Source organism: Phoenix dactylifera, chromosome 4 (genome assembly GCF_009389715.1).
Source record: "Phoenix dactylifera cultivar Barhee BC4 chromosome 4, palm_55x_up_171113_PBpolish2nd_filt_p, whole genome shotgun sequence".
In the NCBI taxonomy this organism is placed as follows: Eukaryota; Viridiplantae; Streptophyta; class Magnoliopsida; order Arecales; family Arecaceae; genus Phoenix; species Phoenix dactylifera.
This window is the reverse complement of record NC_052395.1, coordinates 20,831,448-20,953,454: the sequence shown is the minus strand read 5'-3', so window position 1 is coordinate 20,953,454 and position 122,007 is coordinate 20,831,448. Positions and strand designations below refer to the sequence as shown.

Sequence of the window (122,007 nt, the reverse complement as noted above, 5' to 3'; positions counted from 1 at the left end):
ATTACTTGTTAGGGGTCGACTAGGATTGACAGTGAAGTGGGTCCTCTCGTTAGTATGTTCACAAACAAACAGCGATCACCACAATAAGTGTGACATAATCAGGATCAATCTCTAGGGGTGGCTCAATGCATTTGGGGGCCTAAGGCGAACTTACTATGGAAGGCATTTTTCATACCCACATTCATAATTTTTATTAGACATTTAAATCTAAAAATAATATTATCAAACAAAGCAATTAAGACAATCACCAAGTTGTCTTACATTGTTGATATAGAATAAGTTCTGTTTTTCAGTAATTACAAAGATATGCCTGTAATCCGTAAAGATAATATCTTAGTTCTCCAAGACACTTTTCTAGATATAACGTCAACTTATCACTTTGCAACTTCCTACTATCCATCTAGGTTAACATATACTTAATCTTTCTTGATCTTATGGGTCTTTTGGATTCCTAGGAGTAACCCTTTACATATATTGCATCAATAATCAAGGAGACAGATTTATTTTTTTTTTAAAATGCCTTTGTCTCATCTTATTGAACAATTGAATATAATCTATATGATATATAAAAGTGCCAACAATTTATGTCCATAGCCAGTTATAACCTTTTTTAGATCAAGTTGATTCTATCCTCGCCATCCATACTCTTTCAAATATGTTCTCGACTCATCAAAGACTGTCAGTCTTGAAGATCGTCCCACTCTATTTTGAGACCTATGTTCTTGTACTCTCTCCATTGCTTTACGACTGTAACTCTCTATCCACATCATGCGGCACTCTGGCTGCCATGCTTTGGACCTCAAATGCTATGCTATGGCGGAAGAACTGCTCTCTCAGTAGCGCTCTCACGTGTTTTAAGTACAAGTGAGAAGGCATGCATCCCTCAGCCGCTGCCTGATCCTGCGCATAAATGGTGTCCTCCAACGCGAGGTCCATCATTGTGCATTCCATCATCTGCCTCGAATACACATCAGATGGATCAAATACATCATCAGTGTTCACTTTCCTGCCTTTCCATCTCCTTCTGATGTTCCTCTTGGTCTCCCATACCCAACTCTCCATCACATCTGTGTTCATCTGAATCACCAGAAGCTCTTGCTCCAAGTTGTCCCTCGCTTCCTCCAATTTCCTCATTCCACGCGCGATCGCCAGTTCTCTTCGCTTCGAACAAAAATCATATAGGGCGCGTACCATACTAGATCGTATGGTACACACTCCTATTTCGGCCACATCAATATTTTACACGAATCTCAAAAAAAATGGAAAAGTCCCAATAAGAGTAGAATTTTATTCCTAACGAGAGTGTTAACCGTATGACCAACTCCAACTCATCACACTCTCAGCAATCTCTGGACTCAATCAAAGGTCCAAAACTACTTGCTAATACGTAGCTCTATTTGTTACAACGAATGCAATCTCCAACTGTATGTTTATCTTATCACAAATGTAATCTCCAGCTGTATAGTTTTATTATAAATACAAAACTTATTCGTTGGTTTTGGCATTGAAGCCAAACCACTCAAACTCTGTTTTCATGGTATGAGAGCATAACAAGCTAACGCTTTCGATCTCGATCAGTCCTCATGGCTTCATCAAGTTCCGCTGTCACCCTTTCTACTGTTCCCCAGCTTCTTTCTGTCAAGCTGGACGATACCAATTACATGATGTGGAGATCGCAGTTTCTGCCTATTCTCCGAAGTAATGACCTTATGAGCATCATTGATGGTTCAGAAGCATGTCCTCCTCTGTTTTTGTCAGATGCCGACAAAGCTTCGAACATAACAAATTCTGCCTATTCAGTGTGGCGGAAAAAGGATCAAACTTTACTTAGCTGGATCCTTTCCTCTCTTTCGGAGAAGATTATGTCTACAGTCTGTGGCTTAGACACTTCTTGCCAAGTATGGACTTCATTGGCGAGTCAATTTGCTTCACATTCAAAGTCCCAGATCTCTCATCTGAAGCGCCAGATTCAAATGCTTCATCAAAATTCCAAAAGTTGTTCGGAATATCTCAGCACTGCAAAATCCTATGCTGACCAGCTTGTAGTTGTTGGCAAGCCTATAGACAGCGAAGATCTAATTTCATTTGTTATTAGTGGTCTTAATCCTGCATATCATGGTTTTATTACTGCATTTAATCTTGCAGCTCGAGACAAGGTTTTCTCCTTTGAAGATTTCAAGTCCGAATTACTTACTGAAGAATTGCTTCTTGAAAATAAGCACTCTGCTGCTGCTTCTGAGAATGGTGCTTTTGCTATGTATGCTTCACATAATGGACGACGAACTCAACAAAAGAAGACACATTCTCCATCCAATAAACGTGGTTCTTCATTCACTCCAAAGAAGCCAAATAATTATGTCTCTACAAGCAACCATCTTCCTCGTGTTGCCAACAAACAAAATCATAAGGGCGAACTATGTCAGATCTGTGATAGCACCGGTCACACTGCACTTGATTGCTACAAGCGTATGGATTATGCTTACCAAGGGCGTCATCCCCCTAAGAAATTGGCTGCCATGGCTGCTGAATCCAATGCTATCTATGATAATGAAGAATGGTATGCGGATAGCGGCGCCAATGTTCATGTGACACCAGATGTTGATAATATCTTAGACCCGCAGCCCTTCAATGGTAATGACTCTGTCCAAGTTGGGAATGGCTCAGGTTTGACCATAAAAAACACCGGCTCTTCCTTTATTTGTTCATCTCCCTCAAATCTTAAATTATCAAATGTTCTCCATTGTCCTTCGGCCTCTGCCAACCTTATTTCTATAAATAAGTTTTGTAGAGATAACAATTACTATTTTATTCTAACGGGGTCTTCTTTTACCATTAAGGATCTACTGACTCGGCAAACTCTGTTCCAAGGGGCAAGTGAAAATGGACTCTATCCTCTTCACCTCCGTAAGCGTCGTCTCAACAACTACAAGGGTTTTACAGTCTTCGTAGGTGTTTGTACTTCACTTGCAACATGGCACCTCCATCTAGGCCATCCAGCCAAACCGGTACTGCAACAAGTGATTAAGTGTCAAAATCTTCCGCATTTAGATGGTTTTAATAAAATCAGTGTTTGCACCTCATGTCAACTCGGCAAGGGAAAGCAACTGCCTTACTCAGATTCAACTAGAAAATCTGAACATCCTTTAGAACTTATCCATGCTGATGTGTGGACTTCTCCCATAAAATCACTTAGCGGTTGTCGATACTATGTAATTTTCATAGATAACTTTTCTAGGTTTTCTTGGTTGTATCCGATCTACCAAAAGTCTGATGTCTTTCCATGTTTTGTCAAGTTTAAAACCCTTGTAGAAAATCAATTCTCATGTTCAATAAAAAAGTTGCAATCTGATAATGGAGGTGAATACCGTTCCAAACAATTCTCCAATTTTCTAGACGAATATGGCATTTTTCATCATCTTACTTATCCTCACACCTCTCAACAAAATGGTGTTGCCGAGAGGAAGCACAGACATGTAGTAGAGACTGGCTTAACATTACTTGCAGAATCGCATCTTTCTCAAGCTTATTGGGTTGATGCTTTCTTAACGGCGATGTATTTAATTAATCGTTTGCCTTCACGAGTCCTAGATAACAATAGTCCTTATTATAAGTTGTTTAACAAACATCCTGATTACTCTCGTTTACGTATATTTGGGTGTTATTGTTACCTTCTTATGAGACCTTATATGGAACATAAATTATCTTTTAGGAGCAAAAAATGTGTATTCCTTGGTTACAGCTCAAATCAATATGGCTATAAGTGTCTAGACCTTTCTACTAAATGTGTCTTTGTATCACGCAATGTCATTTTTGATGAAAATTCTTTTTCTGCCGCTGATGAGTCCATTTTCACTACCCCGAAGACATCTTCTACAAGTTCAGCAACCACCCCAAGTCTTTTGCCATCTCTTCAAGTAAGTCCAACCCACCTTGAGACTCCTACTTTACATGAAACCAATCCCATGCAACCTCCATTGGAAACTGAACCACATACTCCTAGTGTAACCATGCCTTCTCACGTTGATACTTCCACACAAAAACCAACTAATCCACCTCCCTCTTTCACTCAAACAGCAATAAATGCATCTCCATCTTTACTTGATGTCCATACAATCCCGTCTCCGCCACATGTTTCCGACAACACTCCTCCTAGAACTATCGTCACCCGATCACAAACTGGAATGTTGCGACCCCATCAATTCCCATACTATCAGTTATTTTACTCCACAAAACACCCATTTAAAGTGCTATCTTCTGTAGTCATTCCAACTGAGCCTACATCCTACTCTAAAGCAGCTTCACAACCTCAATGGCGGGCTGCAATGGTTCAAGAGTTTAATGCTCTGGTGCACAATGAGACTTGGACGTTGTGTCCGCGACCTCTTGCACATAAAGTGGTTCGCAACAAATGGGTTTTCAAGATTAAACAAAAACTAGACGGAACTATTGATCGTTATAAGGCGAGGCTTGTTGCTAAAGGATTTGATCAAACAAGTGGTGTCAACTATTTTGAAACATTTAGTCCAGTCATTAAGCTGACCACTATCCGACTTATTCTTGCATTGGCCGTTCAATTTCGATGGCGAATTCATCAACTCGACATCTCTAATGCTTTCCTACATGGGTACCTTGATGAGGTTGTATATATGGAACAACCCAGAGAATTTGTCGATTCTTCTCATCCAGATTATGTTTGCAGGTTGCAGAAGTCACTTTACGGACTCAAGCAAGCACCCAGGGCTTGGTTTAATCGCCTTGCTCATTCTCTTTTAACTCTTGGATTTACAGAATCTTTGGTGGATTATTCTTTATTTACATATCATTCTCATAGTATTCATGTCTTTGTACTTATCTATGTCGATGATATTATTGTAACCGGAAACAACACTCAAGTCATGTCACAGCTCATATCTCGCCTGAAGACAGAATTTTCTATGCGTGATCTTGGCCCTTTGAGCTACTTCCTCGGCATTGAAGCTTATCCGGATGATGCTGGACTACACTTGCGCCAATCGAAGTACATTTCTGATTTACTTGATCGCACTAAAATGCTTGGCTCAAAGCCGTATGGTGCACCTTGTGTTTCAAGTCCAAAAATATCTATTCATACTGGTGATCCACTTTCCGACCCATCTGAGTACAGATGCATCGTTGGAGCCCTTCAGTATTGCACTATTACGCGCCTTGACATTGCATACTCCGTCAATCAACTGTGCCAATTTATGCATTCTCCAACTACAGTCCATTGGATGGCCGTAAAGCAAGTGTTGCGCTATCTTAAAGGCACTGCTGAGTATGGTCTTCACTATACACCTACAACTCTTCAGCTCAATGCGTATTGCGATGCTGATTGGGCAGGCAATCCAGATGACAGAAGGTCTACCACCGGCTATGGAGTTTTTCTTGGGTCTTGTCTCATTTCATGGACTGCTAAGAAGCAACATGTGGTATTCCGTTCAAGTACGGAAGCTGAGTACCGGTCCCTTGCTATTACAACGGCTGAATTATACTAGCTTCGAATGCTACTTCGGAATTTGTGTGTTCCTCTGATGTCTCGTCCTCGGATTTATTACGATAATATTGGCTCGCTTGCACTTGCATCGAATCCTGTATTTCATGCATGGACGAAACATGTTGAGGTCGACTACCACATCGTCTATGAAAAAGTTGTCAATAAGGACATCCAGCTCAATTATATTTGCACTTTGGACCAGGTTGCAAATATATTTACTAAAGGTCATACTGTGAAAAGGTTTAAGTATTTGCATGACAAACTCACAGTTCGTCCACTTCCCATGAGTTTGCAAGGGGGGTGTTAACCGTATGACCAACTCCACCTCATCACACTCTCAGCAAGCTCTGGACTCAGTCAAAGGTCCAAAACTACTTGCTAATACGTAGCTCTATTTGTTACAACGAATGCAATCTCCAGTTGTATGTTTATCTTATTACAAATATAATCTCCAACTGTACAGTTTTATTATAAATACAAAACTCATTCGTTGGTTTTGGCATTGAAGCCAAACCACTCAAATACTCTGTTTTCAGAGAGTCTGTTAGGAGTCCGTCAATATCTAATATTCAGAGAAATAAGATAGGAGAACATGAAGGTATCCGTCGCCGTATCAAGTATAGAGACTCTCCATATCCTCTTTCTTCTTTGTCAAGCTTCCCCTTCTATCCAATTCTTCATCAAGCCATCTCTCTGAGGAAAGAATAAAAACCGCATCCGTCGCCGTATCTTCTTTCTTCCTCGTGAAGTTTTCTTCGTTCTTGACTTCTTTTCTTCTTTTACGAATGTGAAAGCATCCATCCCTCTTCGGTAAAACTTTCTTCTTTCTTCCTAAACCCACCATCTAGATTCATTATCTCAATAACGTATGAATCATTATCTTTGTACTCGTTTTATTGATCGAGTTTTTTCTTCTACTCTAAATTTCAAATGATTGGGAAGATTGTATATAAAATTGTTATATCGCATGGAAGTTGAGAAAAAAAGGATTTGAATAGTATAACACTATAAATATCTCTTTTGGATGAGTTTGGTAGTAGGAAGTCTATTATTATTTTTTTTACATTGATGAGTAGCAAATGCTTGGACCCTAAAATCTAAAATATTAATAATAAAAAAAAGTAATAGCCTGGGAATTTTAACGTCGGCAAACCTATTTAGATACCCGGCACGTTTGACATTAGCACCATGTTCATCCCATTGGCCTTTCGATGACCACAGCTTTTCTTTTATTTTTGGTACGAGAAAAAGAAGCAACGGCCAAGTTTGGAAGACGTTCCAAGAATGGGGTGAGGAGACATTCCACGGTTGGGGAAGAGGGATATTATTTATATTTTATCTATATTATATTATTATACAAACATCTAAACATCTCTTATTGTCCAGCAGTTTAACTCATACAACAGTTGCAGACTTGGATATATTGTTTAAATATCTTGCATTGCTGTCTATTTCTTTCATATATTCAATTATATATTTCTTTCCTTTTATTAGAGGCTTCTCAATTTTTTTATAAAGTTGGATAAATTTCAATATACAATAGAATGTTAGTATTTGCATAATAAATTTTACTTTGAGATTTCAATCTCAATTTACTTTTTTTATATTCTCATCAAAATATTTTTCAATTGCATTAGATATGAAAACAAATAAATTTGAGAAATAATTTTCAGAATTAATGGCATTTATTTTTCATTTTAATATCTCTTTTGCAGATTAATTATGGCAAGAGAAAAGAAGGTTTATAGTCAAGAAAAAGTAGGCAAAGAAAAGATGAGAGAGAAGCAAAAAGAGAGATTACAAAAAAAAGAAAAATTGATGAGAATTTTGATAAAGAGAAAAAGATAGAGGAAGGAAAAAAGAGAAAAGGTAAGAAAATAGAGGAAAAGAAAAATATTTTTTACAAAAAATTACAAACGCAAATGAGAAATTGGTTTTTGATGATGAAAATAAATTTGAAAGAGCAGCATAGGTTGTTGGCAAAAACCCCATTCTACCATTTTCTTGATATTCCTGACATAGGATCCAATAGGGGTGGATTAGATGATATTTTAGAGTTGTGGAATGAGAAAGAAAGTGCCTTTTTTAACAAACAAAAAAAGGGTGCCATTTGTTGGGGAGGATGTCGGACTCATATTGGGTTTGCCATGTAAAGGCTATGAAATAGAACTGTCTGAAATAGAACTGGCACCGGAAATCGAAGTGATAAAGAAAAAAACAAAAGAAGAGAGAAACTATGAAGTAGAAAAGGGTGAGAATAAACATCAATCAACATATGGTTTTGGATGATTCAACATACGCATGTCTTACTGGGAATACTATTCCTTATAGTTTGAGAGGTCAAGATATAAAACCCTCTAAAGCTTTATCATCTCCTTTTGTAAATACGCTTGAAGCAATTTCAGGAAGTACAGAAGAAAGGAAAGTGGTCCAAAACATCTCTTCATATGTACACGAAGAGGCAATGGTGAGCACAGAGCAGTCCAAGGAGTTCCTCTCAGTAGTGAATGTATCATCGGTTGAAGAGAAACCACGACAATCGACGGTAACTAATCATTTATATAAATCAACAACTTCATGCTTATATTGAATAAATATTGCTAAACATTATACTACTTTTTTGCAGAAATTTTTAGAGCGTAATCGAAATTATAGTGGGAGAGAATATATTTCGGAGAATGAAAAAGCATTAATTGATACTTGGTTAGAGAAAGAAATTGATAGGTATATTTTTTTCATTTCATATACAATCAATATATTTGCAAGTTATATATTTAGTTGTGACAGCATGAGATTGAGAACTACGAATCAATTTTAATTTTTCATTACAGTTCCGTGCTTGAGTGGTATGATGAGCACTCTTCCATTTCAAGATTTTGTATACATCAACTTTTATTTCAACGAGTATAATCGGATGATGTAAGTTTTAATAGTATAATACTTTGATATTTACTCTCTCATAATATAGTATGTCCCAATATATTAATTGCTTGCTTTTTATGGTTAAAGGTTATTTTAGTCATGCTACGTTTTGGAAACAAACACGTCAATGTGATCCTTTGTGGCTCTTTATACCACCACTCACAGAAGTAAGGGTGTTATCATACTATATTTTTCTATGTATGCTTTTAATCTTTTTTATATGTTCAGTTTTATGTTTCTATAAAATGCAGAAATTAATTGACTGCAAAATTCCTACACCGGATGAATTGAAGAAATTCCTGTGGTTTCTTACAAAGGAGGCAGTTACTGAAGCCAAGTTTTTGTTTGTGCCTCTACATTCTGAAAATCATTGGCACCTTCTTGTTGTGGACTTTGAAGAAAAAAATTTAGAGAGTATAATTCAATACGGCGAAGCCAAAGTCACAGAATGCTTGCCAATCGAACTGTTAGTATTAAAACTATAAAATAAATTTAGGTTTTAAAAAAAAGAGAAATTTGGAGAAGAAAGAAACTCGAGGAGAGAAGGATGGGAGAGATGGGTTGGAGAGATGGCTTGATGAAGAATTAGATAGAAGGGAAAGCTTGACGAAGAAGAAAGAGGATATGAATAGTCTCTCTTCTAGATACGGTGACATGAGGAAGAAAAAGGATACAGTAGTATAATTATTTCTCTCAACATTAGATATTGATGAAATTCTGTTAGGAATAAAATTCTATGGCCGAAATAGGAGCGCGTACCAAATGGTTTTTTAAATTTGTTTTTCTTCGTATTGCTCATCATGTTTGATGACATAAAAAAAAAAAAAAAGAAAGTAGAACAAACAAAAGCACTTATGTTTTTACTACTTTGAAATGAAACCAACAAGTCTCCGAAGCGTGTATCCGCATCTCTTGATCATCACAGATGACAATGCATATGGGCTCGTGAGCGGGGCAAGATGACAACGAACATAGGCTATTCCAAGACCGTCCAATATACATAACAACCGACGCCAGAGGAGACTCGACAAAACCACCCCTAACTCGTGGTCGTGGAGTCAGGGCATCTGTAACTAACCGGGGTCCCATAACGACCGTTGGCTCAAGACCCATCGACCTCATCATCATCTTGGGAGAGAACCACGTTCTCATCTCCCTTTTTTTATGAAAATATAGATCCCAGATGTGTGGTGCACGCTCTTGGAGTGGTTGTGGTGTAGTTGCTTTAATCTTCATGTGGTAGCTGCAAGATTTTGTCGAACAGAAGGTGGGAAGATCACAATGCCAATCCGGCGAGGGGGCCTTTCGAGAACGAGGATCGTCCTCCACCGATGACGTATACGAGTGTGGTGCAAGGATCCTTCCAACAACTACTATTGATGAGCCACAAAATTTCGGAGGACCCGAAGAACCTCCAACGCTATTTTACGGTGGTGTTGGAGTTGCCGGAGAAGAGGGTGAAGGCATCAAGGCAGGCTTGGGAGGCGTCAGCGTTCCGACCGATTGGGTCGCTCAGGACTTTAAAACAGAGGAAAGCTGGACTATAAGGTGGAAGTCTTCCCGATGGCAGAAAACAACTATGCATTCTCATTTAGGAGCGAGGATGATGAGAATGCGATGCTGGACGGTGGCCCCTACTAGTGGTCGAGCAGCTACTGGCGATGGAACCTTGAAAGTTGAACTTCATCCTCGATATGGATATGATCAAGAAGGCGACAGTGTGGCTCCGGTTACCCTACCTTCTACTAAAATATTGAGAGAGAGACTCCATTCTCAACATCACAGTGGTGGTCAAGCAGCCCCAAGCCTTAGATAGCTTCACGAACCAGCTGAGAAAGCCAGGTTACGTCCGAGTCAAGGTGGAAATTGATGCATTGAAGCCAAGGACCCTCATTCGAGGCCGCTCTAGAGTTTTTTGGCACTATTGTCGGGATGCTTGCTTGAGCCCATATATGGATTTGTTCAACTTACACACCATTTTTTTTCCCTCCACGACAAAACCTTCAGGTTGCCTCATGTAAACTTCTTCACAGAGATCTCCATTTAAAAACGCTGTCTTAACATCCATTTGATGAAGTTCCAAATTATAGTGTGCTAGAAGTGCCATGATAATTCTATAAGAATCTTTTGATGAAACCGGTGAAGAAATCTCATTATAGTTCATGCCCTTTCGCTGAGTGAATCCTTTAGCAACCAATCTAGCTTTTAGTCGTTCAACATCCCTTTTTGAGTCTAGCTTGGATTTGTAAACATATTTGCAACCTATGGCCTTAACATGTGGTGGAAGTTCAACAAGTTTTCAAACTCTATTTTTCTTCATAGAAAGCATTTCATCTTCCATGGCATTCAGCCATTTATCTTAGTCAGATCTTGTTAATGCTTCATTAAAAGAGACAAGATCAATATTATGCCCAATATTAAAATCACTCTTCAGTAAGTAGACAATATAGTTATTAAGCAAGACAGAACTTATTTTCCTTTGTGATCTTCTAACCTGTAGTTCAGAAAATGACTCAATTGTGGTTGGAGGAGGAATGTGAGGCTCTTCTTGATGCCCAGATTCTTCATTAATTGTTGTAATCGGCTGAGAAATAACTCTTTCTTGTACAATGAGAATTGGAATCACAACTTAATTCGGTTCAGCAAAAGTTTTCTTTAATATAGAACTCCCACTATTACCAATATCATTCTCTAGAAATTTCTTCATAATGGACTCAATAATTCTGGTGCCACGATTAGGACTATAGAACTTATAGCCCTTTGATCTATAAATTCTGGTATAGATTTGGGGTCTTTTTTTTTAATAGGATTATAAATCTTAACCTCAACTAGGCAGCCCCAAACTCTAAAATGGGCTAAATTGGGTTTACGTCTTATCTACAATTCAAAAAAAAGTTTTCTCAACAGCTTTACTAGGAACCTTTTCCAAAATGTACATGACAAATTTCAATGCTTCATCCCATAAGAATTCTGGCAAATTTGTTCTAGTTATCATACTCCTGACAATATCCTTCAGAGTCCGATTACGCCTTTCAGAAACACCATTTTGCTCAGGTATTCTTGGCATTGTGTATTGAGGAACTATCCCACATTCTTAAAAATCTCGCAAAATTATCCATGTTCTGACCGGATTCGTCATACTTACCATAGTATTTACCAATGGTCAGATTTCACAATTTTAATACTCTTCCCACATTGCTTTTCTATTTTCATTTTAAATATCTTGAATTTCTCAAGAGCGAGAGATTTATCATTAATTAAGTAAACATAATCATAACACGAGAAATCATCAATGAAGGTTATGAAATATTTATTCCCACATATAGTAGAAAGTAACAGTCTACTAATATTGGGGTGAATAAGATCCTAAAGACAATCACTCCTAGTGGATCTCTTCCTTATAGTTTTAGTCAGCTTTTTTCTTATGCAATCTATTCAAGTGTCAAAATCCAAAAAATTTAGAGAGAGCAGAATCTCAACTTTCATCAATCTCTCCATTCGCTCCCTTGAAATGTTCCATAAATGCTTATGCCACAATATAGAGAAACTTCTTACCAGCCAATATAGGGAGCCAGCAAAATGGCATTGTATAATATAAGCAATTATTTTTTTTTAATAATTAGATGCTAGGGTTGTTACCACTATTAGTTCTTGTAATTATTAGGGTTGGGCGGTCTCCCTTTGATTACCAAGACTAATCAAATTCCCTCTAGAAGTTGGTGACTGCATAGGTTTCATTGCAACAACCACACCCTTTTAAGCTAAAATCCCAAAACAAAAGGGTATCCAAAGGATTACAAAAAAAGCCCTTTTACCATACATGAGTAGTAATCATATCAGTCTTAATTCTCTCCTTATGATGTACATATCACTATCTGAAGGGTCTTGTTCATCCATTCATTACCATTTATGCATCGGTTATAATAAGATGACACAGATATAGAAGAGGTATAGGTTATAGGACTCATATAGTACATCCACGCCATTCTTACTCGCAGCAGATGGTGGGTCATTGAGCTGCACCCTTCAGTTCATGTCATGAACTAGAGGAACTCCGGACTGGTGAAGGTTGTTTTGGTAATCTAACATTGGGCACGTTAAAAAGCATTCTTTCTTTGTGAGCACTCTAAAGTTCTACTTGACCCAACGCTAGGGACAACCGAGTAAGGCCCATGCTTGAGGAAATAGGACACCAGTGTGTGGTATCCAGTATTCAATGTTCAACGTATGTCACCTACTCAATTTGTCCACTAGCAAGCCTTAACGAGTAGCAAAGGGAAGGGTGCCGTTCTTCCTCATCCAGCATTCTGCATGGGAACTTTTCTTTTTGCCTTCAGTATTTTTTTAATGTTGCCAGAGCTTCCAGCAGGCACTACAAGGCATTTTAAGTTTGATGCATGTGATGTAGCTAGTTTCAATTGGAGATCGATGAGCTATAGTTAGGATGGTGCTATCTCGTTTCCATCTCATATAATTATTTTCAATCAAGGTTTCAATAGCAGACAATTGGCTTAAAAGGGAAGAAGCATTCAAAACTGTGGAAACAACATATTTTATTTAATATCATTCAAATATAACGCATGCAATCAATGGATGATAACATATCTATCTAATCAACTTGGGCTATTAATTAAATAGTCCGTAATCAACTTGAAAAACATATAAGTCTAATTACGGTAAGAGCCTTGGTGCATCATTGTAAAGTCATCTTTGGGCTAACAATACAACACGCTATAAGGTACTCTTAAGACATATCATGAAGCTAATTAACAAAATCACATCAGCTTTCGAAACACCATCACCTTTGGGCAGAAGAATGATTCTAGGCTAATGCAATCCCATTAATCACTTCATGTCATTTTTCCAAATCATCATACACAATAACACCGCAAGATATTGCATTCAATGATCTGGCAAAATGCAATGTTACCCTTTTTTTTGTTGAGAAAATCAGATAAATATCAGTGAGTGTGCCACTTTGGTGACTACCACCCACTTCAATTTCAAAATATTCTCTTAATGGGAAAATAAGGATAGTCTTTATACCCAACAAATTTCAATCACAAAAATAATGGTTTATGTGACAAAAACATAACCATCAAACACACTACAAACAAAATCAAAAACATATGTGATTGATTAAACAAATATGTTAATTACAAAAGGCATATATGGCTGCAAGAAATGTCCAAAATTTAACAATTTATTAATTTAACACCTCAATAATTAATATGCATGAGAGCCTTAATTCAGATTATTCAATATTTAAATAACAACTAAATGGGTTACTAACTCTTAATCCCAACCCAAAATCCATTATGGTCCATTAAATAAAATTGAGCTGGTTATATAAAAGAGCCCAACCTGCAACCATGGACCCATACAGAACCCAAATACCAATCAAAAGAAAACCTAGACAGTTTCTCCCTAACTTCTTCCTCTAGCCGCCGCCTCCCCTGTTTTTTTTTTTTTGTTTGTTTGGGAAGCAGCCATAGGCTGCTACCCATCGCTGCCCCATGGTGGCAGCCCGCGGCTGCCACCCATGGCGGCCACCCACGCCGGCCACTGCGAGTGGCCGGCGACGCTCCCCGGGCCACCATGACGCCCCATGGCCGACCGTAGGGTGGCTCGGGACACGCCCCGGCCCGCAGCGGCGATGGCGTCCGCCTGCTGTGGCACTGTGGGGCGGCCGTCCGCCCGCAGTGGTGGCGGGCGAGCCGCCTCGGCCTCCTTCCGCCGGTCGTCGCACGGCACAGAGGCGTCGGCCAGCGGAGAGGAAGGCCCTTTTTTTTTAAAGCAACATGTGGCTGCCTTCCATGGCAGCCACCATGCCGGCCACCACCCGTAGCCGGCGACCCCCATCTCCAGGTCGTCGTGACGCCACGAGGCGCGTGGCCAGCCCGTGGAGTCGTCTAGCTCGGCCGTGGGGTGGCCGGGCTCGTGGGGTCGGGCATTCTCCCGTGGCGGAAACGCGGGAGCCACCTTGGCTTCCTTCCGCCGCCTCGCACGGCGCAGAGGCGTCGGCCGGCGGCGAGGAAGATCCTATGCCATTCTCCTCATCTTCTCCTACGTTTTACTCATCCTCCATGAATAGATCTAAAAGGGGGGATTAGAAAACGACGAAGAAGATGAAGGAATAGGCCTGCGGCTGGGAGGAAAAATCTACAGGAAGGAAAGGATAAAAGGATGAACAGTGAAATCCTTTTCCTTTTTCTTTTTTTTTAAATCCGAAAATTATATACAATCATATTTTATTTAAATCTAAAATAAAATCAAATCAGATATTTGATTATCAATGAAAAATTTGTGTATGCAGATTTATGCAGAAGATTCACTCACTAATGCATAAAATTAATTCGAAAATCCAGATGAAATCATAATTGTGTATGAAGGATTCTAATCTTAGCATAGAGGCTCTGATACCAATTGTTAGTTATAAATAATAAAATGCTAAGATTTAGAATCACAACAATAGTGTATTCAAGTTTGAGAGATATACCTGTGGAAGATATATTGAATATGTTCTTCAATCATCTGGAATAATAGCAGCTGGATCTTCCCTTCCTTGCTCCTCACAAAAGATAGCCATCAATGGGGCAAGCTATCAACCATATGGAGAGAAGAGGAAGACCTAGCCTTTATATAGAAAACATAAAAGAGCCTTCTCATTAAAGGCTCCAAAATCCTAATTGGGTTTTCTGGCCTACATACTAAAATTACCACAATAAATAGGACTCAATCCTATACATCCAAGGTGCACCAAAGCCCATAAAACAAAATAATCACACATCATATTAGGCTTAACCATAGTACCATTCTGAGCCATACGTCTAACCCGTTTTATAAAATAAAAATACGCAATCAGTGTAAGTCCATATTTTGAAATTATTCCAACAAAATAATGTCAAATTAACCAAAAAGCACGACATTATCACCTAAATGGTTACTTGCCCATGCTTTAACAGATCAACAACCGCCAGCATGAGGTATTAATGCACAAAATAAGGATATCGAGCAAAGCAGCATAGTGTAAAAAATATGTGATTTGCAATTTCAAAAGACAGGTTATTATAGCTCAACTCAAAAATAAAAACCAAATGAATTGATGGATGCAGAGGACAGGTTAAAAAAGTAATGAAGTAGAACTTCATCAGCAAGAATATCTGCAAGCGCATTGGACTACTTGATCTAAACCATATGCTCCTCTAGTTTTAATCATCTCTCATCCTTCATCGTGATGCTGGTTTGAGATTTAACCAACGATAGAACATCCTAAGTCCCATCCGCCCTTGCATTACCTTGAATCTTCATGCAGTTCAAAGAGTGACCCCTAATTCAAATTGTACCTTAACTCAGGCACTAAATTATTAGTTCCAAAACCAACAAAGAGCTCCATATTTTTTCAAGCACCAACAGAGAATTCTTATCCAGGAAATAAAAAAAGTGCATGTGAGATTAAATGAAACCCAAATTGGATACATCACTGAGACGCAGCTGCTGCTTGACTTGAGTGAAGAGATGAGGCTGGAGAATCTTCAGATGTTTCCAAGGAACAAAACAAATTAAGCACCGCGATTGCAGCAAAGAGAGTAAGCATTAAGGAAGAGAGAGATATAACAAGGCCTTTCCATGGGAGCAGTTGGGGACAGCTCCTGGGGCCCTACCACTGGTAGGCAATGCCTGAAGAGGTTATAAGCAAAGGGCAGACACAAAATTGTGGGTTTCATAAGAGGGTTTAACGCAGAGATTCTGCATCATATAAGTGTAAGAAAATAATAGATGGAAAGAAGGAAGAACTTATCAGTTGAGGCGTGATTTTACTGTCCTTAAGAATAGATCGCGCCCCTCGGAGAATGAATCTCGGTGTAGCAGGTAATGGCGGCCTATCCTCCAGGATACAACAACTGGATCACTCCAAGCGCACACTCGCAGATGCAGTGATCTTGTCGAACAGCCCAGAAGTGCTCAGAAAAAGAAAACAGAGGAGAGTATCCTCTCGGGAGCACAGAAAACAGAGAGAGAGAGTAGAGTATCCTCTCAGGAACACAGAAAACAGAGAGAGAGAGGCTTTCGGGAATCAGAGAGAGGATTAAGATTTTGATAAGATATCTCTATCGGATCTGATAGGTTTAAAAATAAAGGAAGAGACGTATTTAAAAGACACGTCATTTTACCAAAGATGTGTTTTTAAAAGACGCGACGTTTTATCTAGAGATAAAAACAATTCAAAAAATAAAACGGCAAAAAGAAACCTGACTCAAGCCTACACCCGCGGGGGGGGTCCCCCCCTGCGCGTGATAATCGAGCGCGACGCGCCCGGTTAAACGTTTCCGGATCGGATTCGCCAATTTTGGCATAGACCTCCATTGGGCTTATGCGCGCGTGGGCTACTTTCTTTCTTTGCTTCACCAAGTTAAAAGGTTGAATACTATATAAAGATCTTTTGAGTTTTATTCCTTTCCAATGTGGGACTAAAGAAAGTATACTAGATAAAAGGACAAAAGACAAAGAAGGGCAGACTCGGAATTTTGAAATATTCCAACAATCCCCCACATATTTTAAAATTCAATAATAAGTTAACGAGCGCGAGAGTTCAATGCATCAAATTGGTGTCTTTGAGACTATGAACCATTTTTAGGACTAGTAAGTATGACTTACAGAACTTTTGGTGAAACATGAAATTTCTATGAACCAAAAGTCCTTTATGTAAATTAGTGACTCATAGCCCACATTGACCTCTCAAGTTCTGGGCTTGTTCTAAACGGGTTGGTGCAAATAGGCCATGCACCTTACCTGGATATTCATGAGTGCTTTAGAGAACTGCCTAATTCTCATAGGAAGCGGCCCCACTCCCACACCCATATAGGTGGATCCATCAAGTGTGTACTGCAGGTAGACACACCATCCTAAAAGACTATGGTATCCATTAAGAGCTTTACCTCATCCTTATCTACTGCAGTTTGCACTATCTACACCATAGGGATGGATTTTCAAAAATTAAATATGATAGTGTACTCACAGTCAACTAGCGACTTGTTATTACCCATATGAACATGCTTCATGGGATCTCCAATCACACATGTTGGGTTTCTGTTGTTATTGACTTTGATATAGGCATTAGTCCCATCCCCCTCGATGTTTCACTCACTAGTTTTCTACCTAGTGGTTTTGTCAAAGGATCGGCCAAATTCAACTCTGACTTTACAAACTCAAGAGATATAATCCCATCATCAAGCAGCTGCCTTACAATATTATGTCTCAACCTTATGTGTCTATTCTTTCCATTATAAACTTTATTCTTAGCTCGATATATAGTAGCTTGGTTATCACAAAGAATAGACACAGAAGGTGTTGGTTTATTCCATAATGGAATATCTCCCACAAGATTTCTAAGCCATTCAGCTTCAGAACCTGCCTTTTCTAAGGCAATAAACTCGGACTCCATCGTAGACCGAGCGATGCATGTTTGCTTGGATGATTTCCAAGATACTGCACCCCCACCAAGAGTAAAGATATATCCACTCGTGGATTTCATCTCATCTGAATCAGAGATCCAATTTGCATCACTATACCCTTCTAGTACAGCTGGAAATCCACGATATAACAAACCATAATTAATGGTTCCTTTCAAGTACCTTAGTACTCTATGAACATCACTCCAATGATCCTTACTAGGATTATGAGTATACCTACTTAATCTTCCTATTGCATAAGCAATATCAGGACGAGTGCAGTTAACTAAAAACATTAAACTACCAATGATGCCAGCATATTCTATTTGTAAAATACCATTTTCTTTATTTTTCCTTAAATGTATACTAGCATCATATGGAGTAGATACGGGTTTACTATCATAATGCTCAAATTTTCTTAAAATTTTCTCAATATAGTGTTCTTGTTATAGCATAAGTCCATTAGAACTTCTTGTTATTTTAATGCCAAGAATTACATCAGCTTTACCCATATCTTTCATATCAAAATTTGAAGCTAAAAATTTCTTAGTATCTATAACTATATTCAAATCAGTTCCCATTATAAGCATATCATCAACATACAAACATATAATCACAACAACATTATTAACAACCTTACTATAAACACACTTATCAGCCTCATTAATTAGAAAGCCATTAGATACCAATACTTTATCAAATTTTTCATGCCATTGTTTAGGTGCTTGTTTTAATCCATATAAGGATTTTACTAATTTACAAACTTTGTGCTCATTACCAGGAACAACACAACCTTCAGGTTGTTCCATGTAAATTTCTTCATCTAATTCTCCATTCAAGAATGCAGTTTTTACATCCATTTGGTGAATTACTAAATTATAAATGGATGCTAATGCAATGAGTACTCTAATAGATGAAATTCTAGAAACTGGTGCAAAGGTGTCAAAATAATCAATATCTTTTCTTTGTGAGTATCCTTTTGCTACTAATCTTGCTTTAAACTTATCAATTGAATTATCTGGTTTTAACTTTCTTTTAAAAATCCACTTACAACCAATTGATTTAGCACCTGGAGGCAAATCAACTAAGGTCCATGTATGATTAGACATAATAGACTCTATTTCATTATTAATAGCCTCCTTCCAAAAAGGTGCATCAGCTGAAGTTATTGCTTCTTTATAAGTTTGAGGTTCATTATCAACAAGAAAAGTGTAAAAATCATTTCCAAAATTTTTCTCTTTTCTAGTTCTTTTACTTCTTCTTAAATCAATTTCATAATTTTCATGTGCCTCCTTTTCTTGTTTATTATGAGGCAGAGAGTCAATTTTTTCTTTACCTAGTTTCATAGGAAAGATATGTTCAAAGAAATCAGCATTTTTAGATTCTACTATAGTGTTGGGTTCCATAATATTAGATTCACATTTTAATACCAAGAATCTATAAGCAGCACTATTTAATGCATAACCAATAAATAAGCAATCAAAGGTTTTAGGTCCCAACTTTCTTTTCTTTGGTTCAGGTAATAGAACTTTGGCCAAACACCCCCACACTTTAAGATAAGTAAGGTTAGGTACATGACCTTCCCATAACTCATAGGGTGTCTTACCAATTTTCTTATAAGGTATTCTATTTTGAATGTGACAAGCAGAGAGAATAGCTTCCCCCCACAAATAAAGAGGTACTCCTGAGCTTATTAACATAGCATTCATCATTACTTTTAGAGTTCTATTTTTACGTTCAGCAACTCCATTAGATTCAGGAGAATATGGTGGGGTAATCTCATGAATTATACCTTTTTCTTCACAAAATTTATTGAAGAGATTATACTCATATTCTCCTCCTCTATCAATCCTTATTCTTTTAATTTTCTTATTAAATTTATTTTCTACTTCAGTAACATATTGCTGAAATTTTTCAAAAGTTTCATCTTTAGTCCTAAGTAGATATACCTTAGTGTATTTAGAATAATCATCAATAAAAGTTATGTAAAATCTTTTTCCTCCTCTAGTTGGAGTGTTTTTCAAATCTCCTAAATCAGAATGTATTAATCCAAGTAATTCAGTTTCTCTTTCTATTGACTTATGACTCTTTTTAGTAGATTTAGATTCTACACACACTCACATTTATCATTCACATTTCCAAAGGTAATATTATTTAACAAGCCTAGGTCTTTCATTTTCTTGATATAAGAAAAATTAATATGTCCTAATCTACCATGCCATACATCAACAGAATCAATCAAATAAGCAAAAGATGATGCATTTTCATTCATAGTTTCGGTTACATTCAAGACAAATAAACCCTGGTTACAATAACCCTTCCCAATGAAAACATTGTTCTTAGTCATTACAATTTTATCAGACTCAAAATACACTTTAATTCCAGCCTTTCCTAATAAAGATACAGATACTAAGTTCCAACAGATATTAGGAACATGCAGCACATCATTCAGGAAAAGGACTTTTCCTGATGTTAGCTTGAGGAGTACTTTTCCTTTGCCAACCACTGGCGAGGGTCTCGAATCACCCATGAACACTTGTTCTTCGCCTTCATTTAAGGGAATGTAGGAAGTAAATGCACTCCTATTGCCACAAATATGTCTGGTAGCCCCAGAGTCTACCACCCAGTCCTTTGCTGCCATAACCATGTTGGTTTCAGACACAACTGCTGCAATAATATCTGTCTCTACCAAGTTAGCATTTGGTGTAGCAGATATATCATTCCTTTTTCTAAACCTGCATTGATTAGCATAATGTCCAGATTTTCCACAAACAAAACAAGTTCCTTTTCTTTTAAAACCAAGACCTTGGAACTTAGGTTTCTTATCATTTTTGAGATAAGGCTTCTTGGACTTTGAACGAGACCCACCTGGTTTGTTGACTATTACATTGGCTTTGGAAGTCATTTCCTTGGCCAATTGTTCTCGGTCTCTGACTCGATTTTGTTCTTCAAGTCTAATATGAACAATAACATCTTCAAGACTCATATGTTTCCTTTTGTGCTTCATGCTGTTTTTATAATTTTTCCAAGACTCAGGTAATTTTTCAATCAGACAGCCGGCTAGGAAAACTTCTTGAAGTATTATGTCTTCATTTTTAAGATCAGTGACTAGCCTATGAAAATCATGGATTTGTGATGAGACATCCCTATCCTCAGACATTTGAAAGTGCAAAAAATTTCCTATAGCATATTTTTGTACTCCAGCATCTTCTAACACATATTTTTTGTTCAGATTCTCCCAAATTTCTGCAACTTCTTTGTATGAACAGTAGACATCAAAAAGTTCATTGGACAGTGTACTCAGAATTGTGTGCCTACAGATTTTATTTCCATGTTCCCACTCTTTGAATTTAGTGTCAAAATCTTCAGACCCTTCTATCGGTTTTGACTGATTTAAATACCGAGCAAAATTAAGCATGTCCAATGCAGAATAAACACGTTCTTGCCATCTCTTAAAATACATACCATTGAAACTCTCAATTTTAGAAGTATCGGGCATCGATCTAGCAGTAATCATAGCAGAATCCATGTCGATCTATTCTTAAGATTGTAAGAAAATAATAGATGGAGAGAAGGAAGAACTTATCAGTTGAGGCGTGATTTCACTGTCCTTAAGAATAGATCGCGCCCCTCGGAGAATGAATCTCGGTGTAGCAGGTAATGGCGGCCTATCTGTCCTTAAGAATAGATCGCGCCCCTCGGAGAATGAATCTCGGTGTAGCAGGTAATGGCGGCCTATCCTCCAGGATACAACAACTGGATCACTCCAAGCGCACACTCGCAGATGCAGTGATCTTGTCGAACAGCCCAGAAGTGCTCAGAAAAAGAAAACAGAGGAGAGTATCCTCTCGGGAGCACAGAAAACAGAGAGAGAGGAAACGCGGGGGGGGGGGGGGGGGGGGGGGTCCCCCCCTGTGCGTGATAATCGAGCGCGACGCGCCCGGTTAAACGTTTCCGGATCGGATTCGCCAATTTTGGCTTAGACCTCCATTGGGCTCATGCGCGCGTGGGCTACTTTCTTTCTTTGCTTCACCAAGTTAAAAGGTTGAATACTATATAAAGATCTTTTGAGTTTTATTCCTTTCCAATGTGGGACTAAAGAAAGTACACTAGATAAAAGGACAAAAGACAAAGAAGGGCAGACTCGGAATTTTGAAATATTCCAACAATAAGTATAAGTTGCACACCATTCAGTTAAGTTTTGTTCTTTACCTGGACAAATCCAGAGTTTACCCCAATCGAGAACAAGAAGAAAATATTCTTGGTGAATCATAGCGGAGAAAGCGTGAACAAGAGACCGATTAATCGACACTGCTTTTGCTTGACTAAATATCTTCACATGCAGATCTTGTCTACAATATCAAAATGAAGATAGCATTATAAATCTGAAAAAAGTAAAATACAGGTAGATAATTGAAGATTTCAAATTTGTGAGGTAATCCAATAATTTGCAGCCATAATTATGTTCCAAAAGCCAAAATAATTTCAAGAAATCTAAAAATAAAAGGCTCTCTTCATAGAAGAAGAGTGAGAGAGGCAAGCATTACATGAACCAGGAAACTGACGCCATTCTCGATGTGTGGTTTCCAGGGGTAGATCTGAAGCAGTTCCCAATAATCTTGGATCAATTCAAGAAGACGGAGAAGAAGGGCGGTGGGTGATTGGTTTTCTAGGGCTAGACGTGGAACCGATCTCGGATGTCTCGGATCTAAGGAAAAAGAAAAGAAAATAGAAAGATATGAAAAGAAAGATAGAAAAAAACATATAATGATCGTTTAGGGTTTTATCTGAAAAAGGCCGGAGTTGCCTCAGATCAACCAAGAAGAAGAAGGAGATAAAAAGAAGAAAGAGAAGATATACCAGAACCAAAAAAAGACAGCCAAGAAATCGTCTAATCTAGCCAAGAAACACAACAACTTGATCTCAAAAGCCTGCAAGAAAAGACACAAGGAGGGAGGGGCTTAGGATCAAACCTTTTCTTGAATCGTTGCCTAGCAGCCCCTTTTACCCGATCAATCGTTGGATCTTGCCAAGAAACACCAGGAATTCGTATAATAGCTCAAGGCAAAGAAACAAGAAAGAGATGGGTTGAGATCAAGAAAAAGATGGGTTGAGATCAGACATTTTCTTGCTTGGGGGAAGACCGGCGAAGGTATCAGAACCCTATGCCGCCCTCGATCTGGAGGGGGCCGCAAAGAGAAGGCGGACATGAGGGGAAAGGAGAGGGCGGGCTTGAGAGGGGAGGGAATTCAAAAGCGGGAGTTGGGACGGACGCCGGGTTGGGGGTATTTATAGGGCCGGAAATGAGCTCGGCCGGCCCGAGCCGACTTTTGGCTAAGTTGGAAAGAGTTTAAATAGACAGCCCGTTTTTTAGGGCCAGACTTGGAAGTATCACTGGCCCATCCAAGTCCAAACAAGGAGCAAAACATAGTACGAATTTAGACCCAAATTAATTTATTTTTATATGTTGGTATTTAAAAAAAGATGGGAAAGTAAAGAACCAATTAAAATGAGTTTATCTAAGAATAATATATCATATATCACTTACTCATATTATAGAAGATAGTCCAATTTTTAACTAACTCATTTTTTCATAAAGTAATATTATGAAATATTAAACTTTAATCGGATTCGGACCAGATCTATTTTTGGCCCAAATAGGTAATTCGGACCGGCCCAATTAAATTTGGGCAGGGCTCGAGCCTAGATTATTTAAAATTTTTCAGGCCTAAGCTCGGGCCGAAGTTCGGAAAAAAATCGAGCATGGTTCCACAAGGGCCATGGCCCGGCCCGGCCCATTTTATATTTGAGCCCGGTAAACTATATGCTGAATTAGCTTTAGATATTTTACACTGCTTGATTATCTAATTTACTTTATGAGCCTAAAAAAGGACCGGTAAAAAAATCCAATTTGTAAATAAATATGTCGCAGTAAAATTATTTATAGATACCTGTTTGAAGTTTGAACTCCATACAAGATCTTAAAATACATGCCTCGCAATATGCTAAGGTAGAACTATGTTCAAGTCTGTCATTAGAAAGTAACTTATAAGTCCAAACGACAAGCTTCAAATGAAGTCAGTGGGGCTTCACTCCAGATGGAAATACATTGAGAGAGAAATAAAAATCAGGTCCCTGATTAAATTGCAACTTACTTATAGGTACCTATACTTGACAATAATTCATGCATCTTTCAAATTCAACTTATACATAAATAATTTAACACTAAATTTGCCTCTAATTGTATGCTAAGTTACTTGTAAAGCTTCACATAAAGGTTCTCTTGACTTTAGAAAATAATATACGGGCAAATGCACTTATAGGAGGAAAACATAATGAAATATAAATTGAAAATTGATCAAGTATGAGAAAGACCAAGGATAAAGAGTGAGTGAAAGGAGGGAAAGAGAAAGCATTGGCTTAAGCAAACTTCTTCATTTTAGCCTTGAAACTAAAGCCTAAGAAGTGATAAAAATGATCAAAAAAATAACAACTCTGCATTCAAGTTACCATTAACGCGGCAAACAATGCCCATTTTCTGCAGTTATTTGACCTTGTTGTCCTCATCACTGTGGCGATGCCCAATACCGTTTTCTAAATTCGCAAGCATACTTCTTTTTTTTTTGGGTACAAGAATCATCTCAAATTTTATATATAAACAAAGAAGAAGTAACAGCCTGAAAACAACAAGCGACCCATCAAACTAATCCATTGAACATAACTGAATTTAACAATCTATCGATGCCTCTAACATACCTTTGAATTAGTATGGCTCCTAATGAGAGGAGGAAGAGCCACTGAGGTGGTAGCACAGTGGGAGCGTGGCCTCACTTCTACCTTCGTGGTTCCGAGTTCGAAATGCGCGGGCATCGATTAAATTATGGAGACCAAAGGCTTTCTGCTCGGACACGTGGAATGGGAGAGCGTATCGTTCTGCTAGTAACCTCGGTGGTGCTGGATATGACGTACTCATACATGGTATTCGAGCCGGAGCCCAGAGGGGTAACCGAGCCGGATCCACGGGTGGGGAGGGTATAGGCCTGACCACGGTTCAGTTCTAACCGAAAAACCGGACCGGAACCGAACCGGAAAGAACCGGACCGGAACCGGAACCGTGTCTCACGGTTCTTAACCGAATCGGAACCTTGAGGAATACGGTTCGGTTTAGGTTCCAGGTTTGATGGAACCGAAACCGGAACCGAAACCGGAACCGGCGGTTCGGTTCCGGTTCGAACCGAAAAAATGACTATTTTATCCCTCCTAACAACTAAAAAACGGCTAGTTTGAGGGGCATTTTGGGAAACGAAAATTATCTCCAACACTATATATACCTCTCCAAATTAATTTTTTCACCACACCACTCAATCTTCCAATCTCTCTCTCTCAATTTTTCACTCTCTCAATTATTCAATCTATTCCAATTCTCTACACATTCCATAACCTTCCCATATTTTTATTTTTCCCAATCCAATTATCAAAAATGTCTTCCTCCCGCTCAAATAAAGGCAAAAAAATATATGTTCCAAACTCAAATTCTTGGGATCCAAATTACCGACCCCCCTCTATTGATGAGTAAATAATAAAATGAGGTACAAATTATCATTTTGTATTAATTACACAATCTATTTGTATTTAAATTTTTTTCCAAATTAATTACACAATCTATTTTTTTCAAAATTTTATAACCAGAACTAGAACCGTCTAGAACAGAAACCGAAACCGGCGGTTCCGGAACCGTGGTCAGGTCTAGGAGGATATGAGTAAAACCGACCGGAGTGCCCAATACACGGTCATTTCTGCCCGCATCGAACATTCTCCTGGCGGAGTGGGGGCCCAGTGGGGACTGCTATGCGGGGGTGGGCTTGTCCCTTCCTCCCCCCTTCCCCTTTTTTTAGCACAAAAAAAAAAGAGAGGAGGAAGAAGATACCTTGCTTTTCCAAATTGTCATTGCAAGACTTGATGCAATTCCATTGAGAGCATATCACAGAACTCTTCAGCTAGTTCAAAGGTACTATTACCATTAAATTTTAGACTATGGCCCTTGGTAACCATTGGTAGATGTCAAATAGAAGAGGCAAAGCGACACGGACATAGAAAGAGATTTTAGGGAAATTGGTGGCTTTATTTGTTCTCCTCTCAAATCTGAAAGTTGACAAGAGATGTAACAGATATGATGTTCAAGAAGACATGAAACTCGCATAGTTCCATTGAAAGCATGACATCAAAGTGCTGGATGGAGTGGAGGTCTCTCGTCGAATTAAGTTATGTTTCAAAGCTAGTCTTGAATTAAGAAGTTCTATTTCAAATGTAGTGTTTATGAATTCTCACATGCTGCCCAACTCCAGTGTAATAAAGCTCAGAGCTTCAATGGGTAGAATGAGCTTAAGGCGTATTTGGTTCTTGACTCGAATCGGATTGATCATATTCTCTAGCATATTTGGTTTATGATCAGGATCAGAATCAAAATGGAATTAAGACTCTAACCAAACATACTCTTAATAAAATCAGTTTGACATCTTTGACATAATGTTGGTCATATCCTTTGACATAATCTTTGGCTGGAATCGGATTGACCATATCCTCTAATATATTTAGTTTATGACCGAAATCGGAATCGAAATCAAAATAGAATTAAGACTCCAACCAAATATACTCTTAATAAAATCAGTTTGACATATTTGACCTAATGTTGGTCATATCCTTTGACGTAATCTTTGACTGGAAACGGATTGATCATATCCTCTAACATATTTGGTTTGCGACCGGAATCAAAATCAAAATGGAATTAAGCCTCCAACCAAACATACTCTTAATAAAATCAGTTTGACATCTTTGACATAATGTTGCCTATGCGGTGGACCTCAAATCTTCGTCCGCACTAGGCTGACTAAAAGCATTACGACTGCGATCATAATTGTGTGGAATTAGGCTTGTGAGATTAGAAGAGCTAGGATTTGGAACTTTTCTTAGGATTAGGCCTGTGAGACTGAAAAATGGAAAGCCCCTCCCTATCTTGAGTGGGCTAGTGTTTAAAAATACAGTTGGATGGTTATAATGATGCTATCAATCAATTCTAACGATCACAAATAGTTCTGAACAGAATTTATTTGCACTTATATTCGATTAAATGTTTGAACTGCCTGTCCGTTCGTTTGAACTAAATGCGGGATCCCAGATTCCGTGTTTCGTTCAAACTCCCTCTCATTTCGGATATTGTTAAACTAATTGTGGGTTCCAAATCCCATGTTCAGTTCCAACTCCTCTATTTAGTTTAACCTCCTTTTCATTTCACAAATGCTTGAATAATTGCAGGATCCCAGATCCCATGTTCACCTCAAACACCTCTATTTAGAGATCCCAGATAGCCTTGGAGCAGCAAGAGGAATTGAACGCATCCACATACTAGAACAATGGCTAACTTGTCCATAACAACAGAAACAGAAGAAATCATCCGATGATTTCTATTATGATTATTTGCATGGTGAGGAAGCTGGAACATAGTTCCTGTGAGTTGATTGAAGATGCCAAAAAATTGTTATTGGAGACCGGTCTTCTTCCCAAGATAAATTGGAGGACTCAACAACGCCACAAGGAAGGGCTCTGCAACCGTATGCACCCATCACTGGTTCTTTGTTTTTAGAGCCCATTGTTCTGAATTGTCCCTCCATGATCATTGCTTGGCCTAGTAGAACCTGTTCATATGATTAATTTAGCAGCAGGTGTACTATAAAATTCAATGAGGATAAGGTCACCCTTGATTAGGGATTTGTCTGGCTATCCCTCATCTGGCTCCTTTGTCATACCTCCGACCCGAGATCATGAGCTGAGGGTCGCGGTAGCTGCTGCACACTCATAGAAAGCTCTTCCCCCACGAGCATGTAAGGCATCTCAATGTGACATCATCAATATGCAGCAGAATAATTTAAACTAATAATATATGATCTTTATTTCATTAACTAATTCAAGTTACAATATCTCATAATACTATCATTAGTCTAAGATAATACATCAATTTAAATAAACTCTAATATAAGATAGCTTATGCCATAGTTCTTCTAGTCGCTCTCCTATATTGAAAAATCTCGGTCGAGATAATTTTTTGAATATGTAAAAATAGTAAAAAATTATATAATGAGCTAGACAGCCCAGTAAGTAATGAATACCTTAACTAGACAATTCATATAATAACATAAAATATAAATACAAATTACGATTAATTAGTATAAAAATATAATCAACTCCATTTCAAAACACAAATCTATTGAAATCCGTATCTTTCATATATCCGTATTCAAAATCATTAATCTGATTCAAAACAAATCGCATTCAATTCAACAGCCTTTAACTATGACCACACTTATATTCTATGACTAGGCTAGAAACAAAACCACACATATACCTTACGGAGGGGGCCGGAATACTACACTTATATTCTATAGAGTAAGCCAGAATACCATACTTATACCCTATGGAGTGGACCAGAATACCACATTTATACCCTGTGGTGGGCCAGAATTTCTAATGCGTAACTTCCAATTGGTAGGATACAGAACATAGTTAGCTGAGAGTCCAAATTTGATACACATCAAAGTTCTTTTTATAAAATAATAGATATATCATAATCCGATCAAAATATGCATATACGATACAAGGCCAGTAAATATAACAGTGGTCCAAAAAAAATTACTCAAATTTTACATATCTATTTTTTATTCAAATCACCATCTCATAAAATTTATAAATTACATATAAATCCATTAACAATTTATTCAATGTAAAAATAATATTACATAAATGTAGAATTTAGAAAAGGCTGATCATTACTTAGCTTGCAAATGCGATCCAACTAATACATCCAATCAGTCTCGAAAATTCTTCTCGGGGCCTAATATTCTAAAAATATTCTTCATTAAAATTTCATCATAATTAAAATAAAAATCCTAAATTCCAACATCCTCACAAAGCTGACCAAATAATAATGCCTAACATCAAGGTTGGTCCGATCAAAGTGAAATTCATTGAATCATGCTCGGACTAGGGTATAGATGGTTCAACAAAGATCGAAAGTATTCAAATTTAACAGTGTTGCCAAGGACCAGAGTGGGGGCTGACATGCCACCCGACGACTATAGATCAAGGTCATTCACTAGAATCAATCCAAAATTACTGTGAAGAGTTTCTACTGGATCCAACTATCCTAGAGAGAGAGTAGAGAGAAAAACTTTACAGAGAGAGAAAGGATGGAGAAAAGAGAGAATCTCAGTCTAGGTTTAATCAGGGATCACGGGTCAACCTCGATCAATCAATATGTCTGACTATGAATCAAAAAAGAGAAAGTCTAACAAGAGAGAAAAGAGAGAGAGAGAAGGGGGAAAGAGAAAAAAGATAGAGACCCCTCTCTTCTTCTTCTCCAAAATAGGGGATCCCTCCCCCCTTTCTTCTTGAATGGACCAAGGGGCAACCGTGGTGGCCAGCCCCGATGGCGGCAGGAGGTGGCGAGGTAGGCTCGGCCAACCTCTGCGGCCGACGACGACGAACACAGCTGGCGGCGAGAGAACACGGTCAAAATAGAGCACCCTATTTCGGATCACATTCTGGTGATTAGCCGGCTCAAAGCTAAGGTGGGTCACGGCCGAAAGACCAAGAGATAAATAGAAGAGAATGTAGAACACTTACCTCGATCGGCAGGGTTCCGACGCAAAAAAATCTCTCCGAGGACAAATCAAGGAAGACGACCAGAGAAGCTAGGAGTCGGTGGCTCGATCTCGATGAAATCGAAGGAGTGAGGAGGAGGAGCTCTATAAATAGAGTTCCCAAGCCTTATCTGACGGTCTCCAAATTGCGATGGACTTTTGATCCCATCGCAATCGGAGAGGAATCCTCGTCGCGATCAGAGAGGAGGAAGAAGACTCCCGCTGGAGTCTTCCTCTCTATTGTCTTTGGGCTGGGCCTGTCAAGTGGACCAGGCCCAGTCCACTGGTTTCACATTCTCCCTTCTAAAAAAAATTCGTCCATGAAATTTTCATACCTCGTGCTTTCAAAAAGTTAGATACATAGTTCTAATCTCACCCTCAAGTTTTCAATAATTCTACTGGTCGATACAACTTTATTTTTAGTTCTTATCATAAGAATAAGGTCCAATACCTCTACACTTGATTCTTTTTGTAGATGATCTAAATCAAACTTCTCTCTTATAAACAAAAATTAGCATCTTAATTTTGAATAAGAATGTCAAGTTACTTTGTCAACATATCAACTGCTCTTGATTAATCCATCTATCAAACTGTTTATTTAATTAAAACACAAAATATTGACCAGGAATTAAATCATTTTTCTAATAATGCATATTTCTCTTTGAAGAATACTATTGTTTTTATAAGAAATACCAGAAATCCGATATCAGATATTAGAAATTAGAAATTAAAAGTCGGAAGTCAGAAGTCAGGCTATGGCTACATAACCTAGTGGCACGGGTCAGAATGCACAAAGTGCCAAAAACTACTATTCTTAATCACTGGTGGCACGATGTCCCAAATACCACTATTTTAGTCACTGGTGGTGCGGTGTTGAAACTAGTTTCTCATAGATTACAAATCGACGGGGCCAACAAATAGTCCCTACTGGCAGAGCCAGAACAAATCATAGCCATGTTGAGAAATGCATATTTATAAAAGAGATTTTTTATGGTTTGCCCAGTTATATTTTTTCAGATTTCATAATATAGCACATAACATATTTTTTAAAATAATCATAACATTAACATGCCTGACCCTTTTAACTAAGTATAAAATAGATATTATAATTAAATCTAATCAAATAATTATCATTTTACCAAAAATTCGAAAAATGCACTTTGAAGTATTAAGTTACTTACCTCTTATCACTTCAAAATTTCACTCCAGTTAGACGGGTCAAGTGCATCCATTTTTAATATAATTAAAACATCATAAATTTTATCATCATTTCATAAGTCAAGCGAAGTCAAAATTAAAAACTACTGGAGAACGACCTCATGCCCTCAAATCATATCGATCAGGTGATAGTGCTCGACTACCCAGGTTAGTCCGAGCAAGGTGAACTAAACTGATCAAGATCGGACATAATTTAAGTGACTCAATGAAGGTCAATGATGACAAAATTTCAAAGAGATCTGACAACACTGAGGTAAAGTCTGTCTACCGTCCGGATACCAAGGCAGTTCAAGGTATCCTAACTAGATCAACCTTGGACCCGAGTAGCAAGAATATAGGGGCTTATACTAAGATCTCTAAACTTGTCTAGAGAGAAAAGAGGAAGAGAAGAGAGAATCTCAGTCTGGGTTCAATTAGGGAGAGGAGAGAGAATATCAACCTGGGTTCAATCAGGGGTTTGGGTTTGGTCCGTCATAGTGGCGCGGGCCATTCAGGATTGATCAACATATCTGGCCATGAATCAAGAGAGAGAAATAAGGGCAGAATTAGAGAAAGGAGAAAGAAGAAGGAGAGAGAGGGGACGAAGGAGAGAGGAGAGAGAAGAGAGAAAACTCTCTTCTTTCTTCTCAACATAAGGGATACGTCTTTCCCTTTCTTTACTATCGGATCTGGAGGCGACCATGGTGACCAGCCCCAATGGTGACGGGAGGCGGCTCGGCCAACCTCGGCGGCCGACGATGGTGAGCAAGGGCTGGCGGCAAAAAGAAGAGGAAGAAAAGGCCAAAAACAGGGGTTTCGGCCCCTCTCTTCCTTCCTTCAAGGTCTCCGACGATGGGGCTCCAAAAACGGCCTAAGGTATCAAAGGGGACAAGCCCTCTTCTCCGACGACAAGTGCCGGCAGTGAAGGAGGCTGACAAAAGGAAGAATCAACCAAAATTTTTGGATCTAAAAATAGAGGATTAATCAGAGCCTTTTATTCTCGGATTTTTCCAACAAAGACTTGACTGGAAGCGAGGCTTATGAACAAAAAAATAGAGGAGAAGAAGATCAAGGCTCATACTTGTGATTTCGGTGAAGCTTCCGGCGGCGTTTCCGGCAAGGAATCAAGAAGGAGACTCAGAAGGAAGACTTAGAATCGACGGCCATTCTCAGGTCTTCATCGATGGAGCTAGGAGGAGGAGGAGGAGGAGGAAGGAGCCTTAAATAAAGGAAGTTCCAAAGGTTTTGGCCGATATTTGGATCGATTTAGGACTCTCGGAACTCGTCGGAGTCGAGGGAGGAAGAAGACTCCCAATCAGAGTCTTCTCCTCCATCGCATGCAACAAGCACACGATGGGCTAGTCGGGCTAGGCCTGGCCACTCCGAGCCAGCCCACATGCCCCCATTTTTTTTTTTTTTTTTGGCTCAAATTCCATTGGGCCGGTCAAATGGACCTTGCCCAATTCGCTTAAAGGGCCGGGTCTAACATCGTTACAAGAATCCTCGACCTACTTGGTTATAGAATTTCCAATTATTAGATTGCATTTTGATCCTTCTATGTGTTTCTGTTTTCTGATTTCCCTACTTTTCCACTTGCAATGGTATTGCATTCCGCTAGTGTGCAGCTCAAAGCAGGTACACATAACCTAACCATCCATGACAAAGCAGCATGAAAGCATGATTAACCAGATGGTCAGAGTTAGTGCAGTAACAAACGTAAGTTCAGGAAAATATTTTTACATTCATATTCTTAACTACAGTTATTGCTTCTAGCACAAAAGATTTACAAAGCAGGATATTAGCAATGTAACACACCAATGACTGGAAAAGGTTAGCTGAAAAAGTTTTAGAGAAACATTTCTGTACAGAGGCTGCTTTGAGAGTGCCAACCAAATCAAGATTTCAACTTGTCTTCTTTGCAATCCTTGTCTTAATGCCTGCTGCAGAAATTCATCAAACATCAATGATGTTTGAAACTCGAGCAATGAAATTGTGGGCCGAAGTGTAGGTATGAGGACTAAGTGTCTGAACACTGAACTACAAGACAGCATACCTTGCTGACCTTTTAACCCATAAAAGGGCTTCGATAGGAAAGTTGCGGTACTAGTCGCATGCGTCGCCTCTATAACTTAATCCACTTCCAAAAGATATACATATCTTATCGGCAGCTGCCAGGGCTGGACGCCGTTTCAACACACCAGCATCTGAGTCAACAAGAAGCTGGCATGTTGCATGCTTTATTTTTCCAGATCCCACAAACTTCAAAGCTATGTCAGCAAACAGAACTTTTTGATCACCTGCAGGGATGGATGATTATTTTGGGCATAAGCAACAATTCAGTTCTTTGATTCGTCTTTTATGGTCATTAAAATATTGGATCTGCAACATTCAGTTAATGAAATTAATGAATTCCCTAATTAAACTTGATCATTATCATAATAAAGAAACCAGCACTAAACTTTTTCTTTTCAGGCTGCGCATCTGTTCTTTTCTCAAAACGAAGCTGTGTCTGTTCCACCTAAGAAGAAGATCAAAACAACCACAGGTACAACATTTTCGTGCACATTATTTTGATATTCCTCATTTAATGATTTTGTCCAACTAAATTTGGGCCACCATGGTCAATGAGTTGGCGAGTGCATGCATGTCAAATATCACTACTTACCAGCAGTGACGTTCAATTCCAACGGCAGCGAACACGTGGATTGACTAATAAATAATGGCAAGTTGCCCCCGACCAAAAACAAATCCCGCAGGCAAACCAGCAGGATGAGACTGACCATTTTGGAATTATCAGAGTTATGCTCATCACTGAATATAAGGAGATTTTTATAGTTACTAATTGGATGGTAACAATTGTTATGGGACGATAATGATCTCTGGAGAAGAAAAGGGCACTGTTTTGGAAAGCAGCTGAGAAAAGATGACAGATATGTCAAAGGCTATGCTGAGGGGATGTGTTGCGCGCATGGTTTTGATTGTTTAATTATTTATGAAGTGATAAATGTTGAAGGCGAGATCGTTGTTTGGTTCTAAAAGGAAACAGAGTTCTTTGTTTACAATCAATAAAAAGAATAAAAATCAGTTTGGTTTCTTCCAACTATGGATTTTCATTTCACCGTGGCAGTGCAGGATTTAAAAAGGTCTAATTTGGTCGAAATGCTGTCGGATAATTGTGAAGGAAAACTCTGTATGCAATGCTTTTGTGCTCTCGCTCCAATTCATGGATGACTGCTTGAGTACTGTTAAGCTTCTGTTTATACAGCTTCTATGTCTTGGATCGGCACAGTTAGTTTCAAATTCAGTAGAGTCTGTTAAGCATCAGTTACTTCAGTTATAACTGTTAGAGTCAGTTACTTCAGTTGGAACTGTTAGAGTTAGTTAACACTGTTATATCAGTTAGTCGGCAGTTAGTGGAGATGTTATGTAAATAGAGTAGTTGAGCAGAGGTGAAAGGCAAGAAGTTCTTGTATTCTCAGTTCAGAAGGGAATGACAATTCTTTTACTCTCAATCTTCTTGTAATTACTCTCTTCTCTCATTTCCATTCAAACTCTCTTACCCTCAACCTTCTTCTTTTATCCTCTGTCATTGTTCCGTGTTCTTCAGCAATTGTTGACAAGTACTCTATGTTCAGCTCTTTTCATCACGACTTTTCTTTAGCTTAGAAGGTAAGATTTCTCGCCTAATTGGTTCAGCATACGAACTTTGACTGATAAAAACTAGAAAAAAATAGGCTACGATTTTCTTGGAGAGCATATGCCAAAAAGTTACTTGTCAAGGTAATAAGTGACTACGTACATGTAAATATTCAAAGCACAACAAGATTACACATGAAGCACCAGGATTGCATGGAACAAGTGCATCACTGATAGTGGCTAAGTGTGGCTAAGTGTGCAGTTGGGCACTCCGGAGCCCGCCGGCATTGAGGGCGATGGTGCGAAGGGATCGTCATGGGGCAAGAGATCGCCGGTTTTGAGAAATGTGAAGACCAAGAGGAGCACGGTGACAAGCACGGAGAGAACGGAGAGGACGAGCATGAGGGCGTCAGAGACGGAACCCTTCACCTCCTGGGCATATTCAGCGGCCGCCAGGGCCAGCATGGTCAGCGGGAAGGAGTACGCCCACCATGCAACGTTGAACCGCCTCATGGATCTCCTGAACAGTGCTGGCCTCGACACCTGCGGTCGGATTCCATGCATGTTAAAGTCTAAGCTAACAAATGAGATGATGCTGGCGTTAGAAATGGTAGAGAACGAAAAGTCTAATTGTCTTCCTCACTTTTTGACGTGGACCGGTTCTTTAGTATGCATTTTTTTTCTTACATCAAGATAACGTGTATGCAACGTTCCCCATCTTAAAGACTCCTTTTTCCTCTCCTTTTTTTCTGAATTAATATGATGGTACTTTCACTTTAATTACCTTTCGTCTGCCCATCTTGTTTAGAAATGGTGCAGCAACTAAGAAACCCGAGCAGTGAATAATCTCGGTCAACCTCACCGTCAGCCCGCCGAGTATCCCATGATTAGTAATTAGTTCTTTGAGCAAACAATCTATACCGTGGCCCAGCATTTAGTTGGTGAACTCCACATGCAATCGCAGAGCGTGCTTAAACTGGAGGAATAGTGGAAAGAATTAAGACTTTCAAAGGGCTATGATCCAATAGTGTGAAACTGATTCCAGAAGATTCACATCTCTTTCTAATGCGTCAAAATCATATTTTAGACCTTACGTGCGTCTTTAAAGTTGTTGTCGAAAGATGGAAGAGAAGGACCGAATTAATTGCCCCACTTGAGGTAGGATTCTAGCTCTTTTTCTACGAGGGAAAAAGAAAAGAAACTTCCAGCAAAAAAAAAAAAGAAAAGAAACGAAAAAAAGACACCATTTTCAGATATTCCTTCTGAATTGTTGGATATTTTATGTTCTGATTCCCACGAATGTATTGACAATAGACAGGTATAATAAATCCGAATTCATAAAAAAAAAAAGATACCATTTTACTTACCAATGAAGCGAAGAGGAAGAGTGATAGGAAGAAAAGCATCTTGGAGGCACTGTCGAAGGTGCCAGAGATGGAATCCCAGGCCAAGCTGGCCATGCTTGGCGCCGCGAAGAAGAGGAAGAATACCGGGCGGAGCATCGCCGGGAGGCTATCGCTCCCCACGAACCTCTGGTACAAGGTGACGAAGAGCACGAGGTAATGCGCCATCCCAAGTGAAAACATGCACAAGGCGCTCTCCCGCCACCCCATCCTCGCCGCCGCCCTCGCCCCCACCAGGTTCCCGATCACCGAGATCTGGCTCGTGGGGTTCGCCGCCATCGACAGCAACTTCTTCCCCTTGGTGAACCACTGCCCGTAGATCTTGACATCGAGAACGAATATGGGGACCGAGAACACCCACCAGAGGGCGAGGTAGCTGGCGGTCTTGGGGTGGAGGAAGGGGGTGGACTCGAGGAGGAGAAGCCATGAGATCCATGGCGCAAAGAGGTAGTTCATGCCGACATGGTGGGAGAGCTCGGCCTTGATGTTCTCGAACCGAAAGAGGCAGCGGATGGCGTAAAGGAGGCAGAGCGCCACGAGAGAGAAAAGGGCGAGGGACCAGAGGAAGAAGAAGGCGGCCGAGGGAAGCATGTGAATGACATGGCGGAGGGCGTGGTCGTCGGTGGTAGGCTCCCTGAGAGTCTTCCATAGCAGGGCCTGGCCGCAGAGGGAGAGGCTGATGCGAAAGTATCCGGCATGGAATCTGGTCAGGTTGGAGAGCCAAGTGAGAGCTTGGCTAGTGGCAGCTATATTAAGGCCCGTGGTTGGTGCTTGCGCGCGGATGGAAGAGTTGGTAGCGATTGGGAGCTGCTGCTCTCTTTCCTCCATCGAGGATAAGTGGGAGCTTATATCCATGTCCTCTTCTCACTTTCCTTCCTCCCTCTCTCATAACAACTGCAACGCACGTAGGTGAAGGGGCCTCGCTATTTAAAGACGCACACATTTTCCCTGCAAAAGAGGCAGGCTGACCGGCTGACTCAGAGTCGGGGGCGTATCTTTCGCGCTAGAGAAGGATTCACCTTCCTTCGCGCGAATCTACCGTTGGATCATCCACCGGTCGCTCGAAATTGTTTTGACAGCTGTGCGCTTGATGATCCAACGGTAGATTCGAGCGACGTAAGGCGAATCCTTTCTTCGCGCGAAAGATCCAACCCCGATCCACTGACTCAAGCCCCGCCTTGTTGGACTACGGCCTCCCAGAAGCAGTTCTTAGATTTTTTTTTCCCCTTTTTTTTCATAGGAAATGCTGGTTTTTAGCTTAGTTTTTTATTCCTTAGTTTTTGTGTTCAGCGCAGCTTTTGATGCGTAGAATCCAACCTTGGTTGGAATGTTTCCGGTCTTTTTTTAATATAAAAAAGAAGTAAGAGTCGACGTGCGCTTTTTCTCTTGTTGGGTCTGACTGACACCTGACGCACGTAGGAATTAGCATAGCAACTACGTATGCGACCACATGGTGCACCTTGAACCAAGGTGTTAATCGATTAGATGTATTTGGTTATTGCATAAAAAGAGAAGTGGGATTGTATTTCGATTTCTTGGGGGATCTTTAGGCGATTGATGCCGCTTTCCAGCACCCACTGACGTCAGGTATACGGTTCCTGCCACTCCTGCATGATCCGTCATGTGGCAATATCGTGATGGTTAACTCTTTTCCAGTAAAGATGAAAATAGTACCTTTGACACAAATGGCAATGCTCACATGCGACTACACAATGTTTTTGACTTAAATGGCACTACCCACGTGTGACTAGCATAGGCTGCGGATGTAACAAGAAAAAGAAAAATGAAGACAATGATGGTTTAATCTTCAACTCCATGTTCATCTCCCAACCATGTATTAAGGATCCAGAGAACCAACCTCAAATAAGTTTTTCTTTTAAATATCAATTAAAATTAGATTTGATAGCTATGTCTATGTCTATGTCTATGTATGTATATAAAAGCATTAGAGAACATGATGTTTCACTAGATTTTTTTTTTTTTCTCAATGACCTATTTTTTTCAGAGAAAGGGAGAGAGAAACCCATATTCATTTCGGGTGACCTATTTGCGAATAGCTGGTGGCAATTTGCTTACTGTTAAAGTCTCTTGTTAATTGTATCAAAGAGTAAGATTCATATCCTGCCCTTGGTTGAAATAGGAGGGCTACCTTTCTCCTTGTAACCCATTGTATGTAAATCTCTTCCTTAAACTGGTAATGAGCAGCTGAGAGTTGGGCTCAATTTAAGAAAGAACCAAGCTTGAACTTAGCCTGGCTTTACCACACGTCTAATTCTTGTAAAAAAATATAAAATGTATAAATAAATCTATTTTATCCAACCAGTTTAAGCTTTTAGGACAAGTAATAATTTCAACATAGTATCAAAGCAAAGGTTTTGAGTTCGAACCCTATATCCGTACTCTTTAATTCGATTATTAAAAATTTCACATGTTGGGCTCACCAATTAAAGAGAAGTCCGGCCCACATGTGAGGAGGAGTGTAAGAAATATAAAATATATAAATAAATCTATCTTATCCTATCAACTTAAACTTTTAGGACAAGTGGTGATTTCAACAATTCTAGCAGCTATTTGCAACGTTTAAAAGCCTTAGACCCCGTTTGGGAGAGCTTTTAGAGGGCCAAAAAATACTTTCTGGCCCTACAAAATACTTTTAGATGAAATAAAATGTTTAATAAAAATTTTGGAAGCATGTTTTAGTTTTTGCAGAAAGCTAAAAACAGTTTTTTAGGAAAAGCTCCATTTTGAAACTTTACGAAAAAACACCTTTGGCCCAGTCGAAAAATTATTTTTTTTGACTAAAATATCCATGATAAAATATAACAATTACACAAAATGTCTCTTTAATAATTGTTTAACCAATTTTATTACATAGCTAGAAATTTGTTATATTATGAAAATTTAATTTATGGTAATAATTATAATATTTTATATCTTTATTATTATATTATACTATAAATATAATATTATATTACATTATATCATAATATATTGATATGTTATTTTAAATAATTTAATATTATATTAAATTATTATGTTATAGTATACAATATTATATTAATATTATATTACATTACAGTAATATTATACTATATCATATCTTTATGTATTAATACATATTATATTTATTATGCTATGTTGTATAATACTATGCAATGTCCTTTATGGTCATTTTGTCATACCAAAAGTACTTTGTTAGTTTGTTTATCAAACATATATTAAAAGTGACATAATACTTTAGAAATATAGTTACCAAACATTAAAGAACTTCTTATAAAATTTCTATTTTAGAAAGTTCTACTTTCAAAAGCTCTACTGCCAATAGCTCTTCCAAATAGAGTTTTAGTCCTTCTAAGCCTTCACCTTTGATGCTCGATAACTCACAGAAGAAGGGGAAAACGTGTTAAATGGCAGCGAGAATTGCATGTAGCTTGTGAACACAGACGCTCGACTGAAATAGAAAAGTACCAACCAAAATGGTCACGAAAGATGAGCTCAGCATAGATTTCGCAATTACCTTTTCCACAGCCATGCAATGACGGACCGGCTGGGGCCCTACCAGCCTTTGACCACTTGCAACGTATGTGACAAGATGCGTGAATGATGGCAATCTATTAGTTGACGATTTTTTTTTTTAATGAAAACACATCATCAAACTACCAGAGTATAAGGGTTGTATATAGACGATAAACAAACTTATAATGACATGAGGAACAGGGTTTCAATTAGATGTTTATATATCCTATGATTTACCATCTCAATTTTTAAATATTTTATTTTTTGATTTCTACGGATACATTTATATTAAAATGGTATAATTTTTCCAATTTATTTTTAAAAAAAAGAGTGCAATATGCATTAGGTCAGCATTAATTACATTGTTTTTGATCTCCATCATCCCAATAAGTTGAACGCTTGTTATAACGGTGACATTAATATTTTTTGATCCTCTTAACCGGAGTAGTCATCTCCACCCTTGAGCATCATGAGCTCTTCACTCTTCTTTCTCTTCCATCTCTCATGTGTATCACGCATGCTCAGAACTGATATTAGCAAAAGTAAACCCCCAAAACTCATTTAGCGTTTGTTGCTCTAGAACAGCCCATTTTTGCCTAAACTTGAAGCTATATTTAATGTTTTATTATCATATTTTTTGAAAGGAGTAGTATGTTTTACTCATACCAAGTACCATTATTATGTTTTTTTGATAATTAAATATCTTTTTTTATTTGCAAGAAATTCGTTTTGCCACCACAATTAAGTCACCCATGCCAGCCCGCATCCTTACATATCTAGCTATCCTAGTTTGCACAAATAGGTTAATATGCTGTGGAATTAATGAATTTGTTGCATACCATCCCCTTTCAAACTTTTTCTTGACCATCATGAACGGCTCTACTTGTTCTCAGAAAGGTATAGAGTTGTCCATGTCTGAGATGATAGTGTACATCCATCATTAAACATCAGATAAAACACTAGATATCATGGTTGGCACACATCACATTAACTTCCCATAGTACTAGCAACATGATCCTTACATGTAGAGCACCTAAAACATGTTATTTGTGTACATATTGTTAAGTGTTTCTGGTTCTTGTTTCAAATTTCAAGCTTATTTAATATCTAGGCATAGTTGTGCCATAATAGTTTCCAATAATAAATTACTTGAAGTAATCAACAATCAGCACAATCGCCTGGGAGTGATTCATAATGCTAGTTAATTCAATTAGTCAAAAACTAAAAGAGTATTTAGTATTGCTCTTGTTTTTTATTTCTTTTCATGAAAAAACATCTTTTTTATGTTTTTTCATGAAAAAACATCCCAGTGCATGAAGCTCTCGCCACTTTGTATCTAGGGAGGGTTAGATATATGCCATCTTATCCAAAAGGCTCCTATATTTCATACCTGACCTTACCATTGCTCTTTTGTTTTATTTTTAAAAGCCCAAAAAGAAAAATGAACTAGTATAACGAAATCTTTTGTTTTAGAGCTTTTGGAAACAAATATTTATTGCTTCCATAAAAGAATAAAATAAAATCACAGGATAGCAGAAGTCTTGTGCAAATACAACCAACAGTCAATCTCCATGTAATATTTCAGTAATTTGTAGAGAAATGGAAACACAAAATCACCAATGATGCCAAACAGGCCCTAAATTTGCTTTATATATATATATACATATAAAAAGAAAATGTCTATTGTAAACAATATAATGATGTAAGGGATGAAAAGAAATTGAATAAGGTGCATATTTTTGTCTGTCAAGTAATCCTTCTGACATGCTTGCGATTTCTCCTATGCGATTCCTGAATATCAATGCAGAACAGCATGGAACATGTAATATGGTAGTCGCTGCTTGGCATAGGCTACATAAACATACTTTAAGTCATAGATGGAGAGATATATAGAATATGGCTTTTAGGCGGATAAAAGGCTGTTGAACCAGAGAAGCACTTTTTTAGTTTTCTGTTTGATTCATACATGCCTTCCAGGTTTCAGGAATAAGCTTAAAGATAAACAATAACCCTTGAACATTATTTGTTTAGAACATTGGGAAATAAAGAAGATCTAAGCACACAAGTGGTCGAGGCAAAAAAAGAGTTGAGGTGGATGTATGATAAAACTGGGGAGTACAGGAATCAATGTGCAAGTTGCAACAGCTGAGAATAAAGTGGTTAACAAATTAACCAAGGATATCTGACTGCATCAGCAGTCTGACAAGCAGAGAAGGAACTAACAAGGAGAGAGGCTAGACTATGTGACGACATTTTATATGACTGCATCAACAGTCTGACAAGCAGAGGAGGAACCAACAAGGAGAGAGGCCAGATTATGTGTTGAAAGTTCAAGAACGAGAAACGAAAGAGCTATAACAGAGAGTATTTAGAAATGATTTGGAAGAACATGCAAAAGCAGTGGACATAGCCATAAAAGGAAGTAATCAGTGGAGAATGATTCATAAAGCACAGTACCAGAAGAATTCATAAAGTGGAGAAGCAATTAGTGTCTTCAAGCTTATAGCCTCATTCTAAATCCAAGTAAGACTGTTTTCATTACAAATGGGGATTAAAGATCTGATATGGAAATATGACATTATCTGTTAAGACCATTACAGATAATGTTGGTGGAGACAAGGAGAAGGTATTACTTTGGATTCTCCTAATGAGATTTAGGTAAAAAGCAGACAAGCCCACCTTTTTTAAAGTGCAGCAAGTTTATAATCAATCGAATGTCACATCTAGAGCTACAAACCTTTCTCCTCCAAAAGCACTTAGAATTATATTAATGAAAAGATATCGAAGAGTAGCATGTGGGAGCATGGAGAATGGATATGGCACAAACTTCACATCTTGAGGCATTTGGTTCTGGCACTTACAGTTTCTTGTTGGATGCAGCTGGAACAGTTGATGCTCCATGATCCACTATCACAAGACCAGATGACAACCACAAATTATACAGATGTTCTAGAGTTTCAAAATGCCCTACACTATCATGGATCATGATTGAAGAAAACTGCATCTGGTTTAGGACAAAATGGATCCTATTGTTTAGAGACTAATCTTCTTTTGTGCACGTAATTTCCTGAAACAAATTTAACTTTGTTTAAGCAATTAAAAACTGCATTGAACTTCGTTTTTCAGTGATCAATCTTTGTCATATATGGTGCATGAGTTTGGTTTATTGCAGAGCTGCACCAACATGGTGGTTCAACTTGAACAGTCATGAATAAAATAGGTGCCCACACATGTCGGAACATTTCTATTCATCATTAGAACACAATCCGAAATATTAAAGCGCAATTAAAATAGAATTCCATAGCATATCTTGTTTTGGTCTTATATCTGAATGATGTCATGTATCCATTCGTGTTGCTGCATCTCGATGATTAATGACAAATGATTATGAATTACAGAGCCTTCATTGATACTAGCATGATGCAACTCTTCAAACCAAAATTATGAAGAAGGTACATATGATTATTTCCGACAAAGGTTTCTCTGCATGTTTTGTGGGATTGGATTATATCTCTAAAAAGATTATTTTGAGTGTTATTACATAATAAATTTGAAAAGGAAAACCCCTAATTGGTAATGGATTAAATGGTGGACATGGTTAAAGAATGCAGTGCTTAAGAGAAAGGTTGTCACCAATAATGAGGCATGGAGATAAAATCGCAGTTGAAAGAAAATTATTTGACACCTAACAGGAAGTAGCATTTTTCAGGGGTTGGTTACTCTTTGACAAGGCAACACAGTAGTAGAGAAGTGCAGATGGCATCCTAACTCGCCATTTATTGTTCACTTGATGAAGACAAAAGCACAAGTTTTAAAGCAGGCCATGTACCTGGAATGAAGTGATAGACTGCCACCTCAAAGGGGCATACAGAGAAGATGAAGCTTTTAAGATAGCTCTAGTTGAGAACCTATACAGCATGTAGTTGTTCTTAGTTGTCCAAACAACAAAGCCAAATTATTCCATTTCTATGCACTTGGCCAGATGGCAAAGCAAGGATATTTTGGAGAAAACCTCATATTAGAATAAAATAAAACTGGATGCTTTAAGCATGAAGTAGCAGCCAGCTTATGCAACCACTTGTCCTAGCTCGATGCTCTTATGCTCAATTATTACGAGAGAAATTATGAGTTGGGAGCAAAATAAGCAGATACAAGCAGTTTCAACAAGCAAACAACAGATTAGAGGCATGGCTCACTTAGAGGGGAGTCAAAAGATTCCATCAGCTCCTCTGAAGGATAAGGGAATTAGTTGCTGCTAATATCTCCAATGCTGATGCTGAATGTTGATAAAAGGCTTGCAACTTAATAGTGATGGTGAAAACCATGGAATTGGCTTGATAGGTGACAGTTGATAAGTAAAAGCTTTCTAAACAATAATTCTTTATCATCAGGAAGAATAAGGTTCTAGAGGATTTCAAGCTAGATAAAAGGGTCTCTGGTCAACCAGTAACGCAGATTCAGTAAAAGTGCATGCCAAAACAGGTATAATATAAGCAGAGATCTAGAAGAGAGATCAAGAAGAGAGAAGGGGCAGGGGTAGGACAAGGACGATATCTAGCCACAAGAAACATGTCTTTTCATCGTAAACCATGCACCATGCTTCTAGTGGCCAGTCTCAATGCCCGTTTGTAGCCCTTTTTTCATGACTTCTATTACAAGTAAACTAGGACCCTTAGGCTAAATTTGAATGCCGAATAGCTAACCAGAGGATATATAGATTTAACCATTGGTTAGGGCCGGCCCAAAGAAAGGCCCACCGCAGTTCTAGAGTAAAGGCGTAAAGCTATTTCACTGAAACAGTGAAACTCTTGCCAAACCCTCGCCGTGAAACAGTAAAAACACCCACTCTTCTCCATCGCGGCGCCGTCGTCTTCCTTCCTGGACCTTGATATAACTCTCTCTCTCTCTCTTCTTTTCCTTATCTAGTCTTCCGATCCGCGCTAGGGAGGGAGAAGAGTCTCTCTTCTCTTCTAAGTTCTAATCGTCTTGCACGAAAGTTTTTTTATCTTTCAACTTCCTGGTGAAGTCATGCCTCCACTCACCGTCTTGGCTTCCTCCTTGGCCTTAAATTCCTCTGCTTCAGTGGAAATCGAAGCTCCAAACTCCAAAGATCCATCGATGGAGACCTGTGTCTTTATTACATGCAGGGTAGATGCATCAAGGTGCAATTTTGGAGCTCGGAACCTGTTTCAATTCCCTAAACTTGTTTTCTCGTCCCCTCTTTTTTTGTTGTTCTTTTTCGTTCCTTTTGCCTTTTGATGTTTAAATAAAAGAAGGATTTTTTTGATCTCCTGTTAAAGGTGCACAATTGTTCTGTTTTTGATGAAAATTTCTGCAAACAGTGTTATTGGTCCATTGGGCAGATTTTTCGGTCATTAGTGATAAAACGACTCAGGCCCTGTTTGGGGGAGCTTTTGGAGGGCCAAAAAGTAATCTGTACAAGAACTTTAAAAAGGGATGTAGCGCAGTTTCTGGCCTCCAAAAGTACTTTTAGATAAAAAATGATGTTTGGTAAAATTTTCGAAAAGCTGTTTCAGCTTTTGCGGAAAGTTGAAAACAGCTTTTGGGGAGAAGCTCCAATTTGGAGCTTTCCAAAAATGCTGTTTTCAGCTTTATCAGGAAGCTGTTTTTTGGACCAAAATACCCCCATTTAAATCACACTTTTTTTCCCCAAAACCCTTATCCCGCCTCTTCCTTTCTCCCTTTCCCTCTCAATCTTTTTCTTCCTTTCTCTCTATTTGTTAGAGAGATAAATGGTCATTAGAAGGATGAAAAATTAATTTACACTAATAATTATAATATTTTATATATTTATTATTGTATTATACTATAAATATAATATTATATTACATTATATCATAATATATTGATATGTTATTTAAATAATTTATTATTATATTAAATTATTATTCTATAATACATAATATTATAGTACTATATTATAATAATATTATATTGCATTACATTAATATTATACTATATCATATATTTATGTATTAATACATATTATATTTTATTATACTCTGTTATATAATACTGGTAATGTCTTTTATGGTCATTTTGTCACACAAAAGTACTTTCTCAGTTTGTTTACCAAACACATGTTAAAGTGTCACAGCACTTTAGAAATGTAGTTATCAAACAGCAAACAGCTTTTTATAAACGCTCTGCTTCAAACAGCTCTACTTCTAACAGCTCTACTTCCAAAAGCTCTACTACTAACAGCTCCCCCAAACAGGGCCTCAACCATTTTTGATTTTCTTGGAATCTTGATTTTCCATGGTTATGGTTGGTTACATAAAGCAATTTCCATGTCATTTTTTGTAAAAGTTGAAAATTCTACCAACTTTTGTGGAATTAAATCAACAATATAGAGTATGATACTAAAGAGTGTGATGGAACAAGATAAGAAAACTGAAAACGAGCTCATGTTAAATTGGAGAAAGCATATGGTATGGTACCTTGAGAGATGCTGTATTTGTGGGCATCAAGGGACGAAGGTGTACTTCATAACTTGTCCACCTCCTCCTTTCCCATATCTTTTACTTCACTCGAGGCCAGATATTACTTGTCTATGAGAATCTGTACTTATGATTTTTCTTTTCCTAATCCTTTTATTTCCCTTGTAACCTATTCTCATTATTTTATGCATCGAATTCTTAAGTTCTTTTTAACCTGGTTGATTGGGTCTAGTAAAATCTAGGTTTCCTATTTTTTTAAAATCCATGAATATGTTGTGAATTAATTTCTTACGGCTGTTTAGATGTGTGTATTTTCTGTGTTCTGGAGTTTTTTCTTGGATATATTGTTGTCTAAATTTAGTGATTCATATCTGTTATTATTGTTAACATGAGTTGCTTTCCTACTTGAAAAAAAAAACTCCATGAGATTGAAAATAGTATTTTAATGAATATTGAGTACAAAAAATTTGATTAGTAATTTTGCATCTCAAAAAGCTAGACGAATTATTTTTAAATAAATTTTCAAAGTATTTTACACTTATTAAAATTTTTTCATCATTTTTTCCAAAAAAAAACAAGGCTTCCCTCAGTAAGTTCGTCTTAGGCCCTAAATGCATAGGGCCGCCCCTGCCATTGGTAACCACCTCCAAAATCAGCTAACCAGCGGTTAAAGTTATCCATCGTTTAACATTCCCACGGTTAGTGGAATAAGTTGTTGAAAATTGAAAGAGTTAGAAGAGAAAACTCTGATGATTAACTTTATTTCACGCTCCCACATGAAATAAAATTAACCAGATTAAGTACCTCTTTTACCCTTTGAACAAATAACTTTATCCACCACATTTTTGTTGGTGTTTGGTTGTTTAAACTGATAGGCTTCCCTCATCCACCATTTGAGCAGCAACCAACATAACCTCAGTAGCCAAGTAACCAATCTCCATATCGATGCCTAAAATATTTCTTGAATTGCGAAATCCAGAAGTCTACAGATCTCTGTATAGAAAAACACCTAAAATAATAAAAAATCAAATTCTGAAGATTGGATGTCTTATTCAACCAAATACATCCCTAAGTAGGAATTTTCTAGACAAATTTTACTTGAAATAGGAGTCTAAAACAAACCATAAGAATCTGCATGTGTGTGTATGTGTGTGTGCATATAGATGCATATATGTGTGAGCATGCATGCATGTGTGTGCGTGCGTGCGCCTGTGAAACATTTTACAAAAATGAAAGGAAATTATATATAAATCTCTAGATGATGTGATTAGAGAACTCAACAACAATATAAAAAGCATACAAGTGTTCTCTGTCATTCAGTCAAAAGTTATTTGAGCATATTCTTGGTTAATGCAATTCAAAAATGACTTAGCTTTGTTAAGAAACCTGGAACTCATTTCCAGTATATTTGAATCATCTACTAAACCAAGGATATCTGATGCCCCATAGGAAATGTGCATATATATAACAAACAGCTTGCAGGAACTAAGTCAAGAGATAGACCACTAATATATGACTGCTATATATTTTTTAAACAACATCGATACATAATACATGATTCCCGCAACAAAATTATGAAAGAATTACAAGGAAACAATGAATCATACACTTGACCTTTTTAAGATGAGAGTCATCCATCTGACCTTAGCAATGGCAACCTAGACTCTTCTCTTGATTTCCTGCTATAGTATGCATATACCAGCAATTGTATGACCCCCAAGACTGTTCCAATCCCATTTGGAATCTGAAATTCACATTTAAGTTAATGAGGAATTAATTTACAAAGGAAAAAAAAATGTTAGGCTGAGAAGACAATCTTCTATTGTATTAGAAAACTAATTAGTGCAAAATAAATAATACCACCAGTGAAATGAAAATTTAGCAGTATCCTTACATATATGAAAAAGTCATGCAACAGCATCCCATATGCAAAAAATGATACACTCATCAAAAAGGTTGCAAGGGATAGGTAGAAAGGCATGAATTCGACACTCCTTGTCTGTATTACCAAATGCTGATGAATAAAAGCATGAAAAGAAGCCTGTTAGAGCTAAACATTACCAACTCATCTATGAACACTGAATGTAATGGGGTTATCACACTTCACATATAGATTCCAAGTCAGAGAATTAAGAGAAAACATACAATGATAAATAAAGGTGACGCAAACATGGAAATGAGGGAAGCAACACTTAGATATCCAACAAGAGTTTGCCGTGCTTGGTGATCGAACAACTCAAGGCTGACATATATGATGAGAGAAAAAACACAGAAAACTGCTATCAGCAATCCAGACATTTTCATCTGCAAAACAAATCATAGGAAAACTTATTAATGGCATAAACATGATACAAGGGGATTGAAAAATTGAAGGGGATGAAATTACCCTTCTTGTAGTATCTGCATATATAATGAAGAGGGTCACATAGACCAGCTGAAAAGCAGCGCCGATGGAATTGACTGTAGCAACCAAGATTACACCATAGGACACACAGGGAAGACCATACCACATGCAGATCAAGCAGTTCAAGAGGGAGTACACATAGGGTAACCCCGAGAATTGCTCTATTGATTTGTTTCTGACAATTCTTTTGAACGTGGGTCTGAAAGCAATCAAACATGAACGGAAAGAATCGATGAGATGTTTTCAAAATAAGCAACTAAGAAAGGAATGGAAGGGTGCGCTTACATCGGTGAGACAAACAACACAAATGCAAAGAGGTTACCTGCAAACAAAAAGGAGATGGTTTGGTCATACTCTTTCGTAAATGCGACTAACATAACATCAAAAATAATGGAGAAATCGAATGGAGATCGTAAGCCCGATCCTACAGCTAGTTCAAAGTTTATAATAAACCCCTGTTATCCCAGAAGCAACCGCCAGAATCAAATGGAGAAATCAACAGAGATTGCTAATGGATCAGTATATAACCGCGTGGCGTACAGATGTTCCCTGAGGGGCAAAAATCCTGGCTTCCCATTTCATTTTGCTCTCCTCTTTAAGTTTGTGTTTGTTAATATCAACAATATCGAACGCCTCATACCAAAAAAATTGATAATCTTCTTTGATCCCAAAACCAGGACGTGAACTGATGAAAAGCGTCCACAATAGACTACCCAACTACCTTCTGTTTTCGGGCAGCACGCCATTTTACAAGATAAGGAAACATCACAGCTCAGACCAAGCGCAGAAAAATGTATGCGTCTGCGATATATACAAAAGAGAAAGGGACATGTAAAAGAGGGTGGAGTTGTTACCAGCAATTCCAGCCGCATAGGTGCCGATGCCATAGAAGGAGGCCGCTGAAGAAACCATCAATCCCTTCTCTCTCTGTGTTCTCGCCACCCAACAAAACAAACCCTCACACACTCTCTCTTTCTCGCTCTCAAAGCTGGGAGGGAGGTGGGTGTTTAATAGGCTGGAATACAGGTAGTACCCCCCTGTGCGGCTTCCTTGGGCTTGTGACTCATTTGGGTTCCCAAAAACCACGCCGCCCTCCCCCGACGCACGAAAATTGCCATCCCCTCCCCCGCCCCGGTCAACCACCGCTCGTGGCCCGCATGTGCTTTTTATTTTTATTACACCTTTCCCTTTCTATTCCGATCTCCCCGTCGCTGCCGTCGGTCTCTAGCGGTGAAACATGAGATCGCGAGCCGAGACTACCATTTCACCATGCAATATGACAAATGGGCAAGTGACCAGTGTTTGAGGAAAAAATATCTCGTCCTGGCTTCATCCTATTGCTGATCTCCTCGTCTTTTACCGTGGACGGAGGACGAGGCAGCGTAATCAACAAGAAAAAGAACCTTATCCTCAACTTGTTCATGCAAACATCGGTATCATTGAATTAATTTATTTTATTCTTGCAAGGGACGTGAGCTCGGATTCGGATATTCCGGTTTATAAATTCAGCAAAGCGACCATGGAAACAAGCTATTGCAGGCATCATAGTTTAGTCAATTCGATCCTTGATGGGGTTGCCACTTGTCAATTGTCTCAAGTAACGAAAGGTTGAATCAGAAAGCAAAATGATTTCATCATACAAATGGATACCGACATATTCGTAATATTGTATCACCTGGATTGTGACCCAGGCTCTGCCCTGGTGTGTATTTTATAGACATATTGGTGATGTTGACGAGGACAAAAAAAAATTCAATAGAGATAGCTACTCTATATATACAAAGCAACTTGTTTTTTTTGGCAAACACGCATACAGCTCATTCAATGATGTCCTCACAACACGAGCACAAGGAAAAGAAGAAACAAAAAAAAAAAAGGCATAGAGATGATCTGATAATATATACTATGTGTGACTCACGCAAAGTCGAGGAAAAATTTAGAGTAGATGTAGCGTATAATAGATGTTGCCACCATCATTGGACCCACAACCAATTAGCATAATCTCTGCACGTTTTATGCGCATTCCATAAGAAAGAAAAAAGCGACAGAGATGAAAAGAGGAGCTATCATATTTCTCACCCTATGCAAAAGGAACTTCTCTCTCTCCCCACCTTATAATAATATATGCCCCATGAAATTTTTTGAGGAAAAAACCTCCCTTAATTAGTATCTAGAGATTTCACTCCTAGACTTCGAAGTCATACATCCAACTCCAAAAGTTCTGTTCGTTTATAATTATAATTATAGATTAGTAGTCGACGGTCTTACATTAACTATTCTCTTGATCTTCCTAAGCCTACAGCATCTTTTGAAATATAAACATACAAATATAAATATACCTATATTCCATTTTTCACTTCAATTTATATTCTTACTAAAGAACACTTCAATTATATCAGCCAAACTTTAGAAAAAATATAGACCAGCCAATCATATTTTTCCCAAAAATGTCCAATCTCATATAAAAGAAAGGAGTCAGCATGAGTTGAATTTCTAATCCTCACCATCCCCACCAATAGTGATGGCGGTGGTGGCAGATGAAATGAGTGGATCTGGATTTAATATCCATCGAGAGAGCAAATAATGGATCATTGTCCTTGACCACCTCCACTGATGGGGGTGTGAAGACAATAACAACGTAACGGATTCCTTATCCATGGAGTTCGCACAAGCATATGTCAGAAATCTTGCAGGCATTAGTTTACTCTCATATTAATTATGCATTAAAGAGATTTTAGATATTTATACAAAAAAGCTATGAGATAATATCTTGTAGCTAACTTTTTTTTGTTTTTTGGATAATATCCTGAAGAACCTATGCAGGCATAGAAGTATTTGGACAGCAATGGACGAGAACCATGGATTAGGACAAATTGAGATGAAAACCTAATCCAACGCTTGGGCTTTGGATTCAAACCCCAAACCAGACTTGGGAGTTGGGACGAGGCCAAGGGTTACCATACTCGATCTAGACTTTATTCAAGCTTGGAGTTTTGGACCAAAACCTAGCCCAAACCTCTTTAGGCTAGGCATAAACATCCTATAGAACCTGTTACCAAGCCTCCGCCTTGAGCGGAACTTCTGCACCATTCTAGCTATCTCTATGATGATCCCAGTGAATCAGATAAGCTGTTAGTGAGTTGTTGTAACACACCTCGATACGAGGAACCACTTCCGTAAACTGTTATGTGGATCTCCTTGTATATATATCTCTTGAAAAACACTGATAAGTGTGAGAGTTCTTTCAGTAAAACTACCGTTCATCTCTTCTATATGGTAGCAGAGCCTGTTTCCTATCTCCATCGAGGTTTTTTTTTTCTGATCCAAGCTTGCACCATGGCTGACTCCTCTTCTCATATCTCCCCGTCGGTACAGCCGTCTTCCTTTTCTCTCACTAAAAATTCTCTAGTTGCCATCAATGCCTCTACTCAAATAACTGCTCGTCTTACCCCGAATAATTTTTCCTATTGGAGTGCTCAGTTTGAGTCGCTACTTCATGGCTATAATCTCTATGGTTATGTCGATGGTACTCTTCCATTTTCCTCTGTATCTACTGACACTTCTGCACCACTACCTAGTTCTTCTATCCACTGGTTCCGTCAAGATAAACTTATTCTGAGCACCATTCTGGCTTCGGTTTCTAATGCTGTCATACCCCTCATAGCAACCTCCAAAACCTCCCACGAAGCCTGGAGCAAACTGACCAAGCTTTATGCTAGTCGCTCCCGCACTCGTGTTATGCAGCTTAAAGAGGCATTAACCTTTATTCAATGTGGTAACCGTGGTGTTGCTGAATATTTACAGTCTGTGAGAACCATTGCTGATGAACTTGCACTCATTGATTCTCCCTTATCTGAAGATGATGTTACTCTTTATGTTCTTAATGGTCTTGGTGCTGAGTTCCGGGACATTGCTGCTCCCATTCGGGCACGCGAGTCCTCCTTATCCTTTGAAGAACTCCATGATTTGCTGGTAAGCCATGAGGTCTATCTAAAGCGTCTTGAGGCATCCTCTCAAACAATGGTGGCTACTGCCAATTCTACCCAACGCAGGCAGACATCTGGACAGCGCTTCTCCAGACGTAACTCGCTCTCTTTTCGTCCAACCCAAGATCACAAGGGAGACTCCAAGTACCGACACTCTAAGCCAAGGTACGCTCCCAAATGCCAGCTCTGTGATAGTGTTGGCCATACTGCGAAGACTTGTCCCCAGCTGTCTTCTTCCGAACCCACTGCAAACTGTGTGTCTACTGCTCATCCCGATGACAAACGTTGGCTCATTGATTCCGCTGCATCACACAACATCACTACCAAGCTATCGAATCTTCATCTCCATTCTAAATATGATGGCTCAGATGAAGTTGTAATTGGTGACAGCTCAGGTTTGCCGGTGACACGTTGGTTTGTTATCTCTTCCATTTCCTGATCGTATATTTCATATTGCTGATACCCTCTGCGTCCCCACTCTTCAGAAAAATCTCATCTCTGTTCATCAATTCACCAAGCAAAATGATGTTTTTCTTGAGTTTCATCCATCATTTTTTCTTGTAAAGGATCGGAGAATGGGGAAGCTTCTTCTACAAGGACCGTGTGAGCATGGTATGTATCCTCTTCCGGAATCACGTGCGCTTCAGACACCACATAGTCATGTTCACAGCTCTGTAATTTGTGTGCTATTAATAAAGCTCACAAGTTGCCCTTCAAATCCCATGGTATGACGAGTACTGCTCCCTTTGAGCTTCTATACACTGATGTCTGGGTCCATCTCCCGTTGCTAGTATCACTGGACACAAGTATTACATTATTTTTGTTGACCAGTTCACCAAATATGTGTGGTTTTATCCACTCAAACAGAAGTCTGAGGTCCGGACTCCATTCCCGCAGTTCCATCGAATGGTTTCCACTCGGTTCAACACCCAAATTCGTGGACTATACTCTGACAATGGTGGAGAGTTTGTTGCCTTGCAATCCTATCTCTCTGCCCATGGGATCAGCCATTATACATCGGCTCCACACACTCCCCAGCAAAACGGAGTATCTGAACGTCGACATCGTCATGTAGTTGAGACTGGCCTTACACTCCTCACTCATGCTTCTCTTCCACAAGACCTCTGGTCATATGCCTTCTCTACTGCTAGTTATCTCATCAACCGTATGCCCACTCCAATACTACAATATAAGTCACCTTTTGAGGCTCTGTTTGGCTTGTCACCAAATTATCTCAAGCTAAGAACCTTTGGCTGCCGCTGCTATCCGTGGCTAAAGCCTTACACCACTCACAAGTTACAATCCAAATCCCCTTCCCTGTCTTTTTGTTGGCTACTCTACCAGTCAGAGTGCCTACCTGTGCCTTCATCTTCCCACGAATCTTCTTTATGTCTCCCGTCATGTCCAATTTGATGAGTCTGTTTTTCCATGCAACGAGTCCGCTCCCACAAACCAACAATCGATGCCACCCCCTGGAATGCACTCATCTGCAGTTTCTTCGGTGTCCTTTGTGCCAATGGAGGTTTCTACTGCTGTCACACCCATGCAAGCACGTCCTTCTGATGACGCTTCCTCCTCCACTACGGCTGTGTTGTCGTTGTTTGACTTGCCATCACCCCCCACATCCTCTGATGCACCTTCTGCTACTGTTCCTCTGGAACATCCTCCGGCTACTCCACCTCCTCGTCAGCATCACATGATCACCCGATCCATGAACAATATCTATCGGCCGAAACAACTATTTGTTGCCACCAAATATCCACTACCTGAACCTCTTGAACCAACCTGTGTCAGCCAGGCTCTCAAGGACCCACGCCGGCGTGCTGCAATGTCGGATGAATTCACAGCTCTTCTCGGCCGGTGTTACATGCTACTGCCTTGTCTACGTGGATGATCTTATTATCACAGGCAGCAATTCTTCTTTTGTTTCACAGATTATTACACAACTAAGTGACCGATTTTCCACTAAAGACTTGGGGAATCTTCACTACTTCTTGGGCATCGAGGTAATCTCTACAACTCAGGGGCTTTTTCTCTCACAGCACAAATATGTGCGTGATCTCCTCGCTCGCACCAACATGGATGGAGCTAAGACAGTTCAGACCCCTCTATCCACCAGCACTCCCCTTGTTCTCCTAGATGGCTCCTCCCCTGCAGATAGCACTGAATATCGCAGTGTCATAGGCAGCCTTCAGTACCTCAGTCTCACCCAACCGGATATTGTCTTTGCTGTGAATAGGCTCTCCCAGTTCATGCATAAGCCGACTATCAACCACTGGGCAGCTACCAAGTGACTACTCAGGTATCTCAAGCATACCATCTTTCATGGCATTCACCTCCGGAAGAATAGTGCATTGCAACTCAGCACCTATACGGACGCCGACTGGGCTGGAGATCATGACACTCGGGTATCGACTACCGCCTTCATCACATTCCTTGGTTGTAATCCCATTTCCTGGACAGCTCGCAAACAACATGTTGTCTCCCGCTCGTCCACTGAAGCTGAATTCCGTGCCTTGGCAGCTGCTACCTCTGAAACAGTTTGGCTACAATCTCTTCTTTCTGAACTTGGCCTCCAGCTTCCACAAGCTCCGCAGCTCTACTGTGATAATATTGGAGCCAACCACTTTAGTCTAAATCCAGTACAACATTCTCGCATGAAGCACATTGAAATTGATTTACTTTTTGTCCGTGATCTTGTGCAAAAAGAAAAAATCAGTATTCATCATGTTCATACTATAGATCAGTTGGCAGACCTGATGACTAAAACTCTGCCTCGCCACCGGTTTCATCTGCTTAAATCCAAGATTGGCCTTGCTGATGGCTCGTCCATCTTGAGGGGGCATATAGAACCTATTACCAAGCCTCCGCCTTGAGCGGAACTTCTGCACCATTCTAGCTATCTCTATGATGATCCCAGTGAATCAGATAAACTGTTAGTGAGTTGTTGTAACACACCTCGATACGAGGAACCACTTCCGTAAACTGTTATGTGGATCTCCTTGTACATATATCTTTTGAAAAACACTGATAAGTGTGAGAGTTCTTTCAGTAAAACTACTGTTCATCTCTTCTATACATCCAACCCCATAGCAGGATGACCAAGACCAATTTACAGCTCTAACGACAATTTGCATAACTAAGTTTTCCAAACCTCTTTAGGCTAGGCATAACACACCCAATCCCATGGAAGGATGACCAAGACCAATTTACAATTCTAACTACACTTTGCATAACTAAATTTTATTTAAAAGAACACTAATAAGCCTTATATTTTAAATAATTCTATAAAAGCGTTAAACTTATGCAAGTAAACTGAAAAAATAAGTTATTTTTCATAAATGACAAATAGGTAAAACACCAAGCAAGTGCTTAGATGCTAGTTAAAGAATGAATTGCTCAAAGTTATCCAGTCAACTAACCAAACATCAAGCAAAAAGCGGTAATGAGGGAAAATTGTACTCAACCATGCTAAAGTTATTTCAAGGTGACATAACCTTAACCATCCAAAACTCTCCCTCGCCCTCTCTAATTTTTCACTTTTTTCACAACCTTGTAGAATCCTCGCGCTTTAAGGGCAGGAGGTCGTAGATCAAACTCCACCTTTTTTAGTTCTGAGTTGCTAATCCATTAGCCGCTTCCAGGGAACGAAGGAGAGGTGAAGAACCATGAGATAGGACTCATCTTCTTTCCCCCCATCTTGAAAACCTTAATCCCACTAACCATGGAAGCACCAAGTAAACATCGAATAAAGTTACACAGAAAGACTGGTCAGGTGATGAATACCAATTATTAAAGTTATTCAAGAAGCGGTCAGCTATTCAACAACCAAACGGTGTAAAATTACTTTCTTCTGCATAACTAAACCACAACCTATAATTAACATTTCACATTAATTTAGATATAAAACTAACATAAAGGGTTATTTTTTAAATTAACATAACTTTTCCTGAGACATTATGTAAATACAAATAATAGAGGGTGTGATATTTGTAAAACACCCCTTTCCTTCTTTTTTTCCCATTCCGGTAACTTCATATAAGCAGGCTTCAACCAGCAAAATGGTGATTCCTCAAGCAAGATTCAACAAGCAAAAGGGTAGTTCTCAGATCCCAACCCAGATCACTAGTATCAATTCTCAAACAACCTTATTAACTGAACCAATGGACACCCTCCAAAAATTTTCCTGAAAATCATGGAATTATAGAACTATAATCTCTAATAACACCCCCCAGCCCCCAAGGACAATATCTTCGCACGCCCTCTCCTCAATAACCATTCATTAAAAGAAATAAACAACATACCCTCCTCACCCATGTGGGAAACGCAACCAAAGCTTCAGTTAATGATTAAACTGTACACAGCTGAATACAGCAAAGAACAAGACCCATTTAAGCAGAAAGCATAAACAGATTGAACGAGTATCTTCTAAACACATAATGCTTCATCCAGTTTATGATCATTTTCATATCAACAAATTGTACCTCCTGTAATGATTTGCCAACCAATATGCATGATAATCTATCACCAATAATAAAGAGCATCATGTTTTTCCAAACTCTATGTACCATGACATATTGACAAGCACACATATATTTACACATGCAAACACATAGCAGCAAATGCAGAAATGCATATGTATGTGCTTATATATTTGAGAAGAACATAATGATTAGTTCCAAGAAGCTGAAATAATGCCTTTTTCAGTCTCTAGACATTTCAAGTGCATTCAACTTGGATGAGAGGGATGAGAGGAATCATAGAAAATTGGATGAGTAAAAAGGAGAATGTTTGTTTCTGGACTACACATTTTGGATCTCTCAAGCCACTATGCCACAGAGATTAGCAACCACAAAATTTTGCCATCGCTGCAAGGAAACCAAGATAATGACCAACAGTATCAGTTTGCTTATTTAGATCAAGGAAGCCTTAAAACACCACAACCATCAACATACCTTATTCAAAAATCTCAAACTTCAAAATTCCTTTGACTAATACCAATTAGTCTTATTATGCAAATCTTTATCAATTATCATACTACATCTTCATTTTCTGCTTCTGCACAGAAAAGGTGTTGCAACAATCAGCCTGCACGATAATCAATGATCTCTTTTACAATTAAATAAAATGTAAACAAGAAAAGTGTGAAGCAAGCAATAAAATAAAACCACCAGAAATATTACAGCAATAAAATGGTGCTCAAACATTTATAGTCACTGTAGCATAAGGCATGACTGCTGTTTACAGTTACTAAAGCATGAAAAACGCCATGTGAACAGTACCACTACAGTAACTAGACCTATTAAACTATAAATAAAATCTAAGATTTTTAATATCAGCTTGACACACAATAGCCTATTAAAACCTATAAACAACTAAATATAAAAGAAAGTTTTAACAAATCAACTAAAATTACATCTGATAAAAATCCCTGAGTACTGCAGCCACTCAATGCATCATGAAACGATCTGATATCCCTATCAATGTGTGTGCAAGATATAGAATAATAGCATCCATATTTGCAAGAAGAAGAAAAAGAAGTGAATATGTCAGCAAAGAAACTGAATCAAGGGAAAGTAGGAGGAAGATGGGAGGAAGAAGAGGAAGGACTGAGAAGAGAAGAGAAAGGTGGAGAGAACTAGTTGGCCACGAGAAGAAACAATCCTTTTTTCCATCCCCCAAGAAGTGAGAAAATAAATAGAACACGACACCTTCAAATCAAACCCTAAAATATCGCCCATTTTTCAATCCCATAAACTAATTCAAGACATGGATTATTATCTTCTAGTCTCAACCACAGACTTTAAAACATACTAAAACTAAAATTTAAACAGAAGTAAAAGAGAAAATACAACAAGCTAAAGGATTAAATAAATCAATGCTTCTTGTCCATGATGCACAGCTCTTCAATTCACCAGTTGGTTAAAGATTATTTTGCAGGAGGAACAAGTTGATGCAATCCAAGTTGAATATGGCATACTAAGTTCTCTTTGCATATATTATTTACAATTATCAACGGCCAAACAAAAGGGACGCCTTTCTAAATCTAAGTTGCATTTATGCATGCAAGCGCATGTTTCCAAGCAACCAATGGATCACAAAGATTTTTTTTGGTCTTAGCTACTTCAGGGATGATAATCATAAAAAGGAAAGGTTTAACTTTAGTGACAAGTATATGCTAAGTGCTGCTCATGTTAATGACACTTAAACAATTTTTTTTCTTTTAAGTTTTAAAAGATGGTCTTTAAAAAGTGCTCTTAAAAATGAACAATGAGTATTCTAATTTGATTTACTGTCAAGGGTGTACTATGTTCAACTGCATAAGCTCACAAGCTCAAAATTAGATCTGCCAGATTGGTGCACCAATGATGCGAAGCACCAAAGTTTTGTAAAGGTGGTCAAAAATGAAAAAGACCTGCTGTTTACAAGAGTAAGGATCACTTTACTGTCAGGGATTATTTTATGGAATTTTGTAAGCTGTCAAGCTCAACATTAAGAATGCAAGTTTTCAGCATCAAGGATGCAAAGCACCAAAGTTTTGCAAAGGTGGCCAAAGATGAAAGAGAACTTCCCCTCTGTTTACAAGAATAAGGTACATTGAAATTCCCTTCTTTAGGACCTCCTGCAACCATAATTTTCAGAAGTTATTTCACTATCTGTATCTCTCAAGCCCACCAGTGGACTATATTCTCATGCTGGTGATATTTAGACCCTTTTTCTATTTAATGAAATAAATAAAGAATATAGATATGTACATATCATATGCATGGTTGATGTCTGTGCATATAAGTGTACATATATACATGTCTACTCCATACAAGAGTATATCATATAGCCTTTTGAAATTAAGAAGTTTAAAGCTGTATGAGCTAAAATTTCCTAAATTCAACATCAATTATATACACATCACAAAATTTGAGCAAGCAAGTGACAAGAAGGCATCGCAAATTCAGAAAAAGGAAAAGTTGCACCAATGAGTTAAACAAGATTTTAACAAAGCTTCATGGTATACCAACAAGACCCAAAATATAAAAGAAAATTGTGTTGATAGACTAGTAGTTACATGAAATGATAAATGCATATTTGCTTCCTAAAATCAGAGGTTATCCTTAACAAATTTTATAATAGCATGCATTGTGGTAGCCAAATTACTTCAAAATAATATGCAATTTCAACATCCCAATCAACAAGCTAAGACATCTAAAACTACTTTTTTGATTTATGAAAAAAAAAGACTTTTTTAAAAGACTTACATTTGCACCTCCATTCAGGTCAATAATTCAGAACAAATTATCCCCAGGGAACATAAAAGGTCACTATTCAGCTACCCACCTTTCCTCATATTGTCATACTCATCCCACATGCTCTAGTTGATCAGTGTCCCTAGAAAGTGTATTGTACATTCTCTTTTTTTTTTGCTGAAATATGGTACATTCTTCACTGACCTATCCATTTGTCTACATTAATCATCTTCAGAAAGTTGCTTGAATTACATATGAAACTCAGACGAAAAGATCAAAATAATCTTAATGACAATAACAAAAGCTCCAAACTTGCATGAAGCTAACCAAAGAATTATAGTATCAGGTACCATAACTATGTTGGTCAGAAGTGAACACCATATGCTTAAAATAACTTACCATACCAACAATCTGCAAACATCAGCATAGACACATCTTCTACTATATGTAACATCAAAGCTTCAGAATCCAGCCACATGTGAGTGGACTTTGAAGCCTTTCACACAATATCTATTCACGGGCCCATGAAACATTATAACACTAACAAATCTCTCTTCTTTCCAATGTATTACTTAATTACCTTAATAGAACCCTAGCATGCTCAGGGTTGTTAAATGATGACTTGGACACACACATCGGAATGTGTAGGCTTCTCTTGGAGGTAGTACTACAACTTAATATCTTCTCTAATCTGAACTTAAATAGAAAACAAATGGAAAGCTGACCGTCTTCGCCTTTCTCATGTGCATTGCACATGCCAAACCTAGTTCATCATAATACCAAAAGATACACAGCTGGTGTGCTGCATTAGAGAACCTATATTTTGCAACAACACTAGTTTCTTCTAGTGGGAGGTAGACATATTTTAAACACTGAAGCACAATTTTTGACACACATAAACAACTACAACATGTCAAAGAATAATGTTTTAATTGACTAGCACAACCTGAAATAATGTGTAACATTATCTAAATAAATCTAATGCACATGTCAATCAAAACTAGTATTATATTAGACTCCACAAACAGAAACAAGAGATTGAGGAAAAATAAGAAATATCCCCACAAGTAGTGAAATTTGGGTAAGTCCATGCAGATAATTCACTATGATCAAACGCCAAATTATGTTGATTTATATGCTAGTGTACGGCAACAAGAAACTATGAAACAGGCCAACACAAGTCTATAGATACTTCTATGGGATAGTTCTCATGTTGACAATTGTATCATGCAGTACAAACTATATGGCAAAGTATGATAGCAACTGGCATTAGATCCTTACAATAACCAAAAGCAACCAGATGTTGACCCTCATCAAACTTATTCCAATACAAGGAAAAAATGACTAGACCAAATTCAGGTAGCAATTCTACTAAATAAACTCCTAATTATATAGAATCGTGCTTTCACCAAAGACAGCATTGTTTATCAATAACACCTAAGGTCTGTTCTTTCACTTGAAAAAAATTGATGGAAGTAAAGCAACTAGAAGTCCTATCTCACCCAGGTAACATCTATAGAAAATAAAAACCTTCGGCACTCAATGAGTGCATAAACCTATGGTCCTGTTTCTAAGTGATCTATTTCAAAAGGTAAAACCATGACTCCCCCTTCTACTTAAGAAATAAAACAAGTGTTTCCCTTCTCCTGATCAAATCAAACAGAACTGGAAAGGTTGAAGGGCCAATTATCCACCTCTAGCTTGAAGATTGAACTGATTAGATGCTCTGCAAAACTATTAGCTAAATGCTTTTCACTGTCCAACCCCATCTCAAAAGGATATAGACAGAATCCTAAACAAGATCACCAACAAAGATTTCCTGTGCATTATCAGTCAGGCAAAGCTCTATAAGGAAAACGTGGACCAGAAAAAGGAAAATTAATGGAATGAAGCTGCTGAACTGAGTGAACAATGTAACTCACATATAGCACTAGACATCTTGGACGAGGGACAAGTTAAAGACTAATTAAATTCCAACAAATAAAAAAATGAACTTATGATATGGGTTTTCAATAGACCATGTTTTGTTTCTATTTAACTTAATATTATTTGTACACTAATAGAATGTTATATCATAATTTTAATGGAATTCATCATAGGAATAGCGGAGGGAGATGACAGCCTCACCTAAGAATGTTCAAATTAGACAGCACTTGAGTACACAGGTTTGCGTGTTAACAGGAAACCTACCAAATTCAATTCAAGTGATGAGAAAGAAAAATCTGAGAATCATTTGACAAAATTCAGCACCACCAATGACAGTCCTAAGGCTGGATAAAAAAGGTGGATGGTTGATACTAGGTTGACAGCTGATGATAAGAAGCATATCATTATGAAATTGATCCAGCCAATCATAAGAAGCATATCATTATGCAACTGATCCAAACCCTAACAAAAACACTTGGCAGATGAGGTGGTGGGGACACAGACCACCGTTTCCAGCATGTATATAGGCGTCGCCGGCGTGCATAGCACTTCGGCCACCCTAGTTTTATTTTCTTGTGTATTTTCATTTATTTATTATGCATTTTCGTCTTTTCTTAGTTGCTGGCTTGTATGACTGTATTTAGCTAGTGTAGTGACCCATGATGTTGTTGGATCATGGGTAGTTACATGATCATTTGTGGGGATCATGGGTAGTTGCATAGGGGGCTATATATGGCACCCCCATATCTCCTGTTTTAGGTAGAGTATTTTAATGGAAAAAAAACTTGCTTTGTTATCTGGTGGACTCCAGAACTCCTCTCTCCTCCTTTTCCTTCTTATTTTCTTCCCTAAATCACCTGTTCCGCATCAGTTTGGTATCAGAGCAGCCAGGGTTTTGCCTCTGTGCCAACGCCCTGATCCTGTCAGTCTATTTCCCTCCTGACTCCCTCTCAGTACACCAGTAGCCGTCCTAATCACCAAAGACCTGGTGTATGGATAGGCTGCCCCTGCTTCGTATGCCGCACGAGTTCTTCACGGAAGACTTTGCACCACGGACGTCGGAGCATGATGAGTGTCGACGACCAGCGCACAGTGTGAAGAAGAGGGAGAGTCTTACGTTTCTGTTCACCTCCCTCTCGATCAGCTATCACCAGAAGGAGCAAGGAGAGGTTTCTTCTCCTCTGATCTCTCCAACCAGTCTGGGGGCTTGTAACCAATTGTCGTCCATTGCAGCAGGCCACAGGGTCCGCTCGGCAACCGTAGCCGCAGAGCCCGGTACCACCTCCCGAAACTGTCGGGAGGTTGAAGAAACACCAGTTAACGGGTAAGTCCCTCACCCGTTACCAGTTCATTAGCCCGGACCCGCCCCAGAAAAAAAAAAAGAAAAAAAAAGAAAAGGAGTGGCACGTGAGTTGCATGTGCCCCAACCCACGTGAGGCCCACGTGCTCCATCGCACGTGAGTCGCACAAGTTAGTCACAAAAAAAAAAAGAATACCTCTTCTTCTTCACGACCGGCCGCCCGCAGAGCCGCCGCCGGCAGGTCGCTGCGTACCCCTTTGCTGCCGCCGAGCCGCCTCTCCTTTCCACCGCCAGACCATTCTCGTTCGCCGACGCCGCTCACCTCCGCGACCGCACACACCGTTGCCTCGATCACACCGCCACCACCCCCCTTCATCTTCTCCGTTGCCTCCACCCTCCACCAACCCTCGAGTTCACCCCATTTCTTCTCCCTCTCAGTTCACTGAGACCCTTCTCCTTCCAATACCTCATCCCTCAAACCCTAATCTTCTTTTTTCTTCTCCCTCCCATCTCACTGAGACCTCTCTTTCCCCCGCGCCACCACCTCCACCTCCGTTGCCGACTCCATCGTCCGCCCTCGCCGCTTCCTTCGCTCCCCAAAACGAAGATCGCCACCCTCTGACATCGCTCCTCTCTGCCCCCCCCCCCCCCCCGGTGTCTCCCTCAGTTCTCTCCCAACCACACAGAGGGATCCGAAGCCATCCATAAGCTTCAGGTCCCATCCAGTTCTTTTGACTTCGAGCAAGCGGGCCGACCCCAGTGTTCGGCCCGTTGTCACGCGAGCTCCATTGGCCCGTTGTCACATGGGCCCGGTTTTCAGGCTCCTACAATTGGATCCAGTCTCTGCAGCGTGTTGGGCTTCCACAACGATACTCGCAGCCGGCCGTCTTACAGCAGCATCTTCTACAAATCGTCGGCTCCAGTTCTGCATCCTGCACTCGGACATCCAAACTTTTCTACTGACTCAGATCTGTAAGAAAAGGTTGTATCTTTCCTTTGAATATTATTTCAGCCTTTTCCCTATAAACTAGTTTATCTTTAGATTGTTATTGCTTTCACTTCATGATGTTGGTTTGAGATAGGACCTTAACTTTATAAGAGCTTGTGCCCCTTGAAAACACATATTGAGCCTTACAAATTATTTTCAAATCCTCAAAAGGCAACTAGAAAATTTTACTTGAATCTGGTGAAGCCCTAATCAATTTGAAGGACCCACTTTCATTAGATTAACCTGCGAAGATTTTGCATGACCCAGACCAAGGCTAGCAGTATCTAAGGTCCTGATATTTTGTTATCACCTGTGCTAATTCGAAAGTAACCGAGACTATGTCAATAGTCTTTTATTCAAGATTGTTAATTTTAATCTGAATGTTATTTTATATCTAGAATTTTCGTATTCTAGAGTATGACAACTCGCAGCGGTACATCCTACTCACATGAAATGTCTACCAACCCAAACCAACAGGTGTTAGATGCCATAGCAGCATTAGAAACTAGATTAGGGGCAAGAATCACTGACCTTGAAACTAGGCTGAACACTCGCTTGACTATGGCTGAAAATTCAATCACCAACCTCCAAGTTACTCGCAACGATGGAGAGTCTGAACTTGGTGAGTTTGAACCACCCCGCCCCAGACGCCTTGGGCAACAACACCAAAGGGACTATCTAAGAGCGCATGAGACACCAGATGAGCATGTAATGCGCAGTATTAAGATCGATACACCAAGTTATGATGGTCGTCTCGACCCAAAAGTCTTCATTGACTGGCTCGCTGATGTGGACCATTACTTTGAATGGTATAATCTATCTGAAGAACGCAGAGTTCGTTTTGCAAAAATGAAGCTCACTGGTCCCGCAAAGTTGCATTGGAATACAATAGAAAATATGCTTGCTAGAGCTAGGCAACCCCCTGTGATACAATGGGATGAAATGAAGGAGAAGTTAAAAGAAAAATATCTCCCTACATCCTATAAGAGTCGCCTGTTAGATCAGTGGCAACGACTGATTCAAGGAAACAAATCTGTGTTTGAATACATCGCTCGCTTTAATGAGTTCTTCATGCGATGCGATGCACGCGAGAGTGTGGAATTGACCCTTTCTAGGTTTAGGTCCGGATTGCGAGATGATTTACAAAAAGAGCTTATTCTACGCGAGGTCAATTCATTAGAACATGCCTATCAACTTGTCCAAGACATCGAGCGTTATACTAATAAGATAACCTTTAGGCGATTTGATCTTAAGGAGGCCAATCATAAGTTTACCCACGGTAGTCAAACTAACACTTGGGGTAAGCCTAATATTAGAAATCAAGCGACAGAGTCCCCAAAATTTAATGATCAAAAGAATAAGAAAATTTTAAGTGAACCACCCAAAATTTCTCGAGATCAGTGTTACAGATGTTTTGGTTTTGGGCATAGAGCTAGTCAATGTCCTACTAAGAAAACACAGGTCATCGAAGAAGATAGAAATGATGAAGAGGATGAGTTGGTCTATGAACCAGAGATAGACCCTGAAGAGTCAGATGAAGGTAAGGAACCCGGCTCACTTGAGGGTTCCACTCCTTTAGGCGTAGTTAGGTGTGTCCTTACACAACCTAAGCAAGAAGATGATGACTGGAGGCGTCGATCCATATTTCACACCTATATCAAATGTAGGGAACATAGCTGTAAGGTTATTATCGACAGTGGGAGTTGTGTCAATATTGTATCCACAAGAACTGTCAAGAAGCTATGGTTAAAAACAGTACCTCACCCTAACCCTTATAATGTGTCTTGGGTGGATAAAACCGCTATACCAGTCACTGAGCGTTGTTTAGTCCAAATCAACTTTTCTAAATATAATGATAAGTTCTGGTGTGATGTTATTCCCATGGACGTTGGACACATCATCCTTGGTAGACCGTGGCTTTATGATTTGGATGTGACCATTTATGGCAAATCCAATTTCTGTTCTTTTGTTCACCAAGGAAGAAACTTTGACTAAACCCTTTGCCTCCTAGACCTTCTATTGCTGGAAAGAAGGATGTGAAGGTTGAAAAGCACCTTCAAATCATTAGTCCTAAGGAATTTGAGAAAGCAGCAGCCCAAGAATCCATAGTCATTGTGTTAGTGTCCAAAGAAGTTGTCCTTGATTTTCAAATAGATTTTCCGAAGGAAGTTCATCATGTTCTGGAAGAATTTAAGGATCTCTTTCCTGAGGACCTTCTTGATGAGCTTCCCCCTATGCGTGACATTCACCACGCTATAGATTTGGTTCCAGGGGCGATTCTCCCGAACTTGCCTCATTATAGACTTAATCCGATTGAACACGCTGAATTAAAACGGCAAGTTGATGAACTACTCCAAAAAGGGTTCATCCGAGAGAGTCTTAGCCCGTGTGCGGTGCCTGCGCTTCTAACGCCCAAAAAAGACGGCACTTGGAGAATGTGTGTGGATAGCAGGGCAATTAATAAGATAACGGTTAAATATCGATTTTCAATACCACGATTGGATGACATGCTTGATATGATGGCAGGTGCCACTATCTTTTCCAAAATTGACCTTAAGAGTGGTTACCACCAAATCCGTATCCGCCCAGGTGATGAATGGAAAACATCTTTCAAAACCAAGGATGGGTTATACGAGTGGCTAGTCATGCCCTTTGGGTTAACAAATGCACCTAGTACATTTATGCGAATTATGACCCAAGTGCTAAGACCTTTCATGGGTAAATTTCTTGTAGTCTACTTTGACGATATCTTAATTTATAGCAAAAACAAGGAACAACACCTAGAGCACCTACGTTTGGTTTGCAATTCACTAAGAAAAGAAAGCCTGTATGCGAATCTTAAGAAGTGTTCATTTATGACTGATCGTGTAATCTTCTTAGGATTCGTTATTTCTTCTGAGGTGTTTCAGCAGACCCACAGAAGGTCCAAGCTATTCTTGAATGGCCCGAACCCACTACATTATTTGAGGTACGAAGCTTCCACGGCCTAGCCACCTTTTATAGGAGGTTCATCAAGAATTTTAGTACGATCACTGCACCGATTACAGATTGTATCCGGAAAGGTGAATTTCATTGGACCGTTGCGGCCTCAAGGGCATTCCAAGAGATCAAGACTAGAATGACTGGAGCCCCGGTAATGCGCCTCCCAGACTTTACTAAAGTTTTTGAAGTCTCTTGTGATGCATCTGGTATAGGTATAGGTGGTGTCTTAAGCCAAGAAAAAAATCCTATCGCATACTTCAGTGAGAAGCTGAATGATGCCAAACGAAAATATTCCACCTATGACAAAGAATTTTATGCAGTTGTGCAAGCGCTGCGTCACTAGCATCACTATTTGCTACCTCAGGAGTTCGTATTATATTCCGACCATGAAGCTTTGAGGTACTTAAATTCTCAAAAACGGTTGAGTTCACGACACGGAAAGTGGGCTGAATTTCTTCAAGAATATACCTTCGTGTTGTGTCACAAAGCAGGTATTGACAACAAAGCAGCTGATGCCTTAAGCCGACGTGTAGCATTACTTTTTTCAATAAGTATAAATGTTACTGGATTTGAACGTATGATTGACGATTATGCAACTTGTCCAGACTTCGCTGAGATCTATGCGAGCGTGTTAGAATGTTGCACCAGGGACAATAGTGATTACCTTGTGGTTGATGCCTTCCTGTTCCGAGGAAACAAGCTGTGTATCCCTCAAACATCCCTTAGAGATTTTCTTGTTTGGGAACTTCATGCGGGAGGAATAGCTGGCCATTTTGGTAGAAATAAGACCATTGATATGGTCGAACAAAGATTTTATTGGCCTAGTTTAAAACAGGATGTTGCAAAAATTGTTAGTCAGTGTCGTACTTGTCATCTATCCAAACAGCGCAAACAAAACACTGGCTTATATACCCCCCTTCCTGTCCCAGATCGTCCTTGGCAGGATATTAGTATGGATTTCGTGCTAGGATTGCCAAAGACTAGAAGTAAGCATGATTCCATTCTCGTGGTAGTGGATCGGTTCTCTAAGATGGCACATTTTCTACCCACTTCTAAGACTTCTAATGCCTCCAAAGTTGCGAGGATCATCTTCGATGAGGTCGTTAGGCTCCACGGGCTTCCAAAATCGATAGTGACTGATGGAGATGTCAAATTTGTTAGTTATTTTTGGAAGACCCTCTGGAACTTTATGGGTACTAAGCTTAAATATTCCACAGCCTATCACCCTCAGACAGATGGGCAAACTGAGGTGGTCAACCGCAGCCTAGGAAACCTTCTACGATGTTTAGTGGGTGACCACCCAGGTAATTGAGATCTTCTCCTATCCACAGCTGAATTCGCCTACAAATAGCTCTGTAAACAGGACCTCTGGCTTGAGTACTTTTGAAATTGTCTTAGGCTATGTACCACGAAAACCTGTTGATCTTATCCCAGTAGCACCTAACAATAGAATCTCTGAGACCGCTGAATCCTTTGCGCAACACATGCAAAATTTACATAAAGAGATTAATAAGAAAATTGAAATCAATAATGCGAGATATAAAATGGCTGTTGATTTACGTCGACGTTATCAAGAATTTCGAGTGGGTGATGATGTAATGATCAGAATCAGACCTGAACGGTTTCCACCAGGAGCCGTTAGAAAATTGCACGCCTGAAGTATGGATCCGTACAAAATTCTGAAACGGATTGGATCTAATGCATATGTGGTGGATATTCCACGTGATTTTGGGATTAATCCAGTTTTTAATGTAGAAGACTTAGTTGCCTACTGAGGTCCGACAACTATTCCTGCAGACCCACTCAATGAACTTGACACTGACCTCACATCCAATTTTGAGAACATATCTCCTGCTCCTGCCTTGCCTCCTGTACCTTTTTCTCCGCAGATCACAGACAGTGGAACAGATTTTGGACGATCAGATTGTTAATACGCAGAACGGTGGTTATCAGCGATACCTGGTCAGATGGCATGGTCGACCTCCGTCAGATGATACCTGGATTAGCAGAGATGAGCTTCAGCAACTTGCTTCAGACCTGTTAGAGCATTACCAGACATTCGTTTCGCTAGAGGCGAACTCTTCTCCGCTGAGGGAAGTTGGTGGGGACAGACCACCGTTTCCAGCATGTATATAGGCGTCGCCGGCGTGCATAGCACTTCAGCCACCCTAGTTTTATTTTCTTGTGTATTTTCGTTTATCTATTATGTATTTTCGTCTTTTATTAGTTGCTGGCTTGTATGACTGTATTTAGCTAGTGTAGTGACCCATGATGTTGTTGGATCATGGGTAGTTACATGATCATTTGTGGGGATCATGGGTAGTTGCATAGGGGGCTATATATGGCACCCCCATATCTCCTATTTTAGGTAGAGTATTTTAATGGAAAAAAAAACTTGCTTTGTTATCTGGTGGACTCCAGAACTCCTCTCTCCTCCTTTCCCTTCTTATTTCTTCCCTAAATCACCTGTTCCGCATCATGAGGATTCCAATAGCAGAACAAGGACAGTTGGAACAAGGCATGGCATTTTTTTTAAAGGAAAAAAATCAGCATTAGTGAAGAATTAAGTGATAATAGTGCAGGTTGTGGAGGGTGAATCAGAAACAGTGAAGTGATACTGATACACATATTTGCCAAAGATAATCATAGACAGCATATCCACTTCCAGGAGCTGAAGGGTGTGCCTTTGAAGGCTTGAGCAATCAGCTGGAGTATCAAAAGAGAGATTGACTTGCAGGTTCATGCCCAATAGATTGAAAAGGAGCAAAATGAACTTGTCAAATCAAGAAAATACCATAATATGTGGAAGAATATATCCAAATTACCAATCCCAGAGTCTCTTACAAATGGAGAGAGAAATAGATCAGCAGAATTGATTGCAAAGAACATTCATACGGATAAATTAGTGGTGAGACTGGATATCCAACCAAACCCACTACTTTTGCAGATGTCTTGAATTGCATTTTTGAGGATAGATCTAGTAAGTGTACAGTGGGACTGTGCTAAGGCCCACACAGATTCATCTGCAGATACTAGCATCTGCAACTACTAGTTAAAAGAGCAATTACCTAAACATTAAGAACGAAAGCCATCTTTTGCCGTAGAAGGAACATAAGAGACAGTAATGGCACCTATTTTATTTATTCAGCTTCTTTGTTAAATGGTTATGAGTGGCTATGCAAACTAAATTTCAACGTATAAAAAAATATGAAAAGATAAATAAAGATACTAATATTAGATCACATGTAATAAATATGAGTGGTTATGAGTGGCTATGCAAACTAAATTTCAACGTATATAAATATGAAAAGATAAATAAAGATACTAATATTAGATCACATGTAATACTGTCTTATTAAAAAAATTATTTTTGCTATTTACTAAATCTTACAAAAAGAAGACCTAACAATGACCAAACACATTTGCATGCTAGCCATTTCATCCACAAAACCATCGCATATGATGGATTTAAGAATCTCAAAAAAAGAAAATGAAATTTTGAAGAGAGCCAGTTAACCCAACCATTTAGTCTACAATGCTAATGATTGGGCTGGTTACATGACAAATAAACTTTTAATAAACAGTCATTAATTCATGATGTAGGCATTTAATCACATGAAAAGGAAGAAATTGTTTCTCAAGCATTCATGAAGCAATATTAAAGCAAAAACTGAAGAAAGAGTGACACAGTAAAGTTGAAACCACTACTTAAAGAGAACAGTTAAGATCAAGTTTTACAACTCAAACTGCCCTAAACATTCTAGCCAACCCCATCTTCCATATCTGAATGAAACATATAGAGTTGATTGCCGATAAGCACAAAACAAATCATTTTCCTATAAATCTGAATGAACCTATCCCTACTATTTCGAATTTATGTATTCCTCTCTCAATACCAGTTTAGCATCCATCACTGTCAACTTCTATAAATCATTTTCCCACACTGCAACCATTTCTATCTTTCACCTTACCCTTCCCTTCCCTTGACCCTTCAAGACAAATTTGAGTCGCTTCCACTCCAAAAGCCTTGTATGATCTTTGTTGCACATGGCCAAACCACCTAGTTTGGTTTTCTATCCTCAAATAATGTACTTATGCACGTAACAAAATGTTTGTAATTCTGTGATTTTCCCTGTTTACCCAATTATCCATAATTGACCCCAATAATTTCATGTTTGCCATGTTCTCTGCATACCAAATATGCTTAGGGCCTCTTCATACCCCAGATTTTAATCAATACAAAATTGTTGGACTTGTTACCTTCTTACTAAACTTTCCATCATGTCTAAAAGACCCAAAAGTACCATTTTTCCTTATCCATCTAATTGTAATTAGACATCTCAACTTTCTCCATTATTCCAACAGAATTAGTTTAACAAAAATGATTGTATAGAATATTTCTTGGCTTTCACAAATACAGAAGCCTCTGAACTCCTAGTTTATCTCTATTAAATCTTTACCTGTACCATGTTCTAGCTATGCCAATCCCTTAACCTCCATATCTTTAACCTTATTTTCAATCCAATTGTCTTCTTACCAATTACATATTTACATATAACACTAGGGCACCTTTTCTTAAATGCCAACAGTAAGTTTATCTAACATGTGTTTATAAAGCTTATTCACTATAAGAGTTTACATTTGAGTTTTAGATAGTCATACAACTCGAGCTGACTTGTCTCTTGATAATTATATGTAACTCCTAGCGTTAATCCTATACATACTCCTGAATATAAGACCTTTTCTTCAACTGTGAATTTACTCACTGATACCTACTGAATTACCTCTTATGATATTCTCAAAATGTTTTTTTTATCAGGAATAATTGAAACATTTACTGATTATTTATCCTCTTCAAACCATTATTTCAGTTGTCTGAACCAGAAATTTCCTATATGGTGGATCTTTCAAGTTTAATGCCACATTTGCTATTGTTGATCTTTTTAATTTCTGTTTTATCGCCCTCTCAAAGAAATTCTTGCTGTGGCTCATAAGTTTCATTCACAAATGGCTGGTGCAATATTGTATCACGCTTTTATCCTTTTGAAAGGGAACATAATAATTTTTCAACCAGTTGGCCTTTACCTTATTATATATATGTTACTGCATAAGCTAGTTAAAGAAAGGTTTGCAATCCTCAACTGGAAATTCATTCATCGCTTGTTTAGCATTTTCCAAACTTTCAAGACCTCACTGAATATGCTATCTACATGAAATAAACAAATTTCTCCAATGAACCCCCATTGTAATTACATCTGGCCGCATGGTGTCAACTAAGCACCTTATTTCTAAAGATGCTTACAGTTGTCTTAATTTGGTGCATATGATTTTAAAATTATCTTCACTCTTAATGCAGCTATGCAGTCTGCATGTCGAATTTTCCACCTTACATTATATTAGTCAAGCTTTTGAATTGTTGAAAGAGGCGTGGCTTATATTTAGATTTTTCTTCTTTCTTTTTTCAAAGAAGAAAGATGGGCAAAGACCATTAATTTCATTTCAAAAAGGATGAAATGAAGACAAACAAGTCGATCTACATCACACCTCAAAACCAACAAGCAGCCCTCAATAAATACACAAAACATATTTCCTTAAATGGTTTTGATATCTTTTGTTTTCACATATAGAATGGAAGAAGACCACAAAAAGCTGAAAAACTTAAATCCTCAAAGGATGTCCCCATCAATCTAGCTGATACATTGAAGATTATTTTATTCCTTGCAATACAAATTCTGTGCCAAATAGCCATAGTAAGCATATGACAACCTTCCCTGAATTTTCTCTTAAACCTTTTCCTGTTTCCAAGATCCAAAGCTAAAAGCAAAAAGCCCTTCTCTTCACACTTCTACTGCACACATTTATGATCAACGCCAATGTTCATATATTCACCTTATCTCAAGTCACAATGCAAAATTATACATCTGCTTTAATATAAGCACACAAATTAAAACAATGGGTGTTCATGATACCAGACTATATTCAACAATTCACAAATGCACATCCTTTACTTATTCTCCGGGCAAGACCATCTATATTTCTATGTATCCCCTCCTAATGTGATTTCATGACTTTCCTTCGAAAGTTACGAGTGATGACTGCTCAATGATCAGAAAAATTACCTCCTTCACTACCACCAAGTAAATGACCATCTTGTTTCTTGTACATCTGAAATATAGACTCTGCTCATTATACTATCTACCAGTTCAAGAAAAGAAGCAAACCAAGGCTTCTTTACCCTGTGCGTTAGTTTACAGAGCAAGAATAACGATCAGTCTAGCCAAAAACAAAGTACTGGCATGTACTAGATAGCTTGAACTAGGAGTTATGATGTGAATAAAGATTTTTCAATAAGAGGAACTAAAAGCTCACCTGGCCTATCTTTCAGAACCCACGAGAACATCAAGAAGTCCACAGCAATTCCACCACCTTGCACGATGCATTACCGTTGGGGCATGTGGTGCAACCTACAGCCATCCAATTAATCCCCCATCAGCAATATTAACCTAAGGAGTGAAATAAAAGATTAGTACAACCCCATTTCAATACCTCGGCAGATGGCACAGTTTCCGCTCTTCTGCTACCTTGGCTGGCTTCCCCGCTCACACAAAACTGTGTTCCAGTTACATCCTCATCCAGCAGAGGCACTACCTTCACTTCACGTTCATGGGATGGCTGTTCTTTAACCTTATGCTCATCTGGCAGAGCGGCCACTTTTCTTTCTTTAACCTCATCCTTATCCGGCAGAGGCCCTACATTCGCATCAGCATCATGTTCATGGGATGGCTGTTCTTTAACCTCATTCTCATCTGGCTGAGGCACTATCTTCACTTCGCATTCATAGGATGGCCGATTTTTTTGATCATCCTCATCTGGAAGAGGCACTACCTTAACTTCGCGTTCATAAGATGCCTCTTCTTTGACCTCGTCCTCACTTGGCAGAGGCACAACCTTAACTTCCCGTTCATATGATGATAGCTGTTCTTTGATCTCATCCTTAGCCGGCAGAGGCGCTGCCTTCAATTCACATTGAAGGGATATCGCAACTGGAGCCTCTTTCAGAATCTCAGCCAGGGCTTCCTTTTCTTGTTCCGCCTCTTCCCTTGTAAGCACACTCTGCTCGACAGCAATAACCGATTCCTCTGCCGGTTTCTCCATTTCGGTCCCTTCTGCACTCTCAGCTTCGCGAGGCTCTCCCTTCTCAGACCGCCGAACAATCTCGACGCTTACATCATATGGTGGCGCGGCAGCAACCTCATCTTCTGCAGGAGCCACCGTTTCAACTTCCAGCTCGGTCGCATCATCGTTAGCAAGCTCATCTGGCCTGTAAGGCAGCTCGTCGGCCTCTCCGTTACCATTTCCGGAGCTCTCCACCGATGAATGAACAGCAACGCGTTGAGATCCAGGAGTTTCCTCCCCTGCCTCCTCGGCTAGCGGATGGTTCGCCTGAGACAACGGGGTCGCAAATGGCGTCCCCGACGGTGTCTCGAACTCCCCGCTCTCGCTCCGCCTCCCGTCGTCGTGGGGCATCCAATCCACAAGTCCACTGCCTGGTCCACAAATGAAACATCATATTCAAGAAACACAAACACATGAAAGCCAGGGAAGGAAGAGGGGGACACAAACCTTGAGGTTGAGGTTGAGGGGGAGGGGAAGGAAGAGGGATGCTGCCCCTCTCCTCCTCTTTCTCCTTCCCCTTCTCCTGCTTCTCCTTCTTGCGCTTGGCCGCTTTCCTCTTCTTCGCACCGGACGGCATGACGACGACTGCTTTCTTTTCTTTTCTTTTTCCTTTTCCCCAACACCACAATCTCAATCTATATAGATGTAAATGGGATGGGACGAGGGAAAACAAAATTCGAGCGAAAAGCGGGCCCTATTTGAGGTTCTTTAGGGTTTGGGATTGAGATGAGAAGAGAAAGATGGAGAAAGCAAAGGGTATGATGATCGATCTTGGAAAGGAAAAGGTGGGGGAAGGGGAAGTTTTTGAGTCGCGGGGAGGCGGGGGGCTGCGGGGTGATTCGCTTGCGGGATCATAAATTTATCTCATCCTACCTCGCATTGAGGGGCCGGCAACGAGTTACGAAACAGGAAAAACGGAGGTGCAGATTAACGAGGAAGCTTCCGTCGTATAAAACAAAGAATAAATGTCGTATGACATGTGTCGGGCCGCTTACTGTAGCCGCGGCGCAAGGGCTTCGGAGCAGGCCTTTCGTTGCCCACGACATGGGCCTGGGCCTTTCATCTCATTTGCATAGTTCGGGCTTAAATCATGAAATAAAAAACTATTTATTTTTAAATTATCTATTTTGAAAAAATTGGAAATGAATGATTTCAAATCCCGTGTTTGAGTTAGTAGGGAAGGATTGAATCGATCAAAGAAACACTTGTCATGGTTGCTTTTTCATTGACATGTTCATTTTTACATGAATATCTTATAGAATTGATTTAAAGTATAATAACTAATATAATTATATGTAATAGTATTTGTTAAAATACTATACTATAATATTATATTGGAACTATCATGATATGTCATCAATATCATGTCAATGGTATTTATACATTATAATATGCTATACACTATTATGTAGAGGTACTATAATATAATACAATTATATTTTAAATTAGAATATTTAATATTGTCATATCTATTTAAGTTATATAGTTATATTGTGTAATTTTAGCAATGATTTGGTATCCAATATCAAGTATTTATACTATGTTATGGATATCTTCTCCTAGGACGATGATTTCCCTTCTGTGTTGTCTAGTTGGTCTCGAACATGATTGTTCATCTTCAAAAAAACTGACGAGTATAGGAATCCTAATTTGTACCCCTTTAAGGTTCTATTTTGCTGGAATACTTGCTTTTACAAATAAAGTTCATTATAAACTTGTTACCCCACCCTTGGGATCCATCTATAACCTATGGCTAGTCTCGACCTAAGTACTTGACCGATAATGCATGCTACTATAAATATGCGATTGGAGAAAGATGGGCCATTAACAAATGCAACAAAACAAAAAAGCACAAAAGTATAGGTACATAGTATTAAGCAACCAAGATGTGTCCCCTCATCTCTTTACAATTGTTGGGATCTATTTTTATGCTTACACATCTGTAATTATAAGTTTTTTTCCACAACTTTACTAAGCAATCTAGTCAAGTACATGTACTCTCATCCCTCTATAATCATTAGAATCCATTTTTTTCATATTTATGCACTCTACAACGATAATGATATTAAATTTGACTTTAACTCTTCTCATTATTTACATCGCTCTGATAGTTCAGGCAATATATTGACTCCATAATTTCTTATCAGTACTCTAGTTAGAAGTGTTTGGTTATAATTGCTCCCATAGTGAAAAATAAGTTATATTCTGTGGATGAGTCTCTGCCCAAACTAACAGCACCGAACCCTGCGATTAAGGAGTGGAAATTATGTAACCATATGGTTTGATTCCGATTACTCAATGAGCTCAATAGATATTTTTTGACAATGTTGCTTATGTTGATACCACTCAAAAGTTGTGGACAAATCTTAAAGATTATTTTTCCAAGGGGAATGGTTGTACAATTCATCAGCTGAGAAGGAAGCCCATCACAACAACAAAGATAGTCTACTATGGTTTCCTACTTCACTTCTATGAGGAAAATTCTTAATGGTGAACGAAGCTTTTAGCCAACTTCGCATCCAAATCTTAGTCATGGAAACTCTCCCAAATATTATGGGATTCTTTTTCCATATCTTTATTAGACAACCTAGCCGGGCATATGCACTCACATCTTTCCATGATTATTAGGATCCAATTCTATGTTTGCGTACTATATAATTAAGGAGAATCTTTGCAATCTATTTCTGTAATTGTATTCTTCATAATCATGGTTAATCATTAGAATCCATTTAATGTCTTATACAATCATGAATTTTTTTAATGTTGTCTTCTATTGTTATACATACCTCATAGTTGCTCCAAAGATTGTGAGATTTGCATTTCTAGCTATTTCATAAATTAGAGAATTTTATTATATAAGATTTATATACATTCATCAAGGAATACAATGGAGAAGATCAAGTTATTGTTTCCAAGCAACTTCTTCACTTAGATAAAACACCTATATAAAACCCTTTTTATTTATCATCATTTGTTCCAAAAGAAAGGTAATTGATTTAAAAATTTGGATTTATCTAAGATGTAGAAGATGTTGGGATTTCTTTCCAATGAAAGTTTCATTGTTCAAGTTTATTTGTGATTAGAAGTTCTCTCACGACAAGTCCCAATACCTCTTAATCTAGACCTAGATCCATTAGAGATTAAAGTCCAAATGTTGACCTAAACCTAATCTCGAGAATCAGGTCATGTTTGATCCCAAGATTATATTGTCAGCTAGATTGTCTTGATTGCCAAAAAAAATCATTAATAATTTTGTTTGAAAACATTGCTAAGAAATATATGATCTATGATCTTAATGAAGTTATTCTTCAAAGAGTTGCTCAAATCTGCTCTATTCCACGAAAAAAGCGCACTGGAAAGTCAAAAGCATGCCTCAAGCATTTGAAGAAAAGTTCATCTACCAATCAATCAGGCGATTCCTACCTTGGTGAAGGATTATCTATGACTTCAATCTTACATGCAGGAATTAACTAAAAAACTTGCAAGAAATCAAGCTTATATCTGCATTAAGGCTAATGGTATCGCAGACTACGGTGCCAATCACAGTAGGATCAAGAAGAAGGTTAGAAGTAACTTAGTCCATTTACTTTAGATTAGATTATCCTGCAATGGCTTCATGGCCAAGTGTGCTCGAGAACTTTATCTTTTTTCAAGGAAATAAGCTGATAAAAATTTTATCACATAAAAATTAGCTCAATGCATTCAAGTCAATACTGGAACAGTCCAACAATAAAAATAAAGTTGCATATTTTACACAATAACTAGGAACATCTTTACTAAAAACACTCCAACTACGTCAAGCCCAAGCCTTGAATATTCTTGTTCAACCACACCACACAAATCGAACTTTATAACCCTCAATCTCAAATGGAATACATAAATGAGGTGCTGGAGAAATCAATAAAAAAAATAACAATCGAATAACACTTCAATCCAAGCTCAAACAGTTTCATCCTTCATTCAAATCCTCCTTACTCCATGTATGGCAAGAATGTATACGAGCTGTGTTGCTGAAAGAATGATCAAGAATGCCTCTACTGTTCTCTGCAAACAGGAAAAAAAAAAAAGCCATATTGGAGACATTTTTCATTCTCATTTTTTCCTTTACAAATTAGTTCATCCGTTATTTTTTGATTTGAAAGATTGAAGCCTCTTTCTGTTTATTCACTTAGATTCCCATAATTATTATAGCATTTGCGTTTGCAATAGGAGTGCAAACCAGTAAGCAAACTAATTGAAATGTTTCACAAATAACTAGAGAAATCATAATCGCAAAGAATACCTCTCATGTACAAAATTGTGCAAGTTCCCAATTTTTTTCTAGTTAAGCTTTACTTAATTTGGATCCCGTTATATGCGTTTTTTTTTTTTTTTGTGGAAAAAGGAATATTCATAACTAAACTGCAACCACTATAGTAAAACCTGGAAAATAAAAGAAACGGCTAGAAGCATCTATATGGTTGAATAAATAAAATAAAGTAGGGAACCATTGATATCTATCTCAGTGACGAGTAGTTCCTTTTGGTTTTCTATCCAATTCTTCTAAGATTTAGACCCAGACTTCAACTCAAGTCACTACTGCAACCTAGCTAGTTTAAAAGATTGGATGTTTTAATTTCTAATACCGATACATAAAACAAAACCCATTTAAACATGTACAAGAGACTATGGAGAATAGTAGCTCTCTTTGTATCTTACCAGGCACGCATTTCTTCCCTTCAATTCAATCTCTTTGCAGGCCAAACTGCAGGTTAAATCGAACGCTTTAATTCCCTTCACAATCAGAATTTTGGTATGCTTTCTTGTGTCAAAAATGTCTACGAAACTTTGGCTTACCCCATTGCAAGGAGAGTGAGAGCCCACGCTACAATACCAGAAGATGCAGCCGACGGCAAGCTATCGTAGTTCCAGGTGCGGATGTGGTGAACTCCGGCAATGGCCGCAGCAGCACCAACAACTCCAGCTATCAGTGCAAATATCACGAGAAAACCAGTGGCGGCGTTCCCGATCGGAAAGAATACCGGCGAGAAGTGAGCCGGAAGTACAAGTCCTGGCCCTGCCAGTTCCAGAACCACCAAGCGATAAGAAAATATTTGAATGAGAAGAAGAAGAAGAAGAAGAAATTAATCGATCATCATAGCATACGGGCGGCGATCCTTACCTATAATGAAGCCTCGATCGATGGCAACATTGAGGGCCCAACCTGAAATGGCCGCCACTATGGCATACATACAGAAGTTGAGGCCGAGAAGAAGAGAAGCTATAGGCTTTACACCCTGACCCGCCATTGATGATTAAATGCTGCACACAAAGGCAAAGCTGAAAGCTGAAAGCTGAGCCTTTCCCACTGTGAGATGCGCGAACTGAACTTTGAAGACAAGGATGATGGATGGATGGCACACCTGGTAATGGGTAGTATATATTGGGAGTTGCCAGCTCGACTTTGTTCTTTTCTTGCCGGACCATGGAGGCATGAGGTGTTTGTGGGGCTCCGAGGGAGCAGGAGCCTTTATATTCAAGGCAAGGAGCCGGAACATTGATGCTTGGATAATATTCTTTGGACGTTTGTTCGGTATTGTATCGTTTTCTTACGTTGGAGGGAATTCTTTCCGGCCGCGACACTTCCTATTCTTCTATGGCCTAAGCGACTTTTTGCTGAAGAATGGCATCATTGCTCCCAGCTCTAATCCTGGCTGTCATCAAATGTAAAGTGGGATGCAATGCTGACTTGTAACTTCTCGGAGTACTTTTTGCTGAGTTTCTATACCCTGCTCAAACTTCATTTTGCTTAGCTTTAAGCCTCAATCTGTTGAGACATGACAGCTTCCGGCGAACCAAACGAGCCCTAAGCATTTAGTAGAGTACATTGTTTGGTAGTTGCCCACGGTGCAGAGTTTATCTAGAATGTTGAAGAAAAAAAAATAAGAAGAAAATTTTATTTCTGTTTGTCTATTATATAAAATTAGGAGGCTGACAAAGTTTGATAAGGCCGACTAAGTTTGGTACAATCAATCACAAATCAATCAAGCTCCTAATCAATCATACAATTATAACATAGAACTTCATCATGGAAGAGGGGATGATTGAAAGAGATCAGGAAGATGGATGGAGTGATTAATTCCTGGAAATAAAAAAAAAATACCTTTTTTTCGATGTGATTTTGCTTATCCCTGAAAACAAGGGATTAATTTATCCTCCAACCATGCCAACCTAATTGCACTACCTAGATTCTATCTGATTTTCAGAAAAAGCCCACAATATATCACACGATAAGTTGCTCCTGCATCCAAAGAAGGCCTTAAAGGGTGGAGGCTTGGCTAAATATTTCATTCCGGTTAAAAAAAATTACTGACTACTCTGCACTAGCTTGAACCAAAAGTAAGATCTCGCAGTTAAGTCTTCTATCCAAATGTGAAGAAAAAGGCTTGCAGTCTTATGAGAACGGCTTGTCTTAACGGTCACACCCCTTAATAACTAAAGGTTCCGACTTCGACTCTTGGCTAGTGAATTTCTAAAAATAAGGTCCTACGTGATTGTAACATTGGTAGATCTCCCTCCCTCCATAAAAAATGTAGCCTTCTACCTAAACTAAATGAAATCATAGAGACATGAATGTGCATTAAAAAAAGAGAGAGAGAGAGAGAGAGATCTTATTAAACTCATTACTCCAATAGCTATAAAAAAAAGGATCTGGTATTTTAGGACTCATTTGGTTCGTAGAAAAAAAAAGAGGCCGCTTAGTCGAAAAGATTCTAGAGTTCCCCCTGCGAGAATTCAAACACCATGTAACATTGGAACAATTCAATCAAAATAATCCAGATAATCAAAAAATTAATTAAAAAAATCATCTATGGTTAACTTTGTCAATGTTAGGGTACCCTCAAAAGAACAAGATCAAACACCATCTTAGCAAATTCTAATAAGCATATGTTATATCTTTGGTTCCGCTTATCTTTGTTGGCAATCCCTTCATGGGAATTAAAATGCCATTAAACAACTGAAACAAAGAGTAACTTATAGACTCTAAAAGATAACAGCATCATCTATTTTGCCGGGGGTACATCTCCGAAAACTGAACAAAAAATGTGCAAACAGATTTACACTACTTTTTACACAAACTAGAAACTATTTTGACCAAGATCCGTAGTATCAGAACCGACACCCATGTCAGTAGACCGGCAGTACATACCGTACATCCTCATGCCATTCCAGCATGAGTTGATAGAAAAACTGGCAAGAAAGGAAAGAGAAGAAGAAGAGAGAGAAAAAGAGAAAGAGAGAGGGGGGAGAGGGAGAGGGAGGTAGCGAGAGAACGGGAGAGCGCGGCGGAGAGAGAGGCGAATGGAGGGGAGGGCGAAGAAAAGAGAGGACATGAGAGAGAGAGAGAGAGAGAGAGAGAGAGAGAGAGAGAGGGTGGCGATGAGCAGCAGCCGCCAGAACAGGGCCAAGGAAAGCCCTCTCCCTCACTCCCCCCCCCCCCCCCCCCCCCCTCTCTCTCTCTCTCTCTCTCAACCCTCTCCCTCCCTTGCCCCATCCTCTCCTCTCTCTCTCTTTTTCTCTCTTTCCTTCTCCCTCTCTTAACGCTCGCTGATTTCTCAATTTTATTATTAGACCATCCCGATCTGCTGCCTGTACGTGATACACTCCGAATCGGGCAGTTCGGGACAGTTCGATCTTTCTTAATCTCGACACTTACAATATCAGAACTTTTGTTTTCGCTAGTCATTCAAAGTTCCCTATAAGAAAATATTAAGAATTTGATTTTTATTCCAAAATATTAAAAAGCAAATTCTTGCTAGATCAATAGATTCGGTTCTCTATTCATCTTGCGAGAAATATGTTAAATGCATCGAATATATTAAAATTTAGATGAAACATAATTATAACAAATTAACTATGTTATAGAAAATATCCTTAATCACAAAAAATATCATAAAGAATTCCCACCATCAACATACATTCTAATGAAAGTAACCTCCTAAAAGGCCTTTTTCTGCTGCCCTTCTATATTAGGCAAAGGAGTAGACATCATCATCATCATCCTTTGGAAGCATGAACACCTTGGAGAACCCGAAATGCTATCCCAGGAGTCAAATAGACAAGATCTCATTTAACAAAGATAGGTCTTCGGTAACCATAAAGTCCCAAGAACCACAAATTTCAAAGATAAACTATCAAAAAAGGTAGCAGGAAACCAAAAAATGACACCAAGTACTCCTTGTCCAGATATCAGGAAAACCCATGCCGCAGATTATTGTCACATATAGGGTTTAAAGGGAAGAGCAGCAGAGATTCTTGCACTATCATATTAAATTCAGAGATATTTGTTTGATTCCTTAACTTGTCAAATCTGTAACAAGATATGAATTTAGGAATAGCAGTAAGGAAAAGACAACAACAATATACATAAGGATGATAACATACACAGAAACACGTAAACAAGAAGTTGCTTGGAGAGAACAAGCAGATTTAAGAAAGGAAAACAATTTGTGATGTAAAATCACCCCCATGTGAGAGAACAAGTTGAATAACTCAACAACAATAACCAAGTCAAATATCTGCACATACATGTATTCCACTGAAATGCAAGAACTTATGGATCATGCAACTTCATTATCACAAGCAACTAAAGTTCACATCCATGTGTGTGCGCACCTGCTTGCATATGTGCATGCATGTCCGAATGCAGATAAATTTTTAGAGGGGGGGGGGGGGGTACCGGACATTAACAATTAAAAGAAAAATCCTCTCAACAACATCAAATGCCTCTCATGGCATAACAGATTGCCTACTAAAAAATTAGAACTAAAGGAGAATAGTTATTTTAAAGAGTACCACTTGCAAGGCAAGATCAGAAAAATATAAGACATCACTTGTAACAACTCAGGACCTCACCCAAAATAGCTAGCCGGAAGTTACTAATTGGGTTCCTTGATCCTGTATAAATACCCAAGATCTACCCAGCGAATAACCGATGTAGGATTAAACACACGCCCGCACGGGTCCTCACATACTCCTTCCGTTCAAGCCCTGACGTCCTCGTCAGGCTAAAGGTTCAAATCCATTCAAATCTAATCACAAACACCACGATCGTCTCATGGTTAGCCCCAATGGATCCGTGCTGCAGTGTTCCCTAGTCCACATAGATTATAAGCCGGGTCCGCTCTGATACCATTTGTAACAACTCAGGACCTCACCCAAAATGGCTAGTCGGAAGTTACTAATTGGGTTCCTTGATCCTGTATATATACCCAAGATCTACCCAACGAATAACCAATGTGGGACTAAACATACGCATGCACGGATCCTCACATCACTCAACATACCATAGAATAGTGCACAGCCAGGGAAATGAGATAACATCATCTCCCATAATCTCTGGATGGATGTCAACTAGAGTAAAGCCCCGTTTGGCAGAACTGTTGGCAGTAGAGCTTTTGGAGGCAGAGCATTTTAAAGTAGAGATTTTTGAAGTAGAGCTTTTATAAAAAGTCATTTGTTGTTTGGTAACTACATTTCTAAAGTGCTGTAGAACTTTAATATGTATTTGGTAAACAAACTAAGAAAATATTTTCGATATGACAAAATGACTATAAAGGACATTTCATAGTATTATACAACAAAGCATAATAAAATATAATATGTATTAATACATAAATATATAATATAGTATAATATTACTATAATATAATATTATATCATTATAATATAATAATATAATATTGTATACTATAGCATAATAATATAACATAATTTGATATTATATAACATAACATATCAATGTATTATGATATAATATAATATAATATTATATTTATACTATAATACCATAATAAAGATATAAATATTATAATTATTATCATTCTATATTAATAATATAAAGGGACATTTTCTGTAATTATAACATTTTTATCATGGGTATGTTGGTCCAAAAAAATTATAAATCAAAATAGTTTTCTAATGCAGGCTAAAAGTGCTTTTTCGAAGAAGCTTCATTTTGGAGTTTCTCCCAAGAAGTTATTTTAGCTTTTTGGCAAAGCAAAAACAGCTGCTAGATTTTTTTTACCAAACACCTCTATTCCATCCAAAAGTATTTTTGGAGCGTCAGAAAGTGCTTTCTGGCCAACCAAAAGCTCTGCCAAACGGGGCTAAGTAATCTTGTAAACTACCACTAATAATGCCATATGATAGAAAAAACATACTGTAACTTCTAAAGTTCTAAACTGCAAGAAGAGTAAAGACCATCATCCACCACAACCTTTTAGCAAACATGTACATGTGGACAGTCCAGATGCATCTCAGACTAAAATAATAGGAAGAGCCCCTGCTAAAAGATTGTTCCAGCAGATCAGTAAGAGAAGAAATCAAAATTCAATTACTGCAGAAACTCAGATAGGAAACTGCTTCTCAAGGACACTGACTTCAACTACGCAGAGGGGAAAAACTTTTTTATATTGCTTAGCAACATGAAAGATTGATTCAAAAGAACAACTGGAAGAGGTTACCTTAGAACGAAAGATCAAACATCATTTGAGATGACTGTAGTGAAATTAGTTTATAGCTTAAATATTATCTATGCACCTTAGAAATGCCTAGAAGAAAATTAAAATGTACGTAATTTGTTGCCATCAACAAACACCAGTCATCTTAGAGACCCCTATAAGAAATTAAAATGTCATATAACAACAAATGAAAATGAAAAGAATAAGTGGCAAAAAAATCAACTGTCTCGGTCCCAGGTACATCTCAGAAAACCCAATACTGCTCCAACCAAAAGTGACCATACAGATTTGTACAAGCTACAGCAAGCAACTTTGTTTATCTAGCCATCTTTAAGTTACCTGCAAGAAAATACTGAATGCCATTTGTTTTCAAGTGAGATGAACCAGATTGTTTTTATATGGTCAATAATTTTAGTATGTATATTCATGTTCACCATATAGCAACACCATAGCATTAAACCTTTAAGAGTTTAGATGAACCACGACCATAAAAAAAATAAACAAATTAAAGGTAAATAAAACCACCAAAAATACAAACCGATGTGGAAAAATAAGAACTCCAAGAATCAATCAACATCCAAAAAATGCATCCACTACAGAGGCTGATTTCTGCTGCCTTTTCAAATTAAGCAGAGAAGCAAACGTCACCAATATCTGGAAATACAAAAGAGGCAAAATAATTAAGGCCTCACTCCTCAAAGATCCTGAATCTAGAGCAAACCGTGGATAAGGAAAACATATGATTAGTATCAAAGAAGTCGGATCATGATCCTTATCTACTAGAAAACTGCATGATCTCATTTATCAAATATAGGCCTGCAGAAACCATAAGGTTACAAGAATCACCAATTCTAAGGACTGAATCATCAATAAGGAAAATAAAGAACACTTCCCATTCAAGTTCCATCTTCATATATCACCAAAACCATATCACGAAGCCATGTAATTAAATCAGGAGCAATTTGATCATGCATTATTGTATCTTAAAAATTCGCCAGAAACATTACCTTACCATATATGTGAATATACATGCACAACAACGACAAAAAAAAAAGTTTCTGATAACACTCATAAAAGCTACTTGGAGTAAAATTTGCAGATTTTAGACACACAGATTGGATCAGCAAGAGAACACCCATGATGCACAAACTTAATAATTAGGTGACAAGGAAAAAAATCAGAAATCTGCATACACATGTACTAACACCCAAAAAAAGCTCAAAGCAAGAATGAACTTACAGATTGCAGAACTTCATTTTTATCAAGAACCAAAGTTGCATCCCCCTAGAGAGAGAGAGATCTACAAGCTGAAAAACATGCCAATTGACAAAGTTTAGCAGATGCTTACATTTTACATGCTTTGCATTAAATAAATTTTTCTCAAAAGAAAAAAAAAATCCTACAACAATTGTATCTCATGCCACAAATAGATTAAAGACAGGGAAGCCAGCTGAAAAAATAAAGCTACAGGAGAATTGTTATTCTTCAAACCTACCATTACTTAATATATATATATACTGCTAGGGAAGAGAAAACAATAACATCATACTACATAATTTCTTCATGGAGATCAACTAAATAAGGATACCTTCAAAACTACCACTTCCCATCCAAACGAACTGATGATATCATGGAATACTGCAACACCAGAAATGCCTATAAAAGACAGACCCATCCTCCAAATTGCTAGAGACCAAAGAAGCATGTAGAAACATTTTGAACTGAAATAGGCAAAAGAAGCCCTGCCAATAGACTGCTGCAGTAGATCAGCCACTAGAGAAAAGAGAATCAAAATAATAGCAGTTGTAAAGCACAAGATACAAAAACCTCTCTCAACAACATCAGTAAATCTGATCTCATATAGCACATGTTTCCAATATCAAAAATTCCTGCAGAAGATGATAGGAAAAAAGACACTATCAGCCTCAGACAATATGGACAAATACTGGCTAACTTTCCTAACAAAAAATATCCAATTTCTTATAGTACATGTTTCCAATATCAAAAATTCCTGCAATTAAATTATAACGCCACATAGAGAGAGAGAGAGAGAGAGGGAGAGAGAGACGAGATGATCAAATGGCTCTATTCATCCAGATATGCCGGCAAGAGGAAATCAAGTTTAATGCACCAATTTAAACAAAATAAGCAGACATTTCTGACAATATTGCATTGCCGTTTTTCTTCTCAGTTAGCCATCTTAAAGAATCCCAACAAGGAAGTCCAGACGACCGAGTGACACATGACAACCAACCGAACAAAAAGAATGAGATGATTTTGACAAGATCATAGCATCAGTTCTCTTCATCCATCTCAGAGATACCAAGAAACTTTAGAGCACAATAGCCAACTTAAGTAAAAACAAATCGACAAATAGATGATTCTTACAAGGATATAGATTCAGTTAAAAGAAATCTAATTTATTGCAAACCTGCTATAGCATTCCTGATTGCCAAAGCAAAAGATCCGTACCATCATCCTCTATAATATCTACAGAGCATCAACACAGTTACAGGAACACCATGCCCACAAGAATATGATATAAGCAACAATAGTGCTATCAAAATATTAACATAAAAGTTCAACCATTACAAAAAGTAAAAAAAAAAATTATAAAAAAAACATCTGAAGATCATCAGTCATAGATTTATAAAATAAGGGATTTATTTTTAATCATTGAACACAGCATAATAGTAAATTATATTATGACTTTGATCGTTGACTAAATATCTGTGAAAGAATGGATCAACAAATACTGGAAAGCCCACTAGCAGTGAGATTCAGTGAAATTGCAAATTTTTCATTTCAATTTCAAACATACTTGCAATCCTCTAACACCAAGAACTGTGAAACAATCCAATCAAGAACAAGATGGTCAGTGTTTCTATCCATTTTGGGAGCACTTAGAGAGAAGATTGAACACATGTAACCATTTCAAACCAAAGACAAAGATATTTCTGACAAAAGCAATAGTTTTTTGTCCCTCTGACCATCTTAAAAACCTCAGCAATGATTCTTATAATATATTAAAGTCATTTCTAGGTGATTCTTACAAGGATATAGCTACAGTCATTTATTATTTATCACAAGAAGTCCTCAGAAGAAAGCAACAAATGTTATGTTGCCATTAAAACCTCCTTAAGCAAAAGTGAACCAATTAACTCTGAAAATAGACATTTTGACTTCCTGTTGTTTGTTTTGAAGAGAAGATCCAGCATTAAGTATGCATAATCCATAAAACCAAGTAACCAAGGGCTTATTCTTAAAAAATGTTTATTTTTGCAAGGTAATAACTCCATTTCCTCTATCCATCTCAGAAGAATCTACTATCCTCCAAAAACAAAAGCAGAAATCTATATGAAATGCAGAAAAAGAGAAGAAAACAAACAAACTAAAAAAAGCAAAAACACAAGTATGAGATAGGATTTATGGGAGAAAAGAAAAAAAAGAGAAGAAGAAGAGAATATAAACCTGGATCCAAAACTGAAAGATTGAATAGATAAAAACAGATAATGAACAAATAATAAAATAAAATTAAAAAAAAAGGAAACCGAGTGAATGCACAGATAGAAAATAAGCAAAAAGTAAAAAAATCAAATAAAAAGGAAAATAAAAGAAGTATCCAAAACAAACTGAAGATCAAGAAAAAAGGTAAAAGTTAAAAATGGTAATACAAACTGAATTTGTGAAAGTGGAAATGACAAATGAAATTAAAGAGAAAATAAAAAATAAAATGAAATATAAAACTAAATTTATAATATAAAAAATTACACAAAATTCAAAAAAACAAATGGATAGAAACAAATAATGGATAAAAAATAAAAACCAGAAATAGAAAATAGAAAAAGAAAACTTGAGAAAATGAACATGAAGCTGGAAAATAAACAGAAAATAACTTAAAATATAACAAAAATAAACAACAAAATTGAATTTGAAAAGAAATTATAAACTGAAATTTCAGACAAACACAAAAAAAGAAAATTTACAAAACAATAGGTACTAAAAACTGAGAAACTGAATTTTAAATCTAAAAATACTTAGAGGCCCCAAATCAAATACCACAAAAAAAACTCCAAGGCCACGTGTCATAAGAGGATTGGCACTTTACACCACAGCCCCCAGCTGCATCACACCGAGCTGTCAGACACGCCAATCCCCTCTTGTCAAATGGCATGGCAGCTGTGAAGCAGTTCTTAAAACAAGATAGCCAAACAGATATAAAAATAAACGAAAATGGAAAATATAAAATATAAAACTGAATTTCTGAATGTTAAATTAAAGATAAATAAGTAAACAGGAAAAAAAACTTCCTCTCCCCCAACACCTCCCTGAAACGGCTGCAAGACATGATTTCATGAACCGTTAAGGGCAAAATTGGCATTTTGGCCCCAAATTAAAACTGAACCCCAAATTAGAAGGAAAATACCCACAGAATGTGTGTGTCAGAGAGAGAGAGAGAGAGAGATCTTGTGATTGATTGGTCAGCACGGTTGTAGACGAGAGGCCTATTAGACAGACCATAATTAGCACGGTTCTTGGAGTGACAAAAGGAAAAATGTGGACGTAAAATTAGATAAATCAATGACCCATTAAATTACTCCTCGTATAAGTTATATGCATTGCACTAGCTGAGGAACATGACATTAGATTATAAGATCGCAAGATCAATCAAATCATTTATTCTTAACCAGTCACATGCATTGCATGTGCTGAGTTCAAGTTCACAAAGATTAACCGTTCTGAATTATTTTTTTCAATAAAGTTTCCTTACTAGAAGCTTACAGGTTTTTTTTCCGTAGAATATTTGACAGGTGGAATATTAAAGCCTCTATTTTTGTAAAATAATGGTTATGATTTATAACCATAGCCATCAAGACATGTCTCCACTATTTGGGTCAGCCAATAGGTTATAATTTATATATTTGAACATATTCAAATGTACATCCCATGCATTTACAGTTTTTTAAATAATTTTTCATATCTTTATTCTTTTCTATATTACAAAATACAAAGTCAGTGCATTCAACTTCTCTATAAAGTACTAAATGGACAGCACTTCCAATAATCTAAAGCAGAAAAATACCATGGGTACCAAAATCACAACACAATTGCATCACCAGTTTAAGCGTACTAAAAAACTAAAATCAATTAACATAAATTAATTTATTAAAGCAAACTATAAGATCTTGGAAGATCCATTAACTACATGGTTTAAACAAATAAAGAGCAAAATAATATCACATTACATCCTTTCATCTAAAGTTAAATTATCCTTGAAAGAAACTGCAGGTCGTATCCTTGGAGGACATAGTCAAGAAATTACAGAACATTGAGCCTAATAAGAGACTGCCACTCATCCACAACTCTTGTGATTCTACAAGACAAAAACAGATCCAACATCTGCAGCAAACATCATTCAAAAAAAAAAAACATCTGCAGTAAACAGAGTTAACCGCAAGGGTAGACCCCAGTAATATATCGTCCAAAATTGAATTATCCTAAAAGGCCGCACAGATATATCATCCCAAGAAGAAAAAGGCAGACAACAGAAGTTGTATTAAATAACTGCATTCACATTTAAGCAGGTGCATTATGTGGCAGACATAGACAAAGATAAACACAAATATGGACTATAATAACTAACCAGAATATCATCTCGAACTCTTCAGAAAGATTGCAAAGAAGTAACATCCGGGAAAAGCATGGCAAACGATAACAAAAAAAATAATAATCAAGATTTGAGTATAAATGGGATAGCCGTATATTTAAATTCCAAATCCAACTCCCAACTCAAAAGCCAATTGGATCCTTTTTTTTTAAAAAAAAATCCATTACCATTCAACAGGGCACAAAAGATGATTGAAATCTAAAATTGAAAAAAAAAAAATCACGTAGAACAATATTAAAAACATAAAATATCACAGTTAGGGCAGAAATTAATATAACATCAAAACTCTAGAACTCAATCCAGATTCCACCAAAACCTGGACTAGAAATCAAGAACCGAGAATTCAAGAAATAAGCACGAAAAATAGGAGTTAAAGGAAAACACCATATAAAACCGAAATCAAGAACCATATCTATATTTCAAAGAAAAGCCCAAAAAAAAAGAGAAAAAGGCGGAGATGGATTGCGCATCTTGCCTCCGAGGAGGACCGCGTTTTCATCTCCTCCTCGTCGTTCTCGTCCTCGGTGGTGTCGACATGGATGCAGGAGCACCGATCCAGAAGAAAGCCGACGCGATGATCGTCGCTGCGACGATCGCCGGATTCCGAACGGTCTGAGGATATTACGAGGTGGGAAAGAAACGGTTATGTCGGCAAGGGCTACGGACCAAGGGACAAGTATTAGCAGGTGCGATCCACGTGAGGGGGAAGTATAGACGGCCATGACTCATCCATCTCGCGAAAGATTTTCTTTTCCACAGGGGGCAAGAGGCATACATTAAAATAAATAAATATTTATTACACTTATATCTACTAATTTATTAATTTAAAAAAATATACTTATATTAAGTTAAATTAACAGTATTAGTAAACATGTTCACATCACTTGTGAAGTCAAAATTGCTCCTAAGTGGTAAGTAAATTACAAAAACTATTAAGATTAGAGGTAAATTATATTTATATCTAATAATTTAAAAAATCTATACTTATCTTCCTGATATTTATTTTTATCCAACAATTTAACTCATAACTTAACAGAATATTAGCCAAATAGTTAACTTAAATGAGACCTAAATGCCATATTATATATACGGCTACGTAGATTTATATTTTATACAATAGCCATCCACGTACTTTTTTTTTTTGTACTGACTTTCTGACGTTAGTTATCAATCCAATTCGGGATTGTATTCATAATTCATTTAACTGACATAGATTTCATTTATTTTTTCAAAAAAAATATAAATACCATCGACTTTACATGTTAATTGTTCGGGAAATATGCAAACAAAACTCATGTTCTTCCAGGAGAGAACTGATGTAGCATGGGATTATAGCTGATCACAGACTGGGCCACGGGCTAAAACTCTATTCATTTTTAATCGGACTTTTGGCCAGGCCTATTTAAAATTAGACCTTTTTCTATGCCCAAGCTCAATCCATCATCAACTCTGCATGGGATACAGCCAACACATACTATGACTGGCCAAACCATGCCAAACATTGTAGGAGCCTATGGATTTGCAAGCAAATACTACAACATTTTCTAAGGCAAATTCAATGGATTTTTTAATTATTTTTTCATTTCAGACAATATCAAATTTAGCCAAGTTTTTATATTTGTAGTAGAATAATTCTAGCATATTTTCTTATTATCAAGTCCAATTTTGAGTATGATTCTATGTTGGATTAATTGGAATCAAAAATTAAGTGATTTACATGTGACTTGCTGGATGCATACATAAGTATGTCTTGGTATCCCTTTTAGTATTTGCAAACAATCTAGGTTTTTTGTGACTAGATGCCTTTGAAGAACTCACCACCATGGTATACCATACCATACTATACCGGATGGTACCAAGCGTACCGTACCATATCGGTTCGGTATCGGTACCGATATGGGTGGCGTATCAATATGCAAGTTGAAATTATGGTCCTCCAAATCCAAAGGTTTGACATCTTCTATTGGATGAAAGGAAAAAATCTATAACAATGATGTTTAAATCTTGGTCAAGAATTGATAATTATGAGTTTGTTAGAGTGCTTCTTGTTTCGACTTTTTTCTCATGTACTGAAGTTAACTTTTTCTTCTCCCCAATTGTATGCTTTCTTCTGCAGGCAAGGAAGGTCAAGGATAAAGCTTACAACTTTGCTATTGCTGCCGAAGCTAGATGATGATACTGAGGGCTGGCCTAACCCTTAGGCGACTGAGGCGGTCGCCTAAGGCCCCGGCCCAAAAAAGACTCACCACAAGAAAGGCCGCAAAGATAAAATAGAAAGGAAAAAGGTCCTTCTTAGTGAGTTCGCCTTAGGCCGGGCCACTGCAGGAAAGATCTCAAAGATAAAAGAAAAAGAAAAAAAGTCCTTCTTAGTGAGTTCGCCTTAGGCCTCCAAATGCATTGAGCTGCTCCTGATGATACTTGACAGCCTGGTCTCTTAGCATTCCTTTCAAGTAATCTCTCATGGATGCAGAGGTGATTTTTGAAGATTCATTTTGGAAATATCAAGACTTGAAAATATGAAACGTATGCCTTTTCTCTACCTATCTGCCATACGACCTTTCTTTAATTCAAGGGCAAAGCCAGTGCTTCATGTGATGGTTCCGTACATGCTGCCATTACTAGAACTGAGAATTTTGATAACAGCTCCAAGTTATAGCTAAAGTCTGAAGGTGTGCATAAGGTCCTTTCATTCTGAGTCTTGACAACTATAGACTGAATCCACGAATAGTTGCATCTCTTGGCACTCCTGGAGGGAGTCATAGGTGCAGTTGCAAGTAAAGAAAAATCAGAATTACAATTCTGTAAAGAAAGATTTCAGTTATTTAATTTGCTATTTTATGAACTGGAAATAAATGCTTGCAAAAATTGTTGAAGTTTCTCTCAAAGTCGGTAGCTTTGACGCGATCGGGATGCATTTCTTGAGGCACTGCTATTATTATCTCCATCTCAGTGGCATCAAATTTTGGCATGGCAGGTTCTTATTTTTGCTTTCCTTTGTTTTTATAAAGCACATTTTCTATTGCATTACCAATGCAAAATGCAAAACCATTAGCCAATTTTTGACAGGTCATATGAAACTCGCTTGTATCGGCCACTAAAAGGAGTAAATTGCAGCGTGCCTCAGGATTCAGGACTACTAACTTCTGGCCTGCGAAAGCCATGGCAAGGATAAAATACCACAAAATGGTATTCATCAACCATACAAAAAGGCTCTGTAGATGAACACAAAGGCTCTGTGGATGAACATAAAGAACGTTAGATTTGATTTAAGCAGTAAAAGCTTACCAAAGAGGATTGAATTGTATTTTGAGGGAGAGCAATTTTAACCATCTGAACGCTTCTCATAATACTTATTTGCAAGTGTTATAAGCTCTAATCTATTGATTTTTAAAGTGAGTACCTCAGGACAAAAAAAGAAAAAAACACAACAGGATTTAACGGGATTGTGTTTTTCTTTTTTCCATAAATAGTAGGATCCGGAGAAAAGGGTCGCTTTATTTTGGACCTGTTAATATTCACTTGTGAAATATGGATACTCTTGGTGATATTAATACTCACAGAGGTTATCTCGTGGGATCTCCACTTATCTCTTCCTTCTTCTCGATTTTGTATGCTGATTCTCCTGGATGTATTTATACATGTTATGTGCATCATGTCTATCTTACCAATTTAAAAAAAGAGAGGTACAAATAGATGCCAGAATTGCATAAAAGATGCAACCAGCTGATTGCAAACGACATTTCTAAATGTTTCATGCAGAGAGAGTTTCTCGGCTTGGGTCAACTACGTATAAAACTTGCGTGCGTACCAAGAAAATTCTGAGCTTATGGCTAATAATGGCAGTGGCGAAAGCAAGCCCTTGCATCAAAAATTAGGATTACGATGCATACGAACTACGAAGTAATAAAGATTTATACGTATACAAGGTTTGCAAAAGATGTTAAATAGAATTACAGTTGCAATACCGATCAAGTGGCAAGTGGGTTCCCATTTATAGGTAATGATGACTTGCAAAAAAAGAGAAATATACAAAATAAAAAGAGAATTTGTGGATGTTATTTTCTTGAGAAATGTACCAAATGAAAACAACTCCCCTTCTTTCTTTCTTTCTTTCTTTCTTTTTTTTGGCTAAAAAAAAAGAGAAAGAGGGGAGGAAGGAACAAGCCCACCCCCATGTAACAAACCCCACTGAGCCTCCACCATGCCAAGAGAATATTCAATACGGGCAGAAATAACCGTGTGTTGGGCATGCCAGTCGGTTTTACTCATATCCTTTCCATCCGTGGGCTCGGCTCGTCACTTGTCTAAGCTCCAGCACGGTTACTCTCCATGTGAGTACGTCACATCTAGCACCACCGAGGCTAGCAGCGGACCAATAAGCCCTCTCAGACTCCGCATCCAAGTAGAAAATATTCGATCTCTATAATTCAATCAACACATGCGCGTTTCGAACTTGGAGGGCTTAGCCAACAATGGTTTTAGAGGGGATGCAGCAGCCTTGTGATGATATGGGCTGGGCTGAGTACTCTCCGCGAGCTATTCAGTCTGATGAAACTGTAACGGCGTGAGGCTGCCGCTGCTGGCCGTTACGCGGTATCCAAAACAAAAAGTAGAAAAAGAGGAGGCTAGGGTTTTTAAGACTCGCTTGGTTCTCGGAAACTAGAAATTTATGTGCGCCGATATTCCTCTTCGCCCTCTTCTTCACCTCAACCTCGCAAAACAACTCCCGGGCATCGCCTCGTCTCTCACTTTCCCTCTTCCAAACCAATGAAATTTTCCAGCCACCGACAGATCCGCCGCCGTCCGACACCATGCCGTGCAGGTAGGACTCTCCGCCTCAGCCCCTCACAAGCCCTAGCTCTGCTAGCTGATCTGTTCAGTTCGACAAAGATCTGGACTGGGATTCGAAAGATCCTAATGATCTATCGAATTATCAGCTTGGGTTTTTGCTCCCAGACTAACGGATCAGATTTGGATGGTTCTTGATATGTCTATCTCTAGCCAGTATCCTCTTCCTTTCCTCCTCTATTCCATCCCGTTTCTTCTCTTTCCGTCTCCCATGGTCTCACCTTGTTTTTACGAAGCCCAAGGTTTCATGCCAGTGCTGATGACTATGGATCTGATTTTCCAATGGCAGGTTCGCCCACCACGGCAGAAACTTCGAAGTAGCTCCTGCTTGATTTGGCTTGGGAGGTATTGGAAAAAAAAAGGTATGGATGATTTTCTTTTTCATTTTTGTGATATATTTTAGGACATGCGTTTGGGAATTTGACTTTATGACAAAAGATAAAGATAATACAAAACAAAATGATGGAACTAAAAAATTATATTTGTTCAACGGAAAGAAGATATTCATATCTCAAGCTTCTCGTAGCTTGAAAGTGTTTACAAGAGATCCATTATAAATGAATGAAAATAGGGTGGTTCTATATACACCCCCCCCTATTGCTCAGGACACCCCCCCAAAAATTAAAAAAAAATTAAATACTCTCTACACCCCCCCCCCCCCCCCCCCCATTTGCTAAGGACACCCCTAAAAAATTAAAAATTTCTAAATTACCCCCCACCCTCCCCACCCCCTCACCTAAATTGCTCTCTACACCCCCCAAACCCCCCCCACCCCGCTCTTCCCCTCCAAAACACCCGCCGGCTTCTCCCTTCCGCCCAAAAAACCTCGCCTCAAGCACCTCGCCGGCGGCCAAACCCCCTCCGTCTCCCTTTGAACTGTTCCGCCCAAAGCACCTCGCCAACGCCCAAAACCCCCCCGTTCTCCCTTCTCCCTCTCGTCGCCGGCATTCTCCCGATCTCCGACCACCTCGCCGGCTTCTCCTGGAACCACCTCCCCGGCCATCTCTCGAGCAACGAGCACCTCGCCGGCGCCTCCACGACCACCTCGAGGTAGCTCCCCCCCCCCGCCTCCCCAAATCGTTCGGCACTGGTTCTTTGAACCAGTGCCTTCGGTTCGGCCCCATGGGGCCGACCCAATGTATCTTGGTCCCCATGGGGCCGAATCCAAATTTTTTTTTTTTTCTGTTGCTAGACTAAGGATTATTTTTATTCCCAAATTTTAGCCTAGATCACGTCCTTAGGGTGAATTGGATACCCAACATCAAGGACAAGTTTTTCATTACTAGATTAGATAGTAATTTGAGAAGTAGGGATAATTTAGAATCATTATCATATAGCATTAACATGGTGCATCCAAATATGATGATCTTGTTACCTTCATCGATGTCATTCTTGATCTTGGAATGATTATCTCATATCAAATGCTCTATCAAATAATAAAACCACAACATTAGTTAACGAACAAAAACTAAAAACAAAAACTAAGAACTGCGGCATAGTTTTAGGTAAAGTCTATTATTGAGTTATGTCTTGAGTTTACGAGTCGTATACTTTTGAATTATCATTTATGTATGCAATTGAAGTAACATTGAATTATTTATCACAAAACCCAATCATGTAGATTCCAAGAAGTAACTTGTTTCTTTTTTGGCTTGTTTTATCATTTATCATTTATGTATGCAATTGAATTATTTTCTTTGATATAGTCTAACATTGAATTTCTATATTTTCAGACATGGATCCCGGTCCCTCCAGAGTTAGACCTACGGCGTCAGCTAGGAGACGTCGTGCTAGGATTGCTTCTCCCGAGCCTGCTCCGGATACATTACTCCTATATGGATCAGCTTTGGGAGCGGTGGGAGGACCACGTGCTGAGCCAGGCGAGCAGGAGCCACCCAGTTACCCGGCCATCAGACAGCGTACCGGGATACATGGAGTGGTATCTCCGTATCACGCACGTTGCAGTTCAGCCTCCTCATCTGCGCTCGAGTACTCATTCTGGAGCTAGGGGAGGTCATGATGATGCTGACATGCACCGGCGGCGTATTGCAGATGCACTCGGTATCAGTACCGACATTGTACGGATGGGTCCCTCAGAGGCTACGTCACTAGGTGCCGGGCACCTATTTCATGCTATTTGTCAGATGCATCAGTTACTTCTGGGTGATGAGCCTGGCCCGAGTACAGCACCCTCTCATTCGGATCCAGCACCCTCTCATTCGGACGTACAGCAGTACACGCGTCGACGACGGCGTCATAGGGATTGATGATGGAGCCTTTATTTTGATTATGTAGCTTCGACTTTTTTTTTGTGTAATTTGAAACTGTTGATATTAATGAAAAATATATATTTTTGGTACATTTACGTCTAATCTTTGTAAAGCCTGGCCCGTTCTATTTTACACAAATATAACAGTGCATATAACAATCAATCTAACAATGCGAAGACAGATATTTTTTGATTTATATTGATGATGGAGTTTCACAGTACATGACTCTAAGAGCCCAAAAAAATTTACAACTTTCAAAAATTGTACATATATAAACAATCAATCTAACTCTACTGTCTCGCTAATTATAACATTAGGTGAGATGCTCTCTTTGAACTGTTGAATCCGGGCTTCATATGAATTTTCCCATCCGGTAGCACAAGGAAGATGATATTTTCGCCAGTTGGTCGCTACTGGCGGAACGGGATGTCCCGGCAACAAGAACACCTTCAAAATTAGAAATAAGAAAATATTAATAGCTACAAAATTATAAATAAGCAAAATTAAATAAGTAAAATTAAATATTCGCAAGTGTTGTGAACGTAGTACCTCAACAAAATGATTTCCATTTACGAATCCGATAGCGATATCTTTGCGGGATAGAAGAGGTACTGGCACAGAACGGAGAGGTAGGAAGGTCAGACATTGTTGCAACGAGAGATGGTATAGGACAACATTATAGCAGGATGCTATAAGATGACCCATGTCCGGCATAGTCATCCATCTGTCATATGGTGGACAATCATCATAATATGATAATGCATGAGTGATCTCAGCAATCGTCCCTTCCACACCATATAATGTGCGATAGTGGTCCGAATGACATTGCAACTCTTGCAATAAATCCTTCCTAACACGCACCCAGTCATCTTCTCCAAATCCCAGTAAGTCAGCTATTGCCCTAAATCCGCAATTCCCATCAGCTTTTACATCCTTGATATGCTGGATGTATGGTCTCAAGGCAGAAGGAATAGCATCAATATAGATAATGGGCGTATGTGACTGGGCTCTAGTACGAAAAACCTGCAAATAATATCAAATGATAGAAAATATGTAACAATGGCAGAAATATCCAAATAGTTATCCGTCTCAGCACATCCCGTACCGGCACGGCACGGCACGTCCCGACATGTCCCGTATCGGCACATCTCGGCACGGCACGTACCGACATGTCCCGTATCGGCACATCTCGGCACGGCACATCCCGTATCGGCACATCTCGGCACGGCACGTCCCGACATGTCCCGTATCGGCACATCTCGGCACGGCACGTCCCGACATGTCCCGTATCGGCACATCTCGGCACGGCACGTCCCGACATGTCCCGTATCGGCACATCACATACCGGCACGGCACGGACCGTCCCGTAGACGTTGTGATACCTATTGTAAGGAAATAAATATTTGGTACTTACCTTTTGCTTGGGCCGCCTCTTTTGAATCTGAGTAGATGGATTGCGGATGGTAACTTTCTCAACACCAGGTGAATAACTATCCTGTCCAGATAGAACCAACTCAAACGCAGACGGGTCACGTCGAGTAGACGTATCAACCTTCATTGAAGCGCGCCCACGTGAACCGGTCTTCCGTTTTGCAGGCTCTAAAAGAGGTGTACTATCTGGACTTGCAATCTCTCGTAACTTCTTGATCATCTGCAATTGAGAAGCCCCATCTAACTTCTTGAATCGTAGCGCAATCAAATCTAACTCTGCATCACAACTCAACTGAATTGGCTGCACGGGGGGGGGGGGGGGGGTAGGCACAATATCAAGTTTCCTCCAATGAGGATCTATGCAGTCGAGAGGAATGGGCCGACCTTCCACCCTGTACCGCGCAATCTGGTGAGCACATGGTATACCATGTGTGCGTCGAATAGCGCTCCCACAATTTGAATCATCAAACCCAACTGAATTGGCTCGTTTCGATTGGGCGAGGACATGATTTAACGCACTTATAGATATGAAACCTCGCAACTCTTTGAATTCAGCTGGCTTGAAGTTGTGCTGCACTACCAATAAACTCTTCTCCAATGAGGCTTTAACGGAGCTGTGCTGCAACTCAATCAATCCATGTATTCTAGTCCAAGATGACTCGAAACTTCCTTGGCTTGATCCAAGCTGCTTTTTGAGCTTTGCATGTGCACTCTCGACCCTAGTAAACAAATGAAAGTTAGATATAACAATTGAGGCAAATTAAAATTAAATGAGTCTTTATTTGTGATACCTATTTGTCGTCACATTTCCGTAGTGCCTGCATGTATCCGTCCACGCCGCAACAAATCTTTCCTTGTATTTGCTCAGCCAAGTATCTGACACATACTGTAGTGCATCTGGATAGGTACCGAACTCTCTCTGCAGTGCACTCCAGCGATCATTATACTCGTCTTCCGTGGAGGACAGCACTAGTACATTCCAACTCATAATAAATTTATCCCATTTCTCCTTCAATTCGAAAATTTTTTTGCACTTGGCCAAAACATTCCTACTAATATGCCATCTACATAATAAATGTCTAGCAGTAGGAAATACTCTATGAATTGCATTCATCAAAGCCAAGTCTCTATCTGTAACAATCAACTCAGGCAAAACATCATCAGCTATGACACTGCGCAATCTCTCTAATGCCCAAGTATAGCTTTCTTCCCGCTCAGAATTTAAGTATACAAAAGCAATTGAAAATGTCATGTCAGTAGATGTCACCCCCACAATCTCTAAGAGCGGAAGACGATACCTATTCGTCTTGTACGTGCAATCCATTATCAACACACGGGGAAATGCACGGAACAAATCAATGCTGCCAGGGTGTGCCCAAAATAAGTCATGCACAACATCCGTATTAGTACAATTTCTATGCCACTCAATATATTTAGCCTCTGATAATTTACCTAATAGATGTTGCATTTCAGACCTCCCGGCTTTCTCTACAACCTTAAACCGTTGACGTACATTGTAGATAGTCTTGATAGTCGTAACATTGAGGGCATCTCTTTCCTTCAATGTGGATAATATGTCCTTTGGACGAACCAAACTATTCGACATATCCACTAACAATTCCGTCTCCTGCTCAGATAATCTCCCTGCATATGAGTGCCCCTCCAGATTCTCTGCAGCGGGATGATTGTGCACTCCACATACGACCAGTAATATCCAATCATCCGCAGTATCCAATTTTTTTCCTCTTAATGCAAAAGGGCATCCACACTTCTTTGTCCCACAGGCAGTCTTTATTCGCTTTTCTTTTTTGGTTCGGTACGTCCCACCCCTCTCACAACCTAACGTAATTCTGGGTTTCTTAGAAATGGTACCTGCATCGGATGATTTGATTACAACAACAAAACCATTTCGCCTCCCAGCTTCACGACACCAATTACACAAGTCCTCTCTACTCTTGAAGATCTATACATTAAACAATTTATGTAAGTACACAGTTGTAAAAATAGCTCGCTAAACTAATACAAAATTGCACAATACATTATAATACCTCGTAAGTTGTAAATTCGCTTGTGTAATCCAGTACAAATTCTGATCCAATTATACTCGATTCGGTTGTAGCATAGCCCTACATATAAAATAATTTATCACCAAGAATTAATGAATCAGAGGATCTGTTCGGCACAAAATTCAGCATGGCACGCGATTTGGCACCAGAAGCCTTCTGTTCGGCTGCACAGTGCCGAACAGAAGGCTTCTGTTCGGCTGCACAGAGCCGGACAGAACCCTTCTGTTCGGCTGCACAGTGCCGGACAGAAGCCTTCTGTTCGGCACTGTGCAGCCGAACAGAAGTTCGGCACTGTTCAGCCGAACAGAAGCCTTTTGTTCGGCGATCCAGTGCCGAACGGAGCACGAACCGTGAAAAAAAAAAAATTTCGAAACAAGGTGGAACACGTACCTTTGCGGCCGATTCTTCGTCCCAAATCACTAGTTGCTTGTCCATGCTTCGAATGGGGCTTAAATCTCCTTCAAAGATCGCCTAAACGATGTAAATGGATCGAGGGGTTTAAGGGGGGTTTGAGGGGTGTTTTTTTTTTCTTTTCAAAACGAAACGGAGGAGGAGGAAGGGGGGGTGTACTGAGAAAATTTCAAGGGCAATATGGTAATTACACTAAAGGTTAGTTTGGGTTTTTTTTTTTTGATTTTTGGGGGGTGTCCTTAGCAATAGGGGGGGTGTATATAGAACCCCCCATGAAAATATTGAAGAAAAAATTTGGGAAATTACTTTCCCATCCCTCTAAAGACTCCACTGTTCCCTGTTGACCAAAACTAACACTTCCGGTCCACGACTAACTGGTTCTCTAAATTCCGGTCCCTGATTTACTGTTTTCGTTAAAATACAGTACCGAAAGTGTCCCCAGGTTACCGTAAGTGCCCCCATGTTACCGAAGATCTTAAAACGGAGAGCGTTTGAAGCGGAAACATAGGGAAAAAATAGCCCGCGTTAGCATCTACCGTTGGATTTAGGGATAACCATTGATGTTACGAAAAAAATCGTAGAGTCATTGCACCCTAGTCTTCAAATATGGCTACGGGAATTCAGTGTTACCGATCTTGAAAAGTGTAGATATCTATTAATTCCGATGAATATGGGATGACATTGGTATCTACTTTCTCTAGACTTGAAGGAGCAGCGTTTCGATTGCTACAACTCCTTGTGGGGTTTCAACGTTGCGGACGACGCTGTTAGATATGTTGGTATCACTTGTACAATATAATATTACTGATTTTTTTTTTATTACAGGTTTCTTCTAAAAATTTTGTATTCTTCATATTATTGCAGGCATCTTTTGTGCGAACGTGGCTAAACGACTATGTCGGATACCGTATCCCTGAATTAGCATATCGTGAAATTCGACAATGTGCACAACAAAAGGCTGATAGTGTCGACTGCGGGGCATACATGCTTATATTTGCAGAGACACTTATACGAGGTAGCTCGAGACCATTGCAGAAAGAATTCAAAGATATTTCTTTATACAAGAGCTGGGTTGCAGGGAGTATTCTATTAAATTCGGGCTGCATTGCGTTTGATAGATTTTGGTCAATGTACGGACTGAAGTCAGGTAGAAAGAGAGCTTAGACTATGTGTTGTAAAAGATGATTGTTAATGTGTTGTAAAAGATGATTGTAAATATGTTGTAAAAGATTATTGTAAATGTGTTATAAAAGATAATTGTCCAAGGGCATTTTCATCTTCTATGTAATGTAACATTCTAATAGATAATATTATTAATCCCTGTTATGTTCAGATGATTGGCTTCCTTTTCTACTTCTTGTCATGCTCATTGCTGAAATAGGTGTTCATGGTGAGTTGGTGACTTATTATAGGTTGTAAAAGAGTTTCATAATCTGTGCCGGCACACACTTTCAACAGTGTGTCGGCATGGTTGTAATGTAGTCATGAGGCCGTAAACAGAAACATATGCAGGATATGCTTAAATGTTTATCACACTTTTAGAAAATCAGTGTGCCAATTGAATATGTGTTCCTCCAATTTGGTAATTTAGTTTGAAAATTTGTTTAAAATCAAATGCAATCTCCAAATAGTTAAAAATCCATTTGTAGGTACAGAACTGCAATATTATCAACGGGCACTAAACTAACGATAAAGAACACCAACAAATCTAGTAACTAAAGCGTAACTCAGTTTGATAAAATTCAGCGTGTCATTTTGCTCCATTTTGAGATTTCAGTTGGAAAACAATAACATATGCTTACACCTTCCAGGGCATCACAGAATTAAATGGGTGCCAGAAGGAACAAGTGTGTTCAAAGCATACTTTACTGTGTGCAGTCTATAACTAAATGTGTGCCAGACTTTAAGAAGTGAGTGCGAAGCATACTCTATTGTGTGAATTGTGTGCATAGAACTCTGAAATGTGCGTATTGGATTTATAAAGTATCTTAGTGAACATACTTAACTGTGTGCAGAAATGTTTCAAACTATAATAAATGTCTTCCAAGCATACTTTACCGTGTGCAGATAATAACTCAAAGTGTGCCAGGCTTTAAGAAGTGTGTTCCAAGAACAGCTTATTGTGTGAAAATAAGTCTAAAATGTGTGACAGGATAATACCTAAATGTGTGCCATGCTTTAATAACTGTGTACAGACTAGATAGGAACGTGTCGGCAAGTGAAAGGTGCGCGCCAAATCAAAAATGGTTGTAAGTTTCGGAAATGCTATGTCACAGTATGTGGATACATGAGTTCCAACATGCACAAATTGTTGCAGTTCTTCATCCCTTCGCATCTCTATTGGCCGAACTAATTGTGGCCTTCCTTGCGAGAGAAGGTGCAACTTCTCCTCTCTAGGTTGTAGCTTCTCAATAACCTAAAGCGAGCGAACACTTGATTTTAGGAACAAGTTAAAATATTTGCAACGTAAGAAATTAACATTCAAACCTCAAAACGTTTTAGGTTCTTCATAACATCGGCAATCATGACCACCCTGCGAGGGAATGGGGTGTTGTTCCAACGTAAAAGACGTGATACATGAACGATGGCCGGTGGCTTTCAACAATGATGTTCGCATGCTCAACAGCCCATATCTGGCAAAAACCATTGTAAACATCAAATTACAAGTAAATATATATATCGTAACAATAAATTTTTTAAAAAAAACATTAAGATGCTTACCACCAGAGCGACCGTGCAGCCGTCCATGTATCTAGCAGATCCTTCACCTGTGATGTTTCTTGTTTTCACACTATCGGCTATACTAGGTATCTGCTGGCGAAGAAAAGAGAAAACGACAAGACCCCAACTATATGAACCTAAGCGGTCTAAATCATCAACATATAAACATAATACCTTAGGAACATAGTAGTGTAATGTTGGGAAGAGGATAGTCCCAAAGAGATATAGAACTTATAATTTTATGAAATCCTCCACATCTTGTCATCTGCTCTTACCAACAAGGTATTGTAATCTATTTTTAATTGCATATCTATCGGCTTTTTTGTGGTCACCCTCAAAAAATCGGGTGATAAGGTCAGACGTAACCCTCCTCTTTTTATGCAGTTCCACCTCATCACCCGTGGCACTCAAACCAAGGATTGGTGCCAAATTACTCCCTACAAAAGGCACCAGAACCCTACCAAACCAAAAATCTTCCTCAACATCATCCCAAAAGGACAGCAATGTGTCCAACACAGGCCTACTTTGTTTTATATACGGTAGACCTAGCATGTGCCCAAAAGGAGTGCCACTCACCCTATCCTTCTATTCACGAGACATACACAGAATTAGGGTGACCATAAAACTTACAAAGTGGGTGAAGTAACACCTTCCATTCACCATATTACTGGGGCCAACAACAAGTTTTTTGCCTATAATCTGCTTTGGGGCAATCTAAGATGTCTGCATCATAGATATAGTCATAAAAAAAAATTTGAATATTATCAACTCAAAATGAATCATCTTAAAAACTATAACAAAGAACACAATTAGCACGGAATAGTCATATTTTTTCATAATAAATATTTCAAATGTGCTCCCACAATCTCTCTGTCCATTAATTCGGCAAATCCTAACCATTTCCACAATTTAAAAAGTAATGCCCTACAATACTGCATATCATGTTGGTGTTCAAAAAAATAATTGGAGAAAGTATGCAGCAACGGTTGACAAACCTGTTGAAGGAATGCAAAGATACCTCAGGAAAGGTTGGAGAGAGCAATGTCCACCGAAGCTTTCGCTACAAACAAACAGGGCGAAGTCAGTTCGAAGGTCGACTCCGAGACCGGACGGAAAATATCTCCTTGCTTCGAAAAATCGAGTCGGAAGGGTTCTCCTTTTCGATGAGGAGAACGGCTTAATAGGGGAAAAGAGGAAGATCGAATACCAGTGGGACATGGTTTGCAGTTGTAGGGTCTGAAATCGGGGCGTAAAAATCAAGCGGAATCGGGCGAGAAGAAGAGGACATTTTTTCGTTCGAAGAGAGGATCCGAACTTTGGGGACGAAACGAGGGCTGGAATCGGTGAAGAGAAATAGGGCTTGTTCAAATGAACAAAGAAGCATACAAGGAACGACGGAAGAGTGGAAGGGTCAGGGGTATTTTGGTCTCCTTATGGCATTTCGAAATGTCAATGGACTGCTTGTTAAAAAAGCAGTCAACATGGACTATTCGTTATAGCCGGGTCTAAGTTTGGACCACTAAGCAACTTCCCCAAAAAAATTAGGAGAAATTAATGGCCGGTCCATCCTTGGACCAGTCTCTAATTTTTAATCCCTGTTGACTGGTTTTATAACAACCGGTCCAGCATTGTGCCGATATGTAACCAGCTTTATTCTTGAGATGAAAATACCCCCTCGTCTTCTGCCCTTCCACTCTTTCTTTCTTTTCTTGTTTCCAAGCCTAAGTCTGACTCTCGAACCTACCGGCAATCCATTCTCTATTTTTCTACTGTTAATCTATTCTCCTAATCGGAGGAGAAAACTCTTCCGCTCTCCCGCTCATCCGCTTTTCCACTCTTCTCGTATTTCCTAGTTTCCCACCCCAATTTTGTGAGTTCAACTTTATTTTCTCTCCATTGTCCGACTGAGAATTAGGACTCCATGGCATTTTGTTGACGGCTGTTCTAGAAGCTTTTCCTAAAGCTCCCGACTTCGCCCAACTCGATGGTAGTTGAAGCTTCGCTCGATATTATTTCCTAAACCATCCCTGAGTCGTCTCTGGAGCCCTTCAACAGGTTTGTCAACCGTTCCAGCATAATTTCTCCAATTTTTTATCGAACACCAAATTGTTATATAGTATTCTAGGGCATTTGTTTTTAAATTGCAGGATTAGTTAGGATTTGAGAAATTAATAGATAGAGAGGTTGATGGCACATTTGACATATTTGTCATGGAAAAATCATGAATATCTTTCATTGATCGCTATTCAATGCTATTTCTGTTCTTTGTTATAGTTTTTAAGATCATTCACTAACACAAAATGTTTTACTCAATTATGTGTTTCTAATTTTGAGTTGATATTATTGAAAATTATTGTTTGAATATATTTGTGATGCAGACATCTTAGATGGCACCAATTCACTTAAGTTTATATTATTTGCTATTTTAACATATTGTTTTATTAAGTATAGGTCATGAACGTGTACTTTCGTGTCACGGAGCTTTTTCATCTAAAGTACACTGAGACAGTTGAGAATCCAGCATTATTCTTGCGTTGCGAGATATAGGTTCTGAATTACTGTGAATTATGAATTTTGTTAACTATGTTCAAAAAAATGTTAATTGTATGCAGGAGATGGATTGCAAGCAATATTTTGTTAAATGACCGCTACGTTACATAAGATAGGTTCTAGTCATGATACAATGAGAAGTTATGTAGGAAGAGAGATTAGAGCATGTAAAATATCTTGTTAAATATATGTAGGAAGGAGGTGGATTGCAGACTATATTTTGTTAAATGACCGTTGCATTATATATGACAGGTTTTGGTCATGGTACGACGTGAAGTTATGTACAAAGAGAGATTAGAGCATGCACTGTAAAATAGCTTCTGGATATTTTTATTTTTTGTGTAATATAACATTGAAACAAATAAGATGATCATATTGATTTTTTTGAGATGATTGGCCAAATTATGTCTTTGATGTCGTGCTCTTAACTGGATGCCATGCTATATTAACTGTGTACTTTGCTAAATTAACTCTACCGGGCTAAGTTAGACTACAAAATATATAGATGCTTGCCCAGTTACTAGGGATATTAACTGTGTTTAAACAATCTTTAACAACATCCACGGCACCAGCTGGCCGTGCGTAGCCCAGCATCTACGGGCCAGTGCGCGTCCAGCAGATCCGCACGCAGGCCAACGTTGTATGCTGGGCTAACTTAACTGTGTGCGAGGGTTACTTAACTATATGCTAGTTTTACTTAATTTTGTATGCATGTTAACTTAAATGTGTGTCATGCTATATTACCTATATACCAAGCTTACTTACCTAATTGCAATAATAAGTTAACTATGTTCGAGGCTAAATTAGAACACGAGCAACAAGAACATATCTCAAATGAACCACAAATTACAAAAAAAAAAAGTTCGTATCGGACCACAGCTTCAGATATTCCAACGTGCCGGTGGAATAGTTTACTCCATTTATAACTTCATAAATCATAAATAGAAACTTAAAATGTTTATTTGTTGGGAGTTGAGTTAGGGAATTTGTTTCAAAGCTAATGCAATCTTCAGAAGTGTACACTAGCGAGGAAAACAAGAACATATGCATACAACAAGCTATATTAAGTGTGCACCATGTTGTATTAACTGTTTTCAAATCTTTTATAATATTGTGTTAGGGTTACATAACTGTGTACCAAGCTAAATTGACTAATTGCAATGGTAACTAATAATCGGTACAGAGACAGGGTAACATCTGCAGGGAATTTATTATGAAGCCATTGTTATCTTATTAAAGGTACGCTACATCAGACATATATATGATCCCCGAAGTTTTGTATGATTGTGGCTTTCTGCCTGCACCAACAGCAAGAATAAGAACACAAGTATTCCTATTGGTTCACGAAAATGATACACGTAAATCTGATGCAAAAACGCCACAAGTATTCCAAGTATTACACCTCCATTCTTATACATTATAAATGTTCCATCTATAAAAATCAGATGTCATCATCCTTTTATGAGACCCGTTAGTGAAGCCTGAAATGAAATAAATAGGCGTCTGAATCGACCTTCACTTATTTCATACTTCACTATGCTGCCGGGGTTGGTCTGAAGAATGGCGTCGCAATACCAGTATATTATAAAAATTTGAAAAATGATCAAACTAGCCTTATGTGATATAACATGCATCCAAGGAGGAGAACAACCGTGAGGCACCATGGGTCTAGAGCTTGATCTCGCTTGAGCCAGCCTGTCTATGGTCCGAGCCAGACCATAAAACCGCAACCGATGCACCATCCAAAAAGAAGAATTCTCATACACATACTAATTTAGATGCTTTTGATGATAAGCTAATAGAGCTATCATAGTTCTATATGCAAACATAGGAATTATCATCCACAGCAACAATGTTAAAATATCATGTCTACAGTATTGGACAAGTATAACTCAAATCAACAAATAATATACCGACATCTCCGATCTCTATGACGTGGTGGGCGAGGAAATGAGAATAAAATCCAATTAGGAAGGATGCTTGTTATCGGATGCTGGCCGTGAAGAATGCTAGTTGTCGGACGCCGATTGGATAGGGAGCTTGTTGTTGGTCGCTTGTTAGGAAGAGACGCTCATGGTGGGGTGGCAAAGCGAGAAAGAAACATACATGTTCAATCTCAAAGAGAAGAATACTCTTAAAGATGGAAGACTTCGAAAAGATCTGAGAGTCAAAAAAGTAAAAGAGGAGACTTATTTTCTTATAAAGATAATTTTGATTTTTTATAATAGTTAAATGATTTCACTAACGTTGTTTTTTCAATTTAACTGGATGTAAGTATAGGTTTTACAAAATATTGGATATAAGTGTGAAAATACAAATCTTAAGAGTTTTGTAAGATTATTTTGGTCGTTAAAAAAAATTTGACGTGGCATTTGGGTCCTATTAAAAATTAATAGTTTGACTAACATTCTATTAAGTCAAAGGTTAAAGTATTGAATAAAAATAAATCTCAAAAGGATAAGTATAAATTTTTTATATTATTGAGTGTAAATATAATTTATTTCTAATTTTAGAGAGGTTTTTATAACTTACTCAAAAAAAATACACAGCTCTATTTAGTTTTTCTATATATATATATATATATATATACATACTTTGAAACTCTTTAGTATACTTATTTCTCTGTACTCCTATGAATTTTTTATTTTAATTATTCTGGACTCTCTGTATTTTTTTTTTTTTTATGATAAAGGAGGATTTGTCTTTGAGTCCTTAAACTTGTTCGCGACCAAATGATATGTTGTTACTAGGACGACAACATTATCGAGATTAGGTCGTTGTGTGACATATACGTTGGTGGTCCTCTTAACCAAGGAATGTGGAGACACTGGTATGCCATACAGGTGAAGTGTAGGAGTACATTTCACTGAACGTGACCAATTCCGGAATGCTCTACTGTCGAGAGATGTTTCGAGTAGATATGGGTATAAGTTTGGCCCTCTGACCTGAGACCGCAACCTGTGACTAGCAAGCAACTCACTGTACTTTGGTACCAGACTACCTGAATTTCTAATTCAGTGACGGAAGGTCACTGAGTGCAGTCAAGTACTTGCGTAGTCAGTTGTGAGTTAAGATGGAATTGACCCCTCCTGGAAACAGGAGATAATGTCTTGTGATTAATTTAGCAAAACCTTGGCCAGGGTAATCTCAGTGAGGAGTCACGGGATAACTAAAGTTAATCACATAATGGATGTACTAATTATAGGGTTGACAGTGAGCTCTAAGTCATCCTGGCATTAGGAGTCAAAGGGATTGAATTATACAGTAACCATAGTTCAGGATTCCAGAATATTTGCTTCGCATATATTCGGCCTATCCGGACGTCGGGTACCATTGCTAGATGGTCACATCGATTAGTGTATGAAGTCATTCCTATACTACCGGCTTAGGTTCGAACCTATGAGGTCACACGCATAGAAGATTCCTGATTGATCAAAAAGGCTGATGAATGATTAAGAATCATTCATGGGTAATTTGGTCAATTCGATTGGCAAATTATCTTATAAAATAATTAAAATAATTATCGGAGGATTAATTAGTAATTAGATTGCTAATGAACTCAATTGGATTGAGTAATTAGACTAAGGATGAGCCAAATTGAATTAGATTCAATTCTGGGCTCAATCAGGATTTTTGACCTGATTGGATTAGGTCTGAATCAAGAGGACTTAGGTTGACCAAATTAAATTAGATTAAATTTGTGCTTAATTAGGGATTGACCTAATTGGATTAGGATCAACTCATGGTAATTGGATCATTCTAATTGTTAGGATTTAATTAAATTAAATGGGTTTGATCTGAAACTGTTTGGATCTTGAAATCCACTTGTCACATATCCATGCATGGCACCATAAATTGATTTTTAATATGATTAAAAATTAATTTAATTTATTTAATGGTGCCATGGGACACTTGGCAACATCAGAGACCTCTTTCATCATTAGATGGGTCGAAATGGAGAGATAAATTCATGAAAAGAATTGGATAAGATCAAATTCTCTCTCTTCATGGCATATGTCATCCTTATCTTTATCTCACTTCTAATTAAGGTTGAATTTCGAATTTAATCACCACAAAATCACCACGTGACCCTCTAATCTGATTGGGGGCATGGGAATTTCGAAATTGAAAGAGGAAAGTGGCAACATGATGAATGGTTTAGATTAGATCAAGCTTTATCATGTAATGGCACATGAACTTGAATCGTGAATTCAAAATTCAAAATCCCACAAAATCCTCCACAAATATGGGATGGTTGGCATGAAGTTAGAGGGGATAGCAACAATAAAAGGACCTCCATTAGCTGGTGGTCGAATTCAAAGAAAAAAAGAGAGAAAAAGAAGAAGAAAAAAAGGGAAAAGAAAATAGAGGAACCCTAGTTCATGCATGAAAAAATTCTGCATTCAATCTAGCTGACTTCTTCCTCCTCTAAGTCCATCGCGCCATTAGTTTTAGGGGTTCCTGATAAGAGTCTTTAGATCAGATCTAAGTCCTCTTCAATCCCTTTAAACCCTTTGTCCAAGTTCTTCCAAGAAGGCGGATCAAAAGTTGATAGCATTGGGAAGATCAAATTTCAGCCTCAAGAAATTCTGCGTAAGCTAGCACTTCCGCAGGATTGGATCTCTTCAGGAACTTCGCGTGAACTTCTCGTAGAGGCCATTCGTGTGCATGACTGCGAAGTCGAGGATCAGATCCACAAGTTTCATCCATCATAAAAGGTATTAATCCTACATTAATCTTTTATTATGGTGTCAAGATCTAGGTCCGATTCCCCGAGGTTTTACTCTCTTTTGGGGCTCCTCACGGAGATATCTCCAGAATCCATTCAATGGATATTCGAAGATTAATTGGAATAGAGTTTTTAAGTTTCAGATCTGATAGTTAATCATGCATGAAAGTTTTAGCATAATTGTTTAAACGATTCCGGCATAATTCTATGTGTTCTTAAGATGCTGATTTCTAGATTTGATCTTGTAAGCATGCATGAATTAAATTATTTGATTCGATTTTTTCGCTGCGTTTTAAAACTTAAAAAAAACTACGTATGGCTTGATCCCCCTTATGAAGGGGTACGTAGGCAACCCGATCAGGTTCAGCCATGCTTTTTTTTTAAAAAAAAAAATCAGCATGCTTAACACTAAAGAACCTAGGATTCACTTTCAGTGGTGTCAGAGCCAGGTTCATGTTTAAACTTTTATGTTTTAATTTTTGTAATTAAATCTGAAATCATGAGCATGCTTAGATTAGATCTAAAGTACTTTTTATGATTGATTTAATTGCTGATTATGCATGATTAACTAGATCTGAAATTTTGAATGCATATGATGCATGTTTGTGTTAAGATTTGTAACATAAATAAATCTGAAATCATAATATTGTTTAGATTAGATCTAAATAAAATTTATGATTCATATGATCTCTGATTTTAATGAACAAATCAGATCTGAAAATAAAAGTAAAAATATAAATACATAAGATGTATGTTGTTTGTATTAATTCATGTTGTTATGTATATGTGATGCATGAACATTAAATATAATGATTTATACATGAATTAAATCTGATTATATGTGATTAATTACAAAAACTCAGATCTGAAAATATGTTTTAAGAACTGAAAGATTGTAATTAATATGTAATTAAAAAGAAATATGCAATGATCAAAACTTTCATAAGTCTAAACTTAATTGAGAATTAAGTATTATGAAATAGAATTGTAACTCAATTAATTGACATTGCATAATTATTTGGGCATATGGGTTAGCTTGAATCAAGTTTCTAGGATTGGGTTAGACCTAAGGTTAGAATCATATATGGACAAATAGAATTAATTGATCGAATCTAATTAAGTAGTAATTAGATTAGGTCAAGAAAATTCTAGGTCAATTTACAATAGTTGTAGATGGATCAAGTCTATGTCTTTGATTAGACCAAGATGGAACTTGATTTCGGCTCAGAGGTGTAGCCCGAGTCATTTGAGTAATCAAATCGAAATTAATTAACCAGTCGGTGTCTAAGGTAAGTTTGGCAGTTTTGATCGGTGGTTTTTAATTGGGAGCTACTCGCACTGATTCGTCTTTGTCGAGTTAATGGCATATCCCTTCCACCGATCTTACTTACCTGGCCGACATGGTCAATTACATTTTGATTGGATCACTTAATGATTCGAGTTAGCCCATGCCTATAAGGAAAATCAGTTTGACTGATTTAGGTGCCTCCTTAACCGGTTTGAGTCTAATCTGATTTGGTGAAGTCAGTGGGAGAAATTAGACTAACCGGATCTTCTTATCTATCCTAATTAAGAAATCCTCTAAAATTATTAGGTCCTTAAAATGAAATGATTATGGGGATAACTAGGTCATAGCCTCCCATTAAGTTGGGTGATAATGGGTCCAATATTTTGATAATTATTGGAGGCGCGACACGCCTGGTACTTATCAAGCATTGGAATTGTCATTCAATATATGATGAGTTAAGTGTACCTTCAATAGGCGGTCAGGTGAGCCGAGCCACACTCGGGCTTAGTCGTCTATTAGTTGATTAGACTTAACCCTATCATTTAATGGTTGGACCTGACTAGGGTATTCGGTGGAGGCGCCACACGCCTGCCGAAGAACCTAGGACAAAATTATCACTAGAAGTTGCTTGGTGAAGCAACTGGTTTAGAACCTACCAATAGGTGCATATGGGTTAGCCGAGCCACACTCGGGCCTATATGCGATCTATTGGGTTCTAGTGCCCACTAAAGAATTAGGAGTAATTTTTCGAATTGGAGGTAGAGGCTACCAATTTGTATAAAATAGTGGGAGTATCTTTAGACTAAAGTCCAAGTCTACTGTGTTTAGTCAATTCATATACTAATAGCCAAATTTTCTTTTATGTAGAAATGGCCACAAGTTTGTCACTTCGCTCATTATTGGATAATGACAAGTTGACTGGTCCCAACTTCAATAATTGGTATAGAAAGTTGAAAACTCAGCATAGTCAGACCAAAAGGATTAAGGATGACCAAAGTCAGGCAGAATGCTTCTATTGTAAGAAGCAGGGGTATTGGAAGAGAAATTATCCTCAGTACCTTACCTCACTTGACCCGAACAGGCTAAGCAAGAGAAAAGGGCAATCAGTTGCTGATCAAGGTATTTATATGATAACACCTTGTATCTCTATATGTGATAATTCAACCTGGGTATTAGATACTAGAAGTCCGTTTAATATATGCAATTCGTTGCAAGGACTTCAGGTCAATGAGAGATTTGAAAACAGCGAGAGATTCCTGAATGTTGGAGATGGAAGATCTGTTCCAGTTCTAGCTTTAGGAAATCTCAAACTTGTTTTCAATTCTCATGTAGTTATCTTGAGTGATTGTCACTATTGTCCTACATTCTTATTGAATGTAATTTCCGTAGGCCTTTTGGCCATGAACGGTTATGAAATTTCATTAAAGAAATATTCTTGTGATATCATTATGAATGGTGTTACTGTAATGAATGGACAATTGAGCAATGGCATCTACTTGTTATCACAACCTGTTAAAGTAATGTACACGTCAAGTAAGCATCCTAGAATAGATAATATCACGGATGTCTACCTTTGGTATCATAGGCTAGGTCATATTAACAAGAACAGGATGAACATGTTAAGTAAAGAGGGAATCCTCAATGTTAATGATTGTGAATCATTGACAACCTGTGAGTCATGTCTTCTTGGTAAGATGACCAAATCACCTTTTATCGGAAAAGGTGAACGAGCCAGTGATTTATTGATCCTTGTACATTCTGATGTATGTGGGCCAATGAGCACAGATGCTAGAGGTGGGTATTCATATTTCATTACGTTTACAGACGACCTTTCTAGGTATGGTTATGTCTATTTAATGAGACATAAATCTGAAGCATTTGAAATGTTCAAATTGTATCGTAATGAAGTAGAAAAACAAACTGGAAAGAGTATTAAAACTCTTCGATCAGATCGAGGAGGCGAATACCTTTCCAATGAGTTTTTGACATATTTAGGAGAGAATGGGATTCTCTCCCAATGGACTCCTCCTGGTACACCACAGTATAATGGTGTATCAGAAAGAAGAAATCGAACTCTGTTAGACATGGTTCGATCCATGATGGGGTTTGCGAGTCTGCCCATATCCTTTTGGGGATATGCACTTGAGTCGGCCTGCTACATTCTAAATAAGGTTCTAAGTAAGTCTGTAAATAAAACACCACATGAGATGTGGACTGGACGTAAGCCAATGCTCTCTCACCTTAGGGTTTGGGGGTGTCCGGCATATGTCAAACGTTTGAAAACAGACAAACTTGAACCCAAGTCTGACAGATGTTTCTTTATTGGTTATCCTAAAGAAACTAAAGGATATTACTTCTACTTTGCTGAAGAACAAAAATTGTTCGTAAGTAATAGAGCTGTTTTCTTAGAGAAAGAATTCCTTAGTGAAGGAACTAAAAGCTCTAATGTTGAGCTTAGGGAAGTTCAACATGTAGAAGATCCGACACCATCCACTAAACCAATTGAGTCGGATTTGATTAGATCAGATCCAGAACCCATCTTAGATGCACCATTAAGGCGATCAGGTAGAGTACCACGTCAGCCGGACAGATACTACGGTTTCTTGGTCCGGGATGGGGATCCTGTCGAACTTGATGAAAATGATGAGGATCTGATCACCTATATGGATGCTATGCAGAGGCATGACTCTGATGCATGGCTTGGAGCCATGCAATCCGAAATGGAATCCATGAAGGTCAATGATGTATGCACATTAGTTGACGCACCCGAAGGGATTAAACCCATAGGGTGTAAGTGGATTTTCAAAAAAAAATGGGGCGCAGACGGAAAAGTAGAGACTTATAAAGCCCGTCTGATTGCCAAGGGATATCGTCAACGTTATGGTATTGACTATGACGAGACATTTTCTCCTGTGGCAATGCTCAAATCCATTCGGATTATGCTTGCAATAGCAGCACACTTAGATTATGAGATCTGGCAGATGGATGTTAAAACCGCTTTTCTAAATGGAGATTTAGAAGAGGAGGTGTATATGATGCAACCTGAAGGTTTTATATCTGCAGATGAGTCTAAGGTGTGCAAGCTTCAAAAATTCATTTATGGATTAAAGCAAGCTTCACGGAGTTGGAACATACGATTTGATAAGATGATCAAATCATATGGCTTCATTAAGAATGAAGAGGAACCTTGCATTTATAAATGGGCAAATGGTTCAGTTATCATATTTCTTGTTTTGTATGTGGATGACATTCTTTTAATCGGGAATAACATTCCTGCATTACAAGGAATAAAGTTTGGCTATCATCTCAATTTGCCATGAAGGATTTGGGAGAAGCATCTTACATCCTAGGGATGAAGATCTATAGAGATAGATCTAGAAGATTGCTTAGATTATCCCAATCCACATACATTGATACTATACTGAAGAGGTTCAGTATGATTAATTCTAAGAAAGGCTATCTTTCGATGGGCCATGGAATTAATCTCTCTAAAAGGGATTGTCCGACAACCCCTCAAGAAAGAGAGAGTATGGATAGAATTCCATATGCTTCGGCAGTGAGATCTATAATGTATGCCATGACATGTACTAGACCAGACGTGGCATACTCACTAGGAGTAGTGAACAGATACCAGTCTGATCCAGGTAGCAACCACTGGAAGGTTGTAAAAACCATCCTTAAGTATTTGAGAAATACTAAAGATCAGTGGCTGGTCTACGGTGATTCTGACTTAAAACTTGAGGGATATACCGACTCAAGTTTTCAGTCAGATCAAGATGATAGCAAGAGCGTGTCGGGATATATCTTTACTCTTAAGGGTGGGGCCATCTGCTGGAAGAGTTCCACGCAGCATACAGTGGCAGATTCTACATGTGAAGCAGAATATATCGCAGCATCTGATGCCGCTAAGGAAGCTGTATGGTTGCGAAAGTTCATCACCGAGCTTGGAGTGATACCCTCCATTGATGGTCCAGTGTCTATATATTGTGACAATACTGGAGCAATAGCTCAAGCAAGAGAACCCAAAGCACATCAGCGGACCAAGCATATTCTACGTCGCTACCATTTGGTTCGAGAGATCGTCGAATGAGGTGATATTGATCTTCAGAAGATTGACACAAAAGAAAATCTGGCTGATCCATTTACCAAAGTCCTCGGCATCAAAGAGTTCAACGAACACAAGTCGAAGATGGGTATTAGATACTGTGCCGATTGGCTTTAGGCTAAGTGGGAGTTGTTGGGAATTGTATCCTAAATGTCAATCGTCAGCATGCTGATGATTAAATGAATTGACAAATCAATAAAGTATTTTTTGGCATTATTCATCATTTTACATCTTCAAATGAACTCTTATATGATGAAGTCCTTAGGACTTATGTTATGATAAAGGAGGATTTGTCTTTGAGTCCTTAAACTTGTTCGCGACCAAATGATATGTTGTTACTAGGACGACAACATTATCGAGATTAGGTCGTTGTGTGACATATACGTTGGTTGTCCTCTTAACCAAGGAGTGTGGAGACACTGGTATGCCATACAGGTGAAGTGTAGGAGTACATTTCACTGAACGTGACCAATTCCGGAATGCTCTACTGTCGAGAGATGTTCCGAGTGGATATGGGTATAAGTTTGGCCCTCTGACCTGAGACCGCAACCTGTGACTAGCAAGCAACTCACTGTACTTTGGTACCGGACTACCTGAATTTCTAATTCAGTGACGGAAGGTCACTGAGTGCAGTCAAGTACTTGCGTAGTCTGTTGTGAGTTAAGATGGAATTGACCCCTCCTGGAAACAGGAGATAATGTCTTGTGATTAATTTAGCAAAACCTTGGCCAGGGTAATCTCAGTGAGGAGTCACGGGATATCTAAAGTTAATCACATAATGGATGTACTAATTATAGGGTTGACAGTGAGCTCTAAGTCATCCTGACATTAGGAGTCAAAGGGATTGAATTATACAGTAACCATAGTTCAGAATTCCAGAATATTTGCTTCGCATATATTCGGCCTATCCGGACGTCGGGTACCATTGCTAGATGGTCACATCGATTAGTGTATGAAGTCGTTCCTATACTACCGGCTTAGGTTCGAACCTATGAGGTCACACGCATAGAAGATTCCTGATTGATCAAGAAGGCTGATGAATGATTAAGAATCATTCAGGGGTAATTTGGTCAATTCGATTGGCAAATTATCTTATAAAATAATTAAAGTAATTATCGGAGGATTAATTAGTAATTAGATTGCTAATGAACTCAATTGGATTGAGTAATTAGACTAAGGATGAGCCAAATTGAATTAGATTCAATTCTGGGCTCAATTAGGATTTTTGACCTGATTGGATTAGGTCTGAATCAAGAGGACTTAGGTTGACCAAATTAAATTAGATTAAATTTATGCTTAATTAGGGATTGACCTAATTGGATTAGGATCAACTCATGGTAATTGGATCATTCTAATTGTTAGGATTTAATTAAATTAAATGGGTTTGATCTGAAACTGTTCGGATCTTGAAATCCACTTGTTACATATCCATGCATGGCACCATAAATTGATTTTTAATATGATTAAAATTTAATTTAATTTATTTAATGGTGCCATAGGACACTTGGAAACATCAGAGACCTCTTTCATCATTAGATGGGTCGAAATGGAGAGATAAATTCATGAAAAGAATTGGATAAGATCAAATTCTCTCTCTTCATGGCATATGTCATCCTTATCTTTATCTCACTTCTAATTAAGGTTGAATTTCGAATTTAATCACCACAAAATCACCACGTGACCCTCTAATCTGATTGGGGGCATGGAAATTTCGAAATTGAAAGAGGAAAGTGGCAACATGATGAATGGTTTAGATTAGATCAAGCTTCATCATGTAATGGCACATGAACTTGAATTTTGAATTCAAAATTCAAAACCCCACAAAATCCTCCACAAATATGGGATGGTTGGCATGAAGTTAGAGGGGATAGCAACAATAAAAGGACCTCCATTAGCTGGTGGTCGAATTCAAAGAAAAAAAGAGAGAAAAAGAAGAAGAAAAAAAGGGAAAAGAAAAGAGAGGAACCCTAGTTCATGCATGAAAAAATTATGCATTCAATCTAGCTGACTTCTTCCTCCTCTAAGTCCATCGCGCCATTAGTTTTAGGGGTCCCTGATAAGAGTCTTTAGATCAGATCTAAGTCCTCTTCAATCCCTTTAAACCTTTCCTCCAAGTTCTTCCAAGAAGGCGGATCAAAAGTTGATAGCGTTGGGAAGATCAAATTTCAGCCTCAAGAAATTCTGCGCAAGCTAGCACTTCCGCAGGATTGGATCTCTTCAGGAACTTCGCGTGGACTTCTCGTAGAGGCCATTCGTGTGCGTGGCTGCGAAGTCGAGGATCAGATCCACAAGTTTCATCCATCATAAAAGGTATTAATCCTACATTAATTTTTTATTATGGTGTCAAGATCTAGGTCTGATTCCCCGAGGTTTTACCCTCTTTTGGGGCTCCTCACGGAGATATCTCCAGAATCCATTCAATGGATATTCAGAGATTAATTGGAATAGAGTTTTTAAGTTTCAGATCTGATAGTTAATCATGCATGAAAGTTTTAGCATAATTGTTTAAACGATTCCGACATAATCCTATGTGTTCTTAAGGTGCTGATTTCTAGATTTGATCTTGTAAGCATGCATGAATTAAATTGTTTGATTCGATTTTTCCGCTGCGTTTTAAAACTTAAAAAGAACTACGTATGGCTTGATCCCCTTATGAAGGGGTACGTAGGCAACCCGATCAGGTTCAGCCATGTTTTTTTTTTAAAAAAAAAATCAGCATGCTTAACACCAAAGAACCTAGGATTCACTTTCAAATTTTTTAAGGAGCACAGTTTTGCCTGCCCATGCCTGTCCAAAGCATGGGTCCCAAAGATTCCAATTACGAGTTAATCATTAAAATAATTAAAAAAAGCATATACATAGATTTCATGCGACATGGCTCGATGTACCCATCTGAGAGTACTCGGATATGCACACGTTATGTACCCGAATGGACTCGAATCATTTTCTTCCTTTCTCTCTCTCTATCTTCGGGTCCATTCAGATCGGATCGGATCCGTTCAGTAAACCCTAATCCGACACAGAAAATGTTTCGGGTCTAATTTTAGGATCCGACCCAGACCCGCGGATCCTAAAATTTGGGTCGGGTCGGGTCTACACGGATCAAGTCGGGTCGGGTCACGGGTCGACCCGACCCATTTGCACCCTTAGTCTTATGGATGAATTGGAAATCTTCAAATAACTAGCTTTTATTAAAGCAAGTTTTTATCAAATTCACTTCATAATGTAAAATATATTGTGGGAAAAAAATATTCCTAAACCCTGGTTGATACTTTTAGTTATTTATAATTTAAGGTTTTAGGGTTTAGGGTGAAAGCGCCATTTAAAGTTGATAAATATGGAACTTAGAGTTCTATTATTGAAATCAGCTAGTTATATGAACTTCATTTTGTATGCATGTTAGGTTCTTTGTAGATAGGTATATATCCAGACTTGGTTCAGGTTAGGGGAGTCCATTTTGAGTGCTTGGTTGGCTCCAGGTGGAACAAAATGGAGTTCCTGCGATAGTCTAACTTAGAGAAATGGTTTAAAGTGGCTTTGAACAAGAGCAGCTTAAGCCACTCCAGGAAAGTAAGCTCCTGCTCAACCCACTAACACTAAACCAATCAAGCCTTGAATAAGTTATGCTAAGAAATATTTATATACCTTGAGCTGAGATGATGCACTTCAAACATGAATGCGAAAAATTATTTTCAGATCCCCGGTTAACTTGAACTATTTATAAGCTCTTGAGTAAAAAATACCATGAAGTCACCAGCATTTGCCAACTTCATTTCATATTTTACTTGAGTCTGGCAGGTGCCCCATGGAAGCACCTTGCCTAGAGTTGCATGAAAGCATTTCGAGGAGTATTTCCAGGTCTTTTATTTGATAAATAAATAAATAAATTAGATATTTATTCTACAAAACAAATCCATGGTCATGGAGACAATTGAGATGTTAAAGTAGTTCGTTATGGAACATGTATCTCAGACAACAGCTTAATGGAATTATTAGTATGCACACTTCTCAAAGCTGAATCAGAGTATAACAATAAACACATGGCTGTAAGTTCTGGCAAGTCGTATATGTCAAGGTCTTAGAAGTGTTTTGCTGGTGTTCATTGCAAATGTAGTGGACAAATTAAAATTAGACAAGCATTTGATTTTAATGCTACAAAAGTTGGATCATAAAAACTTTTCTTTTCTTTGTACGGATTTAAGAGATTATTTATATATCAATTGGCATGTATTTAGAGAAGCCAATGAGGCTGGGACTAAATGGCCACCTACGTGGCTAACCACGCCAGCAATACCGTGTGGACAGGAGATGGGAAGCTGCCTCGGGAGCTTCGTGATATTCCCGTTTTTTTTTTTCTATTGGATATATTCATGCACGCGTCGTATGAATTATCCATCGTAAGAAAAAAAAAAAAAAGATAAAAAGAGCACTACAATGACAACATTTTTAAACCAAGTAATCAAAGAACTCATCTTTTTCTATGCAATTCATAATTAACTAAGATACATAAATTACAAACATAATAAGGTGGATTCCAGGTCTATCTGAGATCATAATTCGTTTAAGTGATGTTGCAAGCTTTAATATACAAAATAAGCAGTAATTCTTGTTTGTCAGGTTTAAAAACCTTGATTTTTTTTTTTCCATGAAGCACTTTGATATGATGAGAGTATCATTTAGTCTAAACATGGATGCTTCTTGAATGCAATCGATATGGTGCAATGCCGAGACAATGCAGATGATATATTCTGATGGTGGCGTGTTCATCAGAATGCTGCCTAAAACTCAAAAATGCACTAGCTAGTTCAAATATATTTGTTTTAATCTCAGTTTATATATATATATATAGAGTTATAGTTATGGTTATAAAAAAAAATTTCTAACTCCTCGGGATGATGTTTTAAAAGTATGACTTCATACCACCAAGGTGGTAGCCCAGTTGGAACGGAGCGTTTGCTTCCAACCAAGTGGTTCCAGGTTCGAAACGCGCGGGCGTCGATTAAATTTGGGGACCGGATGCCCCATGCCTGGACACGGGGTCTGGAAGCGCTACTGGTCGGCTGGTAGCCTGGGTGGTGCCAGGTGTGACGTACTCACACGGAGGGTCGGGTCGGGTAACTGAGCCGGCCCACGGGTGGGGAGGGTATGAGTAAAATAGGTCGGGGTGCCCAACACACGACTCGGTCTACCCGCATCGAACATTCTCCTGGCGGGGTGGGGGCCCAGTGGTTGGGGTTGCTACGCGGGGGTGGGCTTGTCCCTTCCTCCCCCCCTTCCCCTTTTTTTCAAGCAAAAAAAAAAAAAAAAAAAAAAAAGTATGACTTCATAAAAAATATTTGGCTGCATAATTTATTGCCCAATAACGAAAAAAAAGGGTTTTAGGCTTATGGCATGATACTTTCATTAAAAGGAAAAAAAGGAAAAAAAAAATACGGTAAACGGACGGATCTAAAATTAATGGACTGGCCTACAAGAAGAGGGCAACCAAGGCCGAATCAAACCCAACCTAACCTAGCTTGTTCCATTCCATCAGGTAGCAATCGCCCTCGAGAAAGGAGCAGGCGAGGCCAGGCCGAGCGGCGGAGTCGTACCAACGGCGCCGCGGCCGCGCAAATCCTGCTCG

General features: G+C 38.5%; 4 protein-coding genes and 3 long non-coding RNA genes across 22 annotated transcripts in view; 2 read left to right on the top strand and 5 right to left on the bottom strand.

Annotated features, from left to right (window-relative positions):
• Window positions 1-21,874: 21,874 nt before the first annotated feature.
• Window positions 21,875-23,129, bottom strand: LOC120110375. The gene is made up of 2 exons (XR_005511303.1): window positions 22,860-23,129; window positions 21,875-22,238 (listed from the first exon to the last, which is right to left on the bottom strand). It is a non-coding gene; the product is annotated as an uncharacterized LOC120110375 (long non-coding RNA).
• An 11,186-nt stretch (window positions 23,130-34,315) lies between these two features.
• Window positions 34,316-36,758, bottom strand: LOC103695820 (S-type anion channel SLAH1-like). Its single transcript, XM_008777239.3, has 2 exons — window positions 35,780-36,758; window positions 34,316-34,955 (listed from the first exon to the last, which is right to left on the bottom strand). Exons 1-2 carry the CDS (start codon window positions 36,668-36,670, stop codon window positions 34,653-34,655), a joined length of 1,194 nt encoding a protein of 397 aa, XP_008775461.2. The 5' UTR covers window positions 36,671-36,758; the 3' UTR covers window positions 34,316-34,652.
• Window positions 36,759-40,993: 4,235 nt separating this feature from the next.
• Window positions 40,994-49,660, bottom strand: LOC103695817 (bidirectional sugar transporter SWEET2a-like). Of its 3 annotated transcripts, none has more exons than XM_039125828.1 (8): window positions 49,051-49,660; window positions 48,482-48,518; window positions 48,179-48,395; window positions 47,938-48,096; window positions 47,687-47,806; window positions 47,436-47,536; window positions 43,161-43,239; window positions 40,994-42,238 (listed from the first exon to the last, which is right to left on the bottom strand). In XM_039125828.1, exons 1-8 carry the CDS (start codon window positions 49,106-49,108, stop codon window positions 42,038-42,040), a joined length of 972 nt encoding a protein of 323 aa, XP_038981756.1. In that variant the 5' UTR covers window positions 49,109-49,660; the 3' UTR covers window positions 40,994-42,037. The 3 variants fall into 3 exon arrangements, with proteins under 3 accessions (XP_038981756.1, XP_038981757.1, XP_008775459.2); XM_039125829.1 differs by having other exon boundaries at window positions 41,000-41,182; window positions 49,051-49,655; XM_008777237.4 differs by lacking the exons at window positions 40,994-42,238; window positions 43,161-43,239 and adding an exon at window positions 46,366-46,785 and having other exon boundaries at window positions 49,051-49,645.
• A 7,135-nt stretch (window positions 49,661-56,795) lies between these two features.
• Window positions 56,796-74,714, bottom strand: LOC103695816 (uncharacterized protein PF11_0207). Of its 6 annotated transcripts, none has more exons than XR_003383206.2 (5): window positions 74,243-74,714; window positions 73,166-74,166; window positions 72,989-73,083; window positions 57,138-57,270; window positions 56,796-57,050 (listed from the first exon to the last, which is right to left on the bottom strand). XR_003383206.2 is itself a non-coding variant. In XM_026800659.2 (4 exons), exons 1-3 carry the CDS (start codon window positions 74,370-74,372, stop codon window positions 72,994-72,996), a joined length of 1,221 nt encoding a protein of 406 aa, XP_026656460.2. In that variant the 5' UTR covers window positions 74,373-74,714; the 3' UTR covers window positions 56,796-57,270; window positions 72,989-72,993. The 6 variants fall into 6 exon arrangements, 4 of the variants coding, with proteins under 4 accessions (XP_026656460.2, XP_026656461.2, XP_038981755.1 ...); XR_003383207.2 differs by having other exon boundaries at window positions 57,138-57,240; XM_026800659.2 differs by having other exon boundaries at window positions 56,796-57,270.
• Window positions 74,715-77,474: 2,760 nt separating this feature from the next.
• Window positions 77,475-90,695, bottom strand: LOC103695815 (membrane protein PM19L-like). Of its 8 annotated transcripts, XM_039125826.1 has the most exons (8): window positions 86,125-86,185; window positions 85,886-86,039; window positions 85,537-85,604; window positions 79,198-79,694; window positions 78,957-79,114; window positions 78,632-78,851; window positions 78,494-78,539; window positions 77,475-77,839 (listed from the first exon to the last, which is right to left on the bottom strand). In XM_039125826.1, exons 5-8 carry the CDS (start codon window positions 79,081-79,083, stop codon window positions 77,756-77,758), a joined length of 477 nt encoding a protein of 158 aa, XP_038981754.1. In that variant the 5' UTR covers window positions 79,084-79,114; window positions 79,198-79,694; window positions 85,537-85,604; window positions 85,886-86,039; window positions 86,125-86,185; the 3' UTR covers window positions 77,475-77,755. The 8 variants fall into 8 exon arrangements, 7 of the variants coding, with proteins under 7 accessions (XP_038981754.1, XP_038981753.1, XP_038981752.1 ...); XM_039125825.1 differs by having other exon boundaries at window positions 78,957-79,096; window positions 85,886-86,185; XR_005511667.1 differs by lacking the exons at window positions 77,475-77,839; window positions 78,494-78,539; window positions 78,632-78,851; window positions 78,957-79,114; window positions 79,198-79,694 and adding exons at window positions 81,629-82,145; window positions 84,836-84,951; window positions 90,441-90,695 and having other exon boundaries at window positions 85,886-86,050; window positions 86,125-86,186.
• A 3,812-nt stretch (window positions 90,696-94,507) lies between these two features.
• On the top strand, window positions 94,508-102,307 carry LOC108511941. 2 transcript variants are annotated; one of them, XR_001880450.3, is made up of 3 exons: window positions 94,508-94,787; window positions 95,103-95,175; window positions 101,856-102,307. It is a non-coding gene; the product is annotated as an uncharacterized LOC108511941 (long non-coding RNA). The 2 variants fall into 2 exon arrangements; XR_005511665.1 differs by lacking the exon at window positions 101,856-102,307 and adding an exon at window positions 96,547-96,598.
• A 19,542-nt stretch (window positions 102,308-121,849) lies between these two features.
• Window positions 121,850-122,007, top strand: part of LOC103721566 — a 5,438-nt gene continuing 5,280 nt past the window's right edge. The window contains exon 1 of the long non-coding RNA XR_606329.4: window positions 121,850-122,007. This exon is cut by the window's right edge and continues 384 nt beyond it. This is a non-coding gene — a long non-coding RNA (uncharacterized LOC103721566).

Bases quoted from the DNA above. Each gene is read 5' to 3' on its own strand.
- LOC103695815 (XM_039125820.1), bottom strand. From the start codon at position 90,687: ATGGCCGTCTATACTTCCCCCTCACGTGGATCGCACCTGCTAATACTT. The intron at 86,051-86,124 runs GTTTTTGTATCT...CTACTGCAGCAG, and splicing joins TACTGATGTTGTTGAGAGAG to TCTATTGGCAGGGCTTCTTT. The intron at 82,146-85,536 runs GTAAGTTCATTC...ATCTTGTTACAG, and splicing joins AAAATGAAGTTCTGCAATCT to ATTTGACAAGTTAAGGAATC.
- LOC103695820 (XM_008777239.3), bottom strand. From the start codon at position 36,670: ATGGATATAAGCTCCCACTTATCCTCGATGGAGGAAAGAGAGCAGCAG. The intron at 34,956-35,779 runs GTAAGTAAAATG...ATCCGACCGCAG, and splicing joins TCTTCCTCTTCGCTTCATTG to GTGTCGAGGCCAGCACTGTT.
- LOC103695817 (XM_039125828.1), bottom strand. From the start codon at position 49,108: ATGGTTTCTTCAGCGGCCTCCTTCTATGGCATCGGCACCTATGCGGCT. The intron at 48,097-48,178 runs GTAATTTCATCC...TTTGTTTTGCAG, and splicing joins ATGCAGATACTACAAGAAGG to ATGAAAATGTCTGGATTGCT. The intron at 47,807-47,937 runs GTATGTTTTCTC...TTTATTCATCAG, and splicing joins CGTCACCTTTATTTATCATT to CATTTGGTAATACAGACAAG.
- LOC103695816 (XM_026800659.2), bottom strand. From the start codon at position 74,372: ATGCCGTCCGGTGCGAAGAAGAGGAAAGCGGCCAAGCGCAAGAAGGAG. The intron at 74,167-74,242 runs GTTTGTGTCCCC...TTTGTGGACCAG, and splicing joins CCCTCAACCTCAACCTCAAG to GCAGTGGACTTGTGGATTGG. The intron at 73,084-73,165 runs GTATTGAAATGG...GGATGGCTGTAG, and splicing joins AAACTGTGCCATCTGCCGAG to GTTGCACCACATGCCCCAAC.